This window comes from Hyperoodon ampullatus, assembly GCF_949752795.1.
Source record: "Hyperoodon ampullatus genome assembly, chromosome: 14".
Taxonomy (NCBI): Eukaryota; Metazoa; Chordata; class Mammalia; order Artiodactyla; family Ziphiidae; genus Hyperoodon; species Hyperoodon ampullatus.
Genome location: NC_136927.1, coordinates 39,274,684 through 39,407,220, shown reverse-complemented (window position 1 = coordinate 39,407,220; position 132,537 = coordinate 39,274,684). Strand labels below are relative to the sequence as shown.

Genomic DNA, 132,537 nt, shown 5'->3' with positions numbered 1-132,537 from the left:
TCTGTGCCTTGTCAGCCTTTGAAAGACTTGGTTGCTCCCAGGCTGCTGTTCTCAGGGACCTTAAAAGGGACCTGGTTGGTCTTGGGGCAGAGTGTCTTCTGGGACACTCTGTTCCAAGAAAGACCTTGTCTCCATTTCCATTAGCGAATGCTGCTTGAGTGTGTTCAGGAAGATCTTCTAAATGGAATGCTTGTTGCACTGTGTTCTAGGCAAGGGGCTGCCACTAGACCAGAGGACCGCGCTTGGTGGGCTGATCATGTCCTTCACCACTGTGCCTTAGAATTGCCCATAGATGGACCCTTCAGGGCAGAGGGGAAAGTGGATCCCAGGCCTTATTCAGGCCTCAGGTTCCATGGGTCGGGCAGCCTGTCTGGACCCTTCCTCAGGACCCTCATCTCCATCCTCATCCTCTTTCACCACAAGCATTTACCCAGAGCTCTTTGATTGTGACACCATGCCAGTCATTGTAAATCATAACTAACAGGTTCGCCCTGGCCTGTTGACTTCACAATCCAGGATGAAAAACTGTGATGCAAATGAGATATGACGTGAGTTTAGCAATGAAAGGTGGTGACTAAATACAGAAAGTCATTGAATAAATACCCGTGTAGCAAATATACTTTGTGGAGTTTTGAGTAAGTAGGAGATGCAAAGCCTGTTGCATTTAGAGATAATAGGCTTGAAGGGATCATTCATCTGTTGAAGTAAGGAAGACTTCCTGAAGGATGTGGCACCTGAAGAACTGCTTCAGTGAAGAGAAGCCCTGAGGATCTGAATGAAGCTGGAAGAGAGGTGGATTCTTGTTGCAGTCATGGTGTGAAGGAAAAATTCAGGCCTGCAGTCGGTTAATACTTAGCACCTACAATGTGCTAGGCATTTGTGCATGTTTTACAAGTCTTGCTTGGCCTGATGGATGGGTGAAGAGAGCTGAGCCTGGCTGAGATGGCCTGATGAAGGATGCAAGATCCAAGCAGCTCACCTGTCTGGGTAGGATTCTGCCTCAGAAACTGCAAGGCTCTGTTTGTATCACAAAATCTGGTACTCTACAGTCTGACCTTTTACCTTCTACATATAGTTGGAAATCTGCCAGCACTATGGTGGGGATGGGAGCTGTAAAAAATCAAGGTATGTTACTTTTAAAGCAAATGTGAAAACTCATAAAACAGATAAATGATGGGGTGACTTCTTCATTTGGCATAACTCATAAGGTTCATTTTAATCTAAAATTTTGTGTTCAAATATTCTATATATCAGGGCTTCCCTGGTGGCGCAATGGTTGAGAGTCCGCCTGCCGACACAGGGGGCACGGGTTCATGCCCCGGTCCGGGAAGATCCCACATGCCGCGGAGCGGCTGGGCCCGTGAGCCATGGCCGCTGAGCCTGTGCGTCCGGAGCCTGTGCTCCGCAACGGGAGAGGCCACAACAGTGGGAGGCCCGCATACCGGGAAAAAAAAAATTCTATATAGCTTTTATAGGGTCTAGCTATTTCATAAAGTCTCCTAGAGGTGACCATCATAAAGACGATGCCTACCTAGAACTTCCGTCAAAAATGGGTGAATGAGACCTACACATGAAAAAACCTTTATCACATGGTTAAAAGGTAGCCTCACTGAGTGTGAACATTCTTCTGTCTTCTGGGGGACAGACTCCCAGTGGTGCTCTGCTTAGATAGAGTTGGACAGGGTAAGGGGGAAGGGAGGTGAGTGTCCTGAAAGTGGCCCTGGTTTATGTTATCAGTGCCTTGTAATTATGAAGTTCAGCAACCACTTAAGAAGAACCGACCCGTATCTTTCATTCACTCAGCAAGTTGTTGTTGACTAGCTACTGTGAGCCGAGCACTGTCGTAGGCACTGCAGATACAGCAGTGATAGAAGGTCCCTGCCCTCGTGGGTCTTCTGATGGGGAGAGACAAATCCACAATGTGTCTGGTGGAGAGTTGGCACTGACGATCCAGTATTTTCCCCTATCCTGAACTCTTCCTTCCGGGATCCTGTCATTCCTATTTCTTGACCTACCTCTGACTGTTCTTTTTCCTCTGTCCCTTAAATGTGTTTCCATAGGGTTTAGTCCTTAGGACTTTTCTAAGCATTCTGGGCAGTTAACTACTAGATGGGTGGTAGACCTCTATCTCAGGCTTCCACCTCCTTGCTGACATCAGGTCCATATTTTTAGCCATCTAATGGATATCTATCTGGAGGTTCCACTGTTGCCTCCAAGTGCTTAGAATGGAACACAGCCGCTTCTCTCATTCTCTCTCTGTTCTTTTATTTGAAAGCACCTATCCAAGCCTTCATAGGTCCTTGATTCTTGCTTCGTCTCCATCCCCCTCAGTACTTTTGTCTCCTCTAGTCTGTTTCTAAATAATATCACATCTTGCCCTCTCCACTGCATTCACATCGTCACTGCCCTGGTTTGGCTTTTTTTTTTTTTTTTTTTGGATGGTGCTGTAGCCTGCCTCTCAGTTCTCCTCTGAGCCATTATACTTGCCAGCATCAGAATTCTGTAACATACCTGGGCACTTGACCCCTGCTGAAAAACTGTGAATGGCTTCTTAATGCCCTAAAAGCCTGTGCAGCCAAATTCAAGTTGTTTACTCTGGCGTTCAGTGCCCTTCTGTAACTTTGTATGCTCCTTACCTTTCTGGCGTCATCTGTCAAGAATAGAGCACACTTTGCCAGAGCCACAAGAAAGTCCCTTCATGTTTTGATAATGCCATGTTTTCTCGTATCTCTTTGACTACACCTGTAGTTAACTCCTTTTGTCTCTTCGGTGATTTAAGATTGGGCTAAAATGCTCCTCTATCTGTGAGCCACTCGTTGAGAGTCGATGAGCTGTGGATATAGTAAACGTTGAAAAAAGGATAAATAATGACCAAAAACATGAATATTACCCATTAAAAATAAAATAGTGTAAATTGAGAGATCAAACATGAAAGGTTGAAAACAAAGGTGATATTCTCATACAAATAGTGTTCAGTACAGTGTTCATAAATCACAAATTCTTTGAATATATCTAATATAGAATATGCTTACCCAGACCCAAAATACAAAATTCTACAAACTAGTGTGTTTGTTTTAAACTAAGAAGAAAACAGTAGAGTGCTAGCCATAGCTTGTTTCATATTTTTTTAAGCAGTAACAGCCTGACCTCTTTCATCTGGAAAGAGACGGAGTCAAGTAGATAAGCAGGAAGTATCCTCAGAGAAGATAGGGCCAAGGTCCAGAGATCTCATCACACATTTAATGTAAGCTGAAATGGAAAAACTCCAGGCCTTTAGTTCCCTTGCCCAATGCATTCCCAACTATATCATGTTCATTCTGAGAAAGCTTGCATCTAAAAATGTGTAAACATTCTGCTCCTTTGACTTTTATTCTTGAACACTTACTTTATCCCACAGCTAGAGGTAATACTATGATTTTAAAAGCTGAAAAACATATTGCAGTGTTACAGGCTCCAGATACATAGGCTTTTAAAGTTTGAGATCTTCTGAAGCCCCAACAGTCTGAAGTAATTAAATCAACCCTTACTTGTAATTCCATTCTTTAGCTTCACGTACTACCTCTAGCCATGTGACCTGAGACAAGTAATTTGTCCTCTTCCGCTACCTTCCCTGTAAAGTGCATAATAGGATTGTTTTGGGAAGTGAGTTAATAAATGTGAAGTGACTCCAGTACTTCATAGGACTAAGCTAAGACTCATATTTCATTTACTGTTTGCTTGTCCACCTGGCTTCCAGTACATGAACAGACTTGACTTACCCATAACTTTTTTGGCCGTGCCGTGAGGCTTGTGGGATCTTAGTTCCCCGACCAGGGATCGAACCGAACCCTCGCCCCCTGCAATGGAAGCGTGGAGTCTTAACCACTGGACCGCCAGGGAAGTCCCTATGACTATTTGAAGTTTACCTCATGAAATCAAGCAAATATTTTAAATTTTGGCAAGGTTCAAATTAATACTGAGATGCAGTAAATGTCAAGGATAGAAAGGTAACAAAACATTGGAAACCTTACGCCTAAGTCTAGTCAAAAGCAGAAATCCATAACAATATACTTAGAAACTAATCAACAACACTTCCTATAAAACATTCAGTTAAATTTTGTAAACAAGACTATGCAATTCTAAAAGTCATAACCCTGTCACCAAAATCTGAAGCAGATACCTTTTAGTCTATTCTTGTTTTTGAATGCATAGGTAAAATATTAACTTTAAAGCTAGTGGCAGGACTTCCCTGGCAGTCCAGTGGTTAAGACTCTGCGCTTCCACTGCAGGGGGCACAGGTTCGATCCCTGGTTGGGGAACTAAGATCCTGCAAGCCACGTGGCGTGGCTAAAATAAATAAAATAAAGCTAGTGGCATATTGAAAGAATACACTGTGTAAAGCCTTTGGGAATGCAGTCAGCCACATTAATAGCTCAAATGGACAATTTGATCATCTCAATAGATGTAGAAAAGACATTTTCTCTCATTCGTTGTTTATTCCTAATAGAATCAAACAACCAGCATCATGTTTAATAAGGAAATGACAACAGTGGCTTAAACACAAAGGTTTATTTTCTCATTCAAAAGAAAGCCAGAAATAGTCCCAAACCATTTGTGGTGTCGACTGAAAAAAAATGCGCAACTTAAAAGTTGCGAATTTTATTTGGCAGACTTAACTGAGAATTGTAACCAGCGATACAGCCACTCATAGCTCTGAGGGACTGTTCCAAAAAGGTAAGGGAAGAGCCAGGATATATAGGAGTTTTTGTTGGGGAAAAAACAACACTCTCCCCCATGTGTTTAAACATCAAAAAATTACTTTTAATCACAAAAACAGACATCTCAAGTTAATGATTTTTGTGCTTTTCTACGTATGGGAAAGATGCAAGAGCCTGGACTCTGAAATCATTCCTTTGATGTGCATCTTAACTATCTAGGGCCAGGATCTTGTTTTTTTCCATTCTGATTCCCCTCAGAGTACACCACGGGCAGCTGCCATGGTTGATGGCTTTATGGCTGCAACATCCTTTGTTTACGGAAGTGGCAAGCGACATTCTTAGGCCCTAAGTCAGCACCCAAGGATGTGCTCCTCAACATTATGTTACAAGCTTTAACTGCTGACTGTTTTAGGCAACAGGAAGGGAGTGGGGGAGCCAGGAATAGGGGAAAACTGCTGACGTTCTTAAGGTTTCCTGGAAATTTTATGTGATATTTGCATTCACATCTTATTGGCTATTTAGTAGCATGGCCACTCCAAGGTGCAGAGAAGGCTAAGAAATTGTCATATTTGCATACAATGCCACACACTTGGCTAAGGAAGAAGGGGAGATTGGATATTGTAACAATTTATCTGTTTACCATAAGACGCTATTGTAATCTGTTCTGTTTTAAAACCAAACAACTCAGGTATTTGTATGTATGTATGACTTTATATTTGGGTCATAGAATTACAGATTTGTTTTCTTTAAAATTTATCTGAATTTTCTAAAGTTTCTAAGCTGAAAAAGCATTATTTTTAATTCTCAATGTTAGTTTTTCAAAACTAAAACAACAAAAGGTGGAAATTCTTCCCACCAACCGGTTACCCTCCTAGGAGACAATATTACTTGTTCCTCATCTGTCCTTGGAGATATTCTAGGCATTTTTAAACAAATGAACTGCTCCACACTTTGCTTTTTTTTAATGTAACAATTTAGATGACTTGGCAATAATGCCATTATCAGTATGAACTGTGTAATAAAAAAGAACAGCCCCTGCTTTCCTCTCTTCTGACAGCAGATGGTATCAATCACTTATATGCTGAAAGTGCTTTGTATTAAAACTGGCACATGAAGTTGCTGATACTTTCCATGTATCTCCAGCCTCTCACTTCCACTGGCTCCATTCCTGTGGGCCCAGGGCTGCTTGAGTCTTCCCTGCAACCCTCCCCATTCCTCCTGCCTTGTTTCTGGTAGCCCTGCACGGTAGAGTGAAACAAGCGTGGGTTTTGGGGTCAGGTTAAGTTTCTGGTTTTCTTGCCACCTTGGGCAAGTCACTTAACAACTCGGCCTTGGTTTTTATATTCTTAAATGGTAAAAATGTTAAAAATCTACTTCATAGGTTTTGGTGAGGATTTAATGAGGTCACCAAAATACCAGACATGATAGGTACTCTTTAAATATAGGTGCTATTATTTCTCCTCAAATTGCCTCATCTGAGATTTCTCTTTTTTAATTTACTACCTTAACTTGTGGTGACTTCCATTTCGCCACTATGTTCATTTCAAAACCTGTCCTGCTCTCATGGAAACCAATGAAATTTTGCCAAGGATACTCATAACCTAATATTTGCAGAGACAGCAAAAATGGTTGCATTTGATAAAATCTGACCATCCTCTCTATATTTGTTAAGATTAGGATCAACTGCAGGAAATGGAAAAAACTCAAGGTAACAGTGGCTTAAAAGATATTTAGATCTCTGTATTAGCTTCCCGGCATTCCTGAGCAAAGCTGGGTGACTTAACAGAAATTTATCGTCTGGCAGTTCTGGAGGCTAGAAGTCTGAAATCAGGGCCATGCTCAGTCTGAAACCTGCAGGAGAATCCCAGTGATCTGCGACAGTCTTTAGCATTCCTTGGCTTTTAGCTGCATCACTCCAGTCTCCGCCTTCGTTGTCATGTGGTGTTCTTCCTGTGTGTGTCTCCCATGACCATCTTGTAAGGATACTGATCATATTGGATTAGGGGCTCACGCTACTTCTGTAAGATCTCATCTTAACTGGTTTCATCTGCAGTGATGCTATTGCCAAATAAGGTCACATTCTGAGGGACTAGGGTTAGGATTTGTATCTTTTCTGGGGGGTCAGCGGGGGGAGACACAATTCAACCTGTAACACTCTCAGGAACCCCAGAGGTAGTGAAACTAGGACTGGTGTGCAGTCCGCGGTCAGGCACCTAGACGCCGTCAATCTGTTGCCCTGCCACGAGTGACTTAATTCCTAAAAACACTTCATGGTTCAAGATGACAGTTATAATTCTAGCCATCACGTTCACATTCCAGCCAGCAGGAAAGAAGGAGAGTAGTGTACACGCCATTCTTTTAAGAACATCTCCTTGAAGTCCCACATAAAAGTTCTGCTCACGTTCCAGTGGCCAGTACTTAGTCACATGGACACACTTAACTTTTTTTTTGTTTTTTTTTACAGCTAATTTTTAATTTATTCATTTACTTATTTAATTTTAATTTTATATTGGAGTATATTTGGTTTACAATGTTGTGTTAGTTTCAGGTGTATAGCGAAGTGATTCAGTTATACATATACATATATCAATTCTTTTTCAGATTCTTTTTCCATATTGGTTATTACAGAATATTGAGTAGAGTTCCCTGTGCTATATAGTAGGTCCTTGTTGATTATCTATTTTTTATACAGTAGTGTGTATGTGTTATTTTTTTTGGACACACTTAACTTTAAAGAATGCTGGGAGATGTCTTTGTCTTGAGAGGCTATGGACCCGCTGGGGAGAACAGAACAGAATCAGGAGATATCTAGCAGTGTCTGCCACACACTCCTGATGCTTTCTTTTCCCATGGCTTTCTGATTCTTCCCTCAGTTCTTCCTCCCACCCTAAACTTCCAAATATAGGCATGCTGCTAAAGGCTTTATCGTTAACCTTCATTGCTACTCTACTAAATCTCCCTGAAGTACAAATCTGACCCTACTACTTCTCTTTTCACAACCTTTTGATCATTTCCTTGGATAAAGTAAAACCAATTTCCCTAGCATTCAAGGTTCTCCATAGTATAGCCTCATCCAGTCTTGGCCTCATCTGAATCTCATTCCCTTTTTGGAAAATAGAAATAATATCCGCCTTGACTCCAAAGGCTGTGAGGATTAAAATGGAAGTGTGAGGGGAAGCAAGTTCAATCTGTAAAGGTCTGTAAACATGTAAGGAATCTAGTGCTCTCTTCCTTCACATGGATGGATGGGTCCTATGCTGTAGCCAATCTGGACTCTTCCCTGACCTATGAATCTGTCTCGTAGAAATGGAGAGGCTTCCACACATCTTAGCTCTGAGGAGGAAGACACAGTCTCTTCTGGTAAACCTGGTTTATGCCAATGATCCAGACATGCAGCTGCAACCTGATTCTGATCACTGGGCATTTTTCTCATATCCTGTTACTTTTCAGCTGTTTCTTTCTGTTGAGTGCTTATGGGACACACTCACCTGCTAGACAACAATATTATATACCTTTGGCAGTGGCTATTAAGGTTTGCACCATGTTATGATGTGCTGGCACACCTCCCTATACATGGGGTAGCAAGGAAATGTATTAACCAAATTTAAGAACCCAGAGGCAGTGAGTCTAGGGCTGGTATGACAGTCCCAGATCTTTCAGTGTCCTCTCTTTCCACTTCCAAAAGCCATTCATTCCTACCAACCTGTCCATAAGAGTTCCTCATGGGCAGATGTGATAAGAAGCAAAACTGTTCCACATGAAGCCAGTCTGGGTGACCTGGACAAGCATTACGCCCATTTAGGGAAGGGTGACTCAGTTTTGGCAAGTCTCAAAAAGTGTGGGCTCAGAGGCAGAACTTTTGGCTATGGCCCAGTAAGGAAATTTGCAAGTCCTCTCTCCAAAAAGGCTAGCTATAAAGCTAGACAAATTTGACAAAAATAACCATTTCAGTGCTACAGAAATCAAAGGTAGATGGCAGTCTGAGAAGTGTTTATGCTCGAAAAGCCACTGAGATTTGGGTAAACAACATTTGCAGTTTCTGTCATTCTTCCCTGGGGCTGCATCCAGCCTCTCCCTTGCACCAACTCTGTAGGATTGACATCTTCTTTGAAATGATGTTAGCAGAAGTGACAGTTGCTGTGGTGGGCAAGTGGGGAGGGCCAGCAGTTCTACTAGTTTGATGTTGTGGTCATCATTAGAAAAAGCATGTATCTTGATGAAGATGTGCACATGTACATCAGGGACCAGAGCGAGCCCAAGCTAACCACACAATCCCAGCTGACACTGAGGCTGCATTCACATGCTGAGGAAACACAAAGGGGCACAGTGGAAAGGAAAAGCTGGGACCAACTTGAAAGTGACTTGATATTTTGAATGTGCTCCCTTACCCACACACAGATCCACTGACAGGACAGAAGCCCTACTAGCTCAAATAATTTGGTACAACTGTAGTCTGATCATTAACTGCCTTTAAGCTATGTAGACACAGGAAGTCAGATTTTAAAATAAAATAAAAACAAAATAGAGACATCAGATGCTACAAACCATAGGGGAGAAATTTCATGAATTTATCTCAGGCAAGCTACTAAACAAGCAAACAAAAACAGGAACAATCTTTGGGGAGTCCAGAATCTAGAGTTGCTACAATATATTATCTAAAATATCTAGTTGTCAATAAAAAATTGAGATGTGCAAAGAAACAGGAAGGAAAGATCCATACTGAGAGAAAAAGCGGTAAATAGAAACTGAGTCTTCAGACAATGGATTTAACAATCAGCATTCAAAGTAGCTAATATAAATATGTTCAAAGAACCAAAGTAAACCATGTTTAAGGAATTATAGGAATCTGTGACAAATAGTGATTCTCAATAGCAAGGCAGTATAAAAAAGAAATGGAAATTCTGGAATTGAAAAGTACATAAATTGAAATGAGGAATTCACTAGAGCCTCTCAACAAAAGATTTGGGATGGCAGAAGAAAAAGTCAGTGAACCTGAAGATAGGTCAGTAGAAATTATCCAATCTGAAAAACAGAAAAAAGAAAAGTAAACAGAGCTGCAGAGATCTGTGAGACACCATCAGGTGTCATACACATAATGGGAGTCCCAAAAGGACAAGTGAGAGAAAGGGACAGGAAAGTTATTTGAAGAAATAATATCCAAAACCTTCCCAAACTTGCTGAAAAACATTAATCTGCACATCCATAAAACTCAACAACCTTCAAGTAGGATAAACACAAAGAAACCCATACATAGACACATTAGAGCCAAACTTAAAAACCAAAGCCGAAGATAAAATCTTGAAAGCTGTAAGAGAGAAATGACTCATTACATACAATAGGTTCATAATAGATTAACAGCTGACTTCTTATTGGAAATAATAGAGTTCAGAAGGCAGTGGGATGACATATTCAATGATCTGAATATGAAAAGAATTCTATTTCCAGCAGAACTGTTCTTCAAAAATGAAGGCATGGGCTTGCCTGGTGGCGCAGTGGTTAAGAAGCCGCTTGCCAATGCAGGGGACACAGGTTCGAGCCCTGGTCCGGGAAGCCCGTGCACTCCAACTACTGAGCCTGTGCTCTACAGCCCGTGAGCCACAACTACTGAAGCCCGCGCGCCTAGAGCCCACGCTCTGCAACAGGAGAAGCCACCGTGATGAGACGCCCACGCACCACAACGAAGAGTAGCCCCCGCTCGGGCAACTAGAGAAAGCCCGCGCAGCAGCAATGAAGACCCAAAGCAGCCAAAAATAAAATAAAATAAATGAATTTATTAAAAAAATTTTAAAAAGCTCAGGCTCCAGTAGCAGGCTTGGCTGAGTTCAGCTCCCACAGCGCTACCTCCTAGCTACGTGACATTGAACCACTTGCTTAACTGCCTCAGTTCTTCCTCTTTAAGTTGGGGGAGAATAACAGCACTCATAGGACTGTGAGTACTAAGTGCGCTCATACAAGTAAGGGCTTTAGCATAAGCACATATTTAAGTGCCCCAAAGTCACTTAAGTTAGCAGAGCAAGAAGGACGCCCGCACCCTCTGGCCGCCAGCCCGCCGCGCTTCCCGGAAAGCAGGCAGTCACTGTAGTAACAACCACCTACTTCCGGAAGAAGTACGGCGCGCGGCGAGGGTCAATCCCAGCCGTACACATCAGCGAGTTGACCGAGGAGCAGTGGAGACGCTAGTTGCCGGCGCCGTCAATCCCGGCCCGCCGCCTCCCAGACCCGCGCGGGTGCTCTCGCAGGGCCGCTCGCTTCTGCAGCCTCGCGGACACCCAGAGCCAGCCCTTCAGGCCTGGACGCTGGGGTGCGGCGGTGCAGCCATGGACTTCTCCAAGTTCCTTGCCGAAGACTTCGACGTGAAGGAGTGGATCAACGCGGCCTTTAGGGCTGGCCCCAAGGAGGTAGCGGCCGGGAAGGCGGACAGCCACGCGGCCACCTTGGTGATGAAGCTTCAGCTGTTCATCCAGGAGGTGAACCACGCCGTGGAAGGTGAGCGGCCGGGCAGAGCTCTCAGACGGGCCCGGGGCCCCGGGGGTTGCACGTAGTGGGCAGTAAACGTCGGCGCCTCCCATGGAGAGCGAGCGAGCCCTGCTCCGGTTCTCCCGCAGTCTTTACGGGGATATCCAGGAGAAGGTCTCAGCCCGCTACTCCTCTCTCTCTGCAACACTTGCGGACTTGGGATCTTGGTTTTCCACCTCTGGCGGTGCTCTCAAGTTTCCTTTTAAAACTTAAAAGAGCGAATTTTAAGAATATTAGATAATAGTCAACTGATGCTTATATTTGGCAAAAAAACATATAGAAGGTGTATAGGAATGACAAATCTTGGAAACATTGTTTTAATGGATTTACAAAATTATTTTATTGAAGTATAATTGATTTACAATATTGTGTTAATTTCTACTGTACAGCAAAGTGATTCAGTTATATATATATATATATATATATACATATATATATATATATATATATATATATATATATATACACATTCTTTTTCATATTCTTTTCCATTATGGTTTATCACAGGATATTGAATATAGGTCCCTGGGCTATACAGTAGGACCTTGTTGTTTATCCATCCTGTATATAATAGTTTGCATCCGCTAATCCCAAACTCCCAATCCAACCCTCCCCCACCGCCCCTGTTTTAGTGGATCTTTATGTCAGTGGGAAGATGGGCTGTCCTGACGGGAGACTTTTAAGTATCGAATTCACTAACCAGAATAGTGAATTATAAAAAATAACACACCAGAACCATTTCATTAACTCCTCGACCTGGTTTTCATTCACTGTATGTTTATTCAGTGCATACTGCAGCCAGTCTCTCTGCTCGGCTCTGTGGGAAAGAGGCTCAGACCGCCCACACTGGGAGCTTATGGTCCTGTAAATAGAACTTTGTTTTATAGATGCGTCCACTGTTTAAGAAAAGGTGGAGGTGGGGGGACGCTTTATTTCACTGCAGATTCTTTATTGTACTTTGCATCTTTTAGTAATTATTGAGCATCTACTATGCACCTGTCAAGAAATGAGTGCTGGGGATGAAAAGTTTACCTTTCTAGAGCTGCCCTGTGGGGAGCATACGTGAACTGTTTAATTACAGTGAAGGGTGGCTTTACTGAGAGTAGAACCGGAAGCTGAGAGCTGGATGAAGGAAGCAATTATCTCTTGTCTGGGAGAATCATAAAGGACTTTTCCCTGTGTTAGGCCTTGAAGGAAGACCTCACAGGCCCAAGATGGGGAGGACATTAATAATAATATAATAGCAAATATCTGAGTCCTTGGTATGAGTCAGGCACTGTTTTAAGTACTTTATGTGCATTAACTAAGTGGTTCTCAACAGGGGTGGTGGGACTTCCCTGGTCCGCCTGCCAATGCAAGGGACACGGGTTCAATCCCTGGTCCGGGAAGATCCCACATGCCGCAGAGCAACTAAGCCCCTGCGCCACAACTACTGAGCCTGCGCTCTGGAGCCCGTGAGCCACAATTACTGAGCCTGCGTGCCTAGAGCCCATGCTCCGCAACAAGAGAAGCCACCACAATGAGAAACCCATGCACTGCAAGGAAGACTAGCACCCGCTCGCCAAAACTAGAGAAAGCCCGCGTGCAGCAACAAAGACCCAAATCAGCCAAAAACAAAAACAAAAACAAAAAATCTGCCTTCCAGTGCACAGGATGCAGGCTTGATCCCTGGTCGGGGAACTAAGATCCCACATGCTGCGGGGCAACTAAGCCCACACACTGCAACTACTGAACTCGCGCACCTCAATGAGAGAGACTGTGTGCTGCAAACTACAGAGCCCATGCGCCACAACTAGAGAGAGAAAACCCATACGCCACAACTAGAGGGAAGCCCGCACCGCAACAAAATATCCCACACGCCTCAACGAAGAAGACCCCAGTGCTGCAACTAAGACCCGATGCAGCCAAAAAAAATTTTTTTAATAAATAAATAATCCTTGCATGATCTGGCTCCTGCCAACGTCTCCAACCTAAGAATAGATATTGTTCAACATTGTATCTCCAGACCCTGGAAAACAGTTTGTGCCCGATAAATATCCACTGACTGAATAAATGAACAAATCAGTCCTCCTATTAGAGTTCCTCAACAACTCCTGTTTGAGCCTCTGCAATAACTTCACTGCAGACTTGGGACCTTGTTTCATTGTCCATAAAAATAAAGCTTTAAACCTCCGAAGGCTTCTCACTGCCCACGGGATGAAATGCAAACCTTCAGGATGGGCAAAGCACCTTTCACAATTTGATCCTAACCTACTTTTCTACCTTATCTCCAGCAGAAGTTCCCCCCATGAAAGTGCAGTCCTTCAATAATAATAATACTAATGACTAATATTTATTGATGTTATTGATGAAGCTCTGTTTGAACTTCCCGCCTTTCTCTGGACTGGTTAGGCCTTTTTATACCCACATGCCTCTGCATGTTCCCTCTCCCTTTAATACCAGAGAGGTAGTAAAGTATAATGGATAAGAGCCTGGGATCTGGAACCAGTTGCCTGGATTCAAATCCAGACTCCCCATTCATTAGCAACATGATGCTGGGCAAGTTACTGACCTCAGCCGCAGTTTCTACAACTATAAAGTGGGAATAATAACTATGCCTACCTCTAAGGATTACTGTCATTTTAAAATTAGATAATCATGCCAAGGGGAGGGGGCACTATTAACAGTTTGGCCAGGACACTTCTTCATTGCTCAGGACTCTCCCAAGCACTGCAGGACATTAAGCACTGTTGGGTCATTTCCACTAAATATCCTACCATAGCAACAACTAAAAAATTCCTACCAACTTCCAAATATGGGGGGGGGGGGAGCGTGCAGGGGTGGCATTACCACCTCTGTTTTCTTTGGTTTTTTTTTTTTTATTTTATAAAATTATTTATTTATTTATTTATTTATTTATTTTTGGCTGCATTGGGTCCTCGTTGCTGCGCGCAGGCTTTCTCTAGTTGTGGCGAGCAGGGGCTACTCTTCATTGCAGTGTGTGGGCTTCTCATTGCAGTGGCTTCTCTTGTTGCGGAGCATGGGCTCTAGGCGTGGAGCATGGGCTCTAGGCGCACAGGCTTCAGTAGTTGTGGCACGTGGGCTCAGTAGTTGTGGCTTGCGGGCTCTAGAGCGCAGGCTCAGTAGCTGTGGTGCACGGGCTTAGTTGCTCCGTGGCATGTGGGATCTTCCCAGACCAGGGCTCGAACCCCTGTTCCCTGCATTGGCAGGCAGATTCTTAACCACTGTGCCACCAGGGAAGTTCCTCTTTGTTTTTTTTTGTTTTGTTTTGGCTGCACTGCACAGCATGTAGGATCTTAGTTCCCCAACCAGGGATCAAACCCGCGCCCCCTGCAGTGGAAGTACAGATTCTTTTTTTTTTTTTTTTAATTGTTTTTAATTCTTTTTTTTTTTTTGAATGCAGGGATTTTTTTTCAAATTTTTTTTAGTTCTTTTATTTACTTTTAATTTATTCATTTTTTAAATTTTTGGCTGTGTTTGGTCTTCGTTGCTGTGCGCGGGCTTTCTCTAGTTGTGGCGTGCAGGGGCTACTCTTTGTTGTGGTGCACGGGCTTCTCATTGTGGTGGCTTCTCTTGTTGCGGAGCACGGGCTCTAGGTGCGTGGGCTTCAGTAGTTGTGGCACACGGGTTCAGTAGTTGTGGCTCTCAGGCTCTAGAGCGCAGGCTCGGTAGATGTGGCGTACAGGCTTAGTTGCTCTGTGGCATGTGGGATCTTCCCGGACCAGGGCTTGAACCCGTGTCCCCTGCATTGGTAGTCAGATTCTTAACCACTGCTCCACCAGGGAAGCCCAGAAGCACAGATTCTTAACCACTGCTCCACCAGTGGGAAGTCCCCATGCAGGGATTTTAATGTCACATTAAAGAGTTTGGATTTGGTTTAAAATTAGTGTAATGGGAAGGTACTGGAGGATTTTTAAGCAGGGGAATGAGATGGTTTGATTTATGTCCCCATTCAGGAGACTATGGCTGTCGTCCAGAAGAGAGGTGACAGTGGCTTCATCTGAGGTTATAGCATTAGAGATGGTGAGAAATGGGTAGATTTAAGGTATTTTTTAGGAGGAAGAAAGGGGAGAACTTGCTGATGGGTTGGAATGAGGGATGAGAGGGGAAGAAAATCAAGACTGATGGCAGGGGCTTCCCTGGTGGCGCAGTGGTTGAGAATCTGCCTGCTAATGCAGGGGACACGGGTTCGAGCCCTGGTCTGGGCAGATCCCACATGCCGCGGAGCAACTAGGCCCGTGAGCCACAACTACTGAGCCTGTGCGTCGGGAGCCTGTGCTCCGCAACAAGAGAGGCCGCGACAGTGAGACAGTGAGAGGCCCGCGCACCGCGATGAAGAGTGGCCCCCGCTTGCCACAACTAGAGAAAGCCCTCGCACAGAAACAAAGACCCACCACAGCCAAAAGTAAATAAATAAACAAATGTGGGGTTAAAAAAAAAAAAAAAAAGACTGATGGCAGGTTGTTGAACTGAGCACCTGGATGGAGGTGCCAAGTGTTCAGCAATGTTGAGAGAATTTGTAGTAAACATCATAACCCACTGCCTAGATTCTACAGTGAGCAGTGTGCTGTTCTCGCTTTATCACAGTTCTATCCATCCCTCTCTCCATCCATTTGTCCATCTTATTTTTGACTTTGAAATAAATCAGTATTTCAGAGTAAGTTACAGACATCGGTACACTTCACCCCTAGACATTTCAGTTGGAACCCTAAAAATTATAGAGTTCAATACTTGTTTACGGCTCTTTTTTTTTTACTAGATAAAATTTATTTAAGGTGAAATGGAGGGACCTTATCTGATAAGTTTGGGTTTTGACAGATGTATACGGCTAGTGTAACCCAACCCCCCATCAAGATGTAGAATGTTACCATCACTTCGGGAGGAGCCCCAGTCCCCTTTCACAGGGAGATTTGGCCCGTACCCTCCCAGAGGCAACCACTGGAGGTGAGAGTTCGTTTGTTTGTTTTGATTTTTTTTGGCCACACTGCAAGGCTCATGGTGTCTTAGTTCCCCAACTGGGGATCGAACCCAAGCCCTCTGCAGTGGAAGTGTGGAGTTCTAACCACTGGACCGCCAGGGAATTCCCAGGAGGTGATAGTTTTAAAATGGATACTAGAAAGAATTAAATTTATGTGTGGGCGTGCTGTGGAGAGGGAAGAAGAGGTTCACAGGGAACCAGCCAGACGTGAAGAGTGACTCTGAGGTTCCATAGGCAGGGGGCCAGGCTGGGACCATGACAGTGCTGTAAAAATCAGTGCTGTAGAAATCACTGTTCCCTGGTGGCACAGTGGTTAAGAATCCGTCTGCCAATGCAGGGGACAAGGGTTCGAGCCCTGGTCCGGGAGGATCCCACATGCCGCGGAGCAACTAAGCCCGTGCGCCACAACTACTGAAACCCATGCACCTGGAGCCCGTGCTCCACAAGAGAAGCCACCGCGATGAGAAGCCCGTGCACCGCAGCAAAGAGTAGCCCCCGCTTGTAGCAACTAGAGAAAGCCCGCGTGCAGCAACGAAGACCCAACGCAGCCAAAAATAAAATTAAATTAAAAAAAAATCAGTGAAGTCTCTGTGCCTCGAAGAACTCTTTGTTCTGCCTTTGTTTTCTTAAAACTTTACTTAAGGTCAGTGCTGGAGATAGATTGTTATTTTATGGCAGAGCTGGATGAACAGGTTCCCGAAGCACGTCTTCAAGATGTTAAGGTTCCGTTCAGTGCAGTGGTGGAGCAGAAGGCTCTGGACTTCTTTGGTTGATTCCCCAGCGAATTGCTGTTTAAAGGGCCAAAGGGTTATGCTGTTAACCCTCCTGTTTCCAGATAACACATCATGGTCTGCAAGGATTTTCAGATTTTATTCTACACTTGGGATGCCTGTTAAAAAAATGCAGGTTCCTTGATCTTACTTGATTTTCTACCAGGATTCCTGAATAAGAATCTCTGGCAGGTGGCCTGGGGACCTGCATTTTAACTGCATTCCAGCTGATGCTGGTCGTCTGTGGACTACTTTTCTTTTTTTTTTTTTTTTTGCAGTACACGGGCCTCTCACTGTTGTGGCCTCTCCCGTTGCGGAGCACAGGCTCCGGACGTGCAGGCTCAGTGGCCATGGCTCACGGGCCCAGCCGCTCCGTGGCATGTGGGATCTTCCCGGACCGGGGCACGAACCCCTGTCCCCTGCATCGGCAGGCGGACTCTGAACCACTGCGCCACCAGGGAAGCCCTGTGGACTACATTTTGAAAAGACTGTGGAAAGCAGACATTGGGTCCAGACACACGTTAGTTTCAGTTCTGAAATCTTGGGCAACTTACTTAACCTCTTCTGAGACTTAGTTTTCTATCTGTAAGAGGTGGCTGCTAATGATTGCCGTGGACATTAGGTGATATAATGTATATAAAGCACCTGGTGCAGAGCTGGCATTTACCACTGTCACATTCCTCCATTCTCCTTCCTTGAAAAGGGAGTTGCTTGGGAGTTCCCTGGCGGTCCAGAGGTTAGAACTCGGTGCTTTCACTGCCAGGGTCCAGATTCAATCCCTGGTTGGGGACCTAAGATCCCACAAGCCATGTGGTGTGGCCAAAACAAAAAAACAAAAAAAAACCCCAAGGAGTTGTATTAAGAAGCAGCTGATGTTGGGTCAGGTTGACAGTTTATTCACAGGGCCCTCACCATCGTTCTGGGGAAGACAGGGTCCCGGCAGAGGCCAGCTCTGCGCCTCTCCCCCACCCCCCACAACTTTCCACAGGCTCAGAAAACCGCGTGGTTGGTAGTGCCTTAGGGAAGACTTGCTTCCTGCCGTCTGATTTATTCATATTGTTCACTGGTGAGTGATCCGACGTTCACCTTTGGTTCTTGGGTTCTTGCTGCAGAAACAAGTCACCAGGCCCTTCAGAACATGCCCAAAGTGCTCCGTGATGTAGAAGCCCTTAAACAGGAGGCATCTTTTCTGAAAGAACAAATGATTCTTGTCAAGGAGGACATTAAAAAATTTGAACAGGACACATCTCAGTCGATGCAGGTATTTTGGCTCCTGTCCTAAGTGTTGACTCTTGTTTTTGGAAGATGTTCACTTTCCTAGTGGGAGGTCAACCTTAACTCAGAATTCTGCCAAGCACTCAGGCTACTCTTTTGTTTGTTCCTTTCAGCTTATTCATCTCTCTTTAGCACCGCTGAACAATTTAGCCATGTAATCGGTGTTGTACGGGGTACAGAGGCTCCCTAAAGGCAGGAGCATGCCACGATACTTATGTTTCGAGTCACTGATGGAAGGTAGAGGAAATGGAACTGCCACTTCTTTAGTGTTCGACCCCTCATTTCTCTTCTAGGTATTGGTAGAAATCGACCAGGTGAAGTCCCGAATGCAGCTTGCCGCAGAATCTCTTCAAGAAGCCGACAAATGGAGCACACTGAGTGCTGATATCGAGGAGACATTTAAGACTCAAGTAGGTTTCTTGTTTACGAGATGTTGTGACATCTCTTTAAGCAGGAACTTGAGGTTTGGAGAAACAAATGAGCCAGCTATGCCACTCACAATCAGAGGGGCTAGTAAATAGCCAGGTGTGGGAATATTCAGGCATAGGTTGGGGGTGATCTGAGACTGCTCTGAGTTTTTCCACCTTCTTTAGTTTGTATCATCTGCTTGACTGAAGCGTTTTAGTCACAAAAGTGAGTTCAGTAAAAGCTTAAAAATGCAGAGAAAATGGAGTAAATGGGAGTGTGGGACTTGGGCAGGGGTGCCCTACACACCGTGGGACCTTAGCAAGTTACTTCACCCTCCTTGGATAGCAAAGTGTGGAAAATAGTGTTTTTTTTTTTTTTTTTCGGTACGCGGGCCTCTCACTGTTGTGGCCTCTCCCGTTGTGGAGCACAGGCTCCGGACGCGCAGGCTCAGCGGCCATGGCTCACGGGCCCAGCCGCTCTGTGGCATGTGGGATCTTCCCAGACCCATGAACCCGTGTCCCCTGCATCGGCAGGTGGACTCTCAACCACTGCGCCACCAGGGAAGCCCCAAAATAGTGATATTTTTGATACCTGGTTGTAAGTATGAAGTAAGATGATATCTTAGGAAAAACTTTTGTTTTCAATTGTAAAGCAAAATGAATTATCTCTTTTGCTATTTAAAAAAAAAACTTTAAAAAGTTTTTTAAAAGTTCTAAATGCACATGGGAAAAATTGAGTAAACAGGAATAAACAGTGAAAAATAAGTCTTTCTCATAGTTCTGACCCTCCCAATCCCCTAATTTCCCTTCTAAATACAGACCCTGTTGTCAGCTCTGTGCCTGTTCTTCTAGATAAACGCACACACATATATGTTCCTTGCCCTGTTTTTCCCCCACAAATGGTAGCGCATTGTGAATACTGCTTCGCACGTTTTTTTTTCAGTCAACAATCTATTATTCTGTCAGTTATTGTTACCTTTTTTTTTTTTAATTTTATTTATTATTTTTGGCTGCGTTGGGTCTTCATTGCTGTGCCCGGGCTTTCTCTAGTTGTGGCGAGCGGGGGCTACTCTTCGTTGCAGTGTGTGGGCTTCTCATTGCGGTGGCTTCTCTTGTTGGGGAACACAGGCTCTAGGCACGTGGGCTTCGGTAGTTGTGGCGCTCGGGCTCAGTAGTTGTGGCTCGCGGGCTCTAGAGCGCAGGCTCAGTAGTTGTGGCACACGGGCTTAGTTGCTCTGCGGCTTGTGGGATCTTCCCGGACCAGGGCTTGAACCCGTGTCCCCTGCATTGGCAGGCAAATTCTTAACTGCTGACCCACCAGGGAAGCCCTGTCCATTCTTAATTGAAGTAGCAGGGGTGTTTTAACATAAATATCCTCTATTCTGGTCTTTTTATAGGACATAGCTGTGATTTCTGCCAAGCTCACAGGTATGCAGAATAGCCTAATGATGCTTGTTGATACACCAGACTACTCAGAAAAATGTGTGCACTTGGAGGCGTTGAAGAACAGGCTGGAGGCCTTGGCCAGCCCCCAGATTGTAGCAGCATTCACATCTCAGTCTGTAGGTGAGTGCTGGCCATTTATCATCTCTCTGTACACCTCTTCATGAAGGTAAGGCTTTCCGAATCTTCAATCTTTAGAATGTCTTAATGTTGATTAAATTATGTAGATTGGAAGTCAATCTGTAGCTTTATGGTGGTTGCCTTTTCTTCAAAATTTTACATGAACTTTTTCAAAATACAGAAAAGTTGAAATAACCATCAGTGAACACACCATCTAGATCCTAGTGTTAGCATTTGCCACATTTGCTTTATCACATATCTACCCACCTATTCACCTATCTATCCATCCACCTTATTTTTTTTAATGCATTTCAAAGTAAGTTGCAGACATCAGTATACTTCACTCCTAAACACTTTAGCATTCATATCAATAACTAGAGTTCAGTGTTGGTTTATGATTCTTTCTTTTTTTGTGGTAAAGGTTACATTTAGAAAAATGTACAAATCTTAAGTGTACCATTTGATGAGTTTTGACGCTGATCAAGACCATTATGATGCTGTGTTATTTTCCAGTGATTTTTTTCAACAAATAAGTTTATCTAACTCCCTTTCCATTTCATCCACAAAACTATTGGTTAAACAAGAAGCAGCAGCTGTTTTCTTACCTTCACAGCTATTTACATTGGCAGAATGTAGTCTGTATCCACTGCCCTGCTTCCTGCGCTCTTGCTCATATATCACGCAAGCCCCTCTACTCTGGGGTTAATGTTCTCCTGAACCTGTTCTGTTGAAGGTCTCCAACAGCTGTATCATCACCACACCCCAAGGCCTAATATCACTTTATTACTTTTCTGCATCTTTTTTTTTTTAATTTTTATTTTATTTATTTATTTTTGGCTGTGTTGGGTCTTCGTTGCCGCACGTGGGCTTTCTCTAGTGGTGGTGAGCGGGGCCTGCTCTTCGTTGTGGTGCACGGGCTTCTCATTGCAGTGGCTTCTCTTGTTGCGGAGCACGGGCTCTAGGTGCCCAAGCTTCAGTAGTTGTGGCACGCGGGCTTCAGTAGTTGTGGCTCGTGGTCACATAGAGCGCATGCTCAGTAGTTGTGGCGCACGGGCTTAGTTGCTTCGCGGCATGTGGGATCTTCCCAGACCAGGGATCGAACCTGTGTCCCTTGCATTGGCAGGCAGATTTTTCTCCACTGCACCACCAGGGAAGCCCTACTTTTCTGTTTCTCATTGTCAACAACAGTTAACAATGTTTTTTACTCCCTCCTGTTCTGAGAATGCTTTCTTCCCTTGGCTTCTGAGATGTAGCATCGATTTTCTTTATATAATGGTACATTTCCAATGGTGAAATTAAATCATAAGAAGTTCTGATACCTTTGTTTTTCTAGTTTGTTTAAAATTTATTTTTTTATTGAGGTAACATTGGTTTATAACATTATGTAAGTTTCATGTGTACAGCATTGTATTTCTACTTCTGTATACACTACGGCATGCTCGCCACCAAAACTTTAGTTTCCGTCCATCACCATACAGTTGATCCCCTTTACCAATTTCGCCCTCCTGGTGCCCCATCCCCTCTGGAAACCACTATTCTCTTCTCTGTATCTAAGTGTTTGTTTTTATTTGGTTTGGTTTTTTCATTTATTTTGTTTGTTTTTTATATTCCACATTTGAGTGAAATCATACGTTATTTGTCTTTGTCCATCTGACTTATTTCACTAAGCATAATACTCTCAAGGTCTATGCTTGTCGCAAATGGTAAGATTTTATCTTTCTATTTTATGGCTGAGTAGTATTCCACTATATATATCGCTTCTCCTTTATCCAATCACCTGTTGATGGGCACTTAAGTTGGTTACATATCTTGGCTATTGTAAATAATGCAGCAGTGAGAAGTGCTGATATCTTAAGAGTTCTGATTGATGTTTTATTTTGTTTTAGGATGGGTGAGCCTAGGCTTTAATAATTAAGAAAAGTCTATAGCTAGATAATTATATATGAATATGCAGACATGTGCACATGTAAATTCTTATCATACATAAAAACGTTATAAAATTTCAGTATGCTGAGTTTGACCATGCAATTTATTATTAAACTAGGACACTTTTGAGAGGAAAAGGGAGTGCTTTCAATAATGCAGCTGGGGCAACAGGTGTAAACCAAGACTGTCCTGGGCCAGCTGGGGCATATAGTCACCCCTGTACCCATACAGTATAGAACCCTTGGAGAATGACCCTCTGGATAGTTGAGTTTTCAGTGTGGGTGAGAGCAGCTTAACCTCCTCATTCTGAACAGTAACACTATCTTCCCTCCAAAGATGGTTTCTTTCCACTCCAGTTCTCTCGATAGTCAAGGCCTGCAAAGGTTTGGCCTCCCTTGCTCTGGTGGTGAGGTCACACCAAAGTGGGGCCCTCTTGGAACTCAGCCCTGGAGAGTTGTGTATGTCTCTTCCCAGGAGCGAGTCATCTCTTTTGTAATCCCTGTGCTGTTCAGTAACTCCAAAGACAGAAACAAGTCTCAGTCAGTACTTGATACTATCCTGTTAGGTAATTTAATTTAATTTAATTTTAATTTTATTTTTATTTTTTTGGTAATTTTAAAAAGGTAAATATTGTCAAATTTTATTAAATGGCCTTTTAGCATCTATCAAGATTGAGTGTGTTATTTTTATTTCCTCTGACCTACCAACATGGCAAATCACATTAATAGCATTCCTAATTTTACATCATTCTTACAATTCAAGAACAAGCCCTACTTGTTCACCGTGTGTGTGTGTGTGTGTGTGTGTGTGTGAGAATATACTACTAGATATTTGCTGATATTTTATTTATTTATTTTTTGGCCATGCTGCGAGGCTTTGTGGGATCTTAGTTCCCTGACCAGGGATCGAACCTGGGCCCAAAGAAGTGAAAGCGCAGTACATAACCACTGGACTGCCAGGGAATTCCCCTGAAATTTTACTTAAAAATTTTATTTATTTATTTAGTTTTATTTTTATTTATTTATTTTTTAAATTTATTTATTTATTTTTGGCTGTGTTGGGTCTTCATTTCTGTGCGAGGGCTTTCTCTAGTTGTGGCAAGTGGGGGCCACTCTTCATCGCGGTGCGCGGGCCTCACTGTCGCGGCCTCTCTTGTTGCGGAGTGCAGGCTCCAGACGCGCAGGCTCAGTAGCTGTGGCTCACGGGCCCAGTTGCTCCGCGGCATATGGGATCTTCCCAGACCAGGGCTCGAACCTGTCTCCCCTGCATTGGCAGGCAGATTCTCAACCACTGCGCCACCAGGGAAGCCCTACTTAAAATTTTTAAGTTGAGGTCCTGTAAGTGAATATCTCTGTTAGGTCTTAGTATCATGATTGTGTTGGCTTCACAAAAACAACTGGGACCATTTCATTCTTTCTTACTATTAGGATTTAAGTAGCATTTTTATCAAATATTGCCATGGCCCCATTGAAGGCTTTCTGTCTGCAGTTCAGCTTGGGTATAAGCATGAGGACCTCTGCCTTCTTTTTTGTTTGTATTTGCTTTACTGTGTCTTTGCCTATTTTGTCTTAACCCTCAAACTTCCTGAGATGTTTTATTTTAGACTTGTCTGTTGGAGATGGCACATAGTTGAATTGTATTTTTTGATCTAATCCTGGTATTTCTTTTTTAATCAGTGACTATCCCATTTAGGTTTTTTTTTTAACAGAAATTTCCAGTCTTACATGTTTCTATTTTTATATTTTCTTCTTTATGTTTCTGTTTCTTTTGATCTCTATATTTTGCTATGTTTTCTTTGTGTTTTTTTCTCATGGATAACTTGAAAGATACATAACTTGTTTTTAGTTTTACTGGTGATTTATGACGTCAAATAATAAACTAAATTTTTTTCTCAGTTTATCAACCTTGTAAATGAAACAATATGATTCCCTCAATTAGTGCATTTACACTCCTCTCCCTGTCTCCCACCCTTCACCCTCCTCCTGCCCTATTCTAGAATATTGCATAGTCTAGAATTTTTCTTCATGGTATACCATCAAATTAATAATTTTTTTATCATGTAGCTTTCTCTCTGAAATGTAAACATTATAAAATTTTTGTGTTTTATAATATTTTATTTTTATATAACTGTTTTATAACCAAAAATTTCCATGGTTGTCTATGCTTAATATCATGTTTTTAAATGGATTCAGTCTCATTTCCAGACTTTTCATCCCACATTTTCCCCATTTGTTAATTCTTTTTTCTTTTCTTTTCTTTTCTTTTTTTGGCCATGCCGCGTGGCCCGCGGGATCCTAGTTCCCTGACCAGGAGTGGAACCCAGGCCCTCGGCAGTGAGAGCATCGAGTCCTAACCACTGGACCACCAGGGAATTCCCTGTTAATTCTTTATTTTGAGGCTTCTCTTCATTAGCAGGATTCTGTTTTTAAGGAGACTTTTTTTTCCCTCAGGAAGGGCATGGGGATCATATGTATATCCTTGGTATTTAAGTAAAGAATGTGTTTTTATTGCTTTTCCATGTAGAAAAGAATGACTGCTTTTGGAATTCTTGGTTCATACTATTTTTCCTTCAGAAGTCTAGAGACGTTGCTTCCTTGTCTTCTGCCAGCTATATTCTGATGTTCAGTATGACACTGGCCTGCCTATTTTTTTCTTTGTACGTAGTTTATTTTCCTTGAATAGTTAAAATAGGGTGGGCAAACATTTTCTGTAAAGGGCCAGATAATAAATTTTGGGGCTTTGTGGGGCATATGGTCTGTAGCACAAATCAGTTGTGGCACGAAAACTCATATGTAAATGAATGAGCTTCACTGTGTTCCAATAACATTTTATTTACAAAAACAATTGGCAACTTGGCTCATAGTTTGCTGACTTCTGAGATTCTTCCTTTTACCCTGTAGTTTAGTTACTTTACTAGGTTATTTTTCTATTTTGAAAATTTTTAATGTTTTCTGGAACATAGTATCTTATTTGCTGATTCATATTTTTCTTCATTTCTAGAAAATTTCTTTCTTAAAAGACTTTTTCTTCTATTTCATTTATTTTCTTTTTCATTTTTGAGAACATCAACTATCTGTTCATTAACTCTTCCTTTCCCCCCTCAACATATAATATTGGTCTATTTTGGCTCTTTGCCAACAATCTCCTCTCCTCAGTAGTCTGTTATTTTTCAAAAGTCTGTCTTCCATTTGATCAATAGCATTTTCTAAAGTATGTGTTCTGCTCTTTGTTCTTCTAATTAATTTTTAATTCATAATATCATTATTTATTTCCTAATTTTTTTTCTTATCTCTGCCAGCCTCCCTTTATATCTCATTGTGATACCTTAGATCCTATTGAAGAAAGCGTATACCTTGTGTAATTTCCTTGAGAATGTGAAGCAGTTGTAGTGTAAAATTTTCTCCTCTTACCTAAGGTAAATTTTTGAAGTGCTCTCTCTTTTAAGAAAAGTTTTTTTAAATTTCAGTTTTGTTTTTTATTATTTATTTTTAATTAGTTAATTAATTAAATTTATTTTTTGGGCTGTGCCTGGTCTTTTTTAAAATTTTTTATTTATTTATTTATTTTATGTATCTATTTTGGCTGCTTTGGGTCTTCATTACTGTGCTTGGGCTTTCTCTAGTTGCGGCGAGTTTGTTGGGGTGTGCAGGCTTCTCATTGCGGTGGCTTCTCTTGTTGCAGAGCACGGGCTCTAGGCACGCAGGCTCAGTAGTTGTGGAGCACGGGCATAGTTGCTCCGCAGCATGTGGGATCTTCCCAGACCAGGGCTCGAACCTGTGTCCCCTGCAATGGCAGGCAGATTCTTAACCACGGCGCCACAAGGGAAGCCCTGTGTCTGGTCTTAGTTGCAGCACACAGGGTCTTCGTTGTGGCGCGGGCTCTTCATTGTGGCATGTGGGCATCTCTCTAGTTGTGGCGTGCAGGCTTCTGTCTAGTTGTGGCATGCAGGCTTCTGTCTAGTTGTGGCGCACGGGCTTAGTTGCCCTGCAGCACTTGGGATCTTAGTTCCCCAACCAGGGATCGAACCTGCGTCCCCTGCAGTGGAAGGCAGATTCTTTACCACTGGACCACCAGGGAAGTCCCTAAATTTCAATTTTAAATCCAAGGTCATGAGGCTTTTCCTTTGTGTTTTTTTCCTAAGAGTTTTATAGTTTTAGCTCTTACATTTAGGTTGTTGAGCCATTCTAAGTTAATTTTTGTATATGGTACAAGGTAAGGGTCCAACTTCTTTCTTTGGCATGTGGACATCCAGTTTTCTGAGCAACATTTTTTTTTCCTGAGCACATTTGTTAAAAGGACTGTCCTTTCCCCATTGAATGGTCTTGACGTCCTTGTTGAAAATTATTTGACCATGTATGTGAAGGTTATTTCTGGGCCCTTTATTCTGTTCCATTAGGCTATATATATGTCTGTCCTTATGCCAGTACCACATAGTTTTGATTATTGTTGCTTTATAGTAACTTGAAATCATGGATTGTGAATCCACCAACGTTGCCCTTCTTTTTCAAGATTGTTTTGGCTATTTGGGGGTCCCTTGAAATTCCATGTGAATTTTAGAGTGGGTTTTTCTGTTTCTCCAGAGAACACCATTGAACACCATTTTGGAAGGGATTACATTGAATCTGTAGATGGCTTTGGTAGTATTATCATCTTAACAATATTAAATCTTCTAATTCATGAACATAGCATGTCTTTTTATTTATTTGTGTCTTTTAAAATTTCTTTCAGCAGTGTTTTGTCACTTTCAGTGTACAAGTCTTTTAGCTCCTTGATTATATTTATTTCTAACTATTTTATTCTTTTTGATGCTATTATAAATGGAATCGTTTTCTTAATTTTTTTTCAGATTGTTCATTGTTACTGTATAGAAATGCAAGTGGTGTGTTGCATTTTGTATTCTGCTGCATTAACTTATTAGTCCTAACAGGTTTTTTTTGGTGGAATCTTTAGGGCTTTCTATAAATAAGATCATATCATCTGCAAACAAAGATATTTTTCCTTCTTCCTTTCCTGTTTGAATGCTTTTTACTTCTTTTTCTTGCATAATTATTCCGGCTAGAACTTCCAGTACTAAGTTGAATAGAAATTGCAAAAGTGGGCATCCTTGTCTCGTTCCTGATTTCAGAGGAAAAGTTTGAAATGGTCTTTCACCATTGAGTATTATGTTAGCTGGGGGCTTTTCATATATGGCCTTTATTTTGTTGAGGTTGTTTGCTTCTGTTCCTAGTGTTTTGAGTGTTTTTGTCATGAAAAAGTATTGAATTTTAACAGATGCCTTTCTGCATCAGTTGAGATGATCACGTGGATATTTTTCCTTTGTTCTGTTAATGTGGTGTATTTCATTCATTGATTTTCATATGTTGAACCTTCCTTGCATCCCAGAGCAAATCCCACTTGGTCATGGTGTATAATCCTTTTAATATGCTGTAGAATTCAATTTGCTAGTATTTTGTTGAGGATTTTTGTATCAATATTCATCAGGAATATTAATCTGTAGGTTTCTTTTCTTGTAATGTCTTTGTCTGGCTTTGGTATTAAGGTAATGCTGCCCTCATAGAATGAATTAGAGAGTGTTCACTGCTCTTTAGTTTTTTGGGGAGAGGTTGAGAAGTATTGGTATTAATTCTTTAAGTGTTTGGTAGAATTAATCAGTGAAGCCATCTGGTGTGCTTTTCTTTGTTGAGAGGTTTTTTGATTACTGATTCAATTGTTAGTTCTAGGTCTATTCAGAGTTCCTATTTCTTCATCATTCAGTCTTGGTACACTGAGTATTTTTAGGAATTTGTTCATTTCATCTAATTTATCCAATTTGTTGGCATATAATTGTCCATAGTACTTTCTTATAATTCTTTTTATTTCAGTAAAATTAGTAGTGATATCCCCTCTTTCATTTCTGATTTTATTTATTTGAGTCCTCTTCCTTTTCCTTAGTGAATCTAAGTAAAGTTTTATCAATTTTGTTCATCTTTTCAAAGAATCTTTTCAGCCCTTGATTTTGTTGATTTTTGTTTTGTTTCTGTACTTATCTCTGCTCTGCTCTTTATTATTTCTTCCCTTTTGCTAACTTTGGGTTTAGTTAGTTTTTTATTTTCTTAGTTCTATAAGATGTAGAGTTTAGGTTGTTGATTTGAGCTCGCTCTTCTTTTTTAATGTAAGTATGTACAGCTATAAATTAGCTCTTTGGGCTACTTTTGTGGCATCCCGTAAGTTTTGGTATGTTAGGTTTTTGTTTTCATTTGTCATTTTCTAATTCCTCTTATGGTATCTTCTTTGACCCATTGGTTGTTTAGGAGTGTGTTGTTCAATTTCCACATATTTGTGAATTTTCCAGTTTTCTTTCTTCTGTTGATTTTTAGTTTTCTACCAGTGTGATCGGAAAAGATACTATATGATTTATATGATTTTAATCTTTAAAAATTTATTAAGACTTGTTTTGTGGCCTGAGATACGGTCTGTCCTGGAGAATGTTTTACGGGTACTTGAGTATGTGTATTCTGCCATTGTTGGGTGGAATGTTCTATACTGTCTGTTAGGTCTAATTGGCCTGTAGTGTTTGTTGAAGTCTCTGCTTCCTTATTATCTTCTCTCTGGTTGTTCTTGACGTGCTCTCTGCATGCACCTTCTGTATGCTCGGCTCCTTTTCTTTTTTACCCCCTGTGGTACTTTTGCATAGGTCACGTGCTAGAATTTTTTTGTTTGTATTTGTTTCTATTTATTCGTATTTGTATGTGGGTGCTTTTTTCTGGGCCTACGGTTTACTGCAAAATAGTTAGCATGGGATCTCCTTGGAAACCCCTCCTTTGTTGACCTGGACTTGGTTGAGAGATTTCCTCTTGCCCTTGATTTAAAGGCTATGTTCTCTGTTGTGCTTTTCAGTTGCCCAAAGAGAATGGGTTCAGGACTCATCTCCAGCCTTTTCATTCCGTATCTTCCCCATTTATCAATTCTTTATTTGAGTCTTCTTCTCATCATTAGCAGGATTCTAGGACTGGAGCTGGGCCTTTGGAAAATCACCATCTGGCAGCTTTATTCCTCATGTTTTCTCATGAATTTGTGGCAGCTACAGACCACGGAGCTCACCTGCGTGGTTTGGGTGTATGTCTAGTTATGTGAGGTTAGGGGAGTAGGAGTGGCGGCGGGCAGCTCCATGAATTTAAGTTTTTTCCTTTCCTTCTGTGTGAGTTGGCTACTTGGTGCTGGAATCAGGTTTGAAGAATGCTCTGTGGGTCAGGATCATGGGCTTTGGTTTTGGGGTTAGCTGTTTTTGACAGCTTTCATTCACAAATCTGAATCAGGCTTGATTCCAGATTCTACTCTCTGTAGGCAGGATGCCGATTCAGAAGGGGGAAATGGCACTTTTCAGCCCTGTGGCTGTCCCACTGCTGAGCTAGTATGGAAGCAGGCCTTCCCCTGCCTGCCCAGTCCTCCCTTGGCTCCCAGTCTTTACCTTTCCATCACGCTGCTCCATGCGTGATACATCCAGAGTTCTCCCAGCATCCCCACTCATCTGCCAAAATGATTGAATATCTGATTGGTATTCTGTGAAGTTTGGCTTTTTTTTTTTGGCCATGCCTTGCAGCATGTGGGATCTTAGTTCCCCAACCAGGGATCGAACCCATGCCCCCTGCATTGGAAGCGTGAGTCTTAACCACTGGACCACCAGGGAAGTCCCCTCCAAACTTTGTAGTACAGACATTTTCCTGGCTTCAACACAGATGAATGATATTGTGTTTTGCTTTGGGTGGTTAATTTTGAATAGTTTTTAAAAATTAATTTACTTTTGGCTGCATTGGGTCTTCGTTGCTGCACACGGGCTTTCTCTAGTTTCGGCGAGCAGGGGCTACTCTTCATTGCAGTACATGGGCTTCTAATTGCAGTGGCTTCTCTTGTTGTGGAGCATGGGCTCTAGGTGTGTGGGCTTCAGTAGTTGTGGCTCGTGGGCTCTAGAGCTCAGGCTCAGTAGTTGTGGCTCACAGGCTTAAATGTTCCGTGGCATGTGGGATCATCCTGGATCAGGGCTTGAACCCGTGTCCTCTACATTGGCAGGTGGATTCTTAACCACTGCGCCACCAGGGAAGTCCCTGGGTGGTTAATTTTGGTGAGTATCAGGAAGGGCTTTTGTCTGCCACAAAAGTAATATGCTCTTTAATCTGTCATCTTTCCTAGAAGGCCAAGGTGCTTCTTTACTAACAGTTTTTAAAGGGAAATCTGATAAATTAGTACATCCCCAACACATTACCCACAATCTTCAAATATACATGCCTGGTTCGTTTTACACAACCAATGAATTCAGTTGATAAAGTGAAGCAACTTTTTGGAGCCTGATTTTACATATGGCAGGGATATTCATTTATTTAAGTGATCTTATGAAAATGATAAGCATTTTAAAAGCAATAGTCATTAAAAAAATTAATTTATTTATTTTTGGCTGCACTGGGTCTTCATTGCTGCGTGCGGGCTTTCTCTAGTTGCAGCGAGCGGGGGCTACTCTTCGTTGCGGTGCACGGGCTTCTCGTTGCGGTGACTTCTCTTGTTGCAGAGCATGGGCTCTAGGCGCGCGGGCTTTAGTAGTTGTGGCTCACAGGCTCAGTAGTTGTGGCGCACAGGCTTAGTTGTTCCGTGGCATGTGGGATCTTCCCAGACCAGGGCTCGAACCTGTTTTCCCCTGCTTTCGCAGGCAGATTCTTAACCACTGAGCCACCAGGGAAGTCCCAAGATTGCTATCCTTCAAAGACTTTACACACTGATGGAGGGTGAGGCTGGGAGAAAACAAGTACACAAATAATTTTATTACAAGATGGAATGTGAAAACTGCCTTAGGCCTCCCCAGGATGAAGGAAAGGATGAAACAAAATCGAGGAAGCTTTTATGAAAGAGCTAGTATATGTGCAGAACCTTGAAAGAGATGAATTAAAATTTTTTAAATTGTTTCTGATTATAAAATAATACATATATAGGTTATTAAAAATTTGAAAAATGGAGAAAAATATAGAAAAGAAAATGATATACCAGTAAAATGATATACTCACCACCCAGAGATGACTGTTAGTATTTTCTTCCAGTTTTTTCCCTTTGTGTACATATATCTTTTAAGGAAAGTATGTACATTGAGTATATGCAGTTTTATATCTTTTTTGCTCCCAGTCAGCAATGTAGCATGAGCATTTTCTCATGGATCTAAGATTTTGATAGGTGAGGAAAAGTACTTAGGGCAGAAGGAATAATATATATTTGAATGGTATAGAAATGAGAAAACTCAGGGACTGTTTTGCAAATAATAATTAAACCCATTTTGTGGAATGAACATTGGCATGTGGTATCTGATTGAGTCACATGTTCTATCCTTAACTTCACTTGTTTTTCATATTTATGATCTCCACACATGAGTTAATTCATTGTCTTGGTGGGAACTTCTGAATACAAGCTCATGTCTAATCCACATTTATCCTGCTGAATTCTTTCTCTTGGCTGCAACAGAAAACCTGGTAACAGTATGTACATGTTTTCCATTGTTTTTCTTTAGATCAGTCCAAAGTATTTGTGAAGGTTTTTACTGAAATTGACCGGATGCCCCAACTTCTTGCATACTACTACAAGTGTCACAAGGTGAGAAGCTGTGAGTGATTACCATTGTGGAATGCTTGTAGAACTGGGCTACAGAATCACAGTTTTGAATCCCAGTTTCCTACTCAAAGGTAAAAATATTTGCCTCCATGCCCTCTGGTCTTTTTCTTTCAATTAGCCAGTAGAGGGTGCTCTTGGTCCAGCCTGTGGATTCATTTAATTGCAAGTTGGAAAAAGTCATTAGTTTTCAGCCTCACTTGTATTTATAGCTAGATTTCCTTTACAGATAGAAGAGTTTTAATTTTTCCTATTTTTGTCTTTTAAGGGTGATTAGGTTTATTATGCCTTCAGCAAGCCTTAAGAATTTTATCTGTTTTCTAGGTTTGTTGAAATTAGGTTACTGAAAATTTTGACAGCTTCCTGGGCTAACTTAATTCCTTCAAATCCAGTGCCCATCTGTCTTTTAAGCAGTAGTGTTAGGACATGAAGCTAAAACACATATTCATGCCCACCTCTGAGGTCTATTCAGAAGAATGGTAGCATGCTGAGTACATTGGCATGCTTTGGGGGCAAGAAAAAAGGAGAAAGGATCACTTGGAGGGCAACAGATTCAAGCTCTGGATGATGATCAGAGCAGGTGACTGTAAGTTTTTTTTTCCTGCCTTTTTTGAAGTGAATGGTCGTCCGTGGGTACCCGATTGCCTGGGAGAGTGGGCAGTGGCCAGTTGCTTGCCCTGGTAGGAGGGCAGGGCAGTTGCAGCAGGCAGCATGTCTTGGCGGACCCAGTAAGGCCTCCTTTGTTCTGCTTCTGCAGGTCCAGCTTTTAGCAGCCTGGCAGGAGCTGTGCCAGACTGACCTACCCCTGGACCGGCAGCTCACCGGACTCTATGACGCCTTGCTCAGTGCTTGGCACACGCAAATCCAGTGGGCTGTGCAGGTAACAGCTCTTTTGGGTTCTAGCGAGAACAAAGCCCGTGGTGCCGAGGGAGAGGGTGATGGCCTTGGGAGCGGGCTGCTCGACCACAGAGCACCCAGGCCACCCAGAGAGAGCACCGCTCGGAGAACCTCCCCATCTGCTGTCGTCACCAAAGGGGCAGGAAAATCTTTAGGTCTCTGTTCTAACTCTTCTTATCGCTCTTATCTGTATCTTAAATAGAATCTAATGTGACAGTGTTGCTTGTTGTTCAGCAGGGGAGCCCTGTGGAATTCCTGGAGGCCGTTATCTTCTGATCTAAAAGCAGGAGGCCCTCAGTCAGGTGGTGCTTGAGCGAACAAGGCTGTTTTAATCTTAACTTTGGGTAAAATTTACCCGGTCTAAAGTTAGTTTCCCTTGTTCTCACAATACGCCAAGAGTTAGAGGAACAGTATAATTTTAAAGGCACCCTCTGACTTAGGGGAGAGGTGAGACAGAGAACTTCATTTCATTTACTTTCACGAACTTTCCATCATTTACTTTCCTAAAGTCTCTAGGCATTTTCAGCCTTGAAGGATATGAAACGTTGGTCCCTTGTCTTGATGCCAGGAGGTGCACTAGATCTTCTCTTTAGAAGGGGAAAAAGGCTGTCTTATGTCTGAGTAATGACTGACTGGGCCTGTTTATGGTGTGGCTTATATTTTTTTCAGAATTAGTTGTGAATCGCCCTTTGCATATTGGTCAGTAATTTGCTGGAATGAACTCCACTGTAGTTGGAGAGAATTCCCTCGTATAGGGTCATGTCATTCAAGGTGCTTGAAGTTCTCTTCTCCACCCTCTTTTCTTTCTCCTTGAACCAACCTCATTCAGACAAAAAAAAACCCCAAAACAAAAAAAAAAAAACAAAAATACCCCAAAACCAGCGAACAAAACAAAAAACAACCTCCTGTAGAAGTTTCCCGTTTTTTATGTAATCGTCAGTTTTCAGTGATCCTGTCCATCTGCACGCATTTCTGTGTCCTTGTCTCCTCTACTGCTTATATCTTGAGGATAAAAACAGTTCATGCCGGGCTTCCCTGGTGGTGCAGTGGTTGAGAGTCTGCCTCCTGATGCAGGGGACACGGGTTCGTGCCCCGGTCCGGGAAGATCCCACATGCCGCGGAGCGGCTGGGCCTGTGAGCCATGGCCACTGAGCCTGCGCGTCCGGAGCCTGTGCTCCGCAACGGGAGAGGCCGCAGCAGTGAGAGGCCCGCGTACTGCAAAAAAAACCACAACAGTTCATTTATGCTAATTTCCACTTTTGTCCCATGGCCCATTTTCTTTTCAGAATGTGAGCATGATAGGTGACTGTCATCTCCTGAAGCTCAGTAGAGTACAGAAGAAAACCAAAGGTGCCAGGGTGAATGTGTCTCTAAAGATTTCTTTTCCCCAGTATTTTATTTTATTTTTTATATTTTGGCCATGCCACGTAGCATGTGGGATCTTAGTTCCCCAACCAGGGATTGAACCCCGGCCCCTTGCAGTGGAAGTGCAGAGTCTTAACCACTGGACTGCCAGGGAATTCCCTTTCCCCAGTATTTTAATATGGAAAGTTTCCAACATATAAAAAATATGAAAGAATTGTACAGTGAACACCCATGTACCCACCTCCTGTGTTCTACAATGAACATTTTGCTATATTTGCTTTATCACAAATCTGTCCATCTATCCATGTGTATCTGTTCATTGACCCATCTTATTTTTTGATTCATTTCAAAGTAAGTTGCAAACATCATTCACTTCAGAATATATGTATTATTAACTAGAGTTCAGTATTTGTTTACTGGGATTTTTTTTAGGTAAAATTATGAAATGCAATGATCTTAAATATGCCATTTAATTAGTTTTGACAAATGCTGTTTAACCTAATCCCCTACCAAGATATGGAACATGACTATCACGCTAGAAAGTTCCCTTGTGTTCCTTCTCAGTCAGTCTTTGTACCAATATCCCTGAAGGCAACCACTGTTCTGATTTTTCCCACCGTAAGTTAGTTTAGCCTGTTTTAGAATTTCATGTAAATGGAATCATATGGTGTATGTCCTTTTGGCGAGGCTTCTTTCATTCAGCATGTTTTTGGAGATTTATTCATGTTGTTGTACGTATCAGTAGCTTGTTCCTTTTTATTACTGAACACTCTTACATGGTATGAATATATAACAGTTTTGTTTATTGAGTTTTTTTAAAAATTTTATTTATTTAATTAATTTATTTTTGGCTGCATTGGGTCTTTGTTGCTGTGCACGGGCTTTCTCTAGTTGCAGCGAGCGGGGGCTACTCTTTGTTGCGGTGCGTGGGCTTCTCACTGAGGTGGCTTCTCTTATTGCGGAGCACGGGCTTCAGTAGTTGTGGCTCGTGAGCTCTAGAGCACAGACTCAGTAGTGGATTCTGGTGCATTCTTAACCACTGTGCCACCATGGAAGCCCTATTAGGTCTTTTATTGATGGATACTTCTGCTATTTCCAGTTTGCTGCAATTATAAATAAAGCTGCTCTAAACATTGTTCTGTAAGTTTTTTGTGGACACCACATGTTCATATCTCTTGGGTAAAGACGTGGAAGTGGAACTGCTGAGAGTAGGTCTATGTTTAGATTTATAAGAAATCGGCACTTTTGGGGCTTCCCTGGTGGCGCAGTGGTTGGGAATCCGCCTGCCAACGCAGGGGACACAGGTTTGAGCCCTGGTCCGGGAAGATCCCACATGCCACGGAGCAACTAAGCCTGTGCGCCACAACTACTGAGCTTGCGCTCTAGAGCCCGCGAGCCACAGCTACTGAGCCCACGTGCCGCAACTACTGAAGCCCACGTGCCTAGAGCCTGTGCCCCACAACAAGAGAAGACACCACAATGAGAAGCCCGCGCACTGCAACGCAGAGTAGCCCCTGCTCAAAGCAACTAGAGAAAGCACGCACACAGCAACGAAGACCCAACGCAGACAAAAATAAAGAAATAAAGAAATCGGCACTTTTTCAAAATAACTGAGCTTTTTACATTCCCACAACACAAGTGCGTGAGAGTTCTGATTGCTACACATCAGGTGTTGTCTTTTTTTTTTTTTGTAAATTTATTTATGTTATTTATTTATTTTTGGCTGCATTGGGTCTTCGTTGCTGCACTTGGGCTTTCTCTAATTGCAGTGAATGGGGGCTACTCTTCGTTGCAGTGTGCGGGCTTCTCACTGCGGTGGCTTCTCTTGTTGCAGAGCACGGGCTGTAGGCGTGCAGGCTAAAGTAGTTGCAGCACGTGGGCTCAGTAGTTGTGACTCGTGGGCTCTAGAGCACAGGCTCAGTAGTCGTGGCACACGGGCTTAGTTGTTCCACAGCCTGTGGGATCTTCCTGGACCAGGGCTCGAACCCATGTCCCCTGCATTGGCAGGCAGATTCTTTTTTTTTTTTAATTTAATTTAATTTTATTTATTTATTATTTTTGGCTGTGTTGGGTCTTCGTTGCTGTGTGCGGGCTTTCTCTAGTTGTAGTGAGCAGAGGCTACTCTTTGTTGCGGTGCGCGGGCTTCTTGTTGCAGTGACTTCTCTTGTTGCACAGCACAGGCTCTAGGTGCATGGGCTTCAGTAGTTGTGGCACTCAGCCTCAGTAGTTGTGGCTTGTGGGCTCTAGAGCACAGGCTCAGTAGTTGTGGTGCATAGGGTTAGTTGCTCCACGGCATGTGGGATCTTCCCGGACCAGGGCTCGAACCTGTGTCCCCTGCATTGGCAAACGGATTAACCAGTGCGCCACCAGGGAAGTCCCTAGGTGTTGTCTTTTTAATCTTAGCCATTCTGGTGGGTGTGTTGTAGTATCTCTCTGTGGTTTTAATTTGCAATTCCCTGATGATTAAGGATGTTGAACACCTTTTCACATGCTTATTGGCCATTTGTATATCTTCCTTTGTGAAGTATCTGTTCTGGTCTTCTGCCCATTTAAAAAAATTGGGTAATTTGCCTTTCTATTATTGAGTTATAGGAGTTCTTTACATATTCTAGATATAAGTTCTTTTATCAGATATATTTTGTAGATATTTCCTTCCAGTCTGTGGCTTAAGCAGAAGTGTTGATTCTGATGAACTTGATTTTATCGTTTCTTTTATGGTTATTGCTTTCTTTGTCCTCAGAAACCATCACCATTCCCCAAGTTGCAAAGCTCTTCTTCTGTGTTTTCTTATAGAAGCTTGTTGAGCTTTTACATTTAGTTCTATGGCCCATCTTGAATTATTTTTTGTGTGTAGTGTAGGGTAAGGTCAGATTGTTTTTCCATGTGCTGTTTGGGTTAATCCTAATGGCCCTAGTTGTTAAGTTTGGTCTTACAGTCTTTGAACTTTTGGTTCTCGTTTGGCAAATGGCCAGAGCATCCCTTTTGCCAGATCACTTTAAAGGAAAGGGGACACCTTTGAGCATAGGGGACCTGTTGTTTGGTCAGCTGAAACTATCAGCTATAAACATAGTTTCAGCTGACCAACCAATTAGAACGCTTGGGTACAGAGTCGTTTAGTCTAATTCTCCCCACTCCACCCGGCACCCCAGCCTCAGGTCACTTAAGTAGGAGCTAAGAGTGAAGTAGGTACTCATTGCCTAGGCCTTTCTCACAATACAAGGAGAGGAGTCAGGATTTCTCTTTCTAGATAAGAATAGTTTTCATTTTCTCCTTTGGTCCCATCCGTTCTTGTAGTAAAATGTTTGTTTTGTCAAATCAGGATGTTGAACTGGGTGATATGTAAAGGTCTCTATGGTTCTCTTATATTTGGGGGATCGTGGGGGGAATACACTGGATGGAGACAGAGGAGGGTTTGTATTGGTGCAGCTTTGTGTGGAGGGAGTGGGAACATTGAATGCGAGACAAATCTGGCTTTCTCTAGAAGATAGTGAGCCTCTGGAGCGATAGAGTGAACGATGATGTTACTGTTTTAAGAATGCTTTTGGTGTCAGAATATCACCTATGTAGTTTCTCTGCCAAAAAGTCTTACCATGAGGAAACATGCAGACAAATCCAAATCAAAGACCACGTTTCAAAACAACTGTTCTAGACTCTTCAAAAATGTCAGTGTCATGAAAGAAAAAAAGTCAGGAAATTGTTTAGATTAAAGGAGACAAAAAAAAAAAAAGACAACTAAATGTAATTTCATTATCCTGGATTGGGTTCTGCACGATGACAAAAAAAAACTATCAAGGACATTGAAAGAACAATTGGGGAAATTTTAACATGGACTGTGGCAGGTAAAAGTATTAAATCAAGGTTACGTTTGATTATTTGCAGTGTTGTAATATAAGAGGATGGCCTTATTCTTAAGAGATAAACACTGAGGTAGTTAGGGGTGATGTGTCGTGATATCTGTGATTACCTTTCCAATGGCTTAGAGAGAAATAGAAATAAAGCAATTGTGGCAAAATGTTGATTGTTGAATCTTGCAGTATTTAAACATTTAAAGTGTAAGAAAAATTCTAAATAACATTTCAAAATAATGAATTTGGTGGTGGTAAATAGGGTGAATTGATGAGGAAAGACTGAAGACAGGTAGGAAGCTGTGTTTGGTCTAGGATGGTGATGGTAATGTAGCAAAAGATACCCAGTTAAAAAATGAACAGTTGCTAGGACCTGGTAACTGATAAAGGGACTGAAAGAAAGGAAAGTGAAAAGGGAGATTTTTATTCTGGTTGAATGGAGATGCTACTGACAGAAATAAGGAAGTTGATAGAAACAGACCTGGGGAGGTCAGTGGGAAAATAATGAATTCCAATTCAGGACACTTTTAAATTCCAAATGAGAGTGGCTCAGCTTAATGGTGGCATCCAGTAGATGGCTGGAAGCTGTTGCTCAGGATATAAATTGGTCATTTCGGTATTTGTTGGGTTAGATTTGCATTTCCTCTATTTCTTTCTCTCAGACCCCAGCAGTGATGTTTATTAAACTAAACAGGTGTTTGTTGAAGTTTCGTGAATTCTCTATGAGAATTTAAAAATTTTGTTATCTATTTTGGTAATAATCTAAGAAAAAATATAAGCATATTTTGGGTCATGTATGTGACCACCTTATAACCAAGTACTGCCATGTAATTTCAGTGGGTGCTTTTCTGTTGACAGTCACATTGGTACCCCTGTTCTGTTGGGGGGCAGTGAAAAAAGAAAGAGACAAACTTAATGCTTAGATGATGTAAGTGCTGGTGCCAAGTGAGTGCTGTTTAATGCCGTTGCCAACTTGATGTTTTCTTAGTAGTTTGTAGTTTGAGTAGAGATAGAAGCAGTGTAAAAATTCTCCTCACATACCACAGAGAAGCATAGGCAAGCTGAACTCAAAAAAAAACCTGTGCTGTAGCAGTCAGATCAAATTATTGATGAAAAAGGCAGTTTAGTTGCAGTAAACATCTTCATCTGTCCTATTATTTTGAATTTTATTGGTTTGATAGTTAATTTTTTGTGTGTGGTAAAATATACATAAAATTGACCATTTTAGCCATTTTAAGTGTACAATCAAGTGGCATTAAGTACATTCACGGTGTTGATTAACTATCATGCTATCTGTTTCCAGAACTTTTTCATCACCCTAAACAGAAACTGTGTACTCATTAAGTAATAACTCCCCACTTTGCCCTCTTCCATCCCCTAGTAACCTTAACCTTTACTGTGTCTATAAATTTTCCTATTCTAGATACCTCTTATAAGTAGGGCCATATGATATTTGTCCTTATGTGTTTGGCTGATTTCACTTAGCGTAATGGTTTCAGGGATCATCCATGTTGTAGCATGTATCAGAATTTTCATTCCTTTTTTATGGCTGAATAATCTGTTGTATGTATTTACTACATTTTGTCTATCCATTCATTTGTTGATAAACACTTGAATTGCTTCCACCTTTTGGCTATTGTGAGTAATGCTGCTCTGAACATGGGTGTACAAATATCTCCTTGGGTCCCTGTTTTCAATTCTTTGGGGTGTATACCTACAAGTGGAATTGCTGGATCATATCATAATCCTATGTTTAACATTTTGAGAAACTGCCAGACTGTTTTCTATAGCAGCTGCACCATTTTACATTCCCATCAGCAATGCATAAGAATTCCAATTTCTCTACATCCTTGTCAGCCCTTGTTATTTTCCATTTTTTTGATAAATAGCCATTCTAGTGTGTGTGAAATGGTATCTCATGGAGGTTTTGATTTGTATTTCCCTAATGACTAATGATGTTGAACATCTTTTCACGTGCTCGTCAGCCATTTGTATTATCGTCTTTGGAGAAACGTCTATTACAGTTTTTTGCCCATTTTTGAATTGTAGTGTTTGGTTTTATGTTGTTGAGTTGTAGGAGTTCTTTATATATTCTGGATATTAATCCCTTATCAGTTACATGATTTGCAAATATTTTCTCCCATTCCATTGGTTGTCTTTTCACTCTATTTGCAACGTGCTTTAACAAATTTTTAATTTTGATATAGTCCAGTTTATCTGTTTTTTCTTTTATTGCCTATGCTTTTGGTGTCATACTTAAGAAACTATAGTCATCTCTTTGTATCCTCAGGGAATTGATCGAGGAACCCACCCCCCTCCCCATACCAAGATCCATGGGTGCTCAAGTCCCTTATGTAAAATGGTGTGGTATTTGCATACAACCTATGCACATACTCCTGCATACTTTAAATCATCTCTAGATTACTTATAATACCTAATACAATGTAAAGGCTATGTAAATAGTTGCTGGTATGCAGCAAATTCAAATTTTGCTTTTTGGAACTTTCTGGAGGGTTTTTTTTTTTTTCCTGAATATTTTTGATCTGAGGTTGGTTGAATCTGTGGATGCAGAATGTGTAGATATGGAGGGCCAACTGTTGCCAAATCCAAGGTCATGAGGATTTTGCCCTATGTTTTCTTCTAAGAATTTTATAGGTTACTCTTTTAAAAAAAAAAATTAATTTAGGGCTTCTCTGGTGGTGCAGTGGTTGAGAGTCCGCCTGCCAATGCAGGGGACGTGGGTTCGTGCCCAGGTCCGGGAAGATCCCACGTGCCGTGGAGCGGCTAGGCCTGCGAGCCATGGCATGGCCACTGAGGCTGCGTGTCCGGAGCCTGTGCTCCGCAACGGGAGAGGCCCTCATACCGCAAAAAAAAAAAAAAAATTAATTTATTTTTGGCTGAATTGGGTCTTCATTGTTGCTCACAGGCTTTCTCTAGTTGCGGTGAGCGGGGCTACTTTTTGTTGCAGTGCACAGGCTTCTCACCGCGGTGGCTTCTCTTGTTGCGGAGCATGGGTTCTAGGCGTGTGGGCTTCAGTAGTTGTGGCTTGTGGGCTCTAGAGTGCAGGCCCAGTAGTTGTGGCACTCGGGCTTAGTTGCTCCATGGCATGTGGTATCTTCCCGGACTGGGGCTCGAATCCATGTCCCCTTCATTGGCAGGCGGATTCTTAACCACTGTGCCACCAGGGAAGCCCTATAGTTTACTCTTAACATTTAGGTCTGATTAATTTTGAGTTAATTTTTGTATATGGTATCAGGTAAGGGTCCAACTTTTTCTTTTTTTTTTTTTTGCATGTAGTATCCAGTTTTCTGAGCACCATTTGTTGAAAAGACTGTCCTTTTCCCATTGAATGATTTTGGCACTCATGTTGAAAATCATTTGACCATGTATGTGTGTTTCTGGGCTCTCTATTCCATTGGGCTATATGTCTTTCCTTATGCAAGTACCACACTGTTTTGACTATTATAGCTTTGTAGTACGTTTTGAAATTAGGAAGTGTGAGATAGCCAATGATCCTCTTCTTCAATATTGTTTTTGCTATTTGGGGTTCCCTCAAATTCCATATGAATTTTAGGATGGGTTTTCCTGTTTTTCCAGAAAACACCTTTGGGATTTTGATGGAGATTGCATTGAATATGTAGATGGCTTTGGGTAGTATTACCATGTTAACAATATTAAGTCTTCCAGTGCATGAACATGGGAAGTCTTTCCATTTTTTGTGTGTATTCTTTAATTTCTCTCAGCAGTGTTTTGTCGTTTTCAGTGTACAAGTCTTTTAGTTCCTTTGTTACATTTATTTCTAAATACTTTATTCTTTTTGATGCTATTATAAATGGAATAATTTTCTTAATTTGCTTTTCAGATTGTTAGGATAGAATTGCTAGTATAGAAATGCAAGTGATTTTAAAAAAATTATTTATTTTGTTGCACTGGGTCTTTTAGTTGTGGCAGGCGGGCTCCTTAGTTGTGGCTCCTGGGCTCCTTAGTTGTCGCATGCAAACTCTTAGTTGCGGCATGCATGTGGGATCTAGTTCTCTGACTAGGGGTCAAAGCCAGGCCCTCTGCATTGCGAGCGCAGAGTCTTAACCACTGTGCCACCAGGGAAGTCCCTGAATGTGAGTGGTTTTTTTTGTTTGTTTTTTTTGCGGTACGCGGGCCTCTCACTGTTGTGGCCTCTCCCATTGTGGAGCACAGGCCTCGGACGTGCAGACTCAGTGGCCATGGCTCATTGGCCCAGCCGCTCCGCGGCATGTGGGATCTTCCTGTACCGGGGCACAAACCCGCATCCCCTGCATTGGCAGGCAGACTCTCAACCACTGAGCCACCAGGGAAGCCCGTGAGTGATTTTTGTTTGTTGATTTTCCATCTTGCAACTTTGCTGAATTTGTTTATTACTGCTAACGGTTTTTTTGTTTGTTTTCCAATTTGTTAGGATTTTCTACATAAAATATTACATCATTTGTGAAAAGAGATAACGTTACTTTTTCCTTTCCAATATAGATGCCTTTTATTACTTTTTCTTGTCCAATTCTTCTGGCTAGAACTTCCATTATTATGTTGAATAAAGTGGCAAAAGCAGGCACCCTTATCTTGTTCCTGGTCTTAGGGGAAAAGCTTTGAGTGTTTCACCATTGAATGCGATGTTAGCCATGGGTTTCTCTGCTATGGCCTTTATCATGTTGAAGAGTTTCCTTTCTATTCCTAGTTTATTGAGTGGTTTTGTTTTTTCCAATTATGAAAGGGTGTTGAATTTTGTCAGATGCTTTTTCTGCATTAATCGAGATTAATGAGCTTTTTCCCCCTTCATTCTGTTAATATAGTATATTACATTGACTAATTTGATATGTTGAACCATTCATTCTGGAGATCAGTCTCAGTCATGGTGTATAATTCTTTTAATATGCTGCTAAATTCAGTTTACTAGTATTTTGTTGAGTATTTTTGTATGTGTATTTATAAGAGATATTGGTCTATAATTTTCTTTTCTTTTCTTTTAGTATTTGCCTGCCTTTGGTATCAGGTTAATGATGCCATCATAGAATAAATTAGGAAGTGTTCTATATTAGTTTGCTAGGGCTGCAATAACAAAGTACCATGGAGTAGGTGGTTTAAAGAATAGAAATTCGTTCTGGAGGCTAGAAGCCCAAGGTCAAGGTGTTGGCCGGGTTGATTTCTTCTGAGGCTTCTTCCCTTGGCTTGCAGATGGCAGTCTTTTCCCTGTGTCTTTCCTTTATGTGTGCCTGTGTCCTAATCTCCTCTTGTATAAGGACACTGGTCAGATTGGATTAGGGCCCACCCAGATGACCTCACTTTATCTTAATTGCCTCTTTAAAGGCCTTAGGTCCAAATATATAGTCACATTCTGAGGTACTGGGGGATTTGGAATTCAATATACGAATTTTGGGGAGACACAATTCAGAATATAACATGCTCCCTCCTCTCCAGTTTTTTGGGAAGAGTTTGAGAAGGATTGGTATTAATTCTTTTAATGTTTGGTAGAATTTACCAGTGAAGCCATCTGGTTCTCGTTTTTTCTTTATTGGGAGGTTTTTGATTACTGATTCAGTCTCCTTACTAGTTATAGGTCTATTCAGATTTTCTGAAGTCGCTTTTGGTAAATAATATTTGTAGGAATTTTTTGTCCAATTCATCTAGGTTATCCAGTTTGTTAGCATACAGCTGTTCATAGTATTCTCTTATAATCCCTTTTATTTCTATAAAATTGGTAGTAAATGTCCCCACCTTCATACCTGATCTTAGTAATTTGAATCTAATCCTTTTTTTTTTTTTTTTTTTTGGTTAGTCTAGGTAAAAGGTTTGACATTTTGTTAATCTTTTAAAAGAACTAACTTCTGATTTTGTTGATTTTTTAAGTTGATTTTCTGTTCTCTATTTCATTTACCTCTGCTCTAATCTTTATTATATCCTTTCTTCTACTAGCTTTGGGTTTAGTTTCCTCTTTTTCTAGTTCCTAAATGTGTACAGTTAGGTTATTGATTTGAGATATTTCTGCTTTTTTAATGTGTGCATTTACAGCTATAAATTTTCCCCTTTGCACTGCTTTTGCTGTATCCATAAGTTTTGGTTTCCATTTTCCTTCATTTCAAGATATTTTCTAATAAAAATGTGAATTGATTGATTTTATAATTTTTAAACTTACACTAATTTTGGCCTTAGTGTTGCATAAGAACAGTCTTATATCTTGTTTCACATTTGACTAAGTGAATCTGTACTTAAAACAGGGGTCCCCGAACCCAGGGTCCACGGCCTGTTAGAAACTGGGCCGCACAGCAGGAGGTGAGTGGAGGGTGGGGCCAACGATAGACAGAAAGTAGCCAATTGTCCTTGACAGGATGCAAGTCTTGCTAGTTTACTTGGCTTTCTGAGCATGTTCACATGGGTGCTGAGGAAAGCTTGGGGCTCTTGACTAGACCGCTTTCCGGCTTGGAAGGATTCCTTTGAGCAGTCCAGGAGTCTGCTTCTTTAGAAGGTCTGCTCCAATGTGCTAACACAGGTACCTCTCTCCCCCTGCAGGTTTTCAGGAACCCCCACGAGGTGGTGACTGTGCTGCTGATTCAGACCCTGGGGGCCCTGGTGCCCTCTCTGCCCATCTGCCTCAGCTCCAGTGTGGAGAGGGCAGGGCCCGAGCTGGAGCTCGTCAAGCTGCTGGAGTTCTACGATGCCACCGCCCACTTCGCCAAGGGATTGGAGATGGCCCTGCTCCCCCATGCAGGTAAACATCCTTCCTCCCAGCTTGCGGGCTTGTTTTTACTCGCTCTTTTTGAAGCTTCTGGGGCCTGGGTTTGTTTTTCTTTTCTGGTGACTGATTTTACAGAAATGCAAGGGATCAGTGTTTTCCTTCTTAACAGATATGAAAACCTTTTCCATGAAAACATTACCATTATGGAAATAATTGTTGCTTAATATATTGTTGCCTAGCTCCAGTGCTGCCTAGGTGCTTTACACACTCTGGGGAAGCGATAGACTCTTCTGCAGGGGCTTAGAATGTAAGAGGCAGGTAGACATTAGTGGCAACGAGTTGGCAGTGAGTTACACTTGGGAGGGTAGTGTCCTCTTTTCAAGGCATCACAGAACCTTGGGTAAGTCAACCTAAAAAGTAAGTTTAAGAGAACAAATGGATTAGAGGAGCTTTTTGATAGGACAACAGCAAGTTTTTAAGGGCAGGGGTGCTGCATTAGGACTAAGGATGGCTATAAGGAAATTGGGCTTTCCCCAGCTGCTATATGAGAGCAAAGCACTCCTTCTTCCCATTTGGGCAAACAATGCCTGGTGTGTTGCATTTCCCCAGCTGTTTCCCATCTAGGTTAAAAGCATCATAAACTTTTTAGTCATACAGACTTCATCACGAATGCTACTGTCAAATCAGGAAATTGCTTCAGGAAGGCCTGCTTCTTCCGTTTGGCTGCTGTGTGTCACTGACTTGGTTTATTTAATAGTTATTCTCTTTAATTACCTTTGTGTGTAATTACCTCGTACATTCCTGGGAGTGTGTTTATTGTTCGAGTTCCTGATGACTCATTGCTGTTTTTGGCACACTCACTGGCAGGCCCTGGTTGTGGGAGAGGCATGGTGGATGTGGCTTCCAAGGGACCTGGATGCTGTGGTCCTAGTGGCTGAAGAGTATGTAGGCTGAGCATCCTGTGGAGCAGAGTGGAATGAAGGCAGGGCAAGGAGCAGGTTGCTTTTCTCCCACTAGTGATGGACATTATTGAAGAAGGGAGAACCACCCTCTGAAGAATCAGATACAGAAAATGCTTTGTTAGTCAGCCATGGAAGTTTAGATTTTTAATGATTCCTACTGAGGTTTTCAAAAAAGTATACGAATTTTTTTTTTTTTTTTTTTTGTGGTACGCGGGCCTCTCGCTGTTGTGGCCTCTCCCGTTGCGGAGCACAGGCTCCGGATGCGCAGGCTCAACGGCCATGGCTCACGGGCCCAGCCGCTCCGCGGCATGTGGGATCTTCCCGGACTGGGGCACGAACCCGTGTCCCCTGCACTGGCAGGCAGACTGTCAGTCACTGCGCCACCAGGGAAGCCCTAAAAAGTATACGTAGTTTTTAATTTAAAAATACTTTGGAAACACACACAAAAATAAAAATAAAAGAGTAAAAATGATCCATAATCTCATGACTCAGAGAAGGCCATGGGAACATTTTATTTCCTCCCAGTAATTCAAATATAATTATACATTTTCATAAATAAATATAAAATATATAAGTTTATGCCTATATAAATATATATGCACATACATATTTTAAAATATTAGTTTTTTTAAATTTTTTTGTTTATTTATTTTTGACTGCATTGGATCTTCATTGCTGCTCATGGGCTTTCTCTAGTTGTGGCTAGCAGGGGCTACCCTTCGTTGCGGTGTGTGAGCTTCTCATTGCAGTGGCTTTTCTTGTTGCATAGCACGGGCTCTAGGCATGCGAGCTTCAGTAGTTGTGGCTCGCAGGCTCTAGAGCACAGGCTCAGTAGTTGTGACACGCGGGCTTAGTTGCTCCGCGGCATGTGGGATCTTCCCGGACCAGGGCTTGAACCCGTGTCCCCTGCATTGGCAGGCAGATTCTTAACCACTGCGCCACCAGGGAAGTCCCAAAATATTAGTTTATATTATCTTATATTCTCTTTTTTGATCAAATTAATATAATGAGCATTTTTATGTCATTAAATATTTTCCTAAAACATGGTTTTTAATGACCACTTGGTAACTATGGCTTACTTTAATTTTTAAACCTGCTATTATAAATAAAACTATTATTAACAATCTTATGTATTAATTTTGGAGCCCAACTCTGATTATTCCTTGGGATAAGTTTGAAAATTACAATTGCTAATAAATGAAAAATTTAAAGATGTTTGTCACATTTTGCTCTTTAGGAAGTTTCTACCTGTTTTCACGTCCATCAGTAGTAAATGAGACTGCTCATTCCCACATGCCCTCACCAGCGCTAGGCTCTATCTTTTTTTTCACTTGCCAGGTTCTTAGACAGTTAATGATATATTATTTTAATTTTCATGTCTTTGATTACTAGCCAGTTTGAAAATTATATTATAAAAAGTTATATTTTTCTCTTGAATTGCTTATTCTTTTGCTTCTTTTTCTGTTTGAGGGTTTAATCTATTTCTGGTTAATTTATAAGAGCAATTTATTTAAAGCAATATATTATTAAATGTATTCTAAAAAGCAACAAAGTATTGTTATAAAAATTCATGATATAGCTATCTGTAACACAAAATGAAAGTCTCCTATAATCCAGCTTGCTAGAAATAACCACTGTTAAAAATCTGGTGTATATTCCCTAAATATCCTTATATAGTAAGGATTTTTTTCCTCATTATCAAGTATGTTGCAGATATATTTTCTAACTTTCTGGTTTGCCTTTAACACTTTTCCATTTTAATAATTAATAATGTACATAGTATAATTCAAAATATGTAAAAGGTTATGCAATAGAAAGTCAAAAAGTTAAATAATTTGTTGACTTTATAGTTAACAAGCAATATGTATTCAGTATAGAAAAAAACAGAAAATACAAGGAAGGAAAAAGATCATGCTCAACCAACTGTCCAGAAACAGTATTTTGGATGATATACACATGCAAATTTTGTATAAGAGTGTGTGTGTACTTAAATGTTTTTAATAGAATATTTTATTATCATTATCACCCCTCATTTTATATTGATTCAATATTGTCATCCAAAACACAAGTTTTCCCAGTTCCACAAAAGTCTTTATAGCTGTTTCCCTACCTCCCGTTAAAATCCAGTCAGTGTACATGCATTGTCTTTGGTTGTCCTGTCTCTTTAATCTCTTTTAATCTAAAACAGTCATCTCATCTTTTGTCTTTCATGACATTGACGTCTTTGAAGAATACAGGGTAGTTTTCCTGTAGAATGTTCCATATTCTGTAATTATCTAATTGTTTCCTTGTGATTAGACTTAGATTAAACATTTTTAGTAAGAGTACTACATTGGTGATGATGTGTACTTCCTATGGCATCACATCAGGAGACACAATGTCCAATTATTGTTGATGGGTTGGATTAATCACTTGGTAGTTGTACCTGCCAGATCACTCCATTGTAAAGTTACCTTTTCCTCTTTGTAATTAATAAGTATCTGTGGCGTGATATTTTGAGCCCATAGGAATATACTGTTCCTTAAGAAATATTTACCTAGTTAGTGACTTTAGCATCCATTGGTAATCCTTGTCTGAATAAACTTTTACATTGCTGATTATAAAATGGTAATATTCTAATTCTCTCATTCCTTTTACATGTATTAGCTGGCATTCTTTTTTTAAAAAAATAAATTTATTTATTTATTTATTTTTGGCTACGTTGGGTCTTCATTGCTGCGCACGGGCTTTTTCTAGTTGCGCTGAGCGGAGGCTTCTCTTCATTGTGGCGCGCGGACTTCTCATTGCGGTGGTTTCTCTTGTTGCGGAGCACAGGCTCTAGGCGCACGGGCTTCAGTAGTTGTGGTGCACGGGCTTAGCTGCTCCACTGCATGTGGGATCTTCCCAGACCAGGGCTCGAACCTGTGTCCCCTACATTGGCAGACAGATTCTTAACCACTGCGCTACCAGAGAAGTCCCTTGCTGGCATACTTTTGTGAAGAGGAGATTTTTCTTTCTCTTTGATATCACTATGAACTCATTGGATTCTTTTTTTATTCATTGTATTATGATCCATTATTTTCATTATTCATTTTGATGCTCGAATTATTTCAAATTTGGTCAGTGGTTGCCCCTTCAGGCTGGCTCCTGTATCATTTTGACACGTCCCTATCAGCCTTTGAGTGCTTTATTGTTTTTTGGCACAAACTGTTCCAGGAACACTTTGTACTTTCTCTGCCTCAGACCGGGAATCAGCCATTTTCTCGAGCTTGGTTTCTTCTAATGGGAAATGGTATTTAGAAACCAAGGTCTGGCACCAGGGGTGCTTATTGTTGCTGGGCTACTATTACTTCCTGTGCCCTTTGTGGACAGAGCTAGGAAATGCATAGTTTTTAAAATTACCAGTTTATACTGATACTTCCAAATCAAATGCAACACCAATAGATTTTTACCTCTTGCTGTTCTCAGTTGCATCTCTTTTCTCCTACAGGGAAAATTCTGGTTCCCATCAGCAGTGTGTGAGTGTGTGTGTGTACGTGTGTGTGTGTGTGTACGTGTGTGTGTGTGTGTGTGTGCATTATAAACACATACAGTTATTTTTCATGGCCCTATTATCGATAGGTCAAAATGTATTTAGTTTATTTATTCAACTACAAATGGACTAGTTCTAGAGTGATGGATGCTGAGGATGCTATGCTCTCATACAATGTATATTCCAGTGGGAAATAACCAAATAATCACACTAATGAGTGTTTAATTACAAGTGAGATGAGTACTTTGAAGAATAGCAAAATGGTTCTAGGAGAAAAGCAAAATGGTTTTAAGCAAATAAAGATGGTTGAGAGTAGCAGACTTGAACTTAGTGAGTGCTGAAGGAAGAACAGGAGGTAACCAGATGAAGAGGGGTAGGGAAGAAGAAGGTCGTTGCAGACAGAAGCAGTAGCAGGTGGCCGGAGGGGAACTTCTGAGGAGCCGAGGGAAGGCTAGAGGCTAGGGGAATTGTGAAGGAGGCTGAGTCTATAGAAGTAAAAATAAAAGTAGCTGGCCTTTATTAGGTGCTTATACATGCTAGACACGTACTATTTTACATAATCTCCAGTTAAGCCTTATAAAATTGATGCCATTATTAATCTCATTTTATAGTTGAGGAAGCAGACACTGAAAAGTTAAGTCATGCACACAGTCACCTAACTAGGAAGCAGTAGAGCTTCAATAGAAGAGCCTTCACCCTTAACCACCACCCTCTTTCACCTCCTGAGGTCAAACGATGCAGAACCTTGTAGGCTATGGAAAAGATTTTGGATTCCAACTGAAGAGATAATTCTTAGAAGTTGAATTGCTGTGCCATAGAATATGCGCATTAAAATTTTTATGTAGTTGAATATAGGAATTTTTGGAATGCCTAGTGTATGGGCTCCAGATGGAAAATGTTCTTTCTGCAGAGCCTTTTCCCTGTAGCAGTTCTTGAACTTGACCCTGAGGAGGATTATCATTTGAAGAGGTTCTTTTTTTTTTTTTTTTTTGCGGTAAGTGGCCTCTCCCGTTGCGGAGCACAGGCTCCGGACGCGCAGGCTCAGCGGCCATGGCTCACGGGCCCAGCTGCTCCATGGCATGTGGGATCCTCCCGGACTGGGGCACGAACCCGTGTCCCCTGCATCGGCAGGCGGACTCTCAACCACTGCGCCACCAGGGAAGCCCTGAAGAGGTTCTTGACTATGACAGGTTGTAGGATTAAGGGGATCGGTATCTTTAATAGTGCCTTAGGCACATAATGCACAAAGCTCAAATTTATCAAAAGATTTACTGACATGATTGCTTCAGCTTCCATGAATGGTAAAAGCAGATGAACAGAAAGTAGTCACCCCTAAGATGAAATAGGAAAAGTTCCAGTGGAGGTCCTTTCACCTGTTGTTTTTCAGCAATTGATTTCCAATTCTTTGTTCATTATTGCATTTAATTTCTGATTCCCTGAAGATGAGCAAACCCTGGTGAAAGTCGTGGAGCTGGTGGATGCTGTGTATGGTCCGTACAGACCCTACCAGCTGAAGTACGGTGACATGGAAGAGAAGAGCCTCCTCCTCCAGATCAGCGCAGTGCCTCTGGTAATGGCATAATACCGGCAGTGGCCATTCGGGAATCATTCTGTTTGCCAGGCTCCTAGGGTTGGGGGTGGGTGGGATGCGTCGGAGAAGGTGTGAGGTGGCATTAGGAATGCAAAGAGTGGAAACTGGTGCGCAGACACTGGGTTCTCAGTGCTTCCTGGGCTCTTGTAATCCAAATGTAAAATGAGACCACAGATATGCTACCAGTTTTTTATTTAAAATCCTCTAGCAAAACTTAGAGGCCTAAATCTTCTTGAGAGTAAGTTGATTATCCCCCTGATTCAGTCATTATCACACAGTCTTTTGTTTAAGGCAGCATATGCAAATGGACACAGGAGCTGAGTATTCATGGACAGTACTCTAGGGCCAGGTTCACCAGGTGGGCACCAGAGGGGAATTTCCATTGTAAATGTTAAGGTCACCTAGCATGATGTGAGTTGACATTTAAGAATAGATCTTACAGTAGTTAAAACCTGCCGCCTCCCGCCGCTTTTCTGTTTTCTAAGGACATACCTAGAAAGTCTGTTACGCTCAATTATGTTCTTGCCCCTGAAGGAAGCATTCTCCTTTCACTACATTCTTTTGGAGCGTGTGGTATGGAGAATTCAAATCCTAGCTTGAGAGCCAGAGGGAGAGATGCCATCTTAAATCACAGAAAAAGAGGAAAGAGAGGAAAAATATAAAGATGAATATAAGGATTTGATCATGCTTTTTAGCCAGGAGTTTATTTCTGTGATCTCACTGACCACTTAGACTGTTCTTCCCTAGGTCAGGTTCTTAAAGAGCTGTCACCGTTTGGGACTGCATTTCTGTTGCACCTATTAAGTGATTTTACCATGAATGAGGAGGTTTGGAGCTCTCCCCATCTTCATGTTGTCTATTCGTTTGTTCTTCAGTCTGAGGCAGCTTTTTTTATCTCTGTTTGCTGACCAGGAGCGTGGGGAGGTCATTGACTGTGTGCAGGAGCTGAGCCACTCTGTGAACAAGCTCTTTGGCCTTGCTTCCGCAGCCATTGACAGATGCATCACATTTACCAACGGCCTGGGGACCTGTGGCCTGCTGACAGCCCTGAAATCCCTCTTTGCCAAGTAAGGCTGGGGTAGTGGGGTCAGGGCCAGCCTCATTGGAGAATGATGTCTCTCCCAATTAAAAATGTGTGTGTCCTGTATTCCTGCCATGAACCCGGGAGAGGCACTTGCACCTGAGCCCAAGGGGGTGTTCTTAAGGACGTTAAGAACACTGTGGCATGTTTGTAATGGTGGAGCATTTGAAGCAACCTGAATGTCCATCCATTTGGAAATGGCCAAATAAGATATGGTATATTCACATGAGGGGAGTTCCCTATGTGGCAGTTAAGGTGTTAATTAGATCTACACATAACAACATGGATAGATCTCAAAACATACTGCTGAGTGAATAAAAGGTTGCAGAATACTATATAGAGTCTCATACAGTGTGTGAAAAGAATATACAAAAAATAGAGTATATTTTCTGTAGCAGGGTTCGGCAAATTTTTTCTGCCAAGGGCCGGATGGTACGTATTTTAGGCTTTGAGGGCCTTACAGTCAACAGAGACTTTTGTAGTGCACTGCCCTAGTAGTAGAAAAGCAGCCAGAGACAACACATACATGAGTGGATGTGGCTGTGTTCCATTAAAACTTTATTTACAGAAAACCAGGAGTGCCAATTCCTGTTCTAGATCTTTTTTTGTCACTTAAAAATGCATTATATATTCCTATAGCATAGAGGTCAGCAAACTCTAGCTCATGAGCCAAGTCTGTTTTTGTACAAGTTTTTGTAAAAGCTATATTGGAACGCCACCATGCCCATTCACTTACCTATGGCCTGTAAATCCTCACTATAAAGTTAGAGTTGAGTAGTTAGGACAGAGACCTTGTGACTCTCAAAGCCTAAAATACCTGGATCTTAACAGAAAAAGTTTGCTGAGCCCTAATGTGGAAGGTTAGGCAACAAACTCAAAACACTGGTTGTCTTTGGGGAGATGGGGAGGGACTGAGGTGGTGGTCATAGGGGATTTAGCTTTATTTGTTATTTTCTGATTTTTTAAAAAATTAAAAATGTAAATTAATTTATATTTAAATTTTAATTAAAAATATAAAATAAAAAATATATAAAATCATGCTACGTGAAAGAAGCCAGTTACAAAAGACCACACGTTATATGATTCCATCTATATGAAATGTCCAGAACAGGCAAATCTGTAGAGACAGAAAACAGATGAGTGGCTGCCTAGGGCTGGGGAGAGGAGAGTATTTGGAGGAGATGAGGGATGACTGCTAAAAGTTATGGGGTTTCTTTTCGGGATGATGAAAATTGTTCTAAAGTTGATTGTGGTGATGGTTGCACAACTGGTTTTCGTGACTACCCTAAAAACCTTTGAAGTGTGTGGTATGTGAATTAAATCGCAATAGAGCTGTTAAAAGAAAGAAAGAAGGGGAAACCAAAATTAAGTTTACTTAGAAAAAGGAAAAAGAAATCAATATAAGGCTGGATTCTCTGACCTGTGTAATTGAGATGTAAGGGCCCTCAGGAGGTTAGATGCTTTAGTCTCTAGCTTATAGACAAATACATTCTTAGGCTCTCCAAGAAATCTTGTTCTAGAATGAAGTTGCCACGAGTCTCAAGAAATTCCTCGTACTGAATTGAATGCTCTTTTGCTGCCGTAAGTTTAGGGAGCTCTTGTCATTCCAGAAATGCTGAGCATGCCCCTGTGAGCTCTGAGGGTCCTTGGACCCAGTACTGTTAGACACTGCCGTGGACGGTCTGCACCTTCCAGGGTGGGTTACAGGAAGGCACTGAGGGCTGCGAGATCATGTCCCTTGCGTAAGACAGGGGCGGGGAGCCAGGTGAGCCCAGACATGTCCCCCAGGAAGAGAAACATCAGCAACAAGTTTAATCAAATAAAATTTATCTCTTTCTCTCTCTGCCACAAGCTGGGATCTTGTGGATAAAATAATTTTTTTTGAGATCTAAAAATTTTAGTATAAAATTTAAAAAGTAATGCTTCTAGAAATACATATATATTTAAATATGAAAAGGTGTAAAATGGTGAAAGTCTTCCTTCTTTCCTGCGCATCCTTAGGCAGTCCTCAGTAGTCACGAGTTTTAAACATTTTGCTTTGAGTCTTCTCATTCTTCTCTCCAGACTTTAAAGAAGATTTTTTTGTTTATCACCTTTAACTATTATGTCTTGATGCAACTCTGAAAGGTAAGGAACTGAGCCTCCTCGGGGCTGGTGCTGTCTCTTATCCCCTCTCCTCCCAGCTCTTGTTGGTGACATTTTCACTTTTAGTTCTTCTGTTGGTTACTTCATTTTAAAAAGTAATACAGGGGCTTCCCTGGTGGCGCAGTGGTTGAGACTTCGCCTGCCGATGCAGGGGACATGGGTTCGTGTCCCGGTCTGGGAAGATCCCACGTGCCGCGGAGCGGCTGGGCCCGTGAGCCATGGCCGCTGAGCCTGCGCGTCCAGAGCCTGTGCTCCGCAATGGGAGAGGCCACAGCAGTGAGAGGCCCGCGTACCACAAAAGAAAAAAAAAAAAGTAATACAAATCCATATTAAAAATTCAAACTGTACAAAAGGACATATGATGAAAACAGGTCACCTGCTCTAGAAGGGAAGGTTTTGAAGCTACCAAGACAGCTGATGTTTATAAAATTTGGGAAATGAGGATGATGCTAACTTGCCCAGGGTTCAAGTGGGACCTTGTTCAGGAGTGGGGAGGGTGTGGGGATGGTGTTCAGGAAGGCAGGGTAGGGAGGATGGAGGACGCAGGCAGGGCAGGAAGAGATTGGCCTAACTTGGACCCTGCTGAAGCTGTAGAATATAGCTGCTGATGGGGTGTTGCAGGGTGAGGGGTGTTACAGCTGGGACGGGAGCCTGGGCCCTGGAGTTGTAGCCACCTGGGCTCAGATCCTGTCTCGGGCACTTACTAGCTGGGACCTTGGGTGGGTTAGTGTGCCCTTCTGAGTCTTGGTATCTTTTATTTGGGTAAACTGATGGTGATAATATCTCCTTTCCATGGTGGTTGTGAATATTGAGTGAAAACATATAATTAAAGCACCTAATGCAGCAGCTCTTATATGGTAGAGACACTTGGAAACGTGTATTGTGAGAGAATCAGAAGGTTTTGGTACAAATGCCATAAAAATGTGATGTGATACACACCTCACGTGCGAGCCCCACTATGACTAAACAGTCACCCCCCTACCTCCCCCTGGCCCCGCCTCAATGCTCGGCGGCTGCTCACTGTTCCGGGGACTCTGTCGGGAGGTTCTGTGGAGCTCACGCCTTGTTGGACGGGGTGTTCTTCTTGTTTAACGTCCTTCAGCTAAAGCACAATTAAAACGTTCTTCAACAGCTCCCTGTCAGTGTGTTCTGAGGGCCCTCCCCCTCCCCCAAGGAAAGCTGTCACCTCTCTGGGTGCAAAGGGAAGGTGCTGTCCGTGGCATTTTGGTTTCGTAGCTTTTCAGCCCTGTGTGAAGGGAGCAGCAGTGGCGTTTGTCCCTCAGTGGAGTGGTCTGCAGCAGTTCCTTCCGCTTGCTTCTCTGAATGGCCTTTCTCTCCACCACACAGACTTACTCTTCAGAGCCGTGCCCTGGGTCATCACAGTCCACTGTCCTCACTAGAGCTCATGGCTTGGGAAGGGAGAGAGGCGAGACTTCTTGTGATGTATGCAGGTGTCGTGGGTTTTAGGGAGCCTGTTGGCTTCCAGAGCACATGACCATCCACCCCTGTCCTCCTTACCACACCCTCCCAAGGACTTATGTGTTCACGTTCCAAGAACTGTACAGCTGGCCCTCTGTATCCAGCGTTCCTTATCTGCGGGTTCAACCAACTGAGGATCAAAAATATTCAGAAAAAAAATTTCCAGAAAGTACCAAAAAGCAAAACGTGAATTTGCTGCATGCTGGCAAATCTTTATGTAGCATTTATGTTGTATTTACAATTATTTACGTAACATCTATGTTGTGTTAGGTATTATAAGTAATCTAGAGATGATTTAAAGTATATGGGAAAATGTGCCTAGGTTCTATGCAAATATTATGCCATTTTATGTAAAACACTTGAGCATCCATGGATTTTGGTATCTTTGGGGGAGGAGGGGGGCAATCCTGAAATCAGTCCCTCATGGCTACCCAGGGAGTACTGTACATAAAAACGATACCACTGCACATCAGCTTTCATTTTATACGTTTCAGGGAGCTTTTGTGTCTACTATTTCATTCATTTCATTTTATTTTATCATCATGACAACTCTGTGGGGCAGTACAGAAGTCATCATTAAGTCCATTTTAAAGATGAGGAAACTGAGGCCCAAAGACACCTAGGTACTTGCAGTGCAGGTCTGTCATTGACTCAGGACCTATTTCTGGATGTCTCCTTTATGCCCAGGTCTGTGTTAATTCCTGGGGATACAATTATGACCTACAAATGGATAGTCCCTATTCTCCCAGAGCTTCTAGTCTGATGACAGCAATAAACATTAAACACATACATTAAATAAGCTATTTAATTATACTTGTGTTAAGTGCTATGAAGGAAAGTATGTGGTATAGGTGGGAACAGACAGCAGTCTGTGAGGGAGGGTTTTCAGTTTTGAATCCAGTTTCATGCTCCTGTACCATTAAAGTCGGGCTCTTGCCTGCCATGGAGCTTGGCTGTTTAATCTAAATTCAAGGATTTGAATGCTACAGAAGTACACTGGATATCAGTGAACTGCCTTATGGTATCCTAGGTGACAGTTGGGTATTATAGTGGGACCATGACGTTTTGAAACAGTTCTTTGAATCAGCTTCCAAAGAAATGCCCCTGTTAGGATGAGGGAGTAATTAACCAGCATCATCTCTCACCTGGTTGGTCACAGAGTCTTGGTCTTAGTGGCCATCCCCTTCCCCCCTCATCTTGAGCATCTCTTAAAGCTGCTCTGCCAGGTGAGAAAGACAGTCTTGCCACATAGAGGAGACCTTTTTGTGGTCAGAGCTTTATAAGTAGTGACAACCCTTGGTAGGATAGCCTCTGAAGGTGCTCTCAAGGTCATTAGCAGTTTGTCCAAAGCTGTATAATTCCAGGTGTCTATGGGTCTGAGAGTTCATGATGATACCGCTGTCATTTTTGTCTTTCCCCATAGGTATGTGTCTCATTTCACCAGTACTCTCCATTCAATACGAAAGAAGTATAGGCTGGATGATATTCCTCTCAACTCCCTTTTTCAAGAAGATTGGGCGGCTTTTCAGAATTCCATTAGGTAAAGTGGGGGTAAACATGCATAATAGAGTATATAAAAATGATAAATGTGTGTGTAAGGCATTCTTTTTTCTCTCTTTCACTGCCTCCCCCTTTTTAAAGCAAATACTCTAGACTCTGAAAACAAGCCAATAAACAAAAAAAACAAGCCAAACCAAACAAACACCAAAAAGACTCCTCTTGCTCTTAAAATATTTTTTAAAGCTTTTTATGAACTCATCTCCTTTGGTGACTTAAGTTTTTTTATGTTTGGTTTGAGATTTTTTTTTTTCCCCTTAGCCTATAGTTTCTACAAACGTAAAATAAGTTAGAGCTTTTATTTTAGAAAATGCACAGCTAATTGGATCCTGTTTCTGGATCTGTGCCACAGAACTAAATGGTAAGACAATGCTATTTGGCCTGCAAAGAGCCGTGTAAGAGTTCCGTGAAAGGGCTTGAGGTGACCCTCCCAAGTCGTTGTTGATAGACAGATTCTGGTGTAGCCTGTGTGACCTGTGGGCCACTAGGTAGACACTCTGTTGCCCTAAGCCCTGAGGTCTGGTGGGAGTGTGATTGGCAGTGGCCTGAGGAGTTTGGCCCTCGATGTGTCCAGCCTGAGGGAATGCCCTGGCAGTCCAGTGGTTAGGATTCCGCGCTTCCACTGCAGGGGGCACGGGTTCGATCCCTGGGCGGAGAACTAAGATTCTGAACGCTGCACGATGCGGCCCAAAAAAAAAAAAAAAAAAAAGACGGAAGCTCTGGAAGCACTGGGCCTGCATCGTCCCAAGGCTATGACCTGAAGCCTCGGTTGACTAGGTGTATGTTCTCTGTTGTGCTGTGGTTCTCCCACTCCTATGAGGTCTAACAACTGTACTGTCAGCCTGAGATAAAAAGCGATCTAGAAATTTCTTTTCCTTACAACCATTCTTTGCAGACATAGTTCTGAAAAGGCAAGCTGCTCTCCCCCACTTACATTTCTTGCCTGACCCCTGGCCTAAGTGGTATGTGCAGAGTGCCCATGGCACATGTGGGTCTCAGTGCAGATCCAGACCCTCCAAAAGCTGTCTTTAATCAGGGTAAACCCGGGGCCTCCCAGGACCATTTGGAGTGTCTCCTCATGGGCTCTGATCTGAACTTTTTTTTTTTTTGATGAAATTTAATGTTCTAGATGCTAATATCCCTTATCAGCTGTGGCAGCTTGGTACACCAGAAAATATTATGCGCAAGGTTGTTCTCTTGTAACTGGCGTGAGTGGAATATTTCACTTTCTCATAAACCTTTCTTATGATGGAATGCCTAGATATCCTGGTGATGATAGACACTTTTAGAGAAAGTTAAAAGTTAACTAGACCTAAGATGTTTTTAATCCTTGGATTTGTCCTGACATTATAGTTTGGTGTTGAAGGACTCAGTAGCTGGAGTTTGAGGCCTAGCATAAAATTACTTGAAAATTAAAGGATTATTAAATACAGAAATGATCATTCAGGCTTATCTCTGAGAAACAGATGGATTAATCTTCATCTGCCTTTCATGTGATCAGAGAGAAACAATTCTAAGATCAAAACAGTTTTCTCTTCTATGCCTGCTCACAGGCAGCTCACAAATATTAATGAATTTTGGTTTTTAAATTTTAGATACAAAGAATTTCCAACCCATTTTATTTGTTTGTTTGTTTGTTTTGTTTTGTTTTGTTTGTTTTGCTTTTTTGGCCACGCTGTGCAGCTTATGGGATCCTAGTTCCCTGACCAGGGATCGAACCCGTGCTCCCTGCAGTGGAAGCGTGGAGTCTTAACCACGGGACCTCCAGGGAATTCCCTCCAACCCATTTTCTTAAGGACAAAGCCCAAAAGCAACCTCAGTATTTTTGGAAATGTAAAATTATTTGAGATCATGTTGGATAGAATTGTGATTCATAGCAGAGAGACCCATGACAGGAAGATATTAGAAGGGACCAGCATTTCCCTTTTACATGCATTACTAATGAATGGAACATTTCAGGTAGGCCCTCAAGTGGTTAACTGCTTTCCCACAACCCAGCACACCACCAGAAGTGGTGAATAGTTAGAATTTTTATGAATGGGACAATGTTTGTCCTGTAAATGTCGGCATTCCAGATACTTGAAGTGCTTTTTGTTTCGTTTAGGATAATAGCCACCTGTGGAGAGCTCCTGCGGCAGTGCGGGGACTTGGAGCAGCAGCTAGCCAACAGGTAGGAGAGGGCTGTGGGCCGGCCCCTGGGCTCTCAGCTGGGGAAGACCTTGATAGAGTGCCCAGCACCATCTGAAGCCACAGAGCTTGAGGACTCTCTGTACCTAGGGTACGAGGTGTCAGTGTTGTCACCATTCAACATTTATTGAGCACCTAAAAGGAGCAAGGCTCTGACCTCCTCGGCACATAATTTTAGTTAGATATGGAAGTTTCAGCCTAAATGAGGAAGCAGCACATGTTGTCTCCAGATTATGAGTGGGCAGGGCTCCCACTGCATGTTTGCAAGTCAGTTATTGGGAATGGAAAGTTATAGGCGGTGGCGAGGTCCCCTGGGCCAGCCCACAGAATCGGGATGAAACCGGCCAGCCTGCCTTCTGGGTTCTGCAGTAGGATTCTGTGCTGCGGAAGCCGGTGTGTGTGTCAAAGGAGGATTCCTGGGGTCAGGCCTAGGACAGGCCCTCCTGCCCCCTCTCCATTCTGATACCTGCCAGGGCTTTTACACTGCCCCGAAGTGACCCCATTCGGACCTGCTTTTCCCTCCAAGGGCGTCAGGCTTCCCAAATGTCCTCACTTCTTCAGCAGAATCTCTGATTGCCTTGGTGCAGCTGCTTTCTCTGTTCTGCAGGAATTCAGGGGAAGAAGTCTGTTTCCTACAGCGGTGTTAGGGCCTAGCGGCAGTCCCTTCACCTCTTTCTGGGATAATTCTTGGTTGTCCTAAAGTCATCTCTGCAGGAGGGAATTTTTGGCAGTGCTACAAAGTGAAAAGCAAGCTGAGGCCTTGAAACTGGGTGGGCGGTAGGGCTGAGCTGCTGGGGAAGGTCATCAGACCGGCTGCAGGGTCAGGGCTCTGAGTTGGTCATTTCTCTTCTCCTCACCACTCTTTGTTTCATTTCTGAACCCATGGGTTGCCTTCAAGTCCCAAGATTTTTCACCATGGTTCTCATTATGGGGAAAGCCTTGCGGGGGCCAGGGGTGCCCAGGTGAGTTGGAATGGGCAGCTGTTGCAGTTCATAACTCCCAAACAGCCCAGCACAGAGCTCATGTGACTTCTTGGAATGAATAAAACCAGAGCACCACAGGCATACAGCGGAGTGTGTATAAATAATATAAATAACGATGTAAACACCCCCTTTCTCCCTCCCCACTCCCACACACACTTATGCTCGTGTTTATACACACGTGTGTGTGTACACACACACACACACACGGTGAGGGGAGCCTATGGCGGAAGAGTGAGTAGGTCTGGGTTCACGAAGGGCCCCTAAGAAAAGGTGAAAATTTGACATGTATATATCTAAAAGAAAGCCATGTAGCTTATTAGTTTCTTAATTACGGTGGTAATTACAGCCTGGGCCCAGATCAAAAATTAAAAGTTCACGAGTGTACAAAGTATGAAAAACTGAAAATCTACTCACCCCAAAAATTCTTGAGAAGAAACGTTAACAGCCCCCCTGCCCCCATTGCATTTGTTGAGCTCTGCCATGAAAGGCTTTACATGAATTAACTCCTTAATCCTCCCAGGGCGTCCAAAGAGATAGGTACTATTCTTACCTCCATTTTTACACATGAAGAGACGTTGAGGCATAGAATTTGGCACCGGTAGTAACTTTTTAAGTAAAAGAAATTATGTGTGGAAAGAGCTGTGTCTGAGGTGATGCACCTGAGAGGCAGTGATCTGAACCTGGACATCAGCTGAGTCATCCCGAGTGTGTCAGCATCACCTCCACACTGTCCTTCCTCACAGATGAGTGTCTGTCCTCAGACTTGGGTTTCTCTGCATATATATCAGACGTCTTTCCATATCAGAACATACAGACTTGCCTTAATCTTTTAATGAAGATGAGTATTACCTTCTAAAGGGTAAGGAAGGATCTGGTTAAGAAGGTGAATGGGGGCATGACAGATAAAGGGTGAGCCCCTCTAACTGCATTTTGCAGCCCCGAGAGGCTGAGAGCCTGGCCCGAGCTTTGGTGTGAAATGAGAACAGATTGGGTGTATCCAAGGGAGCCTTTTTAAGAGGTGACGTCATTCTGGAAGCACTGAGCCTGGAAACGGAAAAGAGTAACAGTCATCATCTGTGTTCCCATCAGGGAGCCTGTGTGTGTGACTGCCACCTATAAAGCTTATCTTATCTCCCTGTCAGTTTCACCGGCAGACGCAGACTGCAACTTAGGACCACTCTCCTCGGGTGGCAGAGGCAGTAGCTCGAAACATTGCACATTGCTTCAGCGACAAGAGTGACATTGGCTACTGGGCCTTTAAGATCACCTGTTTGCAGACAGGGATCGTTTTGTGATTAGTGGGGCGAGTAAAGCAAGGTTGAGTTGGGTGTCACCCGAGGGATTTCTCTTGTACTTGGGTGACATACAGGGAGATTGCTGTGGTTCCTCTATACTTTTATGGTGCCCACCACTTATTTTTGGAACAGTAGTATTTTCACTAGGACAAGGTTTTAGTGGGACAGTTCAGTGGGACAGTGAGGTTTGGGGAATCCAAAATAAATGTCCAGGTTCCTGTGGCTGAGGAGTGGGCAGCAGCCTTTCCAGAAAAGGAGATGAGTTGAGGAAGGAGATGGAATTGGGATGTTAGTCCCTCCCTCCTCTGCTCATACTCACTGCCTTCTCCTGGCTCAGCAGGTAGCATAACACTGGCACATAATGGACTCTCCTGTTAATCTCTGAGCTTCTGAGGGCAAGCTCTATGTTTAATCACCTGATATCGCCAAGACCTGGCTTAGAGCCCATTGCAATGATGAGAAAACGTTTCTTTTTTTTTTTTCTTTCTTTATTTTTGGCTGCGTTGGGTCTTCGTTGCTGCGCACGGGCTTTCTCTAGTTGCGGCGAGGGGTGGCTACTGTTTGTTGCGGTGCGTGGGCTTCTCATTGCAGTGGCTTCTCTTGTTGTGGAGCATGGGCTCTAGGCGCACGAGCTTCAGTAGTTGCAGCTTGTGGGCTCAGTAGTTGCAGCTTGCAGGCTCTAGAGCGCAGGCTCAGTAGTTGTGGTGCACGGGCTTAGTTGCTCTGTGGCACGTGGGATCTTCCTGGACCAGGGATCGAACCGTGTCCCCTGCATTAGCAGACGGATTCTTAACTATTGCGCCACCAGGGAAGTCCTGAGAAAATGTTTCTTAATGAATGAGGAAATCAAGTGTTCATTTTGGTATGGTTTAGTTCTCAATAATAGGAAATACATATAACGGGAAATCAGATTCTAATGATGAGGTCATCTAATGGTGACTGGATGAAGAGGAGGCTAGGGAAAAATGCCATTAGTTCCTTAGGGTTGGAGCTATATTTACTCCAACATTTAAAAATATTAGATTTGGTTTTTATTGTAGAGCACAGTATTGTGACATTTTAAAGTATAATTTTTAATTAATTAATTAATTAATTTTTGGCTGCACTGGGTCTTCGTTGCTGCGCGCGGGCTTTCTCTAGTTGTGGCGAGCGGGGGCTACTCCTCATTGCGGTGCGCAGGCTTCTTATTGCGGTGGCTTCTCTTGTTGCGGAGCACGGGCTCTAGGGGCACGGGCTTCAGTAGTTGTGGCATGTGGGCTCAGCAGTTGCGGCTTGCAGGCTCTAGAGCGCAGGCTCAGTAGTTGTGGCTCACGGGCCTAGTTGCTCTGTGGCATGTGGGATCTTCCCGGACCAGAGCTCAAACCCGTGTCCCCTGCACTGGCAGGAGGACTCCTAACCACTGCACCACCAGGGAAGTCCCTTAAACTATAATCTTTAATACTCAAAACATTCCCAACATAACTGTTTTTCTTCAGCTTGGATGGCAGACTGATGCCACTTGCCTGGCAGCCTGAGACTGAGACACGTATTGCAGTAACCCCAAGAGGGAGAGCTGACTTCCCGGAGGGCAGAGACGAAAGCTCAGCTGTCAACTTCCTGCTCACCAAACCCAGGGTCACCTGTCAAAAAATAATTACGGAGCACCTGCTATATGCCCGGCACTGTGCTAAGTGCTGGGAATTCAGAGATGAAGACCAGTCTGTGGTTTAGCCTCACCATCTAGTGTGTAAGAGAGGTGAGGGCTTCCCTGGTGGCGCAGTGGTCGAGGGTCCGCCTGCCGATGCGGGGGACACGGGTTCGTGCCCCGGTCCAGGAGGATCCCACATGCCGCGGAGCGGCTGGGCCCATGAGCCATGGCCGCTGAGCCTGCGCGTCCGGAGCCTGTGCACTGCAGCGGGAGAGGGCACAGCAGTGAGGGGCCCGCGTACTGCAAAAAAAAAAAAAAAAAAAAAAGAGAGGTGAAGGCTGGTGAAGTTAGAAGACTGAGTGCCTGGGGGGAAAGATTGGGCAGAGAAGATGCCCCTGGGACAGGTCCTTGAAGAAAGAGTAGGATTTTTCCAGGCGCACCAAGGAGGGGAGAGCATTTCAGATCATGGGAGCGTGCGAGCAAGACACGCAAGGGCGTGAAGCATGGTGTGTGGGCTGGGGGCAGTTGGCACGGTAGCGGGAATGTTTGTAAGGATACGGGGGCTCCAGCGATGGAGGGCGCTGGGGGCCATGCCTAGGCATTTTTAGTTTTATCTTGGGGAGCACTGAAGGATCTTTGGGAAAAAGACAAAATCAGATTTGCCTTTTGGAAAGATCATTCCAGTAACCCTTAGGAGGACAGATTAAATGGAGTGTGGAAGGGAAGGCAACTATGATCCAGACAAGAAATAGTGAAGACTTGGAAGTCAGGCAGCGGCAGGGACAGGCCACAGTTTCACAGAGAAGAGACGCAACCAAAATTACCGGTAGGCGTAACCCACAGGGAGAACTGTAACTTGACCTTAGTGGCAGAGGCAGGTGGCTCTACTTGTGTCAGCAGTGGTTCCTGAGGAAAGTCCTGTCCCCAGGTTTTGTTTGCAAGTACAGGCATTTCTTGACAAGCTCATGGGATTTGTTTTGAAGAAGTGAGTGCCTACAGGCTGCCATGTCCAAAGTGATCTTTTTTATAAGAAATTATGGTAAAGGAGGCATTGGGGAATTAGGCACAGTTGGGATGTACTACAGTGTCTAGTCTTCTGGCTACATAGGTTTGTATAATTCTGTACACATTTAAACGTATAGGCTGAATGGTGAGGTTGGGCTAAGGAGGAAACAGAGTGAGGATTTTCAGCATCCGTCAAGGGAGGTCATCCTCGTTGAAGACAGAGATCCTGCTCCCCAAGCAGCGCCAGAGCTTGATCATCCCATAGAACCTCCTCCAGGCATTGTTCTTTCTCAGGAGAGCACCAGGTTCTCTCAATAGATCTCTCTAAACCTCAGAAGTAAACTTTACGGTGCCGGTGAACACAAACACCACACGAGCCCAGCGTGTGCGAGAGTGTGAGTCCTGTGGGTAGAGGTGTGCAGCGAGCTGCTGTCACTCTTCTCCAGGGACACTGTCGTGTCTCGTGCCTCTGACTGCAGTGCCGATGGCTCCCCTGGCTTTGACTATTCCAAAGAGTAATGCTAATATAGCTCATATATAGAAAGTGCACAGTATTCCCAGATTGTAGTGAATTGACGGCTTCCCTGTAGGCCGTGCATTACATTAGGAAGATGGCATATTCTGTTAGCGTGAGTGTTAAATAGGAGATAAAAACACCTGGTGTTTATTGTGCACCTGAGGTCCAGCTCCCTCCTAAAGGATCAAGGGCATCTCCATTTCCTTATAAAATGGACCCTAAATCAATCTGCCTCATGAGGATGTCCTGGGATTTAGTAAGGAGCAGTCTGAATGCTCCAAGAAGAAAATTCCATACAAATAGCTCAGGGCGTAATCATCATCACTTTCATTACAGGATTTTGTCCACAGCTGGGAAGTATCTCTCTGAGTCCTACAGCCCTCGGAGCCTGACCGGTTTTCAGGATAGCCTCTTGACAGACAAGAAGAGCTCTGCCAGGAACCCATGGCAAGAATATAATTACCTTCAGAAAGACAGCCCTGCCGAATATGGCAGTTTAATGGAAATACTCTATACCCTCAAGGTATGAGACCTGACTGATGGCATTCTTGCAAATGAAAACTTTTCCCTTGTCACTCACCCTTTCCCTAACCCAGGCTTTCTGCCCCTGTGTGTGGGCCCTAGGCTGTGGCATGCCCTCCCACGGTCTCTGTCTCGTTTATGTTGGGGTTTTAAGAAGCTAATCAACTAAACCGGGGTCGAACCAATTGAAACACAGCTGTGGGAGGAGTTGGATAAAGGGAGCTTTATTACCGACGAAAGGTAGGCTGGAGAGTGTGGCTCTCGATCCGCAGGAGCTCGCTGTTCTCCTCTCCGGAGTTAGGCCCATCAGCAGGGTGGGCGGAGCTGGATGGCCCCGGGCCCCCACGCGGGCACAGCCCCCCCATACTGAGTGGCAGAGAGGGGACCGGAATCCTGTACTGCCTGGGCGTGGGCAGAAGCTGGGAAGGTGGACCCCAACCCAGGAGCCAGGGGAGGAGCAAGGTAGGGAGGAGCCGGGAGCGCCCCTCCAGTGAGGTTCTTCCGTGTGGCAACACAACGACGTGGGAATCAGTGTTCCCTCCTGGCTGTTCCTTTGGTTTAAACTCTTCGTTTGTCTACCATAAAATGGCCCTTGACTTTGAGCTTTGGGCCTCTTGGGGTCCAGGGACGGGGGACCTCCCAACAAATGGAATGAGCCACACGCTCCCTGGGAATGGCCTCAGGGTTCTTAGAGGGCCACGGCCTCCTTTCCAGAGCCACCCCCCACCCCCAGTCTGAGTTGAACCGCACTCTCCTGGTGATAAGCCAAGGAGGTATGGCTGTTCCCATAGCACCAAATTCAATCTGAAATTATCCTGTTGGGCCACGAGCTCTGGAGGTGACTGCACAGTGTGCCTCAGGATGTGTCTGAGGCCTCAGCGTTGCCCTCATAGGGTGTCCCCCATCCCTCTGTACCTTGACCCACCAACTGGCTGCATTTGAGCTTGACAAACACTTCTTGAAGCCATTCTGCAAGTTCATTCATCCGTGCTTCTGTGATTACGTTAAAGCAACTCTGTTTATCTTTATTGCTGATCTGATTTATGTCTGTTTGTTGTAATCAGTTCATTTATAATAGCAAAACTAAGGTTACATTTTCCACCTCTGTATTTTCTCAGGCTGTTTGGAATACCTCGGGACTCACACAGGTGGTGCATACTCTGGTGTACAGCCGAGTATAATCGACCTGACCTCACTGGGAATCAGGGCTCTGTCTGTCACTCTTGTTTCTACATGACACTTCTGATCATTTTTTCCTTCTTCCTCTATCCCTGAGGGACAGTCACAGGTTAATTTTTCCTAAACTACCAATCCATGAGCTTATATTAGCTTAAATGCATCGGGGTCACCTGGGAAAGTGAATGAAAAATATATCAATAGTTTCCTGGGCTCCAGAACCCCAATGGATCCAGATTCAGTAGTTCTGTGGTAGACCCTGGGTATCTGTAACTCACTGTGCTCTCCAGGGGGTCCTGGGGCACAGCCAGGTTTGGAAACCACTGTAGTAGAGAACCCTCTTACTATTTTCCTTTCAGTGGCCTTTCAAAATGCTTAGCTAATGCTAATCCAATTGGTTGGATTCAGGGCATAACAACCTGCCTTCTGCATTTTCTTGTCTTAGGAAAAAGGGTCAGGTAACCACAACCTGCTGTCGGCGTCTCGAGTGGCTCTGACTCGGCTTAACCAGCAGGCCCACCAGCTGGCTTTCGATTCCGTCTTCCTGCGCATCAAACAACAGCTGCTCCTCATTTCCAAGATGGATGTAAGTTTCCCACCAACTGGAAAACGTGCCCCTTCACCCCCCAGCCTAGGCCTAATGTCCCCTTCCCCGAGCTTTGGGTGGTGCCCCCTCTGATTCTCCTAGGCTAGAAGTCCAGCTATAGAGTCACTGTTCCCTTGCAACTCACTGCTTAGCGAGACTGTCCTATCTTAATTGTAGTTACTGTGATGCTGTGTTTTTAGACTGTTTCTTGGGATTATTACTATTGCTTGATTAACTTTCACAGCAGCTTAGCTGTGCCCTCTTAGGGAGAAGTAAGGGAGATTATGTGCCTCTGGAAAAGTTGGGGCTGGTCAGAGGAGCTAATTGTCTGATGAGGTTGAATTGTTTTCGTGCCAAACATTTGTGGAGACTTGGTTCTGGAACTTTATTCAGGAGAGTGCCTTACTAGATTTGATCTGGTGTTTTTGAGGAGAGTTTGAAGGGTTCTGCTCTTTTCTATCCTTGATACTCTTTCTATTTGGCGATTCTTAGAACATCTCACTTTCCTTGCCTTGCACACTCTTCTCTTTTCTGGTTGTCCTTATTCCTTTTCAAGGAATTGCCTATGAGTCCTGTTTTCTCTACTGGCTCTGACTTTCCCTGGGTCCAGATCTCATGACTTTCCTTTCAGATTTCTGAGACAGTCCCCTGATTAATTTTTCTCACTGACTCCTCAAGTCTATCTGGATTTGGCTTATTTTAAAGATAGTCTTGGGACTTCCCTCGTGGTGCAGTGGTTAAGAATCCTTCTGCCAATGTAGGGGACATGGGTTCGATCCCTGGTCTGGGAAGATCCTACATGCCACGGAGCAGCTAAGCCCACGTGCCGCAACTACTGAAGCCCACACACTCTAGGGCCCACGTCCCACAACTGCTGAGCCTGCATGCTGCAACTACTGAAGCCCACGTGCCTAGAGCCCATGCTCCACAACAAGAGAAGCCACCACAATGAGAAGCCCGCGCACTGCAACAAAGAGTAGCCCTCGCTCGCCGCAACTAGAGAAAGGCCGCACGCAGCGACGAAGACCCAACGCGGCCAAAACAAAACAAAACAGTAAAGATGGTCTTTTGGGAAAGATCCAGTTATGGGCTTTTACTAACCAAGAGATCCTTTAAGGAAGTCCTTTGCTTTTTGCCGCCCTCTGGAAAGCATACTAGGCCGGGAGCCAAGGGCCACTCGCTTTATTCACCGTATGATCTGGTTACGTCTGTGCGAAATGCCGTGAGATCTACTCCAACTAGATTTTGCACGTCTGGCCTGGCTGGGGCAGGGCTGTGTGTGGGGTTGGTGTGGTGTGGGGCCCCTGCTGTCACATCCTAGTGGAAGTGCTGTCGATGGAGCTGTACCGGGCACCGCCCATGCGTGGTCTTGTTGGGTCACATGGCTGAGGCTGTTACCTCCTCTGTGAGCCTCATCTCCTTATCTTTAAAATGGGGATACAGTAATTCTCACCATATGGGCGTGTGAGGATTAAGTGAGATTGTGTATATGATAGAATTTAGCACAGCCCCTGTCACAGAGTAGATGCTTAATACGTGGTGGTTTTCTTTTTTTCTGTGATTCTCAAGAGTAATGACAGTTTTTAAAAATAGAAATTACATATATTCATTTTCAGAAATTCAAGCAATATAGGAAAGTACAAAGAAAAAAAGCAGTAAACCCTTCAAAGTCCCAACGTCCAGAACTCATCAAGCCAGACATCTCTTCCTGCCCACTCACATGTTGAAGGCTGGACGGGCATTGGTAGGGAAATGATCCATAGGAAGAAATGGAATTGTGCTACACATGCTGTTTTTCAAAAAAACATAAAATATATACAATATAAATGTTATTTGAATTTAACTAGAAAAAGAAGATAAACGAAACCAAAGGAATGGTTGAACTTGAGATAATAGTTTCTTCACCATGAAAGATATCAGTTCCCAGAAGATCTCTTCAAGATTAAGAAAGAAAGATTATGAAAACTACAATGGGAGTCGTTGGTTTTTGTTAATCATGTTTCTGTTTTAGATAGATATTGACATTGATTCGCCTGCCCTGAAAGCCGCTGGGATTAGCATTCCTCACATCTCTCATCTTCCTTCCCCCACCTCCCCGGTTTGGTTGTTTTTATTATTTTTATTTTGTCAGAGGTTGAAGTCTTGACCTTCTGTTCTGAAACCTTCATTCTGCCAGTTGTTTAGTCTTCTCCACTGAGCCCAGCTCGTGCTTCCCGCCCCCGGCCTTTCCCCTCTACGTCTGCGTTCCACGCCCATTGTTCTGCCCCGGTCCTTGGTCGCCTGGTCTCGCCTTCTCATTCAGGCCTCACCACGACGGCTCGGGCGCTGGGAATGGACGCAGGCAGCTTTGGCAATTAGGAGGAATTCTCCCAGAGTGCCAGCGTGAAAGCACACAACACAAAGGCGAACAGTTTGGCCTTAAGGATTTGAAAATTAAACCCTGGTCATTAAATGTTTGTTTTTAATGTTTGCTGGTAAATTGTATTGCTCTTGTACATTACAAGAATATAAACCAACACTATATTCCCTTTCAAAATAGATGGTTGAAGTTTACCTGTGTTACCTGGTGACAGATGGTTAGAAAAGGCCCTTTGAAGGAAATTTTAAATTCAAACATAATCTGCATCATTTCCCTATTGACCCTCTTCAGGTCCACCCTCTCTGCCTGCTTTTTCAGGCCCTGCCTCATCAGTCCACTCTGTCTCGCCCTTATTCGAAAGTACTTTTCCACTCTGGCCCTTCTTTCCCTCTGCCCTCCTCCCATCACTTCCGACTTCGCTCCTCCCGCGTCCTCTGTGAAGCCTTCCCAGGGCCTGCAGCCCACGGTGCTGGTCCTTTCGATGCACTCTGGTGATGTGCTCTTTCCCCACAACTCAGCCCTTGCTCCTGGCCTCCCCTTCTCGGCCTCACTGACCCTCACCACCTCTGCTCCCTCCCTGTGCCCCTCTGTGCCAGGACTTCACCACCAGGTTGTATTGTTCCTTCTTTTTAAATCTGTCTCTGTCTGTTTCCATGGCCACTGCCCTGGTTTGGGTTCTCGTCATCTCTGAATTGTTTCTCGAGCCTTTCATCTTCCTCTCCGCCCACAGCGCTTCTCAGAGTTGGTGCATGAATCTTCCTAAAGCATCGCTCTGCTTTTGTCTCTCCGCATTCAGATCCCTTGCTTGGCTCCCCCCAGTCAGTGCGATTGTCTATTTTAAACAACTTTTTACTATGGAAATTTTCATACATATGCACGAGTAGAGGGAAGAGTGTAATAAACTCTGTGTCCTCATCACCCTGTTTCATCAGTGATCAACTCCTGGCCGTTCTGTTTCATATATACCCCTTATCTAAAATAAGAACTCTAAAAATAATCACAATACCATAATCACCCTTAAAGAATACAATTAAAAATAAACACATGGGACCTAATGAAACTTAAAAGCTTTTGCACAGCAAAGGAAACCATAAACAAGACCAAAAGACAACCCTCAGAATGGGAGAAAGTATTTGCAAATGAAGCAACTGACAAAGGATTAATCTCCAAAATTTATAAGCAGCTCATGCAGCTCAATAACAAAAAAACAAACAACCCAATCCAAAAATGGGCAGAAGACCTAAATAGACATTTCTCCACAGAAGATATACCGACTGCCAACAAACACATGAAAGGATGCTCAACATCTTTACTCATTAGAGAAATGCAAATCAAAACTACAATGAGATATCATCTCACACCAGTCAGAATGGCCATCATCAAAAAATCTAGAAACAATAAATGCTGGAGAGGGTGTGGAAAAAGGGAACACTCTTGCACTGCTGGTGGGAATGTGAATTGGTACAGCCACTATGGAGAACGCTATGGAGGTTCCTTAAAAAACTACAAATAGAACTACCATATGACCCAGCAATCCCACTACTGGGCATATACCCTGAGAAAACCATAATTCAAAAAGAGACATGTACCAAAATGTTCATAGCAGCCCTATTTACAATAGCCCAGAGATGGAAACAACGTAAGTGTCCATCATCGGATGAATGGGTAAAGAAGATGTGGCACATATATACAATGGAATATTACTCAGCCATAAAAAGAAATGAAATTGAGCTATTTGTAATGAGGTGGATGGACCTAGAGTCTGTCATACAGAGTGAAGTAAGTCAGAAAGAGAAAGACAAATACTGTATGCTGACACATATATATGGAATTTAAGGAAAAAAAATGTCATGAAGAACATAGGGGTAAGACAGGAATAAAGACACAGACCTACTAGAGAATGGACTTGAGGATATGGGGAGGGGGAAGGGTAAGCTGTGACAAAGTGAAAGAGCGGCATGGACATATATACACTACCAAACGTAAGGTAGATAGCTAGTGGGAAGTAGCCGCATAGCACAGGGAGATCAGCTCGGTGCTTTGTGACCGCCTGGAGGGGTGGGATAGGGAGGGTGGGAGGGAGACGCAAAAGGGAGGGGATATGGGAACATATGTATATGTATAACTGATTAAATTTGTTATAAAGCAAAAAATAAAAAAAATAATAATTCCTTAGGGCTTCCCTGGTGGCGCAGTGGTTGAGAGTCCGCCTGCCGATGCAGGGGACACGGGTTCGTGCCCCAGTCCGGGAGGATCCCACATGCCACGGAGCGGCTGGGCCCGTGAGCCATGGCTGCTGAGCCTGCGCGTCCGGAGCCTGTCCTCCGCAACGGGAGAGGCCACAACAGTGAGAGGCCCGCGTACAGCAAAAAAAAAAAAAAAATTCCTTAATACCATCAGTGTTCAAATTTCCAGTTGTCTTATAAATGTCATGATTTAACTGTTTGAATCAGGATCCAGATTAGTTCTGCACATTGGGATTGGTGGATGTGTGATGTGTCATTTATGTCTCTTTTGAACTCTACAGGTTACCTTTCCATCTCTCTCTCTTTCTCTGCCTCCCTCCCTCCCTCCTTCCCTCCCTCTTCTCTCTCTCTCTCTCTTTCATTTTCCCTTTTCTTTATTAAAAATTTTATTTATTTATTTATTTATTTTTGGCTGTGTTGGGTCTTTGTTGCTGCACACGGGCTTTCTCTAGTTGCGGTGAGCGGGGGCTACTCTTCGTTGCAGTGTGCGGGCTTCTCATTGCGGCGGCTTCTCTTGAGGCGGAGCACAGGCTCTTGGCGCCCGGGCTTCAGGAGTTGTGGCACGAGCGCTTAGTTGCTCAGCGGCATGTGGGATCTTCCCGGACCAGGGCTCGAACCTGTGTCCCCTGTACTGGCAGGCAGATTCTTAAGCACTGTGCCACCAGGGAAGCCCCGTCATTTTCCCTTTTCTTAGCCTGGTGTTCACAGCTGTGCATTCTCTTTCTAGCCTTCCCTCTCTGCACCTCATGCATCCTGTGGCTGGCCCCTTCTCTAGCCACCCTAGGTTCTTGCTCCTCTGAACTCTTACTGTATAAAACCTGACTGAGAACTTCTGCCACTGAGAACTCTTGAAGTGGAAGCCTGTGTGTGTGTGTGTGTGTGTGTGTAGGTGTAGGGGGTATAGGGTGGGAGTGTGTCAGGGGTCTTGGTTCCCCAAGGAGAGCAAGAACCAAGATTGCCAATTCTTTGTCTCCTCCCTACAAAGCCTGGCACAGGGTGCTATACAGCATGGGCACTCGGTGCACATGCATGATCGGCGTGTTCCTTCCCCGTGGGGTGGGAGTTACCAAAAGAGGATTCTCAAAAAACAGCAAGGAGGGCTTCCCTGGTGGCACAGTGGTTAAGAATCCACCTGCTAATGCAGGGGATTCGGGTTCGATCCCTGGTCCGGGAAGATCCCACATGCCACGGAGCAACTGAGCCTGTGTACCACAACTACTGAGGCTGTGCTCTAGAGCCCACGAGCCACAACTACTGAGCCTGCGTGCCACAACTACTGAAGTCCATGCGCCTAGAGCCCGTGCTCTGCAACAAGAGAAGCCACTGCAATGAGAAGCCTGCGCACAGCAACGAAGAGTAGCCCCCGCTCAACACAACTAGAGAAAGCCCACGCACAGCAACAAAGACCTAACACAGCCAAAAATAAAAACAAATAAATAAATACATTTATAAAAAAAACAACAAGGAGTTTAGAAAACTATAGAGGCAGGGGTGGGGAAGAAAAGTCTTCGTCTAGAGCAGGAAAATTAGAGTCGAGTTGGTGCTAGAGAGTGTGGGGAGGACGGCTGAGGCTTGGCCTGGGCCGGGATCCCAGGGGTGGACACGGTCATGACATTCCCGGAAAGCTCCTTAAAGGATCAAGCAACCAGATCGGGCATCAGGTGGCTGCAGAGAGCAGCTACCACGTGACCTTGGGAGTCACTCCAGGAGTCCAGCCAGAAAGGGCCTTGTTTTCCAGGCTGGCCTTAGGGTGACTCAGGTAAGAATTAAGCAACTAGATTTCTGTGGAAAGCTCTGCCATGCTGACAATTAACCACATGTGTGCTGGTAATTGGCCTAACTCTGTAGGGGAGGCCGGGAAGGCTCCCACAGTGACGTCATAGTCCCATTGAATGATGAAAGAAGACGTGTTGGTGCTGCAGGTCTCCAGACAGGGGGTCCTGAAGAGGACAAAGGAGCTGTTGGTGGGGTTTGGAGGCTCCTTCTCATCCCTTTCCCTTTGAGTTCTGAATCAGTTGAGACATAGATGCAGAAAGCAGGTGGAATAAAAGCAGCACCTTTAACTTAGTAAAGCAGTGTTGGTGAATGTGGTTTGGATATTCCTGCAACCAGACAGGGCTTCCAATTCACGTATGGTCTCTGTGGAGGATTTTAGGGGGTCCTGGTCTCTTCAGAGTGCTGGCTGATGACCCGGGAGTTAGTGAGGCTACCTGTGCCAGCAGCTGTTAACCGGTTGCCCTCACCCTGTAGAGGAACTCAGAACAAGAATATCCAACTCTTCCTTTCACGTTTTGAGCAGGTAAACACAGACGGGATCGGTTCCCATCGAATAGTTAAGTGGAGAAGGTGGGATTTCCTGCTTTATGGATCTGAAAGGATGCAGAGAGAGAGAGGATTACTTCCTCTGTGGCAGGCTTCAAGGTGATGCCGTAAAGAAGAGAAATCCCTGGTCTGCCGCGTGGTGATGATTCCAAAGGCCAGCTCTGAGCAAAGATAGTTCCTGTGGTGATGCTGCGTTCTTCATGCAGTTTCCAGCACGTGGTGCTTGCGCGTGCTGCCTGGGTGCTGTGACATTGACTGTTTCCTCTCCTTCCTCCCCTAGAGCTGGAACACCGCCGGCATTGGAGAAACCCTGACCGATGACCTGCCCACCTTCAGTCTCACTCCTCTCGAGTACATCAGCAATGTAAGAGCCTCTGTGTGCTTTTCTCTGCGCTGATCACAGCATCTGAGACCTTGTCTTGTCTGGCCCTTCTGGGTAAAGTGGTCCTTGCTGCATCGGTTCTGTCTGGACCTTTGCTTTTGGATAGTCTCCATCCATATCCAGGACTTTAAGGAAATGCGGTTGATTTCCTTAAATCAGCTGATGAAACACATGCTGATTCCAAAGCCTAACACATTCCCACCCCTCCCCCATCCCTCTCAATATGAGGTGTGGCCAGTGCCTGAGGGCATCAGAGTGTGAGTCCAGCTCCATTGCTCTTAAATGTCAGTGAGCATAAGAAATGCTGTACAGGAATGATAGACCCCAACTGTGTCTTTCTCACACTATGGGGGAGTTCTGCAATTTTCAGGGGTGATTTTGAGATAGGTGATTTCTGCCTTGAGCTCTCACTTTAGAACCCACACCTGTGTAAGTTATGACTGTTGTAATAGATATGAAGGAATTTTTATTTTTTATTTTTTATTTTTTTGCGGTACGTGGGCCTCACACTGTTGTGGCCTCTCCTGTTGCGGAGCACAGGCTCCAGACGTGCGGGCTCAGCAGCCATGGCTCACGGGCCCAGCCGCTCTGCGGCATGCGGGATCTTCCCGGACCGGGGCACGAACCCGTGTCCCCTGCATCGGCAGGCGGACTCTCAACCACTGCGCCACCAGGGAAGCCCTATTTTATTTTTAAAAATATTTATTTATTTTGGCTGCGCTGGGTCTTAGTTGCAGCATGCGGGATCTTTAGTTGTGACATGTGGGCTCTTAGTTGTGGCATGTGGGCTCCTTAGTTGCAGCATGCGAACTCTTAGTTGCAGCATGCATGCGGAATCTAGTTCCCCGACCAGGGATCGAACCCGGGCCCCCTGCATTGGGAGCGTGGAGTCTTACCCACTGGACCACCAGGGAGGCCCCTGCAAAGGAATTTTAGAAGTAAATATTGCACAGTTAGAGGAGGTGTGTGTGATCCCACTCGTGAGCAGCAAGGAGGATGGCTTTCCTCTGTCTCTTCACTGAGCAAGTCCAAAACGGCAGTTGTTTTCCTCTGTTTTTCAGGGCATTATTCAATACCCTGGACGGATGGAACTAAAAATGTTGGTTGGTCTTTACAACCAATGAGAATAATCTTATTTTTAGAACTGAGACATGTGTATTGCAGTCGAAATTGATTCCAGAAACGATGTTGCTTAGAAGGAACTCGAGAGGCTATCCAGTTGATTTGAAACACAGAGGAGTAAGGAAGGTGAGGGGGCGTTTTCAGGCCAGGGCTCTTTCCCACCGGCTGCCGCTCATCAGCCCCCAGGTAGGCATCGTCCTCATGAGGTCATCTCCTGATGACCTCAGCTCAGGAAATGAGTATCTACTGAGCACGTACTGTGTGCAGGGGCAGTGCTAGGCTCTTATTGGTGCCATGAGATAGTGTGCAGTATAGACTGAATTTTAGCTTAACAACAACTTTGTGAGCTGGTTGGTGGCAGCCGTGTTTTGCGGTCAGAAGCACCAGGGCTCTGGGGGATGGGAGTGGGGCAGGGAAGCCACTCATTCAGCAGTCGCTCTGTTAGGATGCCTGGTGCTTTATGTGTGTCTCACGCATATTAGTTTCATCTTTGCCACAGCCCTCTGAAGTAAGTATGAGATCACTCTCATTTCAGAGATGGCGAAACCAAGGCCCGGACAGATTAAGTAAGTTGCCCAACGTCACACAGTGGTAGAGCCAGAACTCAAACCCAGGTCCTTCTGACCACAGAGCTATTCATTTTTCCTGAGTCACTGCGCTTACCCAGCCAGGATATCAAGGAGTATTTATTGAATAGGGGAGAATAGCAGACAAATATCTACAGGTGTGATGTTGAGCATCCCTTCCCACATGGATTTCCAAGAAATAAACATAGACAGAACTCCCAAGAAAAGCTTGGCATTGTGGAATCTCTCTAGGAACCACAGCAATCCCCACAGTCTAAGGCCAATTAATTCAAGTTTGAGATGTCAGATTATTGAAAATATGCACCTAACCGATGCTTTGCCTCGCTGGTGAATGCCCTCACCCACGCAGAACTGTGTGAGCATTATAAGGGGATGAAATAGGAGAAAATCCTTTGAAGAAATAAAACAACATAGATGCAAGGCATATCAATGATGATTCTTTATTTCAAGTAAAACTGGGTTTGTGGATTTAGCCAAGAGGTGATGGCTACGGATGAAAGGGGTACCAAATACAGGAATATGCCTGTGGTCTCTGCACATAGTAGGTATTCAGGAAGTGCTTGCTGAGTGGAATTACAGCGGAGAAATTCTAACCCCAGAAGTCAGCCTCCTTCCCTTCCTCCAGCCTTGGGGAAAAATGATGAATTTGTTGCCATTTCAAGCTGAAATGTACAGTGGTTGTGGTTATTAGTGACATAAGTGACCACTTGTCTAGTTTGAGTGAAAGACACTCAAACTAGAGTGTTTTACTTACTAAGTAAATGAAAGGAAAAGGTGCTGATTTTTTTCATTTTACCATCTATGTACATAGCGCTTTAAAGGGAGACCAAACACAATTTTTTGTTAGCACGATGGGCCACATTAAGTGTTTGGAGATGAAGGTGTGATCATCCTGTAGTCCTCTGGGCTGGTAGATTTTGGGAGTCTGTCTTAACTTCTGGACATGTGCTACCGTATAGGTGTATGTAAGGCCAGATCGAGAAGATCTTTCTCTAATAGTCCTTGGACTTTTAGCTTGCAGAATCAGTATCAACTCTAAGTTGGAATGAATGTGTGAAATCAGTATGGAGCCAAAAAAATCAACAACAGGCTCCAATACCTTTTTAAGAAGATATATATTACGTTGTCATAACCTGAAAATCAACCTCATTTTGAAGTGACACATACACTTACCTTAAAATACTAAACAGTTGTGAGTTGTAATAGAAATAGGTGTCTAAAATGTATCCATGATGACAGTCATGTATATCTGACAAACACATGACAAATCCTGAATTACTCATGGGCTCATCCCAAATGTCGTGTAACCCTGCCTTTGCGATTCCTCACCAACCAAGAAGGTTTATTTTCTAGAGTTTGTATTATGAAAACATATAGTTTTCCCTCCAGATTAATTTATAATTATAAACTGCTTTTTTCCCCAACAAAATTCCTTCCTTCGCCTGGTTAAATCACTTAGAAGGAAGAAACCCAGATCCAAATCCAGAAGACAGGATTGAAATTCTTACTTGACCATGCACTTGTTGACATTAGCATCTTACTGGTTTTTCATCTATGAACAGTAATAATGACTTATATTTACACAAGTGCTTTAAATTTTACAAAGCACTCCAGTATCCATTACTCATTTGAGGTAGAGCTCGCACTGAATGCATTCCAAAAAACTGAGGCCATGAGTGAGAAGGATGAATCCATGATCTATGTGCAAACTACCGGTGACTTTTTTTCAGGTGTTGCCTCACCAGTATTACCACACACTGGAAAGATCAGACCTGGAGCTGCTGCAAGGTCTTGCAGTTTTGTCTGTCCACCATTTGCCTTCACATAAATGTACTGCATGAAATAATTACCGCCGCATGTATCAACATTGGGCTGACAGTGCTTTCTTTTGTTTCAGATTGGGCAGTATATCATGTCCCTCCCCCTGAACCTTGAGCCATTCGTGACTCAGGAGGACTCAGCCCTAGAGCTGGCTTTGCACGCTGGAAAGCTGCCGTTTCCTCCTGAGCAAGGTAAGAGAGACCTGCAGGAAAGAGAGCGGCGGGCTTGGATGTGATCTCATGCCCCTTGTAGCATCTTACCGTCATCATACCCGTCCTCCACACTCGCACTGAAATAGTTGTCAAAGTGTACAGTCGTGACTGAGAAAGATTGGGGTTCTCTTTTTGCACCCTCTGAGGGACCTCTGCGGGACAGAGTGGATTAGGGAAGGCTCACTGTATGCAGGGCATCCCTGGGGAACTCCCCCAGTGCCGTCAGTTGGGAGGTGGTGGCAGGTGGGCCTGGGGTCGTAGGCATTCATTGGTGATAGAAGGGAGGTCACAGGGCAAGGGACCCGCCAGGTGTTTTCTCTCTCTTTGCTCCCCCTCTGTGTGGACCACCTGTCAAGTAAAGTGGCACCTCATAAGAAGAGTTTTTCTTGTCAAGACAAAAATAAACTCTTCAGTGTAGAGGTTAACACTTCTGTCCAAATGCCTCTGGCTGTAGCGAGCTTCCAACTCCCCAAGGCTCGTGGGTCTCTAAACTGGCAAGGTAAAAAAATACAGTACGTTAGCACTTTTCCTTTTTGTCATTGTCTGGGCCTGACAGATTGAACAGGGACCACATACTCTGATCCAAAATCATCTTATCCCTAACATTGGGCATTATAGGCCTCCCTCTGCAATACTGAATAGACAGAAAAAAAATCACTTGGTATATAAAGGATTCAGCAGCTCAAGAGAAGGTAGTGCACTGAAAATAAAATCACATCGAAAGGTTAAAAATAAAGGGTTGCTAAAAGACATCTCATGTAAATTCAAATAAAAAGAAAACAAGATGACTGCATCACTATTAAAGAAGTTGAATCAAATCAAAAGATAATAAATGAGACTAAATGATTCCTTATGTCAATAACAGGTGGATTCCACAGTGAACCTGTAGTAGTCAGGTACCCTTATGTGGCCAGTAACACAACACTGAAGTATATAAAGAAGAAGCTGGCAGACAAAACCACATTAGTACTGAGAAAATCTTGTACCTCTCGTTTAGGCTTTGACAGATCAAAAAGGAAAATTAACGAGAAGAAAAGAGGAATTGTTCCGTATAATAAGCACATTTGATTGAATCAATATGTCAAGATTTTTGTCCCACAGAGAATAGACATAGTTGTCAAATTTCCATAAACTGTTTGCAAAAGTAATACAGAGAAAATCTCCATAAGTTTCATAGGATTATATATATTAATGGTACTTATATAATTTTTGAAAAAAAATTCTATTTAAAATTCAAATTTAAAATGTGAAACCTGCTAAGCTAAACTATGAGTGAATATTAATTAATCTTCGTGATAGGGAAGGGAAGACTTTTTTGAAATGAAAGATAGAAACTGTAAAGGAGGGGACTTCCCTGGTGGTCCAGTGGCTAAGATTCCGCGCTCCCAGTGCAGGGGGCCCAGGTTTGATCCCTGGTCAGGGAACTAGGTCCCACCTGCCACAACTAAAGATCCCGCGTGCTGCAACTAAGACCCGGTGCAGCCAAATAAATAAACAAATAAATATTAAAAAAAAAAAAAAGAAACTGTAAAGGAAATTGAAAGATAAATGATAAACTGGAAAAAAATAGCAACATATATGATAGATGATGGTTAATATCCTCATTTTATAAAAGTTCTTACAAGTCAGTAAGAAAAAAATGAACACCCACGGAAAAATAAGTAAACAACATGAAGGCATCAAATAAGCTAAAGCTAAAACATATAAAGAAATTTTTTTTTTTTTTGCGGTATGTGGGCCTCTCACTGTTGTGGCCTCTCCCGTTGCGGAGCACAGGCTCCGGACGCGCAGGCTCAGCAGCCATGGCTCACGGGCCCAGCCGCTCCGCGGCATGTGGGATCCTCCAGGACCGGGGCACAAACCCGTGTCCCCTGCATCAGCAGGTGGACTGTCAACCACTGCGCCACCAGGGAAGCCCTAAAGAAATGTTTTAACTTTAGTAATCCTCAAAGAGCTGCAAATGAAAGTAGGATAGATCATTTTACAGCCTATCAAATTGACTATATATACATGCATATATTTTATTTTATTTATTTATTTTTAAAATAAATAAATAAATTAGTTAATTAATTAAAAGCAAGATACAAAATAATACATACAATATTATTTATGTTTTGAAAGAGGCCCACCCTCTGTATTTCTCTACATACATATGCACCTAAAAGCATTGAAAACAGGTCTGGCAGAACATGTACCAAACTGATATCAGTGGCCACCTCTGGGCGGGGAAGTGGCAGGAGAGATGTACAGTATGGTTAGTTTTTACTCATGATATTTCTGTACTGTCTGAAATTTTTAAATTAGAATATATTTCTCTATTGTATGTTAAAAATATATGTAAACTAAAATGCTAGTAATAGTTATTGAAGGGTGATGAGTTTATTAAATTCAATTTTTCTATGTATATATTTATTGATATAATATTAATATGTAATATATTAGTTTCAGGTATGCACCATAATACTCTGATATATGTATACGCTACAAAGTGACCCCCACAAGAAGTCTAGTTACCATCTGTCGCCATACAGTGGACCCCCTTCACCCTTTTTGCCTCCTCCCTTAATTCTCTTCCCCTGTGATAACCACCAATCTGTTCTCTGTATCTATGAGTTTTGTTTTGTTTCATTTGTTCGTTTGTTTTGATTTTCAGATTCCATATATAAGTGAAATCATACAGTATTGGTCTTTCTCTGACTGACTTATTTCACTTAGCATAATACCCTCAAGGTCCATCCATGTTGTTGAAATTGGCAAGATTTCTCTCTTTTTTATGGCTGAATAGTATTCCATTGTGTATATGTACCACATCTTATTTATCCATTCATCCATTGATGGACTCTTAGGTTGTTTCCATATCTTGGCTATTGTAAATAATGCTGTGATGAACACAGGGGTGTGTATGTCCTTTTGAATTAGTGTTTTTGTTTTCTTTGGATAAATACCCAGAAGTGGAATATCTGGGTCATATGGTAGTTCTATTTTTAATTTTTTGAGGGACCTCCATACTGTTTTCCATAGTGGCTGCAGTAATTTACATTCCCACCAACAGTGTATGATGAGGGTTCCTTTCTTTCTACAACCAAAACTTGTTATTTCTTGTCTTGTTGATAGTAGCCGTTCTGACAGGTGTGAGATGATACTTCATAGTGGTTTTGTTTAACATCTCCCTGATTATTACTGATGTTGAGCATCTTTTAGTGTGCCTGTTGGCCATCTGTATGTCTTCTTTGGAAAAATGTCCATTCAGCTCCTCTGCCCATTTATTTAATCAGATTGTTGTTTTTTGTTATTGAGTTGTATGAGTTCTTTATATATTTTGGATATTAGCCCCTTATTGATTATATGATTTGCAAATACAGTAGTGCCCCCTTATCCACAGGGGATGTGTTCCAAGACTGCCAATGGATGCCTGAAACTATGGATAGTACTGAACCCTGTATATACTGTGTTTTCTCATATACTAATGGGTGGGTGGTATATACAGTAACAATACACTGGACAAAGGGATGACTCATGTCCCAGGCGGGACAGGGTGGGGCAGGGTGGGACAGGGTGAGATTTCATCATGCTACTTAATGCATTTTAAAGCTTGCTATATGGATTGGTTTTTTTCTGGAATTTTCCATTTACTATTTTTGGACTGTAGTTAACTTTAGGTAACTGAAACCTCAAAAAGCAAAACCACAGATAAGGGGGGACTACTGTATCTTCTTCCATTCACTAGGTTGCCTTTTTGTTCTGTTGATGGTTTCCTTTGCTGTACAGGAGCTTTTTACTTATTTATTTTAAATATTTATTCACTTTATTTATTTATTTTTGGCTGTGTTGGGTCTTCGTTGCTGTGTGTGGGCTTTCTGTAGTTGTGGCAACTGGGGGCTACTCTTCGTTGAAGTGTGCGGGCTTCTCATTGCGGTGGCTTCTCTTGTTGTGGAGCCCAGGCTCTAGGCACATGGGCTTCAGTAGTTGTGGCTCATGGGCTCTAGAGCACAGGCTCAGTAGTTGTGGCACATGGGCTTAGTTGCTCCGCGGCATGTGGGATCATCCTGGACCAGGGCGCGAACCCGTGTCCCCTGCATTGGCAGGTGGATTCTTAACCACTGCACTGCCAGGGAAGCCCCCAGGAGCTTTTTAGTTTGATGTAGTTCATTTGTTTATTTTTTCTTTTGTTGCCATTGCCTCTGGAGTCAGATCCAAAAAAATATTGCTAAGAACAATGTCAAGGAGCTTACTGCCTAGGTATTTTATGGTTTTTGGTTTTACATTCAAGTCTTTAATCCATTTTGAGTTAATTTTTGTATATGATGTAAGACAGTGGTCCAGTTTCATTCTTTTGCATGTGGTTGTCCAGTTTTGCCAACACCGTTTATTGAAGAGGCTGTCCTGTCCACTTTGTATATTTTTGCTTCCTTTGTCACAAATTAATTGACCATATATGTGTGGGTTTATTTCTGGGCTCTGTAATCTGTTCCATTGATCTATGTGTTTTTATGCCAATACCATACCATTTTGATTACTATAGCTTTGTAATATAGTTTGAAATCAGGGAGTGTGATATCTCCAGCTTTGTCCTTCTTTCTCAAGACTGCTTTGGTTATTTAGGGTCTTTTGTGGTTCCATACAAATCTTATAATTTTTTGTTCTAATTCTGTGAAAAATGCCATTGAAATTTTGATAGGGATTGCACTGAATCTGTAGCTTGCTTTGGGTAGTACAGACATTTTAACAATATTAATTCTTCCAGTCCATGACCATGGAATATCTGTTCATTTATTTGTGTCTTTTTAAATTTCTTCCATCCGTGTCTTACAGTTTTCAGTATACAGGTGGTTCACTTCCTTGGTTAAATTTACCCCTGGGTATTTTTTCTTTTTGATGCAATTGTAAATGGGATTGCTTTGCTGATTTCCCTTTCTGATAGTTTGTTATTAGTGTACAGAAACCCAGTCATTATTCTGTATATTGATTTTATATCCTGCAACTTTACTGAATTCATTTATTAGTTCTAAGAGTTTTTTGCTGGAGTCTTTTAATGTTTTCTATATGTAGAATCGTGTCATCTGCAAATAGTGATGGTTTTACTTCTTCCTTTCCTATTTGGATGCCTTTTATTTCTTTTTCTCGCCTAATTACCATGATTAGGACTACCAACACTAAGTTGAATAAAAGTGGCAAGAGTGGGCATCCTTGTCTTGTTTCTGATCTTAGAGGAGAAACTTTCAGCTTTTCATCAGTGAGTATGATGTTAGTTGTGGGTTTGTCATATATGGCCCTTATTATGTTGAGGTACTCACTCTATACTTACTTTGTTGAGAGTTTTTATCATAAATGGATGTTGAATTTTGTCAAATGTCAAATTTTGTCAAATGTCAATTGAGATGATCCTATGATTTTTATCCTTCATTTTGTCAATGTTGTATATCGCATTGATTTGTGAATATTGTATCCCTGGGATAAATCCCACTTGATCATGGTGTATGATCTTTTTAATGTATCATTGAATTTCATTTGCTAATATATATATATATATATGTTTCACACTTTAGAATCCAAAATGCTTTATTTCTCATTGGCAGTGATAAATCAGAAATGTGTATTATTTTTGCAGAGGCAGGTGAGTGGGGTAGGGAATTAGATGTAATGTTTTTTTCTAATCCCAAAACGCTTAACGTAGCAAACTGAGAGACAGGAAAGCACAAATGAAAAAATACAAACCACGTTTCATGTCCCCCCATCGAGATGTAACCAGGTGGCTTGTGAACACGTCCTTTCTAGTTTTTAGTACCAAGGACACAGAAACATTAAGCGACAGGCCAAAGAATTTTCTGCTATCCCAGGTTAATAAAGGACAGATCCTAAACTGTTACTGTTTTCTCCGCACAATTCCTCTACTCAGTAGTCAAAAGACTATCAGAATGCTTCCCACGTCAATTCAAAGAAGTCACACAATGACCAACAATTTACTCAAACGTTTCTGACTGAGTTTTGAACAGGAGCCAATCTGTAAGACATTTATCTACTGAACTAAGGGCCTTAAATCCAATCTTGTGCTATAGAGTACCACATGCCCTGTTCCATGTGACCTGTGCTGCCAGTTAATACCATGTGGCCTCTTAGCCTCATAAAACAGCTGAATTCTAGGTACTGTTGACTAAGGTCTAGGACTGTAGTTGAAAAGGAAACTTGATTGTCCTCAATCTTCACAAGAACCACACAGGGTAATTCCTAACTTTATAAAGTGAGGCTAAAAATGACTACTTGCTCCAAGATGCAAGGTCCTTCAACCAGGGGTCTCAGAACCTACCGTGGTCTGAGGGCCACATCTTCCCGAGCCCACCTGGAGCTGACCAAGGCTGCTCTGGGCGCCTGAGGCCTGGGCCCCATGAAGGAGGGATCATGTATCCTTTACAAACGCCTTCCAAACAGAAGGTTCCACAGAGCACGAACAGGCAAAAGAGCAATCTCTGTGACAAGCTGTCAAACAAACTGAAGAGTAAAACCAAGGGGGAAATGCCAGATGGCTGTTTTACAGTTTTATTAAATAAAGCGTGCACACGAGCTGACTATTCATTTTCTTCGCTGTGCGGCGTGGCGTTGGGATTGGTGACTCTGATGGCCAACTGGGCTGCTCTCTCCACAATGGCTTTGCGGTTCTTGGAGGAGACGTTGTGCGCAATCTCAGCACAGTAAGACTTGTTGCACATCAGCAGCACTTCAAGCTCCTTGACGTTGTGGACCAGGAACTTCTGGAAGCCACTGGGCAGCATGTGCTTTGTTTTCTTCTTACTCCCGTAACCGATGTTGGGCATCAAGATCTGGCCCTTGAATCTCCTGTGCACCCTGTTGTCAGTGCCTCTGGGTTTCCGCCAGTTCCGCTTAATTTTGACATATCGGTCTGGCTGATGCCAGATGAACTTCTTGGTCCTCTTTTTGACGATCTTGGGCTTCACAAGGGGTCTGAGGGCAGCCATGATGCCGAGTAGGAGACGGTGGCCACCTCCGTAGGCAGCACCGAGGAAGAGAGGGGAAGGTAGCGTGCGAGGCTGATGGGACTTCCTCGTTTGCTGATATTTTGTTGAGAATTTTTGCATCTATGTTCACCAGGGATATTGGCCTGTAGTTTTATTTTTTTGTGGTGTCTTTTCTGGTTTTGGTATCAGAGTAATGCTGTTCTTATAAATTAAGTTTGGAAATGTTTCCCCCTCTTCAATTTTTTGGAAGAGTTTGAGATGGATATGTATTAAATCTTCTTTGAATGTTTGGTAGAATTCACCAGTGAAGCTGTGTTGTCCTGGACTTATGTTTGTTGGGAGGTTTTTGATTACTGATTCAATCTCCTTTCTAGTAATTGGTCTATTCAGATTTTCTATTTCTTCATGAGTCAGTCTTAGAAGATTGTATGTTTCTAGGAAGTTATCCATTTCTTCTATGTTATCCAGTTTTTTGGTGTATAATTGTTCATAGTAGTCTTTTATGATCCTTTGTATTTCTGTGGTATCATTCTCCTCTTTTCATTTCTGCTTTTATTTATTTGAGCCTTCTCTCTTTTTTTCTTGGTGAGTCTAGCTAAAGGTTTGTCAATTTTGTTTATCCTTTCAAAGAACCAGCTCTTAGTTTTATTGATCTTTTCTGTTGTTTTTTAGTCTCTATTTCATTTATTTCCATTTTCATCTTTATTATTTACTTCCTTCTACTAACTTTGGGCTTCATTTCTTCTTCTTTTTTCTAGCTCTTTTAGGTGTTAAGTTAGATTATTTATTTGAAAAATTTCTTGTTTCTTGAGGTAGGTCTGTATTGTTTTGAACTTCCTGCTTAGAACTGCTTTTGCTGCATTCTATAGATTGGGGTGGTTGTACTTCCATTTTCATTTGTTTCAAGGTATTTTTGATTTCCCTTATGATTTCTTCATTGACCCATTGGTTGTTCAGTAGCATGTTGTTTAATCTCCACATATTTGTGATTTTTCCAGTCTTCTTCTTGATTTCTAGTGTCATACCATTATAATTGGAAAAGATGCTTGATATGGTTTCAGTCTTCTTAAATTTATTGACTTGTTTTGGGGCCTAACATGTGATCTGTCCTGGAGAATGTTCCATGTACACTTGAGAAGAGTGTGTATTCTGCTGCTGCTGCTTTTTGGCTGGAATGTTTTGTATATATACATACACACACACACACACACACACACACACACACATGTGGCCATCTAGTCTAACAGGTGATTTGAGGCTGATATTTTCTTGATTTTCTGTCTGGATGATCTATCCAATTATGTAAGTGGGATATTAAAGCCCCCTACTATTATTGTATTGCTGTCAATTTCTCCCTTTAGATGTGTTAATATTCGCTTTATATATTTAGGTGCTTCTATGTTGGGTGCATAAATGTTTACAAATGTTACACCCTCTTTTTTTTTTTTATGTTACACCCTCTTGATGGACTGACCCCTTAATCATTATGTAATGACATTCTTTGTCTTTTATTACATTCTTTGTTTTAAAGTCTGTTTTGTCTGATATAAGTATAGCTACACTGGCTTTCTTTTCATTTCCATTTGCATGGAAAATCTTTTTCTATCCCTTCACTTTCAGTCTGTGTGTGTCCTTAGATCTGAAGTGAGTCTCTTGTAGGAAGCATAGATGAGTCTTGTTTTTTATCCATTCAGCCACTCTGTGTCTTTTAATTGGCGAATTTAGTCCATTTGCGTTTAAAGTAATAAGTATGAACTTACTGCCATTTTGTTCATTATTTTCTGGCTGTTTTGTAGTTCCTCTCTGTTCCTTCTTCTTTTCCCTTGTGGTTTGATGAATTTCTTTAGTATTATGTTTATATTCCTTTCTCATTATATTTTGAGTATCTACTGTAGGTTTTTGCTTTGTGCTTACTATGAGGTTCACATATAACAGTGGCGCTCTCTCTCTCTCTCTCTCTCTCTCTATATATATATATATATATATATACAGACACACACACATATATATATAACATATAAAAAATATACTATATTAGTATATATAAAATATATATACTATATTAGCATATATATACACTAATATATATTAAATATATATATAAATATATATATAACATACTGCCAAATATATATATATGGCAGTATAATTTAAGTTGGTAACAACTTAAATTTTTTTTTTTTAATTTACTTATTTATTTTTTGGCTGGGTTGGGTCTTCGTTGTTGCACGCGGTCTTTCTCTAGTTGCGGCGAGCAGGGGCTACTCTTTGTTGTGGTGCATGGGCTTCTTACTGTGTTGGCTTCTCTCATTGCGGAGCACAGGCTTTAGGCATGCAGGCTTCAGTAGTTGTGGCTCTCGGGCTCTAGAGTGCAGGCTCAGTAGCTGTGGCACACGGGCTTAATTGCTCTGCAGCTTGTGGGATCTTCCCGGACCAGGGCTCGAACCTGTGTCCCCTTCGTTGACAGGTGGATTCCTAACCACTACGCCACCAGGGAAGCCCGGTAGCAACTTAAATTTGAATGCATGTTTAAAACTCTACATTTTTACTCCCCCCGTCACATTAAATGTTTTCGATGTCATATTTTACGTCTTTTTATTTTGAATATCCCTTTACTAATTATTGTAGTTAATTTTACTACTTTTTTCTTTTAACTTTCATACTAGCTTTATAAGTGGTTAATCTACTACCTTTACTATATATCCATCTTTCACCAGAGAGATTTTTATTTTCTTTTTTTTTTTTTATTTTTTTTTATTTATTTATTTTTTTTATTTATTTAGGGCTGTATTGGGTCTTCGTTTCTGTGCGAGGGCTTTCTCTAGTTGTGGCAAGTGGGGGCCACTCTTCATCGCGGTGCGCGGGCCTCTCACTATCGCGGCCTCTCTTGTTGCGGAGCACAGGCTCCAGACGTGCAGGCTCAGTAGTTGTGGCTCACGGGCCTAGTTGCTCCGCGGCATGTGGGATCTTCCCAGACCAGGGCTCGAACCCGTGTCCCCTGCATTAGGGGGCAGATTCTCAACCACTGCGCCACCAGGGAAGCCCCGAGATTTTTATTTTCATATGTTTTCTTGTTATTAGTACTTTTTCTTTTCAGCTTAAAGAAGACCCTTTAATATTTCTTATAAGGCTGGTTTAGTGGTGATGAACTCCTTTAACTTTTGCTTGTCTTGAAAACTATCTCTCTTTCAATTCTGAATGATAGCCTTGCCTGGTAGAGTATTCTGGGTCGGAAGCTTTTTCCTTTCACCACTTTGAATATAACATGCCAATCCCTCTGGCTTTCAGAGTTTCTGTTGAAAAATCAGCTGATAATATTATGGTGGTTTCCTTGCACATACAAGTTGGGGTTTTTTTCTTGCTGTTTTTAAGATTCTCTCTTTAACTTCTGACATTTTAATTATAATGTATCTTGCTGTGGATCTCTTTGGGTTAATCTTGTTTGGAATTCTGTGTGTCCTGGACCTCAATGTCTGTTTCCTTCCCCAGGTTAGGGAAGTTTTTAGCCATTATTTCTTCAAATAAATTTTCTTCCCATTTCTCTCTCTCTTCTCCTTCTGGGACCCCTATAATGCAAATGTTATATCTACTTGATGTTGTCCCATAGGTCTCTTAAATTATCTTCACTTTTTAAAATTCTTTTTTCTTTTTGCTGATCTGTTTGAATGAGTTCCACTGCTCTGTCTTCCAGGTCAGTGATTTGTTCTTCCACTTCATCTAGTCTGCTATTGAACCCCTCTAATGTATTTTTTAGTTCTCTTATTGTATTCTTCAGCTCTCCAGCTTCTGTTTGGTACTTTCTTATATTTTCTACCTTTTTGTCGATGTTCTCATTATGCTTATCCATTCTTCGCCCAAGTTGGGTGAGCATCTTTACAGCCGGCCGTGAGTTTGAACTCTTTATCAGGTAGATTACTTATCTCTGTTTCATTCAGGCCTTTTTCTCAGGTTTTGTCTTATTCTTTCATTTGGAAATTATTCCTCTGTTTCCTCATTTTGCTTGACTCTCTATGTTGGCTTCTATGTAATAGGCAAAGGAGCCACCTCTCCCAGTCTTGAAGGAGTGACCTTGTATAGGAGATGAGCCTTATCATTCAACTTTTCCCTAGCTCTTGGTTGTCTCTCAAACGTCTGTGATTGTCTAAGTAGCCTGGCTTATTCTTGATAGGCTCCAGTTGTTGAGGATGCACCAAGACCTGTCAGTGTTCCAAAGGGAATGATCTCACTCAGCACCCAGATTCAGGCTGATTGGAAGCCAGATACTCAGGCAGCAGCTTTTAAAGTATGCAGATGTATACAGTCCTATGGGACTGCAATCATAGACCCTGCTGACCTCCAGACTGGGAGATCTGGAGGTGTCTCCTGGGCAACAGTTGCAAGCATCGGGACTTCAGACGAGTGTATGAGCTCCTTGCTGGGAGGTACCAGTGAGCAGTGGTGAGGCCAAGGGAGGCTGCAAGAATGGTGCCTCCCTGCCTGCTTCCCTGAGAGCACCTCTGTAGCCCTGAAGCCTATCCCTCAGGTTGAAGCTCCAGGACAATTAAATGGCCCTTTTTCACCTGCAGACTGGGGATGTGGCTCAGTCTGCTGCGTAGTGCCCTGGGTGTGATAATCCTGCCCAGAACTGGCTTTCTGATTGTTACAGTCCTGTGCCCAGGAGCGCAAGCCCCTCTGGTTATCAGAGCCAGGCCGTCAAGGTGTCCCCTGTGTGTGGACTGCACTTGCCCACTGGCGTTAGCAAGGTTGGGAAGGAGCGCTGGGGGCAGGGCACACCTGTGCTTTTAGTGATGTGGGAGGAGAGTGCGGAGCGGGGCACACCCTCAGCTTTCCCGAGGCCATGTCTGTGCCTGTCCCCCTGCGCCCCGAGGGAGAGGGAGAGTTCAGAATGGCGTTTTCCAGCCCCTTTGTCCCCGAGGAGGTCAACCCTAGATACTCCCTGCCCCACTGGCAGATGCTTTAAGATTAGCAGCTGAATCTCCTTCGCATAGAATCCAGTCACCTCTCAAACTGCTGCCTTTGTGCTGGTTCCTGGGGTGAGTCTGTGCACGAGCTCCTCAACAGGAGTACCTCCGATTCCCACAGACCCCCAGGTCCCCTGCACGTAAACTCCGTTGATTTCAAAGCCAGATGTTTTGGGGGCTTCGTCTGGCTGCAGGTCCCAGGGTTGGGGTGCCCGATGCGGGGCACAGACAGACCTCTTGCTGCTCAGGAAGGGGCTCTGCCCATGAGATCCTGCCCTACTCTGTGGGGGGTTTGGTGAGGCTGTATCTCTGCCTCTCCTCCCCATCTTCATGTGGCCCTCTTCTCCCTTGCTGTGGAGGAAGCTGTTCAGCTGGTTTTCAGTTCTTACGCAGTGGGTGTTATTTCATGAAGAGTTGTGGGTATGGTGTGCTGGGGGAAGAGGTGAATTCAGGGTCTTTCTGTGCTGCTATCTTGGACTCAAGGGCTCCAAGTGATTCTTATTTTCATCTATTGGCTAATACACTTTTTTTTTTTTTTTTTTTTTTTGCGGTACTCGGGCCTCTCACTGTTGTGGCCTCTCCTGTTGCGGAGCACAGGCTCCGGACGCGCGGGCTTAGCGGCCATGGCTCACGGGCCTAGCCACTCCGCGGCATGTGGGATCTTCCCGGACCGGGGCACGAACCTGTGTCCCCTGCATCGGCAGGCGGACTCTCAACCACTGCGCCACCAGGGAAGCCCTAATACACTTTTTAAGTTTAAAATTTTTTTAAACTTTTTTTTCATAGAACTTTTCACGTACACACACTCACACGCAAAAGTAGTGAGAATAGTACAAGGAAACCCAGACACTCATCACCTGGCTTCAAGAATGGCTTCTTGTTTCATGTATTCTGCTCACATTTTTTGCTAGGGTATTTAAATCACATCCCAGGCATCATGTTATTTCATCCATAAATACTTCATTATGTATCTCTTACTGATAAGGATTAAATTCAGGTTCAGATTCTTTGGCAAGAAAATGTGGTGCTCAGTTTATTGTCTGTTGCCTGACATCAGGAAGAGCATAATGTCTTATTGTTCCACTGCAAATAAATATATACAGATTTAGTGAATATGTGATTGTTTTCATTGGCTCACTCATTCATTCATTCACTTACTTAGGAAATGTTTATTAATCATTCTGTGTGCTGGGCTCTGGGTTGAGCATTGTTCAGAAGGAAGAACCTCCCGGCCATAAAGTAACATTGTAACAATGGTTGAAAACATAAAAACAAGAAGCTGAGCCGGGTAATTTTTTTGTTTTTACCTTTCATTCAACGTTTTATTATGAAAATTTTCAAGCATACAGAAAATAGGAAAGAATTACCCAGTGAACTAGCATTCTAGTTCTAGTTTTTTTTTTCTTTTTTAAAAATTTTATTGAAGTATAGTTGATTTGCAGTGTCGTGTTAGTTTCTGGTATACAGCAAACTGATTCCATTATACATATATGTATATTTTTTTCATATTCTTTTCCATTATGGTGTATCACAGGATATTGAATATAGTTCCCTGTGCTATACAGTAGCAGGACCTTATTGTTTAGCCATCCTATATATAATAGTTGGCACTAGTTCTAGTTTTCTCCCGTTTTAACATTGAAAGTTTTATGAAGCAGATGGTTAAACAGCCAATAGGAACTTTTTGGCTTAGATAAATGATAAGTAGGAGGGAGATTTAAAAATCATTGCGAGTCTTTTTCCTGTGAGGAAATTGAACTCTGGGAATTGTAAAGGGATGTGTCCAAGGGTCACAAACACAGTGGGTTAGAGCAGAGGCATTTGCAGGAAAACTCCAGTCTCCACGTGTCATGGTCCTCTTCCTTGGTGGAGTTACCAGGTTTGGCTGCAGTGGACTTGGGAGATCTGTGGAGGCAGCCGGAGCTGCCGTGGAGTCATGATTCTGGGCACTGGGGAAGAGTGCTTCCCAGGTGTGGCACTGGGCCCGGGGGGCTCCCGCCCTCTCTCTGGCCTGGCTGACAGGCAGAGGGCCCAGCTCCTGGTTCCAGCAGGTCATCTGATGGGCAGGTGCAGTCTCTCTGCGGAGCTGCTGCTGCGTGGTGGGCCCTCGGGAAGAGCCAGCCCTGCGGGGACTATGGCTCAGGAAGGGGCCCGCCGTCTGTCGTGGCCAGGCCATTGCTGAAGTCGGTGCAAAAGCTCAAGCGTTGCTGAGCCCAGCCTGGCCTTTTAAAACCCCTTTTGCTTGAGATTTCTTTTCTTTCCTGCATTTTGTCTGTCTTGCTTCTTTTTTCTGGTTCTTGCCCTCACCCTCTGACTAATGATTCCCTGCCCACTTAAAAACCTCTGATGGCCCCTTAGGACCTATAGGACAATAATCCAAACCCCTCATGGCCTGGCGTTGGGGACCCTTCCCAGTCCTGCCCAGGCGAGTGCTTGCGGCCTCATCGCCTCCTTTTCTATCTCTCCTGTGCCCCACATGCTCACATTCCAGCTGCTCAGAAGGATTTTTTCTTCATTTTCAAAATTAAAAAAAAGTTTTGATTAAAACTCTACTGCCCTGAGACAGTCACTGGTAGCATCTGAGGGACTGTTCTCCCGTGTGCTTTTCTCTACGGATCTGCACGAACCCGCACTTCTTCACAAACAGGATCATCTCACATGTGCTCTGTTTATCACGGGCACTTTTTAAAAATGAGTTTTGTTCTCTGTGCTCAGAATGCTCTTTTTCCTCGTGTGCGTTTGGCAAACTGCCCGTCCGTCCAAGTAAGCACAGGCACTGGCTCCTGGTTGTGGGCTCCTGCTGGTCTCAGAATGTGCAGCTGCTGCAGCAGTGACCTCATTGAGGGCTGTCTTTGTTGCCTGGCCAGAGGGTGCCTGAAGGGCAGGGCCACCCAGGACAGCGCCAGACCCAGCAGGGTCTCCACAAATGGGACTTAATGCAGTTAACACACGACTGCCCACCACCCGCTGTGTCCATGTGTCTGTGTCTCTGGGCTCCTCTTCCCCTGACCTGGAGGGTCTCCCAAGGCACCAGCCTAAGTCTTACTCATTTTCACGTCTCCCTCTCATCCATTTCTATCAGCTTTCAGTTCTGTCCCACAACCCGAGAATCTAGGTGTTTGGTGCTCTGTCCTGTTAGGTTCAGCCCTTTCTGGGTCAGAGTCAGTGAGAAGGAGGTTTATCCCCCAAACCAGCCTCCCTCCCAGCTGCGTTTCTGGCCACACTATAGCCAGTCCAGTTCCAAGGCGGAAACGCTAGATCACACATTATTGTCCTTGTCCTCATTTGTGTTTATCCTGTTTTGATTTTTAGCCTTCTGGCTTGTATTTGTTGTACAGATGCTCTGTGTTAAACAGGTCACAGTTTTCAAAGAAAATAGATCACGTCATCCCACCATTGCACTCACCGGTGTTGCCGTGTTCCCACGTGCCCTCTGGGCTCTCCTCTAAGCAGATGATGTTTACCAGTAACTTTATATTCTCTGTTACTGTTATCATTAGTGGTGGTAGTAGTAGCATTTTGCTTATCTTCTCCTACTTTTCCACTGCTTGGCGCCATACTTACTTATAAAGAAATGTTGCTCTCATTTCTCCCCTTCTTTCCACTTCTGCTGCGGGGTATCCTCCTTGCCCTCAGGCGTCAGCCTCGTGCCTCTCGTGCCTGGATGGCCGCTGCATCTCCCTCCTTCACCCCGCCCTGGCCTGGCAGGCCCTCCCAACATGGGCTCGTCTTCTCACAACCTTGCAGGGAACCTGCAGTCACTGCCTCCTCCCTACTACATGGGGTGCACGTGGTTCTCGGGGTGCCCTCTGTGACCCAGCCCAATCCCCTAACACATTTCCCTCCGCTCCCTGTACATACTCCCCCCACCCCCAATAATCGTTCTAGCACTAATGGCTACTGTGCACATGGCACTAAGCGTGCGGAAGGCCCCACGCCGAGGGCCCCATGTAATTCCCACGGCAGCCCTGAAAAGCCAGGACTGATGTTATCTCTATTTTACCGATGAAGCAAACAGTCAGGCGGCACCCGGCTCATTAGCGGTAGGCTTGGTCTTGAACCCGGGTCTCGGTTCTGATGTGCCGCCTGTGTCTTCAGCACTGCCGTCTGTCTCCTGCTGGGCTGTGCCAGTTCTCCACCCTCTCACCTGTGGTTTGGGTCCCCCTCCCTCTGCTCTGTCTGCAGAACTCCTCCTGGCCTGCCTGGCTGCGTCTGCCCCCAGCCTTTGAGACCTCTGAGGTTGTCCCGCCTCACCTGATTGCTTTCTTTTCTGAATCCTCATTGTACTGAGTCTATACCAGTTGACCTAAGATGTAATTGTCCTCTGTTTCCTGCGTTGCCCGTTGAGACTGTAGCTTTGCGTATTGCATGTGGCACCTATCATGGGGCCTGGTCACCCCGAAGAGCCCCGTAAGAGCTGTCGGTGGCCGGTTCTTCCTGGCCAGGCTGTGTTTCTTCGGTGATCCTCTTTTCCTTTCCAGGGGACGAACTGCCCGAGCTGGACAACATGGCCGACAGCTGGCTGGGCTCTGTCGCCAGAGCCACGATGCAGACCTACTGTGACGCGATCCTCCAGATCCCTGAGCTCACCCCGCACTCCACCAAGCAGCTGGCCACCGACATCGGTGGGTCCCTGGGACGGGTCGGGGGAGGGTCAGCTCTGGCCTGTTGCATCCGTCAGGCCCCCTGCCCTCCAGGAGCGTCGTCCCAGGTCTCCTCTCAACTTCAGCTCTGGGTTTGTCTGTGAAGCTTTGTTAAACATGTGGACTCCCCAGGCCCCACCCCCAGAGATTCTGACATAATAGGCGTGGATAGAAGCCTAGACACCAGTGTTTTGACAGGTGTCCCCGCGGACTCGGATAGCTGCCGAGGCCGAGAGCCATTAAGCGGCGCTTTGCCGAGATGGGTTGGGATGAGTGAGGCAGACTTGTGTGATGCCGCCTTGCCCTGCCTTGCCCTCTGCCCATCGACAGAATCATCATGCAAACTGACGTTGAATAAGCTCTCACTGTGCGCAGGCATGCCAGGTGCTGAGCCAAGCACTCGCGCACCCACTGGCTTACGCAATCTTCAAAACTCCCCTGTGAGCTCAGCACCCCTGCCTTCATCACACTGTTAAGGAAGCGGGGGCACAGAGCACGTGCATCACGAGGCCACCCAGCCAGGGTTGCCCCGTGGTCTCCATCCAAGTACCTGCCTGCCTCCCGGGTCACAGGGGCGTGTGCCCACCTGCTCCTGCTGGCGCAGGTCCCTGGAGGTGATGCCGCCTGCAGGGTGCTCTGAGGCTGGGGGCACTGCAGGCAGGTGGCCGGGGCGTCTCCCCAGCCTCTTGGTATCGGTCCATTGCCTGCCTGTTCTTTAGCTGGAGGCAGCTCTTGGAGCGGGCGAGGGAGAGGGTGGTGGGAGCCTTAAAGATTAGCTCCTTGGGGACCCAGCCAGAGCTTTGCCCTGGGTGACCCCAGGCCCGAGCCAGCCTTTTGTTTTGCTGAGGAAGAAATGGAAGTGAGGCCCTTAGGCCCTTTGCTCCGGGTCCCAGAGCAGTGAGTGATGGGGCCAGGCCTGGAACCCAGCTGCCGCAACTCCCAGCTCTGTGCTCATTCGTGGTCAGCTCTCAGCCGTTACAGGGCAGCAGCCAGCTTTTGTCATCTCACTGGGCACAGGTTCAGAGAAGAGATGAAGAGGTTCAAATGCTCGTCGGTGGTCCCTGTTGGTATAGGCGGGAGCATCGAGGAGAGAACCAGCGGAACTAGTGAGTGAGATTTGGGGGTGGTCCCTAGAGTTCACTTGTCCACGTCGCGTCTCCCTCCCTGTTAAGCTGCCGTCCACATCCATCTGCTCACTCGCTCAGCGTTGACCGAGTGTCTGTTACGTGCCAGCCGTCATGCTAGGAGATGGGATGCAAGAGAGGTTTGCACAGTTCCTGTGCTCACTGAGCTTACGCTGTGAGGGAGTGTGCTTAGGGGCCGGGAAGTTGCCAGGCGGTAACACGATAGAGAGCGGAGAGGTCTGTGGCAGTGCGTGGCCACCTTAAAGATGCTCAAATTAAGCATTAAAATGTAACAAAACCGGGCCTCCCTGGTGGCGCAGTGGTTGAGAGTCCGCCTGCCGATGCAGGGGATACGGGTTCGTGTCCCGGTCTGGGAGGATCCCATATGCCGCGGAGCGGCTGGGCCCGTGAGCCATGGCCGCTGAGCCTGCGCATCCGGAGCCTGTGCTCCGCAACGGGAGAGGCCACAACAGTGAGAGGCCCGCGTACCGCAAAAAAAAAAAAAAAAAAAATGTAACAAAACCAAACACACTCTTGCTGTCTGAACAGAAGATGTCAAGGATATATTGGGTAGATCACGGGCTGCTGCTTCGCAGGTCCTGGCCGACAGTCGAGGGGAACTCACAGTTTTCTGGGTGAATATGTGCCACAGGCAGGTGCCTGACTGGTTGGTGGTGCCCTTCCCAGGAAGCGGCTCGCTGGGACGTGAGTCAGGCAGCCAGGGCAGAGCGGGCACCTCCTATGGGCTCTGCCCTGAGCTGGGCCTCAGAGAGAAGACACAGGGAAGATAGAGCGGTGCCTGGAGCTCCAGCCTAGTCGGGCAGAAAAGATCAACGTGGGTGGTCATCAGAACATGGAGGGACCTGCCGGGTGATGCGTCTCCCGGTCCCTCAGAGCAGGAAGAGGGAGGGGCTGGAGAGCGCCCTTCCTCGGGCTCGGCAGCCGTGCTGCCCAGGAAGAGGAAGGGAAGGAGCAGCCAGTTACTGACCACCCGCGTCACGTCAGGCGCGTCCGCGGTCCTTGTCCCACTCATCCCCCGAACATGCTGCCTGATGGGTACGAACTGCATCCACAGGTGGAAGTAGAGACTCGAGAGGTGGATGGAGTCACTGAGGTCACGCTGACCTCGGAAACCCGGTTTTCTCCTCCACTCTGCCGGCGCTGCCCGAGCTTGCCTGCCGATTGGAGGGCAACTGCTGCTTTTCAGGAGGACAGGAGCCTCAGACCCTCTCTTGGAAACGCTCACCGACTTGGCCTGGGGGTGGGCTCAGTAATCTGTCCTAACTCGTACCCTAAGGGGTTATCTGGGAGGTGTGGGAACTGTGTTACCCCAGGCCTGGCGTTACCCCTGCACCGTCCAAGTCCCCCCTGTAGGGGCTCTGCTGGGAAATCTTCGGGAGCTGCTTAGATAAGCCCTGTGTCTCTTGACCCCTTGGGTTTTCCATGTCGTCAGGGGGGTCCGCTGGGGAGCAGGGCTGGGAATGCAGGAGTCCCCAGGGTAGAGCTTCGGCTGAGGTCAGCTGGCTGGGCTGGAGAGCTGAGTGTGCAGTGGGAGTGGCGGGGATGGGGCGATGTTGGCAACTCCTTTATGAGATTAGAATTCCTGGGTCCGGGCCGAGCTCACAGGCAGGTCTGACCCCTTGGAAAAGCCCTCAGAGTGAAGGCTTGTGGGCTGAGGGCAGACCTGGCAGCCAGCACTTGGGGGTTGGGGGGAGTGTCTTGTCCCTTACCGCGGGGAGGCCTTTGGGGCTCGTCCTCTCGGTGCTGAGTGTGTCGAGCTGTGTCTGTCTGCGCCCACCCCACAGACTACCTGATCAACGTGATGGACGCCCTGGGCCTGCAGCCGTCCCGCACCCTCCAGAACATCGTGATGCTCTTGAAGGCCAAACCCGAGGATTACAGACAGGTCAGCAAAGGCCTGCCCCGTCGCCTCGCCACCACGGTGGCCGCCATGCGGGGTGTGGACTACTGACCCTCACGCACCCGGCTGATAAGAGGGTCGGGGCTGGAGTTCCGGGGCCACAGAAGGCCCCAGAAAGGACTTGCTCTAAAAATCCGCCTGGGATTGGGCAGAATTCGTTTCAAAAAGATGTGGTTCGTTTGTATAATCAAAAAAAGTGGTTGTAAGTTAGAGGTGTATTATTTATCAGGGAGGAATTTTCAGATGATTTTTTAAATGATCCTGTCCTGAAAGTGCAATTAATAAATACTGTGAAATGAAAGACGGCTGTTTTCTTTCCTCAGTGAATATTTGGGTGCTTCTCATGTGCTGTGCTGTCTGCACTGAGGATTCGGCCGGAAAGGATAATCCCAGCTGGTTCAGCCTGCTCGTACCAGCCCTCCGGAGGGGCACTGCCACGAACGTGGCCTCTGAACCAGCCCCACTGGGCTGCCAGGGCCGTGCCTCTCTGGGTTTGTCATCCAGGGATTCCCACACATTCTGTCCCCACAGCTTTGGAACCAGTTTGGCTGGCCCCGAAAGAGCATCAGCTGCGAATCCACACCAAGAAAAATATTTTGGTTTCTCATGTGGTGGATCACAGACTGTCCATGGCAGGGCTCGAGCCTGGCTCCTGCCTTAGAGTGGGAGCTGGTAACCTGGAAGGTGAAAAGAGCTGCTTTGAAGTGGAAACCTCTTTGCAGTGACCTCTGTGCCAGTGTGGGTGAGAGCCACTAGGACAGGCTTGGTCTTGATTCCCAGCTTTGCCACCTTCCAGCTGTGTGACCTTGGGAAAGTCATTCGCCTCTCCGAGCCTCATTTCCTAATCCGAAAAACAGGGGTCATAATGGTACCTAACTCATAGGGTTATTTGAAGAGCCACTGAGACACAGTGGGGGCAACAGCATGTAGTAAGTGCACAATAGCTGCTAATTTCATAGTCCTCTAGCGTCTGTAACCTACCTTCCCTTTGGGAGTAGAGGCGGGAATTACAGAAGGCCATTTTTCTGGGCAATTTTGGCCCTGCTAGACTAATTTGTCACCCCTAAACGGCTCTAATGGGACCCCAGAGTAGGAATAGGACAGCCCTTGTCTCCTTTAGATCCGGAGGGGAGAGGAATGCCTGTCTGCCTGACCCAGAGCCTGCTTTTGGAGATGGGGCCATCATCCATCTTCACCCCGGCCCTCAGTACTCCCCAAGAGAGGGATGGCAACTGATACCCACGTCAGCCTGGTCCCCGTCTCCCGTCTATAAGCAGCTTTGGGGGCCAGAAGCTCCTTCCCACTCTGCTTCAACATGTCTCAGCAAAACTTCTCACAGGAGTCTGTAAGGGGCTGCCCGCTGTAGATACACCCCAGGATGGCCAGGCAGCATCTCCCGTCCCCAGTCACAGTGGTAGGTTCAGAATGAGCATGTGGCCCAGGCTGACCCAAATGAGCCTCACTGTCGAGGCTTTTGCTGGGACACTGTGAAGGAAAAGCTTTCTTCCTGCTGTGGTTCCTGAACTGAGGGAATGGAGTCTGGGACTATGGAGGGAAGAGTAGCCTATGGAGAGAAACTGTTTGAGAGGGATATCAACACAGAAGAAAATACAGCCTGTAGCTGAACCCTTGGATACAGCCGTGCTTGAAATCCCTGGACTTTAATTATAAGAACCAATGAATTCCCCTTTTAGCTCAAGTTCAAATTAACTTGTGACCAAAGGGCTGGCAAATGGAGTTAGATAATAATCATTGCTCTGCCTGCCCCAGAGCCTCAGATGACATAATAAATATGAAAGCCCTGGGCTTCTCTGAGGAACTGGTATTCTTATGACCAGAAGTCTCGCCTTTGTCACTTACAAGAATAGCAATCTAGTCTAGCACCTTACTTTACCTCTCCAAGCGTCAGTTTATTTACTTGTAAAATGGCATGATCATATTTCTCAGTGGTTATGAGAATTCAATGAAATAAGACTTAAACTACTTGGCCTGGTGCCTGGCATGTCCTAAGTGTTTGATACAATATAGCCATTGTTTAAAAGCAACCAATAATAGTGAGTGTGGTGACAACTACCACCATTGCTATTGATAAAAGTCCCAGTCATAGTAGTAAGTGTGGTAATTACCAAGAATTGAGACTCCAGCGTACAGACTCACCTGGCCCTGAGCTCGGAAACCCAGCTTCCCCGAGGCCTGCCCCACTCAGTCCCTAGCAATGCTGCCTTTGGCTGGAGTGGCATCAGCCTGTGACACCTCCTTCCTCCACAGGTGCCATCGTGGGCACTTAATGGGAGGACAGCTTGTTTGCCTTTCAGGCCAAGGACCCAGGTGTTCTAGACCAGCAGGGCTGGGATGCCCTGGTCCCAGGGTCTGAAGCGAGAGCTCCTTCACCACCAGGGCCAGCAGGTGACAGCAGGGCCCTGCAGTGGTCAACTGTCTGCAGCTGCCAGACCACGTTCTTCTTTGATAACAGCTCCCTGATCTCTCTTTGGGAAGCCATTAGGGTTGCCATATTCAGCAATTAAAAATACAGGAAGCTCAGTTAAAATTGAATTTCAGAAAAACAGTGATTCATTAATATGCCCCCAATATTACATGGATGTATGTCTACTAAAAAATTAATTTGCTGTTTATCTAAAGTTCCAGTTTAACTTGGTGGCCTATATTTTATCCAGCACCCCTAAGAGCCATGTCCCCACCACCCTCAGACCATGTGATTCTGCTGGGGGCCAACTGGCCTCAGGTATGGGCAGGGTCTGACCAATCCCAGCAGCCTGCCAGTTGGGCACACTGATGATTGGCTCAGAGACAGGCATGTGACCCACTCAGTGACCAATGAGAGTCTGCCTGGGAACTTACTGTGACAACTGGGAAAGAGGTGCTCTCTCCTAGCTGAGTTTGGAGTTGCAGATGGCCCTTTGCTGCTGTAAAGTAAGGACAGCCTGCCTGGGAAGCCAGAGAGAACAGACATCACTTGAGCTGCTGGAGATGCTTTTGCTTAAGCCAGTTTTGAGTATCTCTCCCATCTTACCTCTCTTTCTCTCTCTCTTGATTCTTGCAACCCAAAGAAATAAGTTGGATGACACTGAAAAAGGCATAAAGCCACTGTTTCAGGGACAACTTGAAAGCACCTTTAAAAATCACCAGCTTGGACCTTTCTTTGGCCAGGTCTCTGCTCTCGAGTTGTTATGGATGCCCTTCCACCCCCAGAGATGCATCAGGGCACTCTGACTGCCCAGTCAGACAAAGAACAAAGCTAGACTCCATGTTTTCTACTTTTATTTCCCAGAACAAAACATGTGCCACCTGGCAGGGCCTCTGATGCCTGCTATCCACCAAAGCTGCCCTCACTAAACCCATTCACAAGGTCACAAGCATGCTGCCTGTTCATCTCTGGGGCAGACGGTGACCAGCCCTGGGAGGGAAGTGGCCTACCTCCAGGGGAGGATGCTCCGGGTCTTGGAGCCTGGCTGGGGGCATCCCAGGCCAAGGATTGGGTCAGGTTGGAGGGTGCAGGCAGGAACACAATTCCCACATCCGTACCAGCACCGTTACTTCACGGAGCCCTCGGCCCGGGACTGGCCAGGAGCTGCTGGCTCTCTGTAGAGGGACCTGGACTCTGGCCTTGGCCACCTCCCATCCCGGGCCTGTGGAGAGGGCATCATAAAATGCGGCCTTGAGCAACGGTCTCCACTGCTCAGGTCCGAATTCCTGGGCTGCCCGGGATGGGCAGGGTCTAGATGGCATCACCCTCGTTGTCAGACTCGATGATGTCCAGTGGCTGCAGACGCAAGGAGTCGTAGTTGGGGGGTGGGGTGCCTGGGATGGGCGGGGTCTGCTCATGGGGGTGGGGCCCAGCATCGGGGCCGTGTGTGGCCGTGTCAGGCTGGAAGCCAAAGTTGGTGTGGGCCTCCACCAGCTCAGCCACGGTGGGCGGCGGGCCGTCGTAGCAGGCCTGGGACCGCCTCTGCCGCAGCCTTTTGGCGAAGGCCACCAGCCTGATGATGGTGATCCACAAGAAGTCGATGATGATCTCCCCGAACTCGATGAGGCACAGCACTGAGCCCCCCATCCAGAAGCCAAACTGTCCTCCCAGATTTGAGAGCAGCCAGACAATCTGTGGGGAGCAGAGGACTGAGGGCCCGGCCGGGGAAGGGGGGCTGGTCGGGCCACAGATTCCTGCCTCAAGCCCAGCCTCACGGGTTCCTGTGAGGTGGGTTGTTGGCCGGGAAGGGGGAAAGGGTGAACGTCTCAGCCCAGGGAAGTAACGTGACACTGCTTAAGGGACCTTCCTCATTCCTCTGTTGGGCTCAGGACCCTCCCCACCCTCAGGGTACCAGGTGGAGGGACTGTAGGCAGGGCTGAGGTGCCAGGAGCCCCCAAACTCACGTTATTTGCTGCTGACTCCGCAATGGTGCGATAGTTGTATTCTTGGAAGTAGATGTTGAGCTTGATAACTCCCTTCCTGCAGGAGGCAGCACAGGGAGCTGGTGCCCTCTCCCCGACACACACACACACACACACACACACACACACACACGCGCGCGCGCGCGCGCGGCAGCAAGGGCCCCCCAGCCCTCCTCTGGCTCACGTGCCACTCCCAGCAGTGGTGAGGTCCAAACAAGAGCCAGGAAGGGCCCCTCTAGGCCCTGGGGCCACAAAAGGCAGTGCTGCCCAGCACCCATCCTGTGTGCCCCTCTCTGACCCAGCTCTCCAGAGGACCCGGGGGCCCGGGACAGTCCTGAGGATCAGCTCTGGGCTCCCCTCCCCGACTCCCAGCCCGTGTACAGTAGGCTTGACATAGAGTCCTAAGCCTTGGCTCTCTGTCAGGGGACCTGAGATGGTCCTCAGAAAGGCGATGCTCTCTCACACCTCCAGGCTTCTGCCGGGACACTGCTGCCTCTTCTTATTTGTCTGAACATTTACTCCTCCTCCTTGGAGGATCAGCTCAAGTGTCATCTCCCTATACAGACCTCCCTTATCTCTCAGGAAGAAGGAGCCTCCTTCCCTGCTGGGATCCCACAGGAAGGGTCCTGGGCAGACTCCCATCATCATAAGCCCTGTTCGCATACCTCTGTCCTCTAGACTCGAACTTCCTGATAGACTGAACCTTCTGTCTTTCTTGTGCTCAATGCATGTTTGTTGAATGGATGGAAAAGTGGTTGAATGGATGGAGGGTGGGTGGGTGGATGAATGAGTGGAAGAATGGAAGGATGGACAATGGAGGGAGGGATGGATGGATGGATGGATGTGTGAGTGGAGAGATGGATGGGTAGAAGACTGGAAGGATGGACGATGGATAGATGGGTGGATGGGTGGATGGGTACAAGGATGAAAGGACTGGAGGGGTGGATGGCTGGATGACCAGGTGACAGATGGAAGAACAGGCTGTCCTTTAGGAGGCGGTAGGCTCTGAGCCCCCCTGGCTGGCCTCTCTCTCAGTGCTCCCCCTCTAGGCTTGCTTCTGAATCTGACCAGTGTGAGAAGGTGTCTGAGTAGCTGCTCTATGCCCAAGCCCCTCCCCTGAGGCTCTGGTTCCTCCTCTTTTCTGCCTTCCCTGGCCCGTCCAGACTCTGAGCTCACCTGTTCAAGGTGATATTGGTGCTCTGGTCCCGCTCCTGAGACAACACATGGAAAATCCAGTCCTGGAACCCAAAAAGGCAGCTGAAAACAACGGTGCCTTGCCGCATCCCCTCCCAATCATGGGCCCTGCTACCTGTGGAGGCAGACCACAGCCCTGTATCTTCTTGAAGCCCCTGGGGGACCATGTGTTGGCACAGGGAGAAAGAGGAGGGTGACAGCGCACGCCGTGGCTGCTGTTCTGGGGAGAACGCACTCGGGTCTCTAGGCTCTCCCCCGTAGGCCCGGCCTCCCTGTGCCAGCTCTTTCCCACCTCTGGCCCTTGCACCTGCTGTTCCCTCTGCCCAGATCCTCCCCAGACCTGCCCAGCCTGGCTCAGCCCCATCCTCCAGTTTTAACTCAAATGTCACCTTTTTTAGGGAGGTCTTCCCTGACTACCCTAAGGCCTTTTCCCCCAGTTACCCTCTCATCATGTGGTCTACCCTACACAGCCATTTGAAATGATCTTATCTCTGTATATTGTCTGTCTCTCCAGGTAGAAAGTACGCTCTGTAAGGGCAAAGGACTGTGTGTCTCGCCTACTGCCGTGTCCCCAGCACAGTGCTTGGGGGACATGGGTGGAAGGAAGCGGGGAGGGAGGGGATGGAGGGACGAACACCCCTCTGTAAAGTTCCAAACGGCCTGCAGACCTCTGCCCAGACCTGCCTCCTGCCCAAAGATGGGCAGCCAGGAGCTTGGCCGCGCCCCTGACTCACCTCAGAGGACTCAGAAGGCCAGACGGCCATGGAGATGGTCATCTTGTACTGAGTGTCACTGGAAGAGAGAAGGCAGCCTGTCACTGTCCCCGCCCGCCCCAGCATCCACAGCCCGCCCCGCCGCCCACACAGGCCTCCAGGCAGGACTCACTTGCAGGACTCCTTACAGATGTCGATGCAGGTCTCCCTCTGCGCCAGGCTCATGCGCAGGGCCGAGTAGCAATAGACTGAGCGGTAGGGGGTGGGGAGAGAGACTCTGAGCGGGGTTTTGTGCTTTGAGCCTCTGGCTGCCCTCTGCCCTCCTGGGCCCTGGGCCACCTGAGGCCTGTGGTTAGGTTGAGTGGGGGGAGTTATCTCAATCCGAACCCCCCTGGTCATGGAGAACCACTTACATCCACCCCCAACCCGCCCCGTCGCCAGCCATTTCACCCCAGCCTGGCCTGGGGGATCCTCTCCCCAGACATCCCAGCCCCAGCTCGGCATCATCAGAGCAGCTTTCCCTCCACTGGTCACCCGATCCTGGCCGGTGGGCCGGGGTGAGGGGTCATGTGGGAAGGGGTGGGTGGCTGGAAGGGGTCAAGTTTTCCCCTCTTGTCCACACATTTTGTTAGTTTTAAGAGGTGGTAGGGGGCTTCCCTGGTGGTCCAGTGGTAAAGAATCCGCCTTCCAATGCAGGGGATGCGGGTTCGATCGCTGGTCAGGGAACTAAGATCCTACCTGCCACAGGGCAACTAAGCCCGCGGGCCACAGCTACTGAGCCCGTGCGCCTCAACTAGAGAGCCCCTGTGCCGCAAACTACAGAGCCCATGCGTTCTGGAGCCCACATGCCACAACTAGAGAAGAGAAAATCCGCAAGCTACAGGTAGAGAGAAGCCTGCGCGACGCAACGAAGAGCCCGCGCGCTGCAACGAAAGATCCCGCACGCCTCAACGAAGATCCCGTGTGCCGCAACTAAGACCCGATGCAGCCAAAAAATAAAATAAATAAATAAAAGTTTAAAAGAAAAAGAGGTGGTGGGATGCTCTTTGCTGCTGACAACATCCATCGGTGTTTGGACTCCAAGCCTGGATCGCAGCTCAGTGTGAGCCCAGCAGGGGCTCCTCCGCCTGTGGCTTCAGGTCTCAAGGACAAATTCTCTCCCGAACATACATGTTTCATGTGTACACTTAATGGAGTCGAAGAGTAGGGGGAGCGGCGAGAGGGGCTGTGGTCTGAGAGGACGGGGACGGAGGGCGGGGCGCTCCGACCTCCCTTGTGGTCAGGGCCTTCAGGGGGCAGCTGGCGGGTGGCCGGTCCCCCAGGGCTCCCCACTCACCCCAGTCTGGGAATTCCCGGTTGTTGCAGTATTTCTCTCCGCGGGGCAGCGGGTACAGGTAGTGGCCACAGCTGCAGTTATGGATCATGTGGTCTTGGAAGCAAGAGCCAATACAGGCCTGGGGGTGGAGGAGGTACAGAGAGAATGCAGACTTGACGGTGATGTCCCCGTCCCAGCCCCGGGGGAAAGGGGCCTGGAGAGCTTGCTGCCCAGGCCACGGGGGCTGGGGGGGTGGGGGGAGGGGCCCCTCCCGTGCAGAAGCGGTGGCCGAGCCTCCTCCAAGTTGGGGCGTGGCGGTCCTCCCCTGTCCCTGGCCCCCATAGAGGGGCTCGGGCCAGATGCCGGCTCTCTGAGGATGGCCCCTGCCACCTTCCAGAGTTGGGGCCCCACGGATGACATGGGGAGGGGTGGCTTGTTCCAACACTAAAGCTGACTCTGAGGGACTTCCCTGGCGGTCCAGTGGTTAGGACTCTGTGCTTCCACTGCAGGGGGCACGGGTTTGATCCCTGGTCAGCGAACTAAGATCTGCAAGTGGCCAAAAAAAAAAAAAAAAAAAAAGCTAACTCTTAGATAGCTCTTGTCACAAGGCTGCCAGCAGGTTTCCGAGCCCTTTACGTGGAAGGACCCAGAAGGGAAGACAGGCAGGCTTGCCCTGTGCTCCTTCTTCCTGGAGAGAAACACTCAGGGAAGGCGAGAAGTGTGCTGTGAGTGCTCTGACTGGATGGAAGAGGGAGTGACCTTCTACAGAATGTCCCCCGGTTGGGGAGGGGGGAGGCGGAGAGTGGACTCAGCCCTCCCCTCCCCCCGCCCCGGCCCCAGGCTGGATGAGATGAATCTACTCATACTGGGTTTTCAGGTCATTCCACTCAGAGATGAGCTATGTGTCCCGGGGCCAGCCCTTAGCCTCCCAGCCTCAGTTTACTCCTGTCACTCCCATCGGCTCAGGCGGGGAGGTCGGCTTGCCATGGGGCGCTCAGCGAACGGAAGCAGCCATTCCTCACGTCTCTGGCTGCCCAGTTAGTTTCCCAAGTGCTGCCTCTGGAGGACTCCCTGCTCCCACCCTGGCCAAGGAGCCCACAGCGTCTTTTCCGCTCTCCTGCCTGCTGCTTCCCAGTAACGCATCCTCTCCTCTGTTCTCCCTGGCAGACCTGTGGGCTCCCTGCGGGAGGAAGTGGCCGGGGGGAGGTGGCAGATGAAATGGCACAGCGGGAGGAGCGGGTCTGGGGCGAGGTCAGGGGCAGTGGGGTCAAAGGGAGCCCTGACTTGGCCAAGTGTCTCACACTCGCCCAGACCTCACTGTCTCACCTGGAAGGCGGGAGTCCTCTCCAGGGCCCAGCTGAGGCTGGGCTAGGGCGGGGCCTGGGTGGGCCGAGCACCTGACCAGGGCCTGGGGCTTTGCCAAGGTCTCCGGCCAGAGTGGTGACTGCACTGGACGAAGCAAGAACTGAGGTTTTTCTGGAATGAGGTCTCCAGGGCTGGGGCCTGAGGCCTCTGGCCTCCTCCTCCGTGCTCCCCACCTCCCTGTGCTGTCTTGTCTGTCCATCTGTCCCTCCAGAGGCTTGGAAGGTTCCCTGAGCTCTCCATCGCAGGCAGAAGCCCCTCTAGACAGGAGGGTCAGAGTGTGGGGTGCCTGGGGTCAGCTGGATGGAGTGGGCGGGCAGGCGGGCATGGGGGAGAGAGGAGTCTCCTGACTGAGGCAAACGGGAAGACCACACCTTGCTTGGGGCTCTCAGACACGGAGCCGGGCACCGCCCTGGCCCTTGTTATGCCTCAGTTTCCTTATCCACCAAGGCAGACTGGGCTGGAAGAAAAAGTGTCAGCGAGTGGTCACTTTTGCAAAGACTCAGTGTGTCCTCTCCACCGGGGCCAGGTCTGAGGCCAGGCCTCCTGGGCTGACCTTGGAGATCAGGATAAGGGGGAAGCCCCCCAGCTGCAGCAAGGGGGATTGAGGCCAGATACAAAGAGGGACTTCTCAGGTACATCAGTGAGGCATTTGGACTGGGGTCTGTAAACCCCAATTTCCTCATTCCTAAAAATAGTATCTACATCTTAGGGTTGTTGTGAGGGTTAAATGATTTAATGTATATATGTGAAGCATGTGGAACAGTGCCTGCCTAGCACACAATAAGCCTGCTGTTATTAGTATATTAATACTTATAATAAATAGCATATATAATAAATGCTATTAATAGCATAATACGTTAACAAGTTAGTAATTATTGTTAGTATATTATTGCCTCGTAGGGGTATTGAAAGGATTAAATGATAATGTAATTCATGTAAACCCTTAATATACACAAGGCTTCTTCTTGGGAGACCCCAGAGCAAGACCCCAAGGGCACACCTACAAAGCAGGGTGGAGAAGTGGCCAGCCCTGGGCTCTGGTGAGAATCAGGATTAGACTGGCTCCCTAGCCCCCAGGGCACCCTGTGGTCCCAAAGATCCAGCAAAGTCAGCCTTGCTGGGATTAACTTTCCCAGAGACCTCAGGCCTCAGGCTAGGCAGACGTGGACGGGGGCCCCAGGGTCATGAGGCTGCACTGTCTTCCCACCTGGATGGAGTAGGTCGTGTTGTAGTCGCTGTAGAGGTTTCGGATGGGGACGTCGGAGCCGTTCATGGTGCACTGGCTGTAAGGCTCGCCCTTGCGCTCCAGCTTGTCCTGTGTGAGAGGTTGTTTGTGGGGGGCCCCTGGTCACCCCTAGGAGGCCCCCTCTGTTCCTCCCTCCCATCTAGCATGCAGATCTAGGGGATGCTGAGAGGGGATGGAGGGTCGATGCCCCAGCAGGCACCAGGGGTTGGGGGGCACTCATCTTCCCCCAGAGCGTGGCCGCCCGGTGGGGTTCCAGCCAGAAGGCGAGGCAGGAGTGGATGGTGAGGAGATCCAGGGCTTGGGGAGGCCCGGCTCTCCGGCTCTCAGGCCCTGGGAGGTGGGCGCTGGGCAGGTGGGGTGCCCTTGGGCTGCAGCCATACCACCAGCACCCCGATGGAAGTCTCCATCCCCGACATGGCGAAGATGCCCTCTTCTTTGATGAAGGGGTACGACATCTGCTCGTGAAGCATCAGCCGGGCACCGGCTGTGGTCGTGAGGAAGGGCACGTAGTCTTCTTGGCCCATGTCCAGGATCAACTTGAGGCCTGAGGGGAAGACGGGGCCGAGGGCTGCCTGAGCTCGCTCCCCAAGGCTGAAGGAACACCCACCACCCACTGGTCCAAGTCCCCTCCAGCCAAGGGTCTGTGCAGGAAGCTGGCTCCACTTTACGAAAATCCAGACTTCTTGCCTTCTCTAAGGCCCCCATTTGAGTCCAAGCCACCATGGTCTCCTCTCTGGGCTCCTTTTGCCCCCTGTACCACCCCCCATGATCTCTCTTCCACAGGCAGGTAGGCCTAGGGCCACAGCACAGGCGGTCCTACCTCCACTCACACAGGTCCCCATTCTCTCCACTCACTTCCCTTTGCTGCCGTGCTCCTTTCTGCTGCTGGGACTTCGTGACGCTCTCCCTTCTCTCTGGAACGCTGTCTCCAGCTCACCTTTCACCTAGAAACTCTTGCTCTTCCTTCAGATCTCAGCCCAAGTGTCACTTCCTTCAGAAGCCTTCCCTGACTACCTAGACTGGGTCTCAGGATCTCTGCGATATGCTCTCCTAGCCCTGGAACTTTTCTTCCAAGTAGCTCTCTCACTCTTGAGATTCTTCTTTTATTATCTGTCTTCCTGCCCCACTCCACTGTTCCCTTCGTGAAGGCAGAGACCAGACCCATTATTTTATGCACCAGGGGACGGGGCTAGGTGGTTAGGACAAGAAGGCTAGTATTTATTGAGCACTTGCTACATGCTGAGTGCTGGGCTAAGGGCCTTATTTACATGATCCCACTGGTGCTTTCAAGGGGCATATGAGTTAGGTACAATTATCGTCCCCATTTTACAGATGAGGAAACTGAGGCTCATAGAGGAGAAGGGATGTTGTCATAGGTCACTCAGTGAGGAAGTGGAGGGTTGCTGGGCTTCTAAACAGGCAGCCAGGCTCCTTGATCTTAATCATCTTCTCCTATAGACTGAGTTGACCAGCACCTCTGTGATACCCAATGTCTTCAGGGGCACAGGGGTGGTGAAGGGTGGGCAGCCCACCCACACCCCTATTGACCAGCAGCCCTGACAGTTGCTGAATGACACCTGCCCTTTGATGGCTGGGGAGGGCACAACCTGAGCGGGGAGGAAGGATTTGCTCCCCAAGGCCTGGTGCACATGCTGAGTCTGCCAGCCTTTCTCCCAAAATGAGCAGCCTCTGCCATCAACCACTTCCTCTTCCTCCCTTCTGTTTACTACTTCACCTGCTCTCTGTCTCTCAAGAACTGCACGGAAACAAGGCTGAGAGTAAGGGCTCTGCCCCAGGCTAACTATGTGAGCGTGGGCAAATTATTTACAACTTTTCAGAATATCTGCATTTATTGAGCATTTTCTACTTGCCAGGCTTAGAGACAAGGCTGCTTGCTCTGTGCTCAGAGGTCTACCTGCCTTAGGCCAGGATGATTTGATGAGTTCTATACTATATATATGATCTGCTCTGTACGATATGGGGAAACAAGGGCTTCGAGAAGTTAAGTCTCAGCTCAGCATCACCCGGGGATAAATGGTGGAGCTGGGATTCCACCCGGTCACAGAAGCCTGTGCTCTCGACCGCTAAGCTTACTGCTACCTCGCTTTGCTCATCAGCAAAATGGGCACACCAGTCGCTACCCCAGGGATTTATGAGCCTTGGGTGGGGGGACGGCTGAGAAGGCACCTGGCCCAGCCCCCGTGCACACGGTAGAGGCTGCCCCTCCGCATGCCAGCCTCTGTCTAACCTCGGTCCTGCCCCTCAATGGCCTATGGTGATTTGGTCTTTCAGCCCCACATGATAGGATTTAAATCCTCACGGCCCTGGCTCCAGGACAAACCAAGACTTACCAAACTCAGCTCCGGGGTTGGCTGAAGGGAGGGCCTTCTCCCTCATGCCCCAGTTGAAGATGTAACAGTTGCCATATTCAGGGTGGAAGATGTGTGTGAAGTTCCTGAAAGAAACACCATCAGCTAGAGAGCAGGGCCCACCCCACCCCAGCTGATGCCTCCCCTGCCCAGGGCTCGTGGCAGAGGGGAGCTGGTAGATTACTGCTCAGAGAGGCTCAGGAGGGGAGAGGTGAGCAACAGGTCATTCTGTCCCTTTACCTGCACCCAGGCACCCACCAGAGAGGAGATTCCTGGACTCCCTTGGGAAAGAAGGGTGAGGAAGGGTGGAACTAGGCTCTCTGGCTTAGCCACGAGTGATAAAAAAGAAGCTTATTTGATGTTTTCATCTGTCTCATCTACACGGTCTTGTAAGTCATGTGGTCATTTAAACGGTGGCCCCCAGAGAGATGTCCACGTCCTAACCCCAGGGACCTGGGAGTGTGATCTTATTTGGAGAAGGGGTCTTTGTGGACATAACTCAGGATCTTGAGATGAGATCAGCCTCTTTTATCCACGTGGGCCCTAAATCCAACCACGAGTGTCCTTCAAGAGACAGAAGAGGAGACACAGATACAGAGGAGAAGGCCACGTGAAGACGGAGGCAGAGATTGGAGTTACACAGACAGAGGTCAACACCTGGGCCCACCAGACGCTAGAAGAGGCAAGAAGGGATTCTCCCCTGCAGCCTCTGGAGAGAGCCTGGTCCTGCTGACACCGTGACTGCCCACTTCTAGCCTCCTCTGTGAAAGAATAAATTTCCGTTGTTTTAAACCACCCAGTTTGTGGTCATTTGTTACAGCGGCCACAGGAAACTGATACAGATCATAAGAGTGAGAGGGCGGCTCCAGGCAGTGTTTGCTGTAAGGAGCTGGCGGAATGCAGACAGGTGGGCTTGTCGGGGAACCTCGGGAGCTCAGGTAAAGGGGAAAGTAGACGGAGATGGAGGGCTGTGAATCAGGAGAGGGTGCAAGCAGAGGCCAGGAAAGAGAGAACTTCACAACGAGGTGTGACGAGCCCCATCTAGGATCCTATCTTATGTCATGAGAATGTTTCCTAAGGAAATAATTCAGCAACAACACAAAATGTTTGCATAAAGATGCTCACAAAGAAGCGACAGTATAATGTAGTTTCAGATAATCTGGTTAATTTTTTTTTTGATATGGAACTTTTCAAACATAAAAAGTTGAGAGAATGAAGCCCACCACCAGCTTCAACAATCCCCTACGGGACTTCCCTGGTGGCGCAGTGGTTAAGAATCCACCTGTCAATGTAGGGGACACGGGTTCGAGCCCTGGTCCGGGAAGAGCCCACATGCCGCAGAGCAACTAAGCCCGTGCGCCACAACTACTGAGCCTGCGCTCTATGAGACCACGAGCCACAACTACTGAGCCCACGTGCCACTACTACTGAAGCCCGCGCACCTAGAGCCCGTGCTCCGCAAGAAGAGAAGCCACCGCAATGAGAAGCCCGTGCACCTAGAGCCCATGCTCCGCAACAAGAGAAGCCGCCACGATGAGAAGCCAGCTCGCTGCAACTAGAGAAAGCCCGCATGCAGCAACGAAGACCCAACACAGCCAAAAATAAAAATAAACATATTTAAAAAACCCAAAAAGGGGGCTTCCCTGGTGGTGCAGTGGTTGAGAGTCCGCCTGCCGATGCAGGGGACACGGGTTCGTGCCCCGGTCTGGGAAGATCCCACATGCCGCGGAGCGGCTGGGCCCGTGAGCCATGGCCACTGAGCCTGTGCTCCGCAAGGGGAGAGGCCACAACAGTGAGAGGCCCGCCTACCACAAAAAAAAAAAAAAAAAAAAAAAAACCCAAAAAAACCAATCCCCTACGGCCAGTCATGTTTCATCTCTACCTGCCCCCACTCTCCCTCTCATATTATTTTGAAGAAAATCTCAGACATCATAGTTTTATTTGTTAACATTTCTATATGTATCTCTACAAGAACTCTTAAAAAACCATGCTAAACTAACAAAAATTCCTTAATATTATTAAACATTCAATTTATATTGTCTCACAGAGGTCAATTCTGGTTTTACAATTTATTTGTTTAAATTGGGATCCAAATGACGTTGACATGTGATTGGTTGATATGCCTTTTAAATCTCTTAATCTATGGCTCCCTTCATCTGACTTTTTTTTTTGTCCTTGTAAAATAGCTGTTAAGAGTTCTGATTTCATCCAGCTAATAATTGAAGAGGGAGTGATACAATTAGAGGATCATCATTTTGCAACCCTGATTTTGGGGATTTGGGGCAATGTGCACCAGTAGTGACCAATGCTGGGTGTCCTGATGGAAGAGCACAGGCTGTCCAGGAAGTAGCCTTGCCAATAAACAAAACAACAACAAAACCCAGCCTTGAACAGGATCGAGCATCTGTCTCTACCATTTATAGCAAATACTGGAGACAGAGGAACAAGTTCAAAGACACTACAAAAAGTCAATATGCAAAATCCAGACTCCAGTTTCTTCAACAAAGAAATTGTGAGAGAAGGTAAGGGAGGTAACCTATAGATTAAAACAAACTTCAAAGACTTGGTTACAATCACAACCTGTGGACTTTAATTGGATCCTGATTCAAACAAGTAAACAAAAAAGTATGACATTGATGAGTGTGAGTGAACACGACTGGATAGTTGATGGTATTGAGGTATCACTGTTCATCTCTTTTTCAGGTAGGATAATGGTATTGTGCTTCTGTTACAAAAAGTCTTTCTCTTTTAAGATACATTCTGAACACTATATAGATGAAAGAATATGATGTCTGGGATTTGCTTTAAAAACAGCACAGGACAGAATGTGAATCACGCTTGTTGGATCTGGGTGGTAGGTCCATGTGAGTTCATCACACCCTGTTCTATCTATGTGTATGTTCTCAAGTCTTCATAGGAAATAGCATTTAAAATGTCCTTGTAGGGGGCTTCGCTGGTGGTGCAGTGGTTGAGAGTCCACCTGCCGGTGCAGGGGACGCGGGTTCGTGCCCCGGTCTGGGAGGATCCCACGTGCCGCGGAGCGGCTGGGCCTGTGAGCCATGGCTGCTGAGCCTCCGCGTCCGGAGCCTGTGCTCCGCAATGGGAGAGGCCACAGCAGTGAGAGGCCCACGTACCGCCAAAAATAAATAAATAAATAAATAAAATAAAATGTCCTTGGGTGTTTTTATACTGTTTTTGTTATTTTATTTAAAAACAGGAAGGAATGGGGCTCAGTGCATCAAATACTGCAGAAATATCACCTGAAATGCAGTACTTTCTAAGCTTTCTGTTCCACAACTTTTACTGAGCGACTTTCACGGGCCAGGCCCGTGCTGAAGATTTCTAATTCTCAAAATAACCCCATGAGGTCAGCTGCTCTTTGTCCCTGTGTTCAGATTAGGAAACCATTTCCTCCATCTTTTGTCTCACCGTCTGTGCCAGCAGAATGAGGTGGGTCCACGGCAGGCAGTGAAATCCAATCTGGGAGCTGACCCTGCCTGACACATGTGAGCTGCTTCCTCAACCTCTAAGCTTTGGTGTCCTCCATGGTGAAAGGGAAATCAGGAAGAAAGTGCATTTCTTCACCCAACATTTACTGAGGCGTGCACTGCGTTGGGGACACTGAGGCTGGCAAGACAGTCCTACCCTCGAAGCTCACAGCGTGGGGGACACCACGGAGCAGCGTCATGGCAATCCTCTCCTTCCAAAGTGCGTCTCTGGCCTAGCTGCCTCCCTCCACCTCTAAGGCTCCCAGACTGGTCCTGGCCGCCGGCATCTCCTGCCCCAGTTCCTGCTGGAGCCTCTGCCTCCAGTCCTGCTCCCTCAGTCTTCCTTCTGCACAGTGGTCAGGGCAAGTGTTCAAGCTGTGAATCAGCCCAAGGCACGCCCCTGCTAGAACCTTCCAGAAGCTCCTTGCTGCTCACAGAATAAAATGCAAATGCCCTACTGGGCTTTCTCCCCGCCTTGTTCATTATACTCCAGAGACACTCCAAGATGTTTCCAAATTCAAGGCCCGCTGCTCCTTGGGCCTGGGATATTCTCTGAGCAGCAATTTCTGAGGAGAAATTGTTGGTTTCTCCTCATCCTTCAGGTTTCATCTGCTCGGAGCCGTCCCCTGACCTCCCCACGCAAAGTCACTTCCCAGTTACTTGACCATTTCCACCTGCTTATTCCCCTGATGGCATGCATCAGAAGGTGAACTCATCTTCTTTAACTGCTTGCTTATCAGCTGCCTCTTGCTTTAGACCATAATCCCAGGGAGGGCAGCTGTCTGTTTGCAGGGAGAAAGAAGTTAAAGGCTAAGAGCTCAGGCCTGGGAGCCAAGCCTGCCTGCATTTGAATTCTGGCTCTGCCACTTACTAACTAGCTGGTGAGCTTGGGGGAAGTTGCTTCACTTCTCCATGTCTCGTTTCTCCACCTGTAACACTGGGGTAACAACAGCGCCCACCCAAAGGGATTGACGTGGGGGTTGGAAGCCAAGCACACTGAAATACTGAACAAATTCACCCCCCATCCTCAGAGCCTGGCACTCAGTAGACAGTAAATATTTGTTGGATAAATTATAATATGTGGTAAGAGTATCAACAGAGATAAGCCTGTAAGAGTGGGCGTCCGGGTAGGGAGTGGGTCAGGGAAGGTTTCGTGGAGGAGGTGAGGCCTGAGCTGAGACTTTAAGGGTGAGTAAGAGGTAGCCGAGCCTGGCGGGTGGGGAGGAGAAAGGGCAGCCCAGGCAGGGGGCACGACACACGCGAAGTCCCAGAGGGAAGAAACAGCTTTGGGCGGGCACTACAGAGTCTCTGTCCTGTGCGGGATCAGGGCTGTGGCCACAGGGAAGGAACGGAGCAGAGCAAGCCAGCTGCAGCCAGGCCCTGCTCTGGAAGGAGAGGCCCCACCCCAGGGGTGTGGGGATACAGTGTGCCTAAGGAGCTGTCCTGGACATCTACAGCTCAGGAGCGGGAAGTGGCTCCGGGCACGGCCAGATCCCCTCCTGTCCTGGGTTGCACTCTTAGGCTTGCCAACTATTTGCTTGTTGATAATGTTCTTTACCTGGAGAGGCTGCTCCCAGCACTGGCTTCCTCCGGCTCCAGAGCTAGGCGTTTCCCTCCAAAAACCTTCCCTGGAACAGAGGCTAAGGTGTATAGACAGAGACCAGCAAGCCTCCAGAAAAGACTGGGGAACAGAGCATCCTAACAGGAAGCAGTATAGCAACAGTGGTACTGTGTAGTAGAGTTTGGGGAAGGGCAGAAACTAGCTGGGCAATCCCCGAAGCAATAATTACAACAACAACAACACTTACAGATGCCTAGATCTTGGTTTCTAAATACCATTCTCCAATAAAAGGACTGGAGCTCCTCAGACAAATGGCTGATTCTAGGACTGGGGCATCTTGTTGTGCCAGAAAGTAAGGAAGTACTTAAAAAATAAATAAAGGGATGGGAACATGTCAAAGAGACATAGGAGCCAACTGAAGGAGCTCTCAGTGGCCAAAGATGGAAAATTTTGAGTAAGAAAATAAATAGTGTGGTATTGGATTACAGCCCAAATATACATGAGTCCATATTGGTATAAATTAAGAGACTGAATAAATAAACAAATGGGGAAGACATAAATCTTCCTTACAGACGAATTCCAAATAGTGTATGTTCCCCTCTCCAGGAGAAGTGGAGTTTAGTCCCTCCCCGCTGCCGTCACCTCCACCCCCCAGAGTACAGGCTGAACTTAGAGACGTGCTTCCACGATACAGAGCACAGGCGGGGAAAGTGGTTACGTTAGAGCGGAGAAGCCCAGCACACAGCACCTGAACCAAGGGAGGAAGGCCAACATCACGGGTGGTGTCGAGTGCCTAACATGTACCCCACACACGATGTGATGAGGAGCCCCCTCACCTCTGTGGTCTTCTTCCCCCAAATCCATCTTATCTGTGTAAACCCAAATCAAAGGCTTTCTATAAAACACCCAACCAGTACTCTGAAACTGTCACAATCATCCAGAACAAGGAAGTGTGAGAAAGTGTCACAGCCAGAATGGACAAAGGAGACATGACAACCGACAGCAACCGACAGGGGTCTCTTGGATGGAATCTTGAACAGGAAAAGGTCACCAGGAAAAACTGATAAAATCCGAATAAAGTGTTAGGTTTATTTAATAATGATGTGCCCATGTCGGTTTCTTAGTTTTGATAAATTACTATGGTGATGTAAGAAGTTACCAAGAGGGGAAACTGGGTGAGGAGTACAAGGGAACTCTGTACTCTCTCTGAAACTTTTCTATAAATCTAAAGCTATTCCACAATAAAAAGTTTATCTTTAAAGTGCTCAGATAATTCTTAACACATGCTCAGCACTGTTCTAAGCATTTTTTTTCTTGTCTCCTCTTTTTTTTTAACATCTTTATTGCAGTATAATTGCTTCACATAAGCACTTTATCTATGTTAACTCATTTAAACCCCATGATAGCCCTATGAGGTCATTTCACTATCCCCATTTTCCAGCTGAGAAAACTGAGGCACAGAGAGGCTGAGTAGCGTGCCCAACAACACACAGAGCTGGCATTCAAATCTGGGTGGTTTGGTGTCAGGGTCCAAACATGGCTCATATGTTCCTAAAACTGCAGCTGCTGCATCTTGAGCATTTGCTACATACGAGCAGGAGAGGAAGGAGTCCAGGACAGAATGAGGAAGCCGTAGTGTCTGGGGCGCAGCACTGTGAGGGCAGAGAGAGGCATGTGTCCTCAGCACTGAGTCTGAGGCTGATTCAGGAAGGTGGGTAACCAGTTGTCTGTGTGAGTGAGCAGGAGCACAGAGATGGGTGGACTAGGGTTTCTGTGCCAAGTGTCTGGGTCACACCCTCCACTCAGACTGCCGAGTGCTGAAGAAACAGGCTTGGGAGGGGTGGGTGGGGAGGAAAGATGATCTTGATTTCTGATGAGGTGGTGAAGTGACACAGGGTGGGCCTGGCCCAGACTGCCACCTCTGACACTCACCAGCTGTGTGACCTCAGAGATGTTGCTTAACCTCTCTGGGCAGTGGTTGCATCATATAAAATGAGGGCTTGTTGCCAGGGTCAAACTGATTTTATACATGTAAAGTGCTAAGAATAGTGCTTGGCACATCAGAAGGGCACAATAAACGTTAGCATCATTATTGAAGAATGAGTTCCTTGTCAAATGTGGGTTTAATGAGAATAACACTGAGTCTTCACTACTGTCAGCCTGTCATGCATATTAACTCATTGAATATTCAAAATAACCCTGTAGAGTAGGCACTGTTATTATCTATTTTACGGAGGAGGAAATTGGAGGCATATAAAGGTTAAGAAATTTGGGACTTCTTCCCTGGTGGCGCAGTGGTTAAGAATCCACCTGCCAATGCAGGGGACACGGGTTCAATCCCTGGTCCGGGAAGATCCCACACGCCATGGAGCCACTAAGCCCATGTGCCACAGCTACTGAGCCTGTGCTCTAGAGCCCGCGGGCCATAACTACTGAGCCTGTGTGCCACAAGTACTGAAGCCCGCGTGCCTGGAGCCTGTGCTCCGCAACAAGAGAAGCCACCACAATGAGAAGCCCGCGCACTGCAACGAAGAGTAGCCCCCGCTCGCCGCAACTAGAGAAAGCCCGTGCACAGCAACAAAGACTAGAGAAAGCCCGCGTGCATCAACAAAGACCCAACGCAGCCAAAAATAAATACATTAAGAAAAAGAAAGGTTAAGAAATTTGTTCAAGGCCACACAGCTTGTAAGACAGAGCAAGGATCTGAACCGAACAGTCTAACTGCAGAGTCGAGCCTTGACCCACCCCTTCACTAGACTTACTCCCCAGCCCTAGCTACACCACAAAAGTTGTGTGGCCAATACCGGGTGTTGCCTGCCCATCAGCCATCTTCTCTTTGGGGGACCACCCTCAGTCCATGTGACCCAAATGCGACTCGTTTTGGAGGGCGCCATCTTGGCAACAAGCAGGTCATCCCCAGGTTGCCTCTGGCCCTGGATCAGGCCTGGAAACAGCTGGCTCAGTTTAGAGGCCGTGCTGTGTGCAGAACGCACACCTTCGAGCACTGGGATCCTGCTCAGTGGGAGATGCTCACGCTTCAGGCATCAGGGACCTGACAGCAGATCCCAGTGGATGCTAGTTGAACCCACTGTCCCAACTCACTTGCACTTCAGGACATATTCTGACTGAGCAGATGGGCCATATATTTGCAATTACAGTATTACATCTCTCTCTTTTAGCTGAGAGGGTAAAAGATGAACTTGTGGGCACAGCACTAGTCCATTGCGTACCAACAACCTCAGGCAGGGCTGCCAGGAATGGTTGGGCAGGTGTGCTCTGAACCAAGTGCCCTGGCCCAGAGAGAGGGCTGGAATCCAGCCTGTAACCAACCAGCCAGGATGTGTGCCATCAGCAGGGAGTCATCACGTAGCTCTTCTACCTGTAGGACTGGCCTTTTCTGATTCTCACAATGGACCAAATGTGCAGCGCTGCCTCCTCAGTGGGCCTGGATTCCGTGACACAGCCTATGAAACGCCTGCCTTTTGAATGCCTCTGCATTTTGGGGGACAGAGGGTCCACAGCTGTCAGCAGATTCTCAACAGAGGTCCCTGAAGGTGTACGAGTTGACTGAGTTGGGCTGAGGCCACAATCCCTGGGAGGGTGAAACCACTAGCCTGTCACTCATCCAAAGCAGCAAGACTCAGCAAAACACCCCTTTCTCCAGAGGCCTTAAGTGTGGGAATTTGAAGCCCCAGGCCAGGAAGATGCCAGCACCTCTGGGAAACAGGACTGGCTGAAGCCCGGGGCGGGACCCAGGTGGTGTGGTCTCCCTCACCCAGAGGCCTGGCCAGGAAGCCAGGAGGGGGTGCTGGGGCTTCAGCAGCTCTGCCTGTAGCCAGCCCCTCCTTTCCCCCGTGACCCGCCAGCCGACCTGCAGCCCTCTGACGGCCGCCCCAATTCGGGGACAGAGCTTGGCTCTCAGGCCCAGGGTCTGGATGGTCAGAAGCTGGGGAGGGGAAGGAGGGGGAGATCTGTGGGCCATTTGTAAGGGGACACAGGCTTTTGGGGTTGACCCTGCCCTCATTCTGCCATCTTTTCAACATTGGGGGTTGTTTGGGAAAAAGGTGTTTACAGCGAAGACTTCCAGGCCCTAAGTGCTGACGTGAGCCACTTCATTTACTTTTATTTTTTTTTCCTAAAAAAATTTTTTTTGGGGGGAAGTTATCTGCATAATGTACTTTTGTCACTATGAATTCCTTTCATATATTTTTTTAACATTTTATTGGAGTATAATTGCTTTACAATGGTGTGTTAGTTTCTGCTTTAAAACAAAGTGAATCAGCTATACGTATACATATGTTCCCATATCTCTTCCCTCTTGCGTCTCCCTCCCTCCCACCCTCCCTATCCCACCCCTCTAGGCGGTCACAGAGCACTGAGCTGATCTCCCTGTGCCATGCGGCTGCTTCCCACTGGCTATCTATTTTACGTTTAGTAGTGTATATATGTTTTTTTTTGTTGTTGTTGTTGTTTTTTGCGGTACGCGAGCCTCTCACTGCTGTGGCCTCTCCCGTTGCGGAGCACAGGCTCTGGACGTGCAGGCTCAGCGGCCATGGCTCACGGGACCAGCCGCTCCGCGGCATGTGGGATCTTCCCGGACTGGGGCACGAACCCGTGTCCCCTGCATTGGCAGGCGGACTCTCAACCACTGTGCCACCAGGGAAGCCAGTAGTGTATATATGTTAATGCCACCCTGTCACTTTGTCACAGCTTAAAGACACAGACCTACTAGAGAATGGACTTGAGGATATGGGGAGGGGGAAGGGTAAAAATTTTTTTTGTTTGTTTTTTGGCCACACGGCATGTGGGATCTTAGTTCCCTGACCAGGGATCGAATGCCGCACCCCCTGCCATGGAAGCACGAAGTCTCAACCACTGGACTGCCAGGGAAGTCCCCACTTCATTTACTCTTCACAGGAACTCTAGGAAGTGGATATGGTTATTGTTCCTGTCTTAGGGATGAGAAAACCGAGGGCAGTAGATGCTGGGGTACCTGCACAGATCCCCAGCTGTGGGGTATTGGAGGCTAACAGCTCACAGCCGCCCCTTCTCCCTCCACCTTGCCTGGGAAATTAGGAGACCCCGGCCCATCCTCCTGGGGGTGGCACAGAGCCAGTGAGTAACTGATGGGGGCACGTACAAGGGGCTGCTCCCACGCCCCCGCCCCCGACCTCCGCTTAAGGGAGGTCAGCTCTGTGGTGCGGTTTACGCTCCCCGTGGATCAGGTCAGGCCTAGACGTCACCTGTGGCCACAGCCTCCCTTAGCTCAGTCCTCTTTCCTGCAGACTTTTCCTAAAGCGATTCCCTCAGTACGTGATGGGGCCTTCAGCGCATCCCTGTCTCAGGCTGTGCCCCCAGAAAACCAAAGACACCTGGGCACAGACAACTGTGGTGTAGGCTGAGTGGCCAAGCAGGGGTGTGGACCGGGATGTGGACCGGGATGTGGACCCTGGCTGCAGGGGGCCCGGCGGCTATTACCTGTAGTTGCAGGGTTCCGCCCCGAAGAGGCAGGCCAGGATCAGCTGCTCGGCGGGGTAGCCCATGGCCACCAGCTCCTGGTTTGGAACCTGTGCGAAGATGTTGGTGGCCTGCAGGGTGTACCACTCCATCACGGCCTGGGTGGCGCTGCTGAAGTTCCGGAAATTGCACGTGGTCCCATTGTGGCTGCACTGCGGGGGCAAGAGGGGTTCCTGTGGGTGGGGGCTGCTGCCAGGCCTCTGCCCCGAGGGCCAGGGCGGCGAGGGCGCTGCCAGCTGCCCTTCCAGAGCCTACAGAGGGGTGCAGGCCCCTCCACCATGAAGCCCAGGTCACCTGTAGACACAGGACAGACCAGGCCCTGACCCTCCAGCCTTGGCCACTCTGCCTCTATTGGTCCTCCTGGTGGGAACCCAGGAGGCCTGAGGGAGAAGCTTCTCCTTAGTTCTGAGACAGCCCTCTCCAGGCCGGCATGGGGCGCTGTCCTCAGGCCAGTTCCTGGAGGTCCTCATCTCACCTCAGGGAGATGATACTACTTAAGAGTCACTCTTGGGACTTCCCTGGTGGTGCAATGGTTAAGAATCCGCCTGCCAATGCAGGGGACACGGGTTTGAGCCCCGGTCCGGGAAGATCCCACATGCCGCGGAGCAACTAAGTCCGTGCGCCACAACTACTGAGCCTGAGCTCTAGAGCCTGCGAGCCACAACTAGTGAGCCCACGTGCCACAACTACTGAAGCCCGCGCACCTAGAGCCCGTGCTCCACAACAAGAGAAGCCACCGCAATGAGAAGCCTGCGCACCGCAACGAAGAGTAGCCCCCACTCGCTGCAACTAGAAGAAAGTCCACATGCAGCAACAAAGACCCAACGCAGCCAAAAACAAACAAACAAATAAATATATATATATATATATATATATATATATATATATGGACTCACTCTGTCCTGGGCTCTGTTCTCAGGACTTTTTTTTTTTTGGCCACGCCCCATACCTTGCAGGATCTTAGTTCCCTGACCACGGATGGAACCTGGGTCCCCTGCAGGGGAAGCTCAGAGTCCTAACCACTGGACTGCCAGGGAATTCCCAACTCAGGGCTTTAGTTCTATTATCTCATCAATTCTCACAGCAGCCCTGCCCCATCATCATGAAGACACTGAGGTCCCCAGCCCACTTACACACCCACACAACATGCACTCACACACACACGTGGGGCCTGACCCTGAGAGCTGGTGCAGCCACCAGGACCACACCTACTTTACAGATGAGGAAATGGACACAGGAAGCCTGCTAACTGCACCAAAAAGTAGTAGGGCATTGGGCCAGAGTGGGCACTGGGCCTCTGGAGCCTCGTGCTGTTTGCTGGTTTGTGTGGAGAGGTGGGGGGGGGTTGGGTTGTGGAAGTCCTGACCACATGGGGGGCATGGGAGGCAGTGGCCTCCTTCTGGGGAGTGTCTAGCCCCAGCCTGGGTCTCCGAACAAGGCTGATCATCAGAATCAACATGGAGCCTATTAACAAGACAGATTCCTGGGTCTGGGCCCAGAACTGCCCATTCAGATTCTCCAGAATGGGGCCCAGAGATCTGAGCAGTTACAGAGCTCCCAGGGGATCCAGGGCACAGACAGGGAACCTTCTTCCTACTGCTGGCTTGCGGGCATCCCAGCATCCCAGTTATGCTTTGGCAATGACTGTATTGCATAGCTGTGGTTTTTCACCTGTCCGATATTTATGCCTCTGTCTTTTGACAATAAGACTTAATTCCTCATTGCTGCCGCTGTTGGCTGAGAAATATCTTTTTGTTCACAGAAAACAAGATTATGTTCTTACCAAAAAAGATGAAACCAGCTGGGTTACTTTCAAAAGACAACTAAGTCAGCACTGCAGACTAATGAGTAGGATCAATAAGAACATGATTTTGGCACTTTAAACGTTGACAAGTTCTGCATTTCTGCTGTTTCAGTTGTACTACTACAAGCACTATTTATCAGCAAAGACTTTGAATGCTCTTCTGTCAAAAATAACAGCCGTAGCTTCAAGATGACAGAGGAGTAAGACGTGGAGATCACCTTCCTCCTCACAAATACATAAAAAATACATCTAGGGCTTCCCTAGTGGCGCAGTGGTTGAGAGTCTGCCTGCCGAGGCAGGGGACACGGGTTCGTGCCCCGGTCCGGGAGGATCCCACATGCCACAGAGCGGCTGGGCCTGTGAGCCATGGCCGCAGAGCCTGCGCGTCCGGAGACTGTGTTCCGCAACGGGAGAGGCCACAACAGTGAGAAGCCCGCTTATCGCAAAAAAAAAAAAAAAAAAATACATCTACATGTGAAACAGCCCCTATAGAACATCTACTGAATGTTGGCAGAAGACCTCATATTTCCCAAAAGCTTTGCTTTTACCATTCATCCTAGGGTTAGGCTAAGAGAATTCAGCACCACCAAACCAGCTTTACAACAAATGCTAAAGGAACTTCTCTAGGCAGGAAACACAAAAGAAGGAAAAGACCTACAATAACAAACCCAAAACAATTAAGAAAATGGTAATAGGAACACACATATCGATAACTACCTTCAATGTAAATGGATTAAATGCTACAACCAAAAGACACACTGGCTGAATGGATACAAAAGCAAGACCTGTATATATGCTATCTACAAGAGACCCATTTCAGACCTAGGTACACATACAGACTAAAAGTGAGGGGATGGAAAAAGATATTCCATGCAAATGGAAATCAAAAGAAAGCTGGAGTAGCAATTCTCATATCAGACAAAGCAGACTTTGAAATAAAGACTATTACAAGAGACAAATAAGGACACTACATAATGATCAAGGGATCAATCCAAGAAGAAGATATAATAGTTGTAAATATTTATGCACCCAACATAGGAGCACCTCAATACATAAGGCAAATGCTAACAGCCATAAAAGGGCAAAGTGACAGTAATACAATCATAGTAGGGGACTTTAACACCCCACTTTCACCAATGGACAGATCATCCAAAATGAAAATAAACAAGGAAACACAAGCTTTAAATGATACATTAAACAAGATGGACTTAATTGATATTTATAGGACATTCCATCCAAAAACAACAGAATATACTTTCTTCCCAAGTGCTCATGGAAAATTCTCCAGGATAGATCACATCTTAGGTCACAAATCAAGCCTTGGTAAATTTAAGAAAATTGAAAACATATCAAGTATCTTTTCCGACCACAACGCTATGAGACTAGATATCAATTACAGGAAAAAATCTGTGAAAAATACAAACACATGGAGGCTAAACAATACACTACTAAATAACCAAGAGATCACTGAAGAAGTCAAAGAGGAAATCAAAAAATACCTAGAAACAAATGACAATGAAAACACAATGACCCAAAACCTATGGGATGCAGCAAAAGCAGTTCTAAGAGGGAAGTTTATAGCAATACAATCCTATCTCAAGAAACAAGAAACATCTCAAATAAACAACCTAAGCCTTCACCTAAAGCAATCAGAGAAAGAACAAAAAACCCCCAAAGTTAGCAGAAGGAAAGAAATCATAAAAATAAGATCAGAAATAAATGAAAAAGAAATGAAGGAAACAATAGCTAAGATCAATAAAACTAAAAGCTGGTTCTTTGAGAAGATGAAAAAAATTGATAAACCACTAGCCAGACTCATCAAGAAAAAAAGGGAGGAGACTCAAATCAATAGAATTAGAAATGAAAAAGGAGAAGTAACAGCTGACACTGCAGAAATACAAAGGATCATGAGAGATTACTACAAGCAACTATATGCCAATAAAATGAACAACCTGGAAGAAATGGACAAATTCTTAGAAAAGCACAACCTCCCGAGACTGAACCAGAGAGAAATAGAAAATATAAACAGACCAATCACAAGCACTAAAATTGAAACTGTGATTAAAAATCTTCCAACAAACAAAAGCCCAGGACCAGATGGCTTCACAGACGAATTCTATCAAACATTTAGAGAAGAGCTAACACCTATCCTTCTCAAACTCTTCCAAAATATAGCAGAGGGAGGAACACTCTCAAACTCATTCTACAAGGCCACCATCACCCTGATACCAAAACCAAAGATGTCACCAAAAAAGAAAACTACAGACCAATATCACCGATGAACATAGATGCAAAAATCCTCAACAAAATACTAGCAAACAGAATCCAACAGCACATTAAAAGGATCATACACCATGATCAAGTGGGCTTTATCCCAGGAATGCAAGAATTCTTCAATATATGCAAATCAATCAATGTGATAAACCATATTAACAAATTGAAGGAGAAAAACCATATGATCATCTCAATAGATGCAGAAAAAGCTTTTGACAAAATTCAACACCCATTTATGATAAAAACTCTCCAGAAAGTAGGCATAGAGGGAAATTACCTCAACATAATAAAGGTCATATATGACAAACCCACAGCCAACATTGTTCTCAATGGTGAAAAACTGAAACCGTTTCCACTAAGATCAGGAACAAGACAAGGTTGCCCACTCTCACCACTAGTATTCAACATAGTTTTGGAAGTTTTAGCCATAGCAATCAGAGAAGAAAAAGAAATAAAAGGAATACAAATCAGAAAAGAAGAAGTAAAACTGTCAGTGTTTGCAGAGGACATGATAGTACACATAGAGAATCCCAAAGATGCTACCAGAAAACTACTAGAGCTAATCAATGAATTTGGTAAACTGGCAGGATATAAAATTAATGCACAGAAATCTCTTGCATTCCTATACACTAATGATGAAAAATCTGAAAGAGAAATTAAGTAAACACTCCTATTTACCATTGCAACAAAAAAGAATAAAATACCTAGGAATGTTTTACCTAAGGAGACAGAAGACCTGTATGCAGAAAACTATAAGACACTGATGAAAGAAATTAAAGATGTGATACAAACAGATGGAGAGATATACCATGTTCTTGGATTGGAAGAATCAACATTGTGAAAATGACTATACTACCCAAAGCAATCTACAGATTCAGTGCAATCCCTATCAAACTACCAATGGCATTTTTCACAGAACTAGAACAAAAAATTTCACAATTTGTATGGAAACACAAAAGACCCCAAATAGCCAAAGCAATCTTGAGAACGAAAAATGGAGCTGGAGAAATCAGGTTCCCTGACTTCATACTATACTACAAAGCTACAGTAATCAAGACAGTATGGTACTGGCACAAAAACAGAAATATAGATCTATGGAACAGGAGAGAAAGTCCAGAGATAAACCCACACACATATGGTCACCTTATCTTTGGTAAAGGAGGCAAGAATATACAATGGAGAAAAGACAGCCTCTTCAGTAAGTGGTGCTGGGAAAACTGGACAGCTACATGTAAAAGAATGAAATTAGAACACTCCCTAACATCATACACAAAAATAAACTCAAAATGGATTAAAGACCTAAATGTAAGGCCAGACACTATAAAACTCTTAGAGGAAAACATAGACAGAACAGTCTATGACATACATCACAGCAAGATCCTTTTTGGCCCACCTCCTAGAGAAATGGAAATAAAAACAAAAATAAACAAATGGGACCTAATGAAACTTAAAAGCTTTTGCACAGCAAAGGAAACCATAAACAAGACGAAAAGACAACCCTCAGAATGTGAGAAAATGTTTGCAAACGAAGCAACTGACAAAGGATTAATCTCCAAATTTGCATGCAGCTCATGCAGCTCAATATCAAAAAACCAAACAACCCAATCTAAAAATGTGCAGAAGATCTAAATAGACATTTCTCCAAAGAAGATATACAGATTGCAAACAAACACATGAAAGTATGCTCAACATCACTAATCATTAGAGAAATGCAAATCAAAACTACAATGAGGTATCACCTCACACCGGTCAAAATGGCCATCATCAAAAAATCTACAAACAATAAATGCTGGAGAAGGTGTGGAGAAAAGGGAACCCACCTGCACTGTTGGTGGGAATGTTAATTGATACAGCCACTATGGAGAACAGTATGGAGGTTCCTCAAAAAACTAAAAATAGAACTACCATACGACCCAGCAATCCCACTACTGGGCATATACCCTGAGAAAACCATAATTCAAAAAGAGTCATGTACCACAATGTTTACTGCAGCTCTATTTACAATAGCCAGGACATGGAAGCAACCTAAGTGTCCATCGACAGATGAATGGATAAAGAAGATGTGGCACATATATACAATGGAATGTTACTCAGCCATAAAAAGAAACGAAATTGAGTTATTTGTAGTGAGGTGGATGGGTCTAGAGACTGTCATACAGAGTGAAGTAAGACAGAAAGAGAAAAGCAAATACCGTATGCGAACACATATATATGGAACCAAAAAAAAAAAAAAAAGGTTCTGAAGAAACTAGGGGCAGGACAGGAATAAGGACACAGACATAGAGAATGGACTTGAGGACACGGGGAGGGGGAAGGGTAAGCTGGGGTGAAGTGAGAGAGTGCCATGGACATATATACACTATCAAATGTAAAACAGATAGCTAGTGGGAAGCAGCCACATAGCACAGGGAGATCAGCTCAGTGCTTTGTGACCACCTAGTGGGATGGGGTAGGAAGGGTGGGAGGGAGACACAAGAGGGAGGAGACATGGGGATATATTTATATGTATAGCTGATTCACTTTGTTATAAAGCAGAAACTAACACACCATTGTAAAGCAATTATAGTCCAATAAAGATGTTAAAAAAAAAAAAAGACTTAATTCCTCCTTCAGGAAGCCACCCCTTCCCCCTGACTCAGTCCATGTGGTCTGATAAAGGCTGACGTCATCCTCAGCTCCAGGGTATATGACCCAGGACTGGCCAATCATGAAAGCCTGTCCTCCAGCTCACAGTGATTGGTTTAGGGGTGAGCATGTGACCTGATAATCAGTCTCAGGACTTTCACTGAGGCAATTAGGAAAGAAGAGCTTCGTTTCTGGGAAGAGTGCTAAGCCTGTGGGATGTATGTCTGGCATTGCCAGAGTCTTCCATGTGGAGAGAGCCAGCCAGAGAGCAAAGTGAACTGAGAGAAAAGATGAACCTAGGCGGAGAGAGATGGACTCCTGATGACAGCATCTGAATGCCTGGATCCAGCCACATCTCAACTTAATACACCCCTGGACTTCTCATTTTGTGAACCAAGGAATTCCCTGCTTTGCTTAAGCTAGTTTGAGCTGGGTCACTGGCATCCAAAAGTGTCTTGACTAACATATCAACTATTTCTAATTTTAAAAAAGCACTGCAAACATACAAAATAGGCACTGGCTCCAGCCTGTTTTTCCCCCAGCAAGACCCAGATTATTTAAAGAAAGAAACTCCCATCAGCCTCACTAGTTAGGGCCCATTGTTTGACCTGTGCCTGGGCCCCACTTACTAGTCTCATGGCTACTTTGCATTCGCGGGCACTGCAGGTCCTTCCTGGTGCTGGGCTGCTGCTTGCTGAGCCATTGTAGTTGTCCTCAAAGAGGTCAAGAACCACCGGGTGATGGGGGTTCTGCTCATTGATAAAGACCAGGGGCATGTGGTTCCAGATGGTGAGGTTCAGGACCCTGGTGGTGTTGACATGGCTGAGCTCAGGACCCAGGATCCTCTCTAGGACTGCCTCCATCAGTTCATCCAGGTCCTTCAGCAAATGCTTGACTTTGGAGTACCTGTGTGGGAGAGAGGGCAAGTCAGGGAGGCAAGAGGCAGCTTCAAAGCAGAACGACTGTAGTCTGGGATCCCCTCCTACTCCAGTATGGCTGCCACCACATGTGAGAAGAATGCTCCTCCACCCCAAGCACCCACCTCTCTATCTACACACCCATGCGTCCATGCATCCTTCCACCCACCTGCTCACTCATTCATTCACCCAGTATTTGGTGAGCATCTACTATGTGCCAAGTACTGTGCAAGGCACAGAGGATATTATGGCAAACAAGACAGAATGGGTCTTTTTCTGTATGAAATTCACAGACTAGTGGGAAAGAATCCTAAGAGCTCACAGTTATTGATCACTTACCATGTGCCAGGCGCTAGGTGCTTCCTACATCTTTTCATTTAATCTTTGCCACAATTTTATAATCATCCCCACATATGGATAAAGAAACTCTGGGAGTTGCTATGATTTCCTGAGCTTATCCCACTGATGAGGCCGCAGAGCTGAGACTGGAACCTGGGTTTGGTGGGCTCCAGGAGGTGTGCTGTGTAGGCACGGGGCTCTGACTTCTCCCTGCCAGGAGGGATAGAGAATGTTGGGGGAGGGGCAGGTCTGTGATCCTGAGGTCCTAATTCTCCAGCAGCAATTTGGGGAACAGGAGCCAGTTTCAGGAGGGAGAAGGCAGATGGGACTGTGGGGCTGGGATCCAGGATCTTCTCTCAGCCCCTGAGGCTCCCATATTGGAAATGGTGACCAGTCAGTCTGGCAGAAATGTGTCCACACCAGTGGGTGTTCCCACCAGGCCCTGGGTGGGGGCCCCAGGCCCTGCACCCCAGTCATTCCAAAACCCAATTTATCCAAGATCTTGCCCCAGAGTGTGGTCTCTAGGGTGGTGTGTATCAGCTCTGGCTGGAGGACTTCCTGCAGGAGACAGCACTAAACCCTGGACACAGGCCCAAGTCCTGGTATGAAGGTGTACACCAGCTAGAGCTGACACCAGCCTCAGATGCCAATACAACCTGTACCCTGACCATCAGACCAGCTGCCTCTGTGCACACAGGGAGAGGAGGATTGGGTAGGTGGCGGGCTGCGGGGTAGGGGCTGCTATTACAGCCTAGATGTCCATAGCTGCTGTCGAGCTTGGTAAGTCCTGTGTTGGAATTCATGGGCTCTGGGTTTGAATTCCAGCATGCCACTTAATATCTGTGTGACTTTGGGTAGGTTAACCTCTCTGAGGCTCTGTTTTCTCATCTACAAAATGGGGGGGATTGAAATATTTACCCTAGAGGGCTTTTGGAGGATTCAATTAGGTGATGCTTATAAAGCAGGGTGTGTTATTATAATTATCAAGAGTTTTCTCACATAGCTACAAAGACCACCCAAGCAAGGAAGAGCAGCCCTATTACTAGAAAGAAGTGACTTTCTGATAGCTGGAAATGTAATCAGGAAATATGAATTCCCTTCCAGGACCTTCTTTTGGACAAGAACGTTCCCTGAGACTCAGACATGCTGGCCCTTTTGTCAAGTCCTTGAATGTACCAAGCTCTGTCTCACCGCAGGACCTTTGCATGTGCTGTGTCCTCCACTTGGGGCATTCTCTTCACTCTGCCTGGCTAACTTCTACTCATTCCTCGGGGCATTTTTCTCTGACTGACCCTCTGCCTTTCCTCAACCCTGACTAGGTTGGGTGTCCTTGGGTGTCCCCTTCCTAGGCCTTGCCATCAAGTGGTTAAACAGTGGCAGCTCTGGAGTCAGATCAGGCCTGGATTCAAATTCTACAGTTGCTCACTGTGTGTCTCTGGGCAAGTTCCCTCACTTCTCTGAACCTCCATTTCCTGACCTATGAATTGGGGCTACTATAGCAGTGCCCACCCCTAGGGTGATTGTGTGGATTAGAATGACATGAATTACCCAAAGAACACTCAACACGCTGCCTGGTGTTTCTTAAGCACTCAATGTATGGTTGCTATATATATTTTTTAATCCTCACAATTACAATGAATTCAATATTTATGGGAAAAAAAGATTAATGTCTGTTTTCTCTGGTAGGCTGTGATGAGGGCAGGCATGTTGTTTTAGTTACTGATGTATTCCTGGTGCCTAGAACAGTTCCTGGCAATAGTAGGTGCTCAATAAATACACATTGAATCAATAAATAGGCACTGGCATGCCTGAAGGCAGGGACTGCCAGGTATTTTTTGAGGTTCTTTTTAAGCCTAGGAGGTTTATGAATTTTGAATCTTACTTGCTACAAAGGGATGAAAGCAAAGAAGGAAAGAGAAAGAGAAAGAGAGAAAGGGGAAAAAGGGAAAGAAGGAAGGAAAGCTGGAAGGAAGGGAAAAAAAATAAGAAATGCAGCCCCGCTGAGACCAGCCGCGCTCCAGGGACCACCTACCGGAAGGGGCTGGTGTTGCAGACGGTGACGGCGGGAAAGTCCATAGCCTTGAAGCCGATGGAGAGGGAGACGCTGACCTCCCAGCTCAGGTAGGTCCTGATGAAGACACCCCATTGCCAGCAGACGAGGGAGGCAAAGAGCAGGGTGAGCACGAACCACATGGCCTTCTTCTTGGGTCCCTCGCAGATGATGCGTTTGGGGCCATGGGTGTTGGTGTTGTCACAGTACCACACCAGCAACTCCTTGTATGTGTAGCCGGGGCCCTTCTGCAGCCGGTGCAGGCACTTGAGCAGGTACTTCTTTATGTGCATCGTGGCTCCTGCAGATACACCCGGGACAGTCACTTCAGATACCATAACAGCCTCCCGTCCCAGGATCTCCCAGTCATGGCCAGAGCATGGGCACTGGGGACAGGAAGGCCCTCTTTCTAGCCCTCCCTCCCTTCCTTCCTTCCCTCTTGCCATTTATCATCCATCCATCCAACCAACCCCAAAGCATTTATTGAGTGCCTACTGTATGCCAGGCACTGAATTAGCCCCTCTGGACTCAATGATGAGCAAAATGGACAAGGTTTCTTCCCTCTGAGAACTTCCAGCTTAGTGGACAAGTTACTTAAACTCTTAACTCCTCAAGTTCTCCGTGTGCAAAACAGGGACAACTGTACCTAGTTTTTATAGAATTGCTGAGAGGGTGAAATTAGGTGAAACATAAAAAGTGCCAAGTACAGTGCCTAGCACAGGCTAAGGGCTTAATATGTTAGCTACCATTATTACTAGCTGTGAGTGCTGAGACAGAGGTCAACCAAATGGTAACAAAATGTGATAGGAAGGACCCTGAGTACCCAGAGGCAGTAGAGGGCAGTGGTTAAGAATGCGGACTCTGGAGCGAAATGTCTGGCTTTGAATCTCGGCTCTGTGACTTTGAGCAATTCACTTTCTCAGTGCCTCAGTTTCCTCATGTTGTAAAATGGGGATAACAGTCCCCACCTCACAGAGTTGATGTGAAGACTGAAATGAATGAGAATCTGTAGAGTGTGGATTAATGCCTGGTACCTGTCAGCTACTGTTATTACCAAGGGGGCCCCCGAAGTCTGGGAGTCCTTGGAGGAGTTGAGTTAAAGGACAGAAGAGGAGTGGTGGTGGGAGGGGGAGGGGACAGCAGGAGCAGAGGCCGATCGGGAGGGAGCCTGGGGACGTGAACAGAGCTGGCCGCGCAGGGCCCTGTGGGCCATGTTAAGGAGTGGGGTTTCAATCCTAGGACAGTTGGAACCTGTGGAGACGAGATGCTGTCAACTCTGAGGTCTGAAAAGAGCGCCCCAGCTGCTCGGTGGAGATGGACTGGAGCAGGGTGAGGGTGGCTCCAGGAGCGCTGGGTGCTAGCTGTGGGTCAGCCAGGAATGGTTAACCTCTCTGAGACTGTTTCCCACCTGCGTGAGCAGACAGGGTTCTTGTGACGTTACCAAGATAGTTGTCAAAGAGCCTGGCACATGATGGCTTCTCAGGAAATACCTGTTTCCTCCTTCCTTCTGCCCATATACAGAGCCAGAACCTGCTGACGGAGCACCCCAGCCCTATCCCTGGAGCCCCAACTGGCCAAAGGCCACCTCCTTCATGAAGCTGTCCTGACTCCCTGGCTGGAATGAGCCCTGCCCCACTCTGAGAGCCTCTGCCTTTCTGGGGGCTCTGTGTTGGGCAGGGTGTTGCCTGCTTCCCAGCACCCTCTCCCCTTGCTTGGATGTTTCCTCGGGTGAACCCCTCCCCCAGTCTCAGTTGGTGTGAGTGGCCAGGCTACCATCCCTAGCTCTGGGAGGGGGGAGCTCACATGACCCCAGTTTGGACCATTAGACTCAATTCTGTTATTTTATGTTGGAATAACTGAGGAAGAGACCTCCTTTTTAGCTAAGACTACTAAGCTGG

The 132,537-nt window shown here is 45.6% G+C and overlaps 3 protein-coding genes across 4 annotated transcripts; 1 reads left to right on the top strand and 2 right to left on the bottom strand.

Moving 5' to 3' along the window:
• Positions 1-11,014: 11,014 nt before the first annotated feature.
• On the top strand, positions 11,015-97,750 carry COG7 (component of oligomeric golgi complex 7; the record flags this gene model as incomplete). The annotated part of the gene is made up of 17 exons (XM_079719616.1): positions 11,015-11,183; positions 18,074-18,222; positions 18,530-18,646; positions 20,041-20,209; positions 31,656-31,738; positions 32,511-32,633; positions 44,395-44,593; positions 50,476-50,603; positions 51,537-51,691; positions 56,753-56,869; positions 58,991-59,056; positions 64,837-65,023; positions 66,644-66,784; positions 73,992-74,075; positions 77,700-77,814; positions 94,249-94,392; positions 97,340-97,750. The coding sequence occupies 17 exons, from the start codon at positions 11,015-11,017 to the stop codon at positions 97,504-97,506; spliced, it is 2,313 nt and encodes a 770-aa protein (XP_079575742.1). The 3' UTR covers positions 97,507-97,750.
• LOC307063911 (large ribosomal subunit protein eL32-like) lies at positions 84,399-84,821 on the bottom strand (the record flags this gene model as incomplete). Its single annotated transcript, XM_079720259.1, has 1 exon — positions 84,399-84,821. Exon 1 carries the CDS (start codon positions 84,804-84,806, stop codon positions 84,399-84,401), a length of 408 nt encoding a protein of 135 aa, XP_079576385.1. The 5' UTR covers positions 84,807-84,821.
• Positions 97,751-100,717: 2,967 nt separating the features above from the next.
• Positions 100,718-130,940, bottom strand: SCNN1B (sodium channel epithelial 1 subunit beta; the record flags this gene model as incomplete). Of its 2 annotated transcripts, XM_079719910.1 has the most annotated exons (12): positions 100,718-101,572; positions 101,845-101,920; positions 103,039-103,100; positions 103,791-103,848; positions 103,942-104,017; positions 105,106-105,223; positions 107,657-107,764; positions 108,076-108,239; positions 110,047-110,150; positions 120,592-120,782; positions 127,963-128,239; positions 130,622-130,940. In XM_079719910.1, 12 exons carry the CDS (start codon positions 130,930-130,932, stop codon positions 101,192-101,194), a joined length of 1,926 nt encoding a protein of 641 aa, XP_079576036.1. In that variant the 3' UTR covers positions 100,718-101,191. The 2 variants fall into 2 exon arrangements, with proteins under 2 accessions (XP_079576036.1, XP_079576037.1); XM_079719911.1 differs by lacking the exon at positions 107,657-107,764 and having other exon boundaries at positions 130,622-130,932.
• Positions 130,941-132,537: the final 1,597 nt, after the last annotated feature.